This window comes from Zonotrichia leucophrys, chromosome 5 (genome assembly GCF_028769735.1).
Source record: "Zonotrichia leucophrys gambelii isolate GWCS_2022_RI chromosome 5, RI_Zleu_2.0, whole genome shotgun sequence".
In the NCBI taxonomy this organism is placed as follows: Eukaryota; Metazoa; Chordata; class Aves; order Passeriformes; family Passerellidae; genus Zonotrichia; species Zonotrichia leucophrys.
In genome coordinates, this window is record NC_088175.1 from 2,888,666 (window position 1) to 3,032,844 (window position 144,179).

The following is a 144,179-nucleotide window of genomic DNA, read 5'->3' on the forward strand; positions in this document are numbered from 1 at the left end:
GTCTTTTTTTCAGATTCTGATTGTTAATATTAGATGAAAGGACATTTCCTTTACATTGTATTTATGAACTCTAGTGGCACAAGGAGGATAACAGCCACATACGTTGCACACCAGAAACATTTCTCAATTTTGCATTGTTTAAGAATTAGTTCATTACTCATTTTTCCTTTGACCTTTAAGTTAAAGCCAGGGTTATTTAAATACATTGGGCCTGATTGTGGTTCTAGAAATTGTGTGTGGATACATGACTTGCATTCAGTAAATGCAGCTTAGACTGTGCACATGGATAAGACTGTGGTTTGAAAAACACTGGTCTGAGGGGATTCAGTTCTGTCATGTTCTGTATGATGGAGGCAAAAATCCCAAGAGGTTGTAGGATGGGACGAGTGTGTTCAGTATCTTCTGTTGAGATTGACAGAAAAAGCCCAAGGTGGAACACCACAGCATTCAGCTGAATATGCCTGGCTTTGCATGCTAAAAGTTGCCTGCATTGCATAATGCTGTGGATATTCAGGAGGAAATATTTGATTGCTCAGGTGAGAGCTTTCACAAAGCCACACGAGCACAAAATTATGGTCTTAGATTTGCTGTGGCTTTGTGCTAACAGCAAACATAATTTGACAGCTGAAGGTACCCCAGAGCCTTTTGTGTGGTCCGTACCATGGAATAATTATCCACGAAACAATATACTGCTGGTGACACTTCCATTGCCCCCAAAATTTCTTCCTTTCACTTTGCTGGTGTTACTGTCATTTCATGCTAGTCAGAAGCTTTCTGTTCGTGTGGCAGAAAAACAGAAGCAAAATTCTCTCAGATTTGCCTGTGTTTAGGTGCTGGATATTGCTCAAGGTACATTCTTGCTCTGTGTGATTGCAAACAGGGCCCAAAGAGCTATCAACACTGTCAAACTTTCACTCAGCAGTGGAACCATGTCAGATCTGCCCTGATGTCTGTGAGAACCACGTTTGGCTCTGGGTTTTCCAAGTGCTCCCTCCCTTTACATCAGCTGCCGACTGTGTGTCTTTGTCAGGCAGACAACAGAACTGTGTGCTGAGCTCCAGCAATGCTGGCAGCTCTGAGACCTCCACCAAACACCTGTGAGCAGTGGCTTCCTTCTCACGTGGCTGCTGAGACACTGCTCTCATTTTTCTGGTGACAGTGACACCAGAATATGTCCTTTGGCTCCTGAAGGCATGACAGCCTGTGGGCAGCATGGCTGAAACACCATAAAATCTTGGCCCAAATCCTTTCCCCCAATCTTTTCCTTTTCTTTTAATGATAGGATGATTGTGGCCTTCTCTTGCCATGTTCTCATGCACACACTTCCATCCCAGCTGTGGTAATTCTGAAGGAAATGGAGAGTATGTTGACACTTGTGAGTGGTTTGGAAAGTTTTAGAAGTCTCACAACCATTCTCCATCACAACTGATATCAACACAGCAGCTGCTCAGTCTGTCCCCTGCAATAATTGTTAAAGGATTCTAGAAAATGCATTAAATTAGTAAAGGCATTTTCTGGTTTGGTTCAAAGAAACTCTTGTGTTCTCAGAGTCAGAATTCAGCAACAAACTCTATGTTTGGCTATCACTGAGAAATGTTATAATATAGAAAAAATTATCAGCATTCTAACAGAACGAGGCAGGCAGCCTTCTCCTTCCACTTTCTAATCTCCTCTGCTCACACATGATGCACAATACCAAAGCTGCACAGAATACAGAACAATTCTGGTTTGTGAAGAATTCCACTAAAATTTTTACTCTCAAGTAAAGTTTTAGGGCCTCTTTCACGTTTCAGAGTTTTGGCCTAAAGAAAACACAGATTGCTAAATTAATTATTAGCAATGATCTGGACAGCCACAGCTCATTTAATATGAGCAGTAATATTGCCACTGTGATGAACAGTCATAGATTTTATGTGAAAATTTGCAGAAAAGGCATTTAGGTGGTGCTTTGCAGTCTTCTGAAACAGTGCAAAGAACACTATTTTTCCCATTAAACTTCCAAACTCACATGTGTAAGGGCAGCTTAAAGTGAAAGACACAGTGAGGCTGTCCCGAGGCCCCCCCAGCTCCAAAATAACAATAATACACAAATAGTTCAGCTACTGAATAGGTTTGGGTAATCCTTTGTACTTTTAGTATTTCACCATCTGCCATGTCTAAAAAGAAGTACATGTAGCCAGGAGCAGTGTGAAAGACAGGCAGGCGAGGGATCATGACCCCTGCTTTTGACCTTGATGCTGAGAACTCCCGTCTCAAAAGAGATCTGGGGCTGCAAACCCGTCCCCAGCCCTGCCCTTCGGGGCCAGACAATTGGCAGGGCAGATTCCTCTCTGTAAAAATGAGAAACTGTTGTGGGGGGCTTAAGGGGAGGAGGGAATGAACACCAGGGAACAACAACTGCATTTCAAATAACCTCACTTATTCCTCTCAGCCCTCCTATCAGCATTTCCCTTCTCTCATTTCCATACTGAGGGCAGATATAAAGCTGTGAAAGATGTTCAAGATGTGGCACCCATTTGGAAACCTCCCAGGCAGTTGTACTGACATGTTTTTAAAGACTGCCTGTAGGTCTTTCGTCTGGATTAGCTGCACATTCTTCCCTTGAATCCTTTTCTGTACTGAAGAGCTCCCTCACTTTTATCCATTGCAGGACAAAGTTCCCCTTAAATCCCCACCTTAGAACTTGCTAATTTACACAATAGAAGAGACTTGCTTACCACCACTTTGCATCTGTATTTACACACGAGGGGCACCTGGATCCAAGTGAAGTTCCTTTTGGGGATTGACTTCCCTTTGCAAATCAGGAGTACATTCCAGAGCTTCACTCACTTTAAGTTCACACTAAATATGTAAGTTCAGCTGGCTTGTTCATGAGAGTAAGGCAAGCAAGAGCTGGCCTCCTTCTCAACCTTACATATGAGCAAGGTCTGTCTTTTCTTTTTGATAGGTTTTTCTTGAGTGCCAGAAGTAAGCAGAAGTTTCTACTTTGAAAGGAAGGACTGATGGATGCAACACACTGATCTTGCTGTCTTGGTCTTCTTTTTCATTAGGTTGTTTTTTCATTATTGTAGAGGAAAATAACATAGATGGGGGGAAAAAATCAGGAAGGTCTATGCCAGACACATAAAGATGAGGTGTTCATATTTTGCAAATTGTTTCTTCTCCTGTTTGCTCATAGATAATGGAGTTTTTGACATCGAGCCACAGAAAAACAGAAAAAAAATGTTGCCTGCCTTGGCCAACCTATTGAAAGAAATAATCTCCTCTTTCCAGTTTGTTTCCATTCCCCTCATTAATCCTTCTTTCCTGCCCAGCTTAACTCTCCCATCCTGTTATCTTCACTTCGTGAAGTTTCACTCAAGACAAGGCTGATCCTACCATAACAAATTCCTCTAAGAGACCTGGCAAAAGAGAACATGACAAGAATCTGCAGGCAGATAGAAACCTGAATGGCTGGCCTTAAGCTATATTGATATTTCTGTAGTGATATATACAGAGACTGCAGTAAAAACCTAGACCTTTGGCTCACTAGGGCCAGTTACCTGTTTTTAGATGTGGCTGCTAATCAGTCTTTCAAAGGAAGATGAAAAGTCCCTGTATTACACCAAGCTCTGGTGTTTTTCTATAGATAGGAATTTTTCCTTGACCTTACAAATCAGCAAGATATGTCATGTTTACTTTGATATTCTGGTATCCAAATACCTACAAATATTATCAATCAACATCAAATAACCAAGTCCTACTCAAAATCCAGGGTAACAAATACGTGAATGAGACGATGTAATTGAGTTGTTGGTCATCATATGTTGTCCTTTTAAAATGTTGTTTTCCCTTCATCATGGAAAGGTTGAAATAAATGATCTGATTGTCTCTGACCTAGCAAAGGGAAATGAAATAAGAACAGCTGGGTAGGTCAAGAAGGAGATGAGTCATGTTACATTCAACTCATCAGGAAGAGCCAGAAATCTGGACTACAGGAATTAGGACAGCTGAGAGGGAGAAAAGCAATTGTAAGTGTATTGGACTTTTATCCAAATCCCTTCAAATGGCCTTTGGTTCTTGCAAATTCAGCAGAAAACTGGCAATATATTGCTGGAAATGCTTGACAAAAGTGGAAAAGAAATTGCTTTTAACACAATGTTCAGTGGAAAATGTCAGTGCTTCATTTGAAAATATGGGCTGCTGTCTTAAAACCTGGAATGTTTTAGCAGAGAAATTGTTGCAGCAAAATACAAATTCAATTAGGTGAAATCAACAATCTATCAGAAATGTTAGAAGATTTCTTAACCTGACTCGATATAGACTTTTTGGATTTCTTATCACTGAAATATATTGTACAGTCCTAAATCAATACCCTGAAATACTGGCAAGCATCACCAACAACACATATGCTTTCATTTTACTATTAGTGGCATTAATGCTAGAAAGAGCAAACTGTGCTCTTTTATATGTATCTGATTACTTCCATTTACAAATATGGATTTGCTTTAATAGTCTTCTAGAACAGGACACACCCTGCACACTTTTCCCCCTATAAATCATGCCTAAACTCCTTCCCCTGGCCAAAACTGACTGCAGAATGTCTCCTGATCATTTCCACTATTTCTGCTTCTCATCCACTGAGTTGATTCCACAGTGTCCAGAGGTTATGAATGTCCCAGTGATGTCTCAAACCAAAACCAAGCCACTGTGGATGAGTCAGAAAAGCTCAGTCCACACAACCACAGATAATGCTCTAAATTCAACTGTGCAGCAAGGCAGCAAAATAACTGAAAACTTTTTTTAGGTCAATGAAGATCAGGTAAAATTGGAGGCAAGCAAAGGCAGGCAAACAGTTTTTGGATTAAGCACACGGGTTTTTTGCTTTATGATTTTGCCTCAGGTTCATTTTGAAGTTTATAAGTTTTTATTTTTTTTAATTATAGCTCCAGTGTTTGAGGTTTTATTGGAATTTGGGGGGTTCTTTTTTCTTTTTCCTGGCTAAAAAGAATATCAAAATAGGATAAATGCTCAGACAAACTGGCAGGAAATATTTTCTGAAACCAAGAGGAACAAAGATGAAGATGAAAGCAGCAGCAATTCGCATTGTCCTAACTAGTCACTCCAGCACTGAGGGTAACTGTTCTTTTCATGAGGAACAAGAAGGAATGCAAATTCTCTGAAGGACCAAGGACCAGCTCTGTGTTGCCCAGCACACAAACTCCTACTGTGTCAGTGCTGAATAGCTGCATGGTGGGATGCACTCAGGTACCCCACGGCATCAAGAGAGCAACGAGTACTTCAGAGAGCGACTGTTGTGGAGTCTCCATCCTTGGAGGCACTCCAGTCTCAGCCAGGGATGACCCTCAGCAACCTGATCTGCCTTTGAAGTTGCATTTGGCTTTGAAGTTGGCTGTGCTGTGAGTGGGCGTGTGACCAGGTGACACTGAGAGGTCCCTGCCACTCTAAGATGTTCTGTGATTCTCTCTAAAGCTGCTCAAATTAGCTCCCTGTGCAGCCAGAGAGACACAAAGCCAGGCAGTGATAATGCTTTAGCACAGAACCTGCAGCCAGCAGCATGTCTCTCCTTCCAAGGCTGAAGACAAGATGTGAGAGTTGCTAAAGTAATGAAGATCTAACGACATAAACAAGGCAGTTGTTTGGAAGGTGAGATAGCATCTCTTTATTAATCCAGCTGATAACGGTGGGAAAACAAAGATAAGATTGGGGGAATGTAAGACTTTTTCAGGTCTGCTTTTTTTCATGTCAGGTCATCTTCGGTTGATCTTGTAAATAATCATAATTATTGCAGTGCTAAACTATGGAGAGATGAGGACTCCATGCATATAATTACTTGAGAAAATGAAGAATGTGAGATTAGTCTTTAAAATATGCCTTAAGGAGATGTACAGACTGACAAAAAAGGAAATTTGAGTTTGGTTTGAAATAAAATACAATGTAAAGGGAAATTCTGCAATTTACTGCAATTCTGCAATTTAATTTACTTTCAAAAGGAATTTTAATTTTCATTTCCCTGGAAGACTCCAGTTTGCACAGACTACAGAACTACAATTCAGTTCACTGGAAATGGTGGTGTCTGGGGAAGAGAATCTCTTGTCTGGGATAGCAGAGGACATTTCAAGTCAGAACTAAGAACTTCTTTGCTATCAGTGATGGCCTTCAAAGAGCTCCCGAGAGATGCACTTGCCTCATGTCAGCCCTGTGAGTCACTCTTTTACACAAGTAATAAATGTACCCAGATTATATATACTGAATGAAAGGAGCCAGGCTTTATATCTTGTTCTGTTAAAGATGTCTTATTTCCTCCGTTTTTCATGTCATGAAGACATCTCCCCAGTGCTGTGTGGCAGCTGTGTGTATCCTGAATTCAGAGGGCTGTCTGACCCAGTAAGGGCAGGTTTGCAGTTCAGACAGATCCAAACCTCCCATACTTTTGCCCTTAGATTACCCTCTAGATTATTTGTGAAAAAGTCCCTGCCATTCAGCAGCAGAATAAATTATTTATTTAGAGTTTGAGGAGAGCCCCAAAGCTTTCTTTCCTCTTGTTCCATGCAGCTCAGCACCTCTCTTTTGCTACTTTCATTCTGTGTGGATCAGCTGAGGGTCAAGTTATCCCAACAGGTTCCTGGGAGGCCTCTTGGGCCTTGTTTCCAAGTGTTGGTATTTTTAAAGAATCCAAGGTTATATGAGGAGTGGGCTACCTATGTCCCAAATGAGGCAGGCATTCTGAGAGAAGCTGGGATGTGCTGGTTGGAGAAGGCACAAAGGAGCCACATCCAAAGCCCAGCGGATCAATGGAAGGATGTGCAATGCCCTAATCTGATGAAGCACGAGACGCTCAGAAACTGAAGGCTTTGATACCTGAGCCCTGTAGCAAAGATTCCCTGGATGCCATGAAGGTGAATTGAGGTTAGCAGGGAGCAGATAAATACAGGAGGGTGCAGACTTCCATACACCTGATGAGGGAGCACAGTTTGCTTTCATCTCAGCGGGGCCCTGTGTTTTCTAAACACTTCAGATGCTGCGTTCTTGTTTTGGTTTGGTTTTCATTATTAAAAACGCAGCAAATGAAACCCCCAGAGAAGAAGCTGGAGGGAGGGCTGCTCCCACATTTTCACCTCTAGGTGGATTGCTTGACCCTGCCCACAGTCCCACCTCGAGTGAGTAACATAAAGCATAAATCCCTGTGGAACATGGGAAGATACAGGTTTTACGTACCAGCAGAGTGTGCCTCAGGAAAAGGTATGAAATCACTGCCAAGGAATTCCAGCGTTTATGTGCAGCTCCAAAGTAATCATCTTCTGTTTATTGCCTGGGTAAAACCCTTTATTTCTTGGGTGCTGCATATTTGAGTTGCTACTTATCACAGACAAAACATGCATTTTGTTCTTGCAGCTGCTCTCTGTATACTCAGAAGTGCCCTGTGCTCTCTCAGATTTTCCCTTGTTTTCTCTTTATTGGCACAATTTCCTTCACTGAAGAACTATAGCAACATCCTTTTTGCACAGGAAACAATGACATATACCAGGGCTACCATGAACATCCTGTTATATGTACAAAATCGTCCCTATGCTTATTTTTTCACTAAGAATACTTCCAATTTTCAGACCAAAACGGCTTGAAAACTCATTAGTTTCCACAAAGCTGTCCTGTCTCATCAGGCCTGATATTTCTCTGAGTATAAGGCTATGAAATCCATTCTCAGTGAATTATGTCTGCAGGGTATCAAAGGCCCTGTAGGGAGGGAAGACAGTTCCCTATAACTCTCAGCTCACTATTTAGGCAGCGGCACCAGTGCCAGGTGTGCCTGAGGAGAGCAGAGTCAGCAGCACAAACCACCTTGTTCCCTGTGTACATCTACTACATGTTCCAGTGATGCACCAGCTTCAGCACATTTCCTACAAAGAAACAGCTGATGGAGAACACTTTTTTGACCCCTCCACAAACTCCAAATCTTGAAGAACATCTCTTCAGTATGGGATGAGAAGCAACATCTCAAATGACATGTGACCTGTTCCTAGCTTGTGACTATTGGTCCTTGGGGCCAAGGCAAGGATCACCCAGGCTAGGAAGATTGTTCATGTCCTAGACACAGAACCCCTCAGTCCTGGCAATGGCAAATTAAATGAGTTGAGGGCATTACAGACAGAGAATCTGTTCCTGGGTGGTGCCAAAGCTGACTTGAATCAGGCTCAACACAAAATACCATCGACTGGAGAGATTTACTTGAGCAACAACCCTGGTATTTCTTATCACAAGCAAGTTGTGTCCCAGACAGTGCTTTAAAAAAAATCAGATCCATCTGATTTTTTTTGAAGCAGTGTGGCCAGTGCCTCCTGCACAGCCAGTGCCTCCTGCACTGCCAGTATAGTCCATCCCCACACAGGTTTGTGGCCACCATTGGCATGACTCAAGCTGTCCAAGAAGTTTGCTGATTGATCTCTGCATGCCAGCTAATGAGAAGCCACTTGGGTGCAGGTGGTGGGTGCATTTGCTCAGCCCACAGCACTCAGGATGACTTGGATCACCCTTTCAGCAGTGTGCTATGCTGGAAACCCCATAAAACACTTTGGCAAATACAACTGTGTACCCTGTGAATGTTACAGCCACCAAATTTGTTGTGGGTCCATGAGACTAACCAGACCTCCAAGATTTTAGCAGGGATTTAATTTTGTAGTGTCTTCTAGGGGCATGTGGGAAAGGGATCCTTCCTATAATTCCTTAGACCTTGGGGGGAACTGAGACCCACGTAAGTATTAATTCCAAGTAGTTACTCTACAGGATTTTGCTAGAAGAAAGTACAAAGATTTAATATTTTAGCACTCTAGGGCTAAGGAGAGCTGACCTAAATGTCCAATCCTGACTCACTAGTTCTAAAGATGTGCTGGGGTCTGCTGAATGGCACCGTCTTCTCTCTGATTATACTCCAAGAGCTTGGCAGGGATGACATGGCATCCCCTGCCTGCCCTTCCCTCATCCTTCTCCTCCATCCTCTGCCTTCCCAGCCCAGTGCTTGCTGCCTCAGTTGGCAGTCCCAAAGCCGGGGCACAGCCTCAGCTTCATGGCTGCACTCCTGGACATGCTCCTGCTCTTAGGGGGCTGCAAAAGGCTGCTGTACCAAATTACTGTCTCTTGCAGTCTAATTCTCTGGTTGTGCTGCTTCCAAAGCACAAAGAAAGGTTTGTTAACACAGCAGCAGCTACTGTGATTTTTAAAAAATCACACCTTTTGCCTTGTGCTGGGAAATCTGTGGGCGTTGGGGCGAGGTATATATACACATGCACTCACAGTGTGTTAGAGAGGTTCTGCATATCTACATATATATGGATCTGTATCAACTTACACATATGCGTACATGCACAGGTTAAGCCTTATCTGTACAACAGGCTAATATGCCCCCTTTTATTTTTTTTGAAAAACAAACATTTATTGCTGACTTGTCAGGCATATTCCTTTGTGTTGTTTTTTTAACTTGGCCAGTTCTTAGAGTACAATAGTACATTGGCCATCTGTGCAGAGGAGAAGAGGGGTTTAATGAATAGACAAAGCAGGGAATGATTGACTGATTGGGACTCTTTCCCAGTCTCATTCATACCAGCCATACAATGGAATCACTCCCCATTTACACCGCCAGAAGTGAAAGGAGAATCACGTCTGTTTTGAGTTCATTCCTCAGAAGCTCAGATCATCCTCCTGGGCAAAAGACTTTAAAGCACGTGCTGCTGAAGCCAGGCTATCTGGTTTATTCAGAACATGCCCCAGCCTTTTAAATGTGCTAGTAAAATTAGCTTCTCCTCGGCCCCTCTGATGGTGTCATGCAGCAGACGTGGCCTTTGTATAGGGCTAGGACAGTTTGTGTCCGGACAAACTTGTTTATGCAACCCAGTATGCCCCTTCCCTTTTTTGTCCCCATGTATAATGACAAAGTTCTAGGCATGTGGGCAGATCACTTACTTTCCCCTTTTGTCAGAGTACAAATTTACAACAGCCTGTTTGCATACCGTGCGCTGGATTTTAATCAAGTTCACTGTAAGGAGAGATAATAAAAATGAGAACCATGATTACTTCACAGTTGATTTCATTTGAATAAAGAACTGCTCAATGACAGATGGTTTCTAGAGCTGCTCTATATGTGAGCTGCCATGATGTTGAATAGTAAGGAGAACAAGAAAGTATGCTGCTGTGGTCTTTGGGTCCTTACTTTGTCTTATCTATATTCATGTTTTATTCAGAGAGGAAATTAGACTCCACACCATTTTTTATTCAGAAGAGAAGGTTGGAAAGGAATAATACACAGTATGCAAACCTGCCAGCTTCTCTCGGATCAGGTCCACATCCCTCTACTCTGCCAGTACAGCTTGAACAGTATTCTCCACCAGCAAAATGCCTTACTGTGAATGTAGCTCCTATCAGGGGAGCTGTGCTTTTGGCAGTGTGACTTGTTTCACCTCCACCCCCAGCCCAGGGGCACACGTATTATCCCAGAACAGCAAAGCAAGGGGTTCTGTTTGTAAAAACCTGTCTGAGGAAGGGGTGTCTCTATGCACAGCCTGATGTGGCTGCACCAGTGACACCTCAGCACAGATGAGCTGAGAGTCTGGGTCCACTGGCTTTGAATTTGGCTACCTCTTTGGGTTACTTTTGCCATATCTAGTGCAGTAATACACAAAACTACTGAGGACTTTGTTCTCAGAGTTTTACTCTGTGGCAGAAATGCTCCTCTGGCACATATTGAGGGAGTATATATAACCTGTACAAACCAAAGATGCTTGGTGACATATCCTTGTATGAATGAGTGGTCTTTTATCACCAACTTACAGCAATTTTAATTTCTCCCTCATTGTATGCTTACCTGATCTCACCTGCATTATTCTGAGCTGCAATGGAAAATCATTGACTTGATGAACTAAAGTGTTAAGCTTTCTTTCCATTTGGAACAAGTTTTCCAGAAAAGGCAAAAATCTACACTTTTCCAATGAATAGCTAGGAATATCAAAATTTTTCAGGATCAGGAATAGCTCTTCTTAGACCACCTACTGTGCTTGGAAGGGTTAGGCAAGTTTTTAAGGACACCACTCAATGTCAGAAAGTTCCAGTCTTCAAAAACAGGTAGAGGTTGAAAAGTTTTGCTTTGAAATCTGTTAATAGAGCAGGAAGAGATATCACTTGAGATGAAAGGTAGCTGGTGTCTGTGGCTTGCTGGTGTCAGGAGGGACTGCTACTAAAAGTGGAGTCCCGAAGGGCATTAGCCTGTGTGGTTCAGAGGGAAAGAGGCAGGTAATTTATCACCTCAGGAACACAAAAGTATTTGCTGAGAATAGTTACTGAGGGATTAGAACATGCCATAAAACCACTGTCTTTATTGCATCCACAAATTTTGCATCCAATAATGATTAAAGCCAGGAGGTGAATATTTCAGCTCCTCAGGCCTCATTAATGGGAGTCTTTCCAGTGGCTTTTAAATGCTTTGAGTTGTGCTCACATACAGCACATTCATCTTGTGAGCTTTTGGACTAAACTTTTTTGGCTGTTGAGTCATGGGTTCAGCTAGTGACCACCTGTGACTCTTGAGATCACTGTGATTATTAGCTTAGGCAAATGCACTTGTCTTCCATTCCTCCTTCCTGTCTCCATTTATCCTACCAGGGTATTCACCTGTTGTGTACTGTCTAAATCCTCGATTAGGAGGTCTCTGGGTCAGGGCTTGTCTTTGTTTCCTTTGTTAGATCTCTTCTATATTAATCCCTTTCACATTGGCAGTATATGAAAGGTGGATTCCTCACAAATTCTTATTAAGTACCCAATTAATAAGAGCCAGAGCGTGTTAAGAGCACAGCACAGAGACAATGCTCCATTCAGATGCTGCATGAAATCTTGATGCTGATACTGTCACTTGAGTGAAATCTGTCTAGGGCTGGGAAGAATCCCAGGATAAGCAGGGGATAGGAAAAATATTATTAACAGAGGTGAATATATTTTATTTATTTATTTGGAATTTGGTGTGTGTTTGTGTACAATAAAATAAAAATAGCAACTGCTTTGTTTGTTTTTCACTATTCACCATTCATATAAATTTTAGAAATTCAGACACAAATTGATCCTGGGTAAAAAAAAAGAAAAATTGGCCTAAATATTAGCCCCTGAACCTGAGCATAATCTGAGGCTTCATTCTGCTTTACAACTTCTCTAGAAACACAGGACACACAGCACAGAATTTTATGGTTATTTGGAGAAACAAGCATCCTCTCCTGGGATAGCTCTGTGTTTCTAAGGAACTGATGCCAAAGATCTACTTCAGACATCAGACTTAAAAATTGAGTAGAAGTTCAGACATCAGACCCAAAAATCAATAGAATAGAATATCTAGGAGCATCAGTGACCAAGTGAATAACAACCTAGTAAACAACATCCCTGCCCATGGCAGTGGGGCTGGGACTAGATGATCTTCCAATTCAAACCATTCCATGACTCTGTGACCTGGAGGAACATTGTGGCAGATAAACACTAAATAAGACAGGGTTATATTTGTCCAAGAGATGAGCTGGGGGCATGATGATACTTGGGGGCCAATGACAAAAGGAATTAGCAAGGCTGAACTGATTGTGAGATCAAGTAGGATGAAGGAGAAGATTCTGGTATTCTTGGTTGAGAGAAAACTCTAGGTTTGACCTGAAATGCTAAATTAAATAAGGTGCTGAGCTACAATATTTGCTTCCATAATAGATGGCTACAAATTTCCAGAAGGAGGCTGACACCTGAGGTGGGCCCACACTGAGAGGGCTGAGAAACCTGGCTCTGCTTCCAGGATCCTTCCCCCTGCAGGCCTCCAGGCTTCCTTCTTCCCTGTCTCCCCATCTCCACACACACAAAGGTCAGAAAGCACAGCCTCACACGGAGTGCCTTGAGTTCCTGACTCTGCCAGTGTCTCCAACAAACATTCCCACGCTGCACCTCCGGCTGCGGCGGCGAGGTGATGAAGGCCTGTCTGTGTGCTCCCAAAAGGGCTCCCAAAGATCCTGGGTGCTCCTTTTGCCATTCATTGCCCTATAGAGCAGCCTTTGGGCTGCTCTGAATGGTAACAGGTGCTTCTGGCCCCATTGTGCCGCCCCAGCTGTCAGGGATTTCTGGGGACCAGTGAGTGAGATTGTGTAGGAGTTGCTTTAGTGGCTCTTTGCCATTCAGGAATTCTTTTGCGCCAAGGGAATCCTCCAACAGCTGTTTGGGCTGGCTTGGTGACAGCTTTGTGCTGCTGGAGCTGGGCAAAGCGGCCCCAGCTGGGCCAAGGATCTGGCTCCTTGCGTGTAACTTGCTTATTTAGGCCTGTGGCCCTGTTTTGGAGGTAATCACTGCTACTGGTGGTGAATGCAGCAAGCTGCTGAAGGCAGAGGCCTCTGCCAAGGAGCAAAATACCGACTGATGTAATTGGAATGTGAGATCTGCAACGCTTGAAAATTCTGCCAGAAAGTAGTTAAATGGAGATGGCATCTCATTAAAGGGAAGAATGGGGTCTCTGTGCATGTGTTCTGTCCTTAGACTGGCCAATGGATCCCCAGCAAGTTTCCTCTGCAAAATAAGAGCATTTGAAAGAGAGGATAGGGAAGAGCTGTGTCTGTGGGTGCAGTGGGTAGGTGCAGAGCTACATTCAAGGATGTGTCATCCAGGTGCAGCAAATGAAGGTCTGGCTGGAGGCTTACAAACAAAGACAAGCTTTGCCATGCCATGGTTTTGGTTGTGCATGTGACCTGAATGTCTGTCCTCATCCCTTTGTGCTACTGCCTATTGAGGAGCCACGAGGAGCAAATCATAAGGGCAGCTAGCGACTGTCTCCATATCTACTGAGTCACGATTGGCAACGCACGCCCTGAGCATCAGCTGTTTGATTATCCAGAGAGCATGTGGCTTTACTCAGCTGCTCCAGGCAAAAAAAGCCAAGCAGGACAACTGACTGATTGTCAGGAAGTGTGGACAATGAGGCAGGAGCGGGAATCCATGTGACTGGTTTCTGAGTGCAGTCCTTCAGCACCCAGTCAAAACAGAATGGGCCTGAGCTGGCTGATGACCTGCATATGTAAAAATATTTGTCCTTATTCAAAAGGGAGTGGGACAACATATACTGTGAATGGAACAATGTATGCAAGCATTTGGAAATCCAACATGTGCCTTGCAGCTAAATCATATGAAATGACATTAGCTCCCCCAGTGTATTGTTGGGTGGGTGATCAGGTTCCAACAAAGCTGCAAAGAAAATAAAAGTGGCACAAAACAAACTCTTGCTAATGAGCAAGCCCATTATTTGTCTGCTGCTAAATATGTAAATACTGAAGCAGATTAAGCAACAGTAGCTTAAAGATAGGTATTTTTCTGTTCATTTATCTGTATTTTGTAGCTTAACGGATTAAAGTGTAGAGCTGACAGGATGCTTTAAAGAGATGTTCCTTGGGGGACATTAAAAAATCTTTATGCATGGCACTAGACAAAACACCCACAGCACTGTCTTTGCTCAAATGAAAAATCAGCTTTTTTTTTGGTCTGCTTTCTATAACCAGCTACTAAAGAATACTCTTTATTTTAGTGACTAGACAAAGGAAGGATTTGCAATAGAGTTAGACATCAGCTAGAAATGACAGTATTTGCCAGTATTTGAAATACATTTCCCTCAGGACCGTTCACTTCCCTCACCTCTGCTGCAAACACAGTTATGGAATTTTTTGGCCTGGGTTCATCCAAAATAATGCCTTGAATTCCCATTGGAGGAGCAGTAACTGTGATCCCACACAGCTCAGCTATTTCCTCCTGGACCTTAATGAAGACACTGCCTGTGTGTCTGAGGGATGGGCCAGGTGGGTCTGTCCCCAGACAGGCTCCCAGAGCTGATCTAGAGCAGACTGGAGCCCCAGCACATCTCCATTCCTGCTGGGGAACAGAAGGAGGGCTGTGGTGTCCAGCCTGTGTGCACTGCTCTGTCCAGCTTCCCATGGGAAGGGAGAGAGGCTGGCTGGATTTGGAGCCAGGGCTTGCAACTATTCCCACCCAAGGGTAAACTTCATTTGCACCCAGAGCAGCATGTGGTGGGGTTGGAAGGAGAGAGGATGGACTCTCCCTGAGGTGATATCCTCCCTGCAAGGGACTCTCCAGGGTTTTTAAGCGTAGGCTGCAGAAATGTTTTTGATTTGTAGATACATGTTGCTCTTCCTTAAAAGAAAACAATTGCCCTTTTTTTTTTCCCCTCCCTCCCTGGACTACTTTAAAATCTTCTTCTCCCATGAAGACTTCATCCAAAGAGAAAAGATTCCTCATTTTATTAAAAAGAGTCCTTCTGGGTATGAGCCATTGCACCAAATTAAAAATAAATGTGGAAAATATTGGCAATAATAATAATAAAAATAAAGAGCCTGTATGATGTGAGAAAACACTCTCAGCATATTAAAATAGGAGAGCAAGGGAGAGTTTTCCTGAAGTGGATCCACAAGAATCTCTTAGGGCAAAGCCTGAGCATTGCTGGCCCAGCTCCTGCCCCTCCACTCCTACTCCCATGCTGTAGAGTTCTCCCACGTCTCCTGGCTCTTCCCCATCACACTGGGACTCCTTTGCCACATGAGCTGGTGAGCCAGATCCATCCCATTGCTCCCACACCAGGGAATGTGGTGGTTCTGTGCATAAATCTTCGTGCGGATTTGCCCTGCTCCAAAGTTAGAGCATAGCACAGATTAGGAACAACAGCTCCACACTCCTCACAAAGTCTGTGTCATCACAAGCTGCTACTGAAGGGAGAGGGCCAGCTTTTTATTAACTTTTTTGCAGTGCTTTTTGTCAGCTTGAGCATGAGTAATCTGAGCTCACTGATATTTTTCATGCTTTAATAAAATGCATCCAACACTTTGGGAACAGGGTGCCTCTAATTTTTTTCTTTCAGTCGTAACCACCCTAAAAAGCAGCAGCACCAAATGCTGTGCAGTTACCAGGACCGACCCACAGTCACTGGTGGTGATGGACCAGATAGGAGAAAGAGAATACTGTTTTCTCAACACCACTTTTATCTCACACTTTAAACCCCCATCAAAGAATTTCATACATATTTCTCTACATATTGCAACTTGTTGTAGGGGCTGAACTTGGATTGCCTTTTTAGTTAATTGCTACTTCACTTTACATTTCATTTAAAATACACCAGTTCTAAGAAGTTCTATTAGGAGGTCATTGTCTCAGGTACTGCATAAATGTCAGCTATGTTTTCATTTGCTCCTTTATTTCCTTTTTTTTTTCTTGAATTTTGGTTAGGATTTTCCTCCAGGCCATTCCTTCTTGAGGTTCAGAGTCCTCAAACCTCTGTTCCAGCTTCTTTACTTTCCAGCTCAGCATCCTACTATCATTCATGGTGTAGTTCCAAAATGCACACATTCCTTACAGCTGAGATAAGAATCACTGGGGTTTTCTTTGAGGAGCTGCTCTACCTTTGGCCTCACATGAAAATGTTGCCCTTCATAGGAAATAAATTTGCACTGCTTTGATTCACAAATTCATCTCTCCTGTCCTTGTGGACCTAATCCTGTAATTGGACCCAGGCACAGAAGCTACATGTACACTAAATTAAACATGGGCAGCAGCACTCCTGGGCACTGCAGCCGGTTGGGAAAGGCAGTGCCTGTGCCTGGACTGCCTGGTTAAAGCTGTTCACATGGCAACCGCTTACTGCAAATGCACCCTGGACTAAGTGCTGTGCCTGAGAACAGAGTTACAATGGGCAAATGCCCTGAGAAGCTGTGGCTGCCCCATCCCTGGGAGTGTTCAAGGCTGGAGGGGATTTTGAACAACCTGGTCTGGTGGAAGGTGTTCCTTCTAATGGCAAGGGGTCTGGAGTGCGATAATCTTTAAGGTCCCTCTCAACCCAAACCACTCTAGGGTTCTAGAATTCTAATGAAATTCCTGTCAGGATGTTCCAAAATTCTGCTAGTACAGGCACAGTACCTGGGGGTGCTACTGCCACACCTGAATTTACAAGTGCTGCTGCCTGAGTCTCTTGCTGCAAAGCCCTTGCTGAGGGAGCAGCCCACAAGGAGCAGCTCACCACTTTATCTGAGTGAGTGGTGATTGTGGTGCAATCCAGGTCTGCAGGGTATTGCAGCACACCACTGGTGTCTCAGCTGCTTGTGAAGGTCCATTTGTCTCAGGTACTATAAGATACACCATGAAGCTAAAGCCATTGCTGAGTGACACATTTTATCTGGGTGCTGAGGTAGAGAGCAGATAGCTAGAGAGACTGATAGTTCAGGATTCTTCTTCTTCTGGCTCTTCTCCAAAGTCCAATTAGAAAAGATGATGTGGAAGGGACTTCAAAGGGACCTCAGTCCTCAGTGCAGAGCACTGACATAAAAACCCTTACACAAGGCCACCCATGAGTCCAGATACCCCAGGACCTTCTCTCTGGCAGTGACCTGCAGGTTTGCAGAGTCCAAAGCAGGGCATGATGCAGAAATCCTCCTGTGGGCATGGCCTCCTCACAGCTTGTGGCAACCAACAACTCCCTCAACTTCTGCTTTAGCAGACTCTAAAGGAATTTTTCTTCATGATTGTTTCTGTTCCTTTCCTGGAACCAGTTATATTCTTGGCCCCCATAACACCCTGGGCAAGGAGTTCCACCAACCCATTAGATGTGGTATGAAGCAGTATTTCTTCTTATTTGAGTTTGCTGCTTGATCGTTTCTTTGCATGTGTCTCAGTTCTTCTATTGTAAGAACAGCTGTCTTTATTTACCTTTTCTGTGCCATTTGGGATGGAAAACATTTTTTTCTCAGATGTTGCCTTTCATCATCACTTTCTTCCCCATAAGGTAGATTCCTTTCTACTTGTTCAGTCTTTGCATGGAAGTTATTTCTCCATAAATATCACACCATATTCTGTCACAGTTACAGATGTAATATAGTTCTGCTCTGAGCTTTTGAGATGGGGGAACCAGGCTATTTGAATGTACTTGGATTGGAGTAATGGCTTAATAATATCTTTCTTTTTTTTTTTTTTCCCTGTATTCTGTTTCCTGTAATTACCAACATCCCATTTGCCTTTCTGATCACTACTGAGCACTCACTGGTGGTGTGATAATCTCATAGTACTGTCCCCAGTGACCCAAGTTTCCCTTTCCTTATTGGTAATTGGTATATTAGAAGCCCTCATTACCTATGCAATATTCAGATTGTTTTTCTCTGCAGTGCATTACTTTGCACTTTCCAACACTAAATTCCATTTCTGTTTTATCATACAGCCACTCAGTAACACCAACCTATTCTGCAATTCTTTGCTGCCAGCAGTAGTTTGACAGGCAGGACTTACAGTATTTGGTGGAAACAACAAAAAATGACTCTTTATGACACATTTAATTCCTCTCTTTTAAAAAATAATCAATTCACAGAGGAACCCATCCATTTCTTTGTAGACTCTCTCCTACTTACACACTGTTGCTGTTGTCCAAACAGAAATCTTGTCGTGGACTTGCCATTCTTCTCCAGTTGATGTTGAATTAGTGAATTAAATCTCTTAGCAGGTTGCTGGGAATGGGACTGGACTTCTCCTGCTCCATAAGTGCATAAGTGACACACTGTGCTCCACTGGCCCCCTGCAGCAGTTTTCATCTCCACACATCAAAGTACTTGCAAAGATGCGGGGGTATCAATGTCTCCAGGTGACAGCCAGGGAAACTGATACCCCTTTTAGCAGTAACAGTATGCAGTGTTCTAGAGTGGCCTGAATGCTATTTGTTGAATAAATTAGTTAATGAGTAACAGCAATAGTTGCTAATTAACATACTCAATGAATATTTATGCTGGCACCTTGCCAGTTGCACATCTTATACAATGTGTCTTTCACTCTCACTTTCCCCTTATTTATTTCATACCGTGAGCTCCCATCGGAAGCGACCTATCCTGGCTCTGCCTCCCCAGCATCTGTCACAGGGAGAGCCAGCTCCTTCTTCCCACCCTGCCACAGCCAAACATGATCAAATGGAAGCCTCAAAAACCATCCCCAGCTCCACTCTTTCCCTGCTTCCACTCTTTCCTCTTTCCCTGCTTCCCAAGGCAATAGATCAATGGCTTCTCCACAGCATCCCTAGGATTTACAGAGTCAAATTGTATAGAGGGAAGAAGATCCCAGCTCATGGAATGAGATAACCAACAAATGACCTGAGGGATTCAAGGTCACAATTTTTTGCCACTGTCAAAGACCAGACTCAGAAGAGTCGTGCCTTTGAAACATAAGCATTCTGGTATATTTAAAGCTTCATAAAGAAAATCAATAAAAATAACTTAATCGATAAAAATAGCTTAAAAATAAAAATTAAACAAACAAACAAAAACAAGCAAAAACCAACTAACTTAATCTCAAAATGGAATCCAATCTTTAACATGCACAGCTTGGGGCCCGTTACTGTACCCCACATCCTGGACTCATTCCAGTGCCTGGAGTAGCCCCAAAGCATCACCATTATACCCATGTCACTAATCAGGCATCTCAACTCTGTATCCCTGGAGCAGGATGAGGCAAGGATTGGTGTTTGTAATTCAAGAAATGAGGTGTTGGTGTCATCTCTGCTTCTGAGATGTCCAACACACCTTTGGTCCTGTGAAGAGCACCCTGTAGGCACAAACCCCAAAGTTTGGTGGGTTTTATGCAGTACTTCCCTTAAGGATGAGACCCTAAGTATTATTCCTGTAATAATCTTGCCCAGTTGCTAAAAATTGAAAGCTGATTTTGAAAAGCCAAACAGCTAATGCTGGTTGTGTAGAGTCACAGAAAATCCTGCTCTACCAGTGACTGTGATCTAACATTAGGAAAAAATGAAGTAGCAAATAAAAGTTTCTTGATAACAAATGCAAAGTGACTCTTACAGGGCAAAAACCACAGCCTAATAATGTCTGTACAGTAATGGACATTACATTAGTTATTTCCTCTCAGGAAAGACAGTGCAATCAGTGTGCATAGTGCCTGTAAGTACATAATTCAGGGTCTAGCAGCACTCAGAAAGCTGAGCATCAGGGACTACTAGGAAAGAAACGGAGAAAAAAAAAGGCAGCTCTTCTCATCCCTGTGCTGCTGTGTACATTGATGGTGTGTAACCCTGCAGGCAGGGCTGATCACTGTGCCCAGGAAAAACAGAGAAGGGCCAGAAATGTTCACAGGAGATCAACAGGGATGATCAAAGCTAGGGAAAGTCTTCAAAATAAAGAAGCATCACATGGGCTGGGACTGCTCAGCTGGTGAAGAGACCACTGGGACAGCAGAGGAGAGAGGTGTGTGAAATGAGGAATGGCCTGGAGAATGGGATAAAAATGTGTCTCCCATCGTGTGAGGAGAGACTTTACATGATGAAGTGCCAGGTTTAGAGCAAACACACCCAACACATAAGCACTTTATGACACCCACTGCCACAGGATGTCGTGGAGGCCAAAGGTATAAACGGTTTCCAAATACAATTAGAAAATTCTTGAGAGAAAAGTCAAAGGCCCCTAGACTGCAGAGATGAAGATATAGCTATGGATCAGGAAGTGCCTAAACTCCAGACTGCCAGAAGCTGCAAGGATGAAGTGGAGGAAATATCTCAGTACTTGTCCTGCTCCTGTGCTCTTTTGCTGAGCACTGGCTGCAGGCTGGTCATGGACAGGATGCAGTCTGGGTGACCCCTCAGCCTGACTCAGCACTGCCCTTCCTGCAGCCTGGCTCCCTTCCAGTTGGGCTCTTTCTCATGATGGCTGCTCAGAGGCTGCATTTCTTCGTGTCCTGCTGTCTTGTGAAATTTGGGTTATACAGAACACAGGGTGTTCTCTGCCAGCTGAGACAGACCCTCACTGGGATCAAGGCAAAGAGACACAATTTTCAGACACAACGATCAGAGCTGAGAAACTTGGTGCTATGAGGTCAAGGGTCCTGATGGAGTTGCAAAAGAAAAGAAATGACAAAGAGCTAAAACAGAGCTGCCATGAGCTGACCAGCACTCTGGCAGGACCCATCAGGGGGTAGGAAACCACACTCAGACTCATTTCTTCTGAGACAGTCCCCATCACAATCCAGTGCCATATGGAGTAGGAATATGGACGTGTAAGGAATTTTGGATCCATGCCATGCCCAGCACTTAGGCAGTTTCTGCCGACTTCACGTTCCACCAGGGTATAACAGCTCTGGGTTTTGCTCTGGAGTTCCTCACTAAACAAAAGAGGGGGCGAGCCTTGCTCCAGGCTCACAGCAGGCTCTCCGAGACTTCCCAGCCTTCCCATGGCAGATGCACAGAGCTGTAGGAGGTTCAGATAAGGCCTCCCTCCAAAATTAAAAAAAAAAGAAAAACCAAACCAAAAAGCCAAAACACAAAAACCGACCAAAAAACCAAAGTGCTTGAGCAGCCAGGTAATGAGCGGCACCTGTGCACCTCAAGGCACACGGCGCTTCCCAGCTGAGCCCACAGAGCTGCTCCACGTGCTGGAGATGGAGGTGATGCCTGCACCATTGCAGTTTTGGGGTGAAAAATAGTGCAGAAAATCCCTCCTTTGCCTCACTTTGCAAAGCTACAGCGTTTGTGAACACCGTGCAGCAAATAAGGAGTGTAAGTGCAGGGCGGCTGTTTTTGAATTACTAAAAATCTCAGCACACAGGCTTTGTCTGTGATAAGCCTAATCTTCTCATCATTATCATGCTACAAATCACGCTGGAGGCCTCTATAATCTGACTTCATTTTGCATTAACCATAATTGTGAGAACTCACCTTCTGCATGCGTGTTTGGGCAAAGATTGTTTGCCAGTGACTTTATACAATTATTATACTCCCAGAAGTATGCCAGAATTCTTTTTTTTTCCTTGATTCAAAAAGTAAAAGAAATAAAAGGAATGATCCCAGCAGAAAAAAGAAGAGAGGAGAGGAGAGGAGAGGAGAGGAGAGGAGAGGAGAGGAGAGGAGAGGAGAGGAGAGGAGAGGAGAGGAGAGGAGAGGAGAGGAGAGGAGAGGAGAGGAGAGGAGAGGAGAGGAGGGGAGAGGAGAGGAGAGAGAGGAGAGGAGAGGAGAGGAGAGGAGAGGAGAGGAGAGGAGAGGAGAGGAGAGGAGAGGAGAGGAGAGGAGAGGAGAGGAGAGGAGAGGAGAGGAGAGGAGAGGAGAGGAGAGGAGAGGTTCTTGTTACACAGCACGACTCTGAAGTGTACAGCAGTGGCACAAATTTCAGGGTTAGAGGTACTGAATAACCAGGCTTCAGCAGTCAGCTCAGTGTGCACATTGCTGTGACAGGTGAGGTCCTCACACATCAGCTCTCAGTCGGGGACACATGCAATGACTTCACCTTTGCTGCTCTCTTATCAGCACAGATACAGTGCTGGGTTTGGACATCCTTTTCATCTTCTTCTACTTCTACCAAAATCCACACAGCCTGCTCACTCATAACCTTTTCCTCTACAGACTGCCAGGAGTTTGCCTTACCTCTAGGGACTGATCCTATTATTTCCAGACCAACACAGGACCTTGCAGGAGGGGTGGGCCAGGGCCAGGGCTCAGCTGGGAGCTGCGGGGGAAGCTCTCTGGAGTCAGTCAGAAGCTACAGGGATCAAAGGGCAGAGCCAGCATTTGCAGCTGCAAAGCAGACCTGATGCTGATCCCAACCCTTTTAGATCCCAGTCTGATACAAGAAGAGAAATTTTCATAGTCTTCCCATTAAACACCTTATCAGCAATGTTAAAGCATCTGGAGTGACGGGGTGCTAAGGTGGAGAGACTTGTCAGGAGGGGTTTGTAAAGAGGAACACCTAAGAACATGAAACCAAAGGAATTATTATGGCTAATGAAACAAAGGCATTTGATTAATTACTGACATGGCAGAAGTACATTTTTAAAAGTGATTACTATAACTAGAGATGTCGAATGTGATAAGATGCACTAAACAGCATACAACACGGCAGGGGAAGATTTATGAGATTCCCCTGCACCTTGGATGCAACAAAGTTCATCATATCCCAGGAGTTCACAGGAAGAGACCCGAAGAGCTGTGAGTCTTCTGCAAGGCCCTGGAGAGCCACATTATCTAACCAGGACTGTCAGTGATCCAGATAAAATACTGGGGGTCAGCTGGGAGGGGTAGAAGGCAGCAAGGCTGCTTGGGCTGGTGGTCTGCTCCCAGCACAGGGGATGTAGTGGTGGTTTGGCCCTGACCAGGATGTCCAGGGAATTGTCTAACAGGGGGCACATGAAGAAATTGTGGTGCTCAGGCTTTGATGTGCCACTTCTTCTTATGCAGCAGTGTGGAGGTGGCAGGGTGTTCTGCCATGGAGGGTAAAACTGAGTTTGCCTGAAGGGTTTCACCATGAGAAGAATTTCAGCAGACATGAACTTAGTTGTCTGCTGGTGCTTAGAACCATTCTGGCCATGCTGGAGTCATAAAGCTTCCCTCTCCTTTTACTTTGCCATCCAGCACTTGGCCCTGGGAAGTTTCCTCAGGGATCACAATTATTCATGAGCCTCTTCCTCTGCAGGGGAGGGAATACATCCCGGGTCCATTTTCCACTGCAACCCCAAGCCCTCTGAAGGGGTTTGGGGCTACAAACTCTTGTAGCTTCCTGCTGGAGCTACTTGCATTAAAGACACAGGTGATGGGAAATGGGTAATTTTTCATCAAGCCCTTATAGATTAGCTCACCTGGGTCAGGTTAGTCACTGGTGGCTGGCAGAGCAGGCTGGGGCTATCTGCTCTGTGCTGCCCTGCTGTTATCCTCTTCCTCAGACACCAGCCCCTGGCTGCTCTCTGGGAGCACCAGCACACAGCCAAAACTCGGGTTACACATTGCATGTTAATTTGTAAGCTAATTTTGCCCTCTTGGCTCTGTTCGTGCTCTGGCTCTGAGCTGCTGCTCACAGTCAGAACTGGCCCTGCATATTTAGACAGTGACGGTCAGGACAGGCAGGCAGCTGGGACTTCAGCATTTCCACCTGCACTGAGTTAAGAGTATCACCTAGAAACACTGCTCCTCTCTGCAATCTGCATGGAAATAGGGCTTTATTGATCACAGGGGTGCAAACACAATGGGCCTGAAGTGGCAAACAAATGGTGATCACAGAAAGAAAAACAAGTTACATAGAAAAAAAAGTCAGCTATAAGAAGGCAAGTTGCAACAGTGAACACTGGGGACTTGTCCAAGGGCCAAGAACTAACCAACCAAGTGTTCGTAGGTGCTCTTGGACAACTGTAATGTAAGATTTGGAGCCAGATTCTCAGTCAGGGTAAGAAAGCAATGAGGTAAATTGCACTAATGTGATTTACAGCCACAGAGACTCTGCCACTAAAAGCACAGATCCCTCCAGAAGAGCAAGGGGCATCTCTGATGAGTCGCTGCATGACAGCAGCTCCTTACGCCCTGGAAAAACACCTCAGTGATTCACCGGCAGACACATGCCCCAAGGGAAGTTTCAAAAGGTGAAAAAAATAACAATATCCTCAAGCTACCTATAACAATTGCTAATTTCCAGCTACTTTCTCTTTTAATCATCGAGACTGGCGTATGTTGACGCTCCTCTATCATTGCTGTTAATCAGATTTTACTATCTCTGTTTAACTACCACCTTCACAGGCCCCATGGCATTTTTTGCTTTTGTATGACAGCTCCATTACTTTACCCGCGTTGCCCCGCACTGACACGGAGGGTAATGGAACACCTCCAGATAAAGGGGAGGGAAGGAAGGAGATCCCGGGTGCTGCCCTTGCCAGCAGAGGTCACTGCAGAATGGGAGTGTGAACCTCACCCGGGACACATTTCCAGCCAAACACCTAAAAACGAGATTCTCCATTCTCAGGCATGCACGTGATAGCCCACACACATTAGGTTGTGGTTTTTTTTGGTGTTTTTGGGTTTGTTTTTTTTTTTTTTTTTTAATAAAATTTAGTCTTGTGGAGATCTGAATCCAAGCAGTGCCTCCAGGTAACTCAGTGGATCTCCTTGAGCTCAAGTGACCAGACAAAATATTTTTCCAACACTCACTTTTCCCAACTGGCCAGATCACACTGGTTTTAGGTGAGGGCACCCACTACACCCAGAAATACTATATTTTCTGAATGCAGCAATACATTTCAATATCATTGCTAGCAGATTGGCTGCTGTTGAAAGCAGGTCGGCTACTGTTGATAGCAGATCTATTGTGTGAAAATAAAAGGGGGCTATTTTTTTTTACTTATTCTTATTCTTTATCTCAGTTTCAGGGGTGCTGACATTGAATGCTGTAATCTCAGTGAGATTTAACTCTGATTACCCAGTATGGAAACATTTCTCCCATTCATCTCTCTGGGGTACATAAACACACTGTGACTATGGACCATGTGGATTTCCCAGTGCACCCAGGGTCACACAAGGGTTGTCAGAGTAAGGACTAAAGGCACTTGGCATGGAACATCAACTCTGCTGTGCATTCAGTTTTGCCATGGGAGCCTTCATGATGGTCATTTGAACTGCTGTATAACCCTGATACAAAATCATCTCCCATGAGTTCTTCTCCATCTTTAGATGTTGCAGAAGAGACTTCAGGAAGTCACCCACTCTAGATTTAAAAGAGAAACTGAGAATCCAACTTTACTCCAGTAAGTAGTGGCTAATTACCGCCAGTTTTTTTTTACTTGCCTTCTGTTCTGGATGTATCTAGCATCAACACCCAACCACTAGATTTTATTATGGGTTTATTTTCTGCTTGGAACATCTGTTGCATTTTCCCCATGCTCATACTTGTAGACCACAAGCAAGTCACCCCTCAGCCTTCCTTCAAACAGAAGAATTCCACTGAGTTCTCTGTATCTTACCATAAAGTTTTCCAGATCTCAGGCTGCTCATGCACCTTTCCCTGATGCCTTTCCAACCTGTCAACATCTCCTTTGAAGTGTGGGCTAGAAAATGGGGCAGAGCATTCCCATGGCTGCCCCGTGCTGCTGTGCACAGAAATAAATCCAGGTCGTGGCTCCTCCTGGGCATGTCCAGGACATTCTGCACAGCAGCATCACACAAGGAGATGACATTCACCTGGCTGCTCACTGTCACCCCTGCATCTTTCCAGATCCCTGTGGTGCAAGGGATGGAGTCCCTTCCCAAGGGATCATTGACCTCCCAGCACTGTAATGAAAGGCCAGCCCTGAGCTTGAAGCAGAAAATGGCTCTGCTGATCCTTGGACCATTTGGCTTAGGACCAAGCCCAGGTTTATGTTGGAGCCTCAAGGGAGACTCCCCAGCTGCAGCAGCACAAAAAGGATGGAGCTGGGAGCAAGGGTGGAGCCTGCATTCCTCAATCTAAAAGGAGACTTTTAGTCTATTCCTCACCTCCCTTTCTTTGAAATGTCTCTCAAGAGATGGTTAGAGAACAAAGGCAAGGAATGAATCAAACACACATTATCAGTGCTTTGCATGAGTCCTGCAGGGAAAGGTGGCAAGCTCCCTCTTCACCTCCTCCCTTTCTTGTTCCTCCCTTGCCACAGTGACTCTCTGGCTTGGCATCCTCCTTGCCATTCTTTGCAGATTTCTCCTTGGAGACACTGGAGATGTTGGCTCCTTCCTCAGAGAGACTCCCTGCTTTGCTGCTGCTTGCTGACATCCCACTCAAAATTGCCTCATTGGAATGGCACAAATGGCAGAAGCAGAGGAAAACACACAAGAATGGGGACAAAATGCTGCACAATGATAAATGGAAAGCCATAAATGTTGTGGGGTGGTGCACACCACTGACTCACTGGGGAGCAAAGCAGGGCCCTATCACTCACTGCCATCAGGAAAACCTGGAAGGACTAACATTATACCTTTGAACAATGACATTTTTAAAATTAATATATTCTTTTTTCTGTCTCTTGCAGCATATTTTTGAGCACCACATTGTCCAGTGCTGCACCTTTTTTTCTTCATAGGATTTTAATGGAATTTACTTCCTTTCCAGCCCATAGGGCTTTATACAAATCTTCTCCAAGTATTACACCATTACTGCCATGCAATGGAAAACCAAGCCCTACGGATTGTTCAAATTGTTCAGTTATTTGTGTGGGCCAGAAAATCTTTTGAATGCATTCTTTTATTAGCTGTTAGGGGGTTTGTGCCTTTTCCAAGCAGGTTCTGCAGAAGATGAGCATTTGCTAGTCTGCAATATGTCAGCATAGCTTCATGGATGATGTAAAGCCAAATCTGAATAATGCCACTGCTGTTAATTTGCATGGCTGCTTAACATTATCACAGCAAAGTTGGATAGGGATGGACTGTCAGTTGTTTTTTGCTGTGCATGAACTGGGTTCCAAACAAGAAGTGGTAGTTTTACATGCAGTAGATAGCAGATCTGTGGAATTGCTTGCCAAAGGAAGTTGTGGATGATAAAACTATTAGGGTTCAACCAGTGACTGGACAAGTTCACAGCAGAGAAATGCACTGAGGTTGCAAAACAGACAAACCACACCTTGGTCAGGGAGTCCCTGACCTGAGAACAGCTGATGCTGGAAGGGGAATGTTTCTTACAGGTTTTCTGCTTCCTTTCTCTTCCCAAGACATCTATTTATGATTTCAGTCCAAAGTTGGATGCCAGTCAAGATGGACCTTGGTGTGACCTGGTACAGCTGCTCTCCTGGTTTTATGTTTGTGGCACAAATACTGGTGACAAGGAGGCTGCAGCTCATGGACTCAGAGAATGGTCTTGGGCTGGAAAGGACCTTAAAGATCATTTCATTCCAGCCACCCTGCCATGGGCAGGGACACCACCCCACTAGACCAGCTTGCTCAAACCTATTTACTGAAGTGTTTAGTTTTTAAGAGAAAAATTGCTTGGATATTTGTATTTACTTCTACCATTACATAATGCTTTGGGTTATGCATGGCTTTCAAAAAGCAACGCTGGTTAATGGCACTATTACTTATATTTTCTGTGGATAAATTTTATCTTCTTTATTCACATCCTTACAAGAAAATTAGGACAGAAAAAAAAAAAAAGAAAGGAAAAAATTAAAAACAAAGAAATCAAGTACACGTGTTATTTTGACCCAAAACAATTCCATGACAGCTAGTACACACAGACATTTCAACAGGCATGTTGGCTTTATAATCCCTTTTTTTTGGCGTCAGCCTAAGTGATGAAAGGTAGCCATGTGTCCAGATAACTCCATATGAGTGATTAGAAAACCTGGTCATTTTTCCCATGGCACAGGCCCCTACCTGCCTTTTTAAAGACAGCTTTCATCCCAGATGCTTGATGAATGCCAGCTTGTTGCAGTATTAGCAGTAATGTCATATACCTGTGAATGTGCAGCCCAGCCCTGCAAGAAGCAAGTGCCAGGGAAGAGGATGAAAAGCAGCGCCTAAAAGCCTGAATACTCCAGATGGGCAGGCTGTCCCCAGGGATTAGCTCTCCTCTTGTTTCCATCAGCAAGCAGAGGGAAACAGTTAAAAGAAACAGGCCTTGTTTGCATTAATATTTAGAATGTTTTGCCCAAAATGTAGCTAAATAATGAATTTGAAGGTACTAAACACTGTTGTGTGAAGCTGCAGCTCAGACAAAACAGAGGAAGAGAGGTGGCAGAAAGGCAACTTGGGGAAGCAGAGACTCTGCTTGGCCCTGTGTGCCATCAGGATCTTTCTGGAGGATTCCAAAGAGATCCGACTGTGAGACCATGATAAAAACCTGACAGCAACCTCAGGTGGAAACACTGATGCCAAATAAATGGCCACTGGAAATCTTCCAGTGAAGCAGGTAAATGCTGGCCCTCAGCTGACAAAATCCAGCAAGGGCTTGTCTATCCAGCAAGCCAGAATCATGTTCTGAACTAACCAGTGAAAGCAGGAAAGACATCCCTTTCCTGAAGGGATGGACATCACCCAGGCTTCCCTAAAACTGGTCAACAGAACAGTGGAGGAATGGGCACTAAATTAACACCACTCCATGGGATGTTCAAACTGCAGGTGGAGAGCTGAGCTCCAGAACTACTGACAAGATGCTTCTGGGGGTGGGAAGCAGCAAATCTCACTTAGCAGCTCAGATTAGATCTAGATGCAGACGCAGATATTGTTGGTTTATTAATGCGCCTGCTCTCGAGCTGGGTGGCAAGTCCCCGGAGGGGCTGGAGTGCAGAGGGTTGAATAGTTTACCTCTGAGAGGGAGAAAGCAAGAGTGAGGCAAAGCCCCCACACTGCTTCCCTCTGTGTTACTGCTTGGATCAGCCAGAGAGGCTCCTCCAGGATGCCAAGGCCCACAGGCCACATCCCATGTCCATGTGGAGCCCCTGCCCTGCAGTGCCTGTCCTTGCCCAGCTGCTCCCACCATAGCCTAGCACTGGCCTGGCTGCATTCCCAACCCTGCACCAAACAAGCCACAGATATTCCTCCTGCTCTCCCAAATTAGGGTATTTTCCCTGGGGACTGCTGTCTGACTGTCAGTTTTTCCAAGCTGAGGCTGTGCCAGCTTTGCATTTCCTCTTCTTTCCTCATACACTAACTCAAGCTTTGTCTGTGGGAAGCTTTCTCTCCTAAAAGCAGCTGGTGAATATCCTGGTTTTCCTAGGCTTCTGGGCTGGGGCTCAGGCTGGTGGTAGCCATTATACCTGATGGAATCACTGGGCATGACAGTGTCAGCCAACAGGTTTCAATATCAGGGTACACAATAGCAATTCATAACCATGTCTAAAGACTGACCAAAGACTGAGGTTCCATGTCTGATGCACAGGTGTTCCCACTGCAGAGAAAAGTGGTCAACACTGATCTGCAGTCCTGATCCTCCCAGGTCTCTGTCACCTGTTTTATTTCTGTTCATGCAAGTATTTTGTTCATGCAATCTGGTAAAAGAGGTTGGTCCTGGGTCTTGCTCAGGTGCAGCCACAGCATGGTTCTTGTCTGTGCCCAGGGCAGGGCAGAGAGCCATTCCTTGCCACATGGACAGTTCTGGAGGAGGAGCCACCATATTTGTCAGTGGTGTCCCAATTCTCCTTCAATTTCTGGATCATCTGGAAGAGCATCAATGCAGAAGAGGTGTGAGAGTGTGTCAGATTAAAGGGTTTTTTCGCTTTTCAGTGACTGGATGCTGGTTGCTAGAGCCCATGGGTGGTCTATCACAGCCAAATGGTCGGGCAGGAGGTTCCATTGGGATTATCTGTTGGGAAACTGAGGCTGGAGGTGGCTTAGGACCAATGACCAGACCAGTTCACCACGGGCACAGAGCTGGAAGTACATAAGTCAAAATAAAAAAGATCACCCAATGATGGAGGAAAAGGAGGAAGATATTCTGCCTTGGCTTCTCCTGAAGATCATCACAAGCTTGAGTCCTGAGTGTAGGTTGGAAGAGGGCTCTTAATTTTGCAATGAGGAATGCAGAGACTGGGTTTGATGCTGGAGAACTCACCACTGGGAAGCTGGTGACTTTCCATAAACAACCCCAACCAGCCGAGCCTGACGCCACTTCACAAAGAGCTGAATTTCATCCTGAGCAGATATATTTGTTTTGGAAAGGTGTCTGTAAAACTGAATGTGGTGCAAGTATGCTGCTGGCGGTGAATTTTCTGGCAGAGTCCCTCTTGGCATGCAGCAAAATTACCAGTCCAGCCGCACCATTCATGCCGGGCCTCAATCACCAGCGTGTTGCTGCAGCTTTGTGCTGGTACCATTCCAGAAAAACAAGGGAGAGGCTCCAGAGAGCTCCTGAGCAATGCCATGTCCTGCCTGCATGGCAAAGTCCGTGGCAAAGCTGCCTGCCAGCAGCTGGCTCTTTGCAGGAATGTTGCTCCAGCCATGTCAGCATCCTCTCAGTGTCATTTGCCATCTGCCTGTGCCTTGTTTTCTCTCTTGGTCCTACACCAGGCTGGGTGGGCAGGGAGCAGACAGTGAAAGGGATTAGTGGCTCCTGTGCCTCCTCCAAAAAGCAAGAACCGTGTCCCAGCTGTGCTGCAGAGGGGTGACAGCAAGGCCACAGTGGAAACTGAGGAGAGGCACAGAACCCTGGCAAGGTTGGCATCTGACCTGTGCTCAAGGTGAGCAGAGCCCTGCCTTGCTGGAGGAAACAGTCAAGTGGTGTCAAGTCAAAGGTGTGCCTTGTACATACAGGCAAAAAATAATTTTGAAGCTAAAACCCTCAGCAAAGCCTTGCAATAATGGGCTTTAGCTCTCACCACTATCACAACACCCACATGTCACCCAACAATGTTATTTCTCTGTGCTTCAGTTCTTTCCCCTTGGAATGGGGAAATCTTCTGTCTCCAGCCCTTTGCTGCTCCTGCCTATTTAAACTGCAAGCTGTTCAGGCCAAGCATCAATTCTCACAAGGTGTACACACACAACAACATATTCCAGTGCATATTCCATACATCTAGGAATAAAAACAAAAACTTGGGGCTCCTGTGAAACTGACAAGTCTGGATAAGGGACATGCTCACCCTGCAGGCTGTGTCTACCAAGTGGCTGCATATGTGGCCAGGGTTTTGAGAGACATTAATGTGATGTTTCCTTATGCCCTCAGTCTCTTGGACTCCCTGTGCTGCCAGACATGCATGGCTACAGCAAGGCTCCCTAATCACTGGCTGCTGGCAAACACACAATCAGTCACCAGCCACTTTTGAAGTGTGCCAGACACATCGTGGAATATGTGCTCCTCTCAACCCATCTGCACAACAGGCTACAGATGCCAGCTGCTTTTCTTGGAGTGCCATGGATGGGACAGAAAGAAGGGAACAGGAGAAAACAGAGTAACTAAAAACCATGTTCTCCACACTTCTTTTAACCCATTTCCTTCTTGCCTGCATACTGATTGCAAATTTTTTTCTCCTTTTCATTTTTTCTCTCCTTTTCATTTTTCCAGTGATTAATTAGGCCGTCATTGAATCAATGAGGTTTTACTCATATAACAATAAAATAGGAGATATTACTAACCTGACTCTGAAGTTTTCTTTGGGAATATTCACAATTTTAAAAAGGATGAGCTAGAAAAGAGCACTGGGGATAATAAACTTCACCTTCTTGTCCCTTACACTTTCCCAACACTGCCCTGACTTCACTGACCATGATGACAGTATTATCATGTTGCAACACTACTAACAGGGTGATGATTTCACCAGGATCCTTGTGCAAGATCATACATATTTTGAGCCAAAATTTTAGGAAGGAAATTCACTGAAAATTTTTATCCCCCCAGTGCAAATCTACATGCAAATCCTCTTTTAAAAGAAACATAGCTGGGTATATGATTCTGCACATGAAGGCACATGAGCATGGCTGAATCACCTGAATGAATCCCACTTCAATGGGATTGAACTAAAAATGCTACACAAAGTGTATCGGAATACTTGGACATAGGAAAAAAGAGGAAAGAGATCTCACCGTGAGCAACTTTTCTTTTTGAGAGCAAAATGAATGAAAGCAAGCAAAGGTTAATTATTTCATGTGCCTTCAGCTGAAAGGTGCTTGATGAGCACAAGAAGTCATCCTGGGAATTCTGTATTTTTTAGAGCACAACTTTTTGTGAAATTCTCAATCAATTCCCATCTCCCACATCAAGATCCCCAGCTTATTTGGGGGCCCTGCACACCCTCCCCTCGTGTGTAATGAATAAATCAGGATTGCAAACAGCAGAAACCACATTTCTTCTGAGCAAGGTCTGTCTGCACAGACACACCATATGAATGGAACCATTTTCAATTCACAACTCTTAATAATTTGGTGACAGAGGGACAGAACACAAGACTGCTGGGCACAATGAGCTAATTGGATAAAAGGCATGTGAAAACACCATACCTATAATGTACCTTGTTAGCATATGCAAATGACATAATTATACAGGCAGTTAGGCACAGTAATATATTGTCCATGTGAACTGTCCACAAATACTTTTGAGATCAAGAAATAAAAGTAAATTCTTTAAACATCCTAATTGGTTGCCAAAAGGAAATTCATTCCAACTAGAACTTAACTCAGTGTAAAGTAACGTAACTCATTTGATCTCAGTGAAGATCAAAAAAACACAACCATCTCCAGAGAATCTTGGATTACAACACACTGTTTGTATATATTTACTACATAAAGTTATTATGCAAAAAACAATCTTAGTGAGATGAAGACTCTGTGAAATCACTCAATGCTATTTGTTATGTGTTATTTGTGAGTCAAACACTGTCCTGTTCGTGCAAGAAGACTCCAGGCCTTCCTAAAATCTGGGTTTGCATGCAGGATTTCTACAAGCTAAATGGATAGTCAGATGTTTCTCATTCCCTCAATTGCACTCAGTAATTTTGCACTTCAAATTTAGGCCAGCCTCTCACCTCTCAAACTATTAATGTGCCTCAGAGACATTTTCTAGGGAATTATTCAGGTAGACAACATTTTTTCTACTTGATTTGCTACGAAATGATAAGCACTGTTAAACCAAAGGTTAATCATTGATTGAGTTTAATGACACTAAAAGAAACAGGTCATGTGAGAAAGCAATTGCACTTTCATTTTTGCTGTCACAGGTCATTTATAGCTTTTGATTCAAATTCCACCCCACGCAAAGAGTTGCTAACAACATCCTACTTCAAATTCTAATGTACTACAACTGCAGAGCAAGCATGTGAGCTGGCAGTAATCAGGTCATTTGTAAAGCATACACAGATTCTTTCATTCATCCTGGCCATTAAACTGTTTGAAAAGATTATTTTTTGTTCTACATTAAGAGGCAGTGCTTTTGACAGCTTGTATTACAGCGAAGTTCTCCTTTTTATGTGTGTTCAAGGCTGTTCTGCCATTTTCGTGCATTTCAGAATCTCATACTCATCATCACCTGCAGCTCTTCCCAGTTCGGTACGGACACAAAATCAAACAAAACAACAGCAAAAAACAAACAAACAACAAAAAAAGGGAAATAGCTTGAAAATAAATAATTTATTTTCTCTGTGACCAATAGCTCTTGTGCCCCAAAGTACACGAGGACCTGAAAAGTCAACTGTAAGAGTTTATTATTCTTTCAAGGATGGCTACATCAGCAGGGAGCTGCCCAGACTAATAAAAACTCCTCCTGATCTCATCCTCCTTTGTGCCCTTCCATATTCATTTGGTTCCAGGTCGTGACTCTTCCTTTACACCACCACCAAGCAGATCAGAATCAAACCCTCCACCTGCTGAGGGAGAATTAGTGGGCACTGTTAATCCAATATTCATCTATGCTTTGGCTCGCTAGACAAAATAATTAGCCCTCTAATGAAGAAAGGACCCTTTAGAAACTTAGACATGGGCAGAAAATAAGCTATACAAGTAGATCATGAGGCTTTATAAATCCTCTGTCACCTTTCTTTTCTTCCTTTTCATCCATGCAATAAGACAAAGAAGGGCCTAGTCCTCTAAACTTTTGGGCCCTTATATCAGAACCCACATAATTGTACAAGAATTTGCACACATGTACAAGAATTTTCAAAACTGACCTTGTTTGAAAGAAGAAAACCATAAAGACAGTGATACAAGCTCGACTTAAAAATTCAGGATTTTTGTTACAAAAAGCAGTTATAGGCAAAGGGGAACTGTACTTTCAAAAAACTAACGGTGGGACAAAAGAGATGAGATTGCCTTTATTAGTAGATTGTACACGGATTCAGGGGTGAGCTGGTTCTTTGGAACCAGGCTGTTGCCAGGTGCAAAGCTGCAGGGAACAGTTTGTCTCTGAGGCACAGCACTGATCCTTCCTGCAATGGGCAAACGACTCCAGGTGTGATTTGATGGAAATGGGCTGTTGGTAGAGACCAACTCCAGAGTATCACCAGAGCTCATAGCAAAAAATTGGCTTTAAAATGGTAGTAGAAGTGATACAACAAAAGGAATGCCTTGAAGCATTGAAGTGTTTCTCTTTTCAAAGCATGCAGAGGGGATTGTTCAAATCTATAAAACACGAGGAGAGTGCTTGTTCTGCAATAGCAAAGATTTTTTTTCCCTTTAAATCAGGTTCAGGAATGACCATAAAAAGTCTGCATTAAAACTTCTCATTTTCAGTGTGGCAGAGCTGGACCATTGCCACTGACTTTTTGAAGAGTCACTTCACATCCACCTCTATTTTCACCCTTTCAACCCAATTCTACATTGTTACTGCTGAGTGGTGGAGCTGCCTTTGAAAACATACAAAGCAGGTGATTTTCAATTGTATAAAGCCATGTTTGACTTCAGGCATTTGAATTCACGGGAATAGCCTTTCAAAGTGCCTGGTCCAAAGCATAGTGAAGTCAGTGGAAAATCTCCAGGTGACTTAACTGGACCTTGGATCTGGGCCAAACTGTGGAGCCTCAAAGTCTGGAAGTCTCCACTGGGCTTGAAGTTAACCCTGATTGTTCAAAAAGAGAACAAGAATTTTGTTAGGTCAACCTCCTCCACACACGCTGTGTCCTATTTTGCAATGGCTTGAGAGTCTTCTTGAAGGCTGCAGGCATTCAGCACATTACAAAATGACCCTCCCATCTTAGGATAAACCTTCCACAAAAGCCACTGCAGGAGATATGCAGTGGTTTCATTACATTGTCTCAATCCAGCTCTGCCAAAATTCATCCAGCTGTGCAGTCTAGTCACCTTTAGCCACAAGTTGTGGTTGCAACTCATCTGCTAAATTTAGCAAGCCACATGGAAATTCACTTCTAGGAGACTGTTCCCTCCAGGCACTGGCTATGAAAAATAAAGGAATAAATGCAGAAATACAAAAATTGAAATTAAAAATATGATCTGACTTCCAAAACAATTCTTTATCCATAAAGTTCCCACCCAAGGAACCAGTTACATGTTTCAAGGGACTATATTGTTTAAAGAAACTGTAAATGCCACACAGTTAAAAGAGAGAGATGCAGCTAGATTTAGTTAAACAATTGACTAATAACTCAGTCAACATTATTCTTACCCTAGGTAGTAGTTATCAGCTTAGACAGCTGTTACAGTCTTTCACTGTAATACTTAAAAGGCAAACCACCAAATTCAATACCATATTGTTTGTGTAGTAGTGTTTGTTTAAAGGTAAATCACTCATAAAAGTGTAATTTCCTGCTGATACATAATGGTGGATAGCGGCAGGAAGCCGGTCGGAGCAGACAGACCCTGAGATAGGCAGTGCTAAATCGCCAGCAGCAGCTACCCCAGCTCTGAAATTACTGTGTTTTTACACCCAGTCACACCTAGATCAGCATCAGCATATTAGGCCTCCTTGCAGACACCTCTTTTCTCTTTGTGCAACAGCACACGATAAGGAAAAGTGCTACAATCGACACAATAAAGTCATGGTTCTCCAAATAAAGATTCCCTTCCTGCTGGGGACACCCTGCTTGGCAAAATTCCCTCCCCACTCTGGTTTTCTCACTGATTTTCTACAGAATCATGCTTATATTTTGGGAATCCTTCTGCCTGCTCTCAGCTGACGCACTACCTCATAGGATTCCATCATTTTTGGAACTGCTAATTGAAGCTCCCAAATTCACGTTTTGCTCCCTGGTTTCCAAGTGTCAGTGGCACAGACAGAGAGCAGCTGCTGTTGGCTTTGGGAGAGCTGCTCCAGATTCATGCCACTATGACCAAAATCCCAATTAACTTGCCAGCATGTGCTGATCCTCCACCCACTCAGCCTGAATAGGGCCTGGCAGTGTGAAAGCCATGGGGATGCTCCCAGGGATTCAGCCACATTTATCAATCATGGGATGAAACATGCCCTGAGAGAAATAACTCTGTGTTTCCATCTTGGAACTAAATGCTTTTTATCCAAGTTCATCTCCCTAAATCTCAGGTTTCTCAGTCCAAGCCAGCTCACTACATGATTAAATTATAATCAATGAAAAGAGAGGCAGAAGGTAATTCATGCTGGGCATTCCATCTACTGGGTTGGTTTTTTTTTGGCAGAATGAATCAGCATCCATCTATCAGACAATCCCCAGTGCCCAGGGTGGGTGGATATGTATTTCACTTTCCTGCATTTCTCTGAAGAGATTTCCTGGGATGCCATCAGTATGCCTTGATGGCCTGCTGCCAGAGCACTCCCCAAGTGCCATAGGAATGCACTGGATAAAATCACACAGCCTGTAGCTCAAGCCCACGCAGAGTGGGGAGGAAAGGACTCTCACTGCATCTCTCACCCTTTCTCTGCCAAAGCCTAATTGCTCAGAGAGATTAGGAGAATAAAAACAATGTGTGTCCTCTGCTCACTCTTACCCATCTATACCTGAGAAGCTGGACCCAGGCAAACCTGGATCTAAGCCACAGAGCTCAGAGGAAGTTTTGACAGAATGAGGATGTTGAGCCTCACATGGAAGGAAGGGCAATTGCTGTGGAATTTGTACTGAGATTCTCTTGTTCCTCCTTTGGACAGGAGAGACTTCTGATATGTGTGTACACAGATATTTTTACAGAATTCATTTTAGCAGTTCATGGAAAGGAAATAGGAGACCTGCAAAGATTACAGAAGAGTGAATTATTATGCTAAATTTAAATTCATAAAACATTAATAGAAGGCTAAATTGGAAATCAGTTCCATCTTCCTCCATCTGCCAAGCTCTACTTTCTCAGCAGCAATCACATAGCTCAGGGAAATTCTCCCATCTCCCTCCATTAGGGTTTGATGTTATCAGCATTTTCCTGTCATATACAAGAAATTATCTTTAATTAGCTCAGCTTACAGCTACACTACCCAGACTTGGAAACTTGTTTTGGGATATGAGGAACTAGTTGTCTTCTCAAGTGTCTTATGAATCATCATCAGCAGCAATAAATACATCAAACTCCTGTAGCTCAGGACTGTTGTCTGGCATAACTGAGGCTAATGCTTATCCCTGGAGATGGAGCTCCAGTGCCCAGGCCATGCCCACAGCTCCTCATCCAGTCCATTTCAGCCATCCTTTCCCCATGGCTATCAGCACTGAGAGAAGCAAGAAGAAAATGTAACCTTGGCTTCCAGTGCCAGCAAGTGTATCCCAAATTATGCCTGAGAAAATAATTACTTGTATTAAAATGCTGGTTTTTTCACCTAATTTTGGTTTGGATTTCTCTTTGTTTCATTTAAAAACTCAAGTGCATTTAGGAGCATGAGTTTCCAATGAGCTGCTCACATTCCCCGAAGTTCAAGTTGATAGAAATGAAGGGGGATCCATTTCCTGGTAAGTTGGACATCCTTTGCACTAGTTCACAACTAAATATAGCACTTGCCAATGCCTTCCTCACCCAGAGGAAGTCAGGATTGTCTATTGGTTTCCTCTTCATTAAACAGAGGCTAAAATAAAATATCTTTGTTTAATTGAATGACCTGCTCAGGCTAAACTCCTGTTTCTTCAAACAAAAAGATAACAAAGAAAACATTTATCTGCCACACAACCTCATCATTTTATTGGAGGGCAGGAGCAGCCACATGCCAGTCACAGCTTCCCTCAGTGCCTCAAGGACAGAAGGAGCAGCTGCCAGTCTGGGGGCAGCAGGATGGAGGAGGCTCACACACTCTATAAAAGCAGAATAGCATTTGGAGAGAAACTGCAATCAGCAGTGGTTTAGAAAAGGCTGTGAGGGGCACAATTTTGTCATGGCAATTCTCTTTGTTGGACCATCAGGCTTCTGCTGTGATGTTCATCACCCAAAAAGTAATCTTGAAACCAAGAGAGATTTTACAACGACCCTGGTGTTTGTGAAGACATAGACATTTGGCATCACTTGTGCAAAATGCACTTATTTGGTATAAGGATTGAGCTTCTGACCTGAGTCAGTGATTGAGTAAATGTTTGTCCTTTCAAAAATAAATATTATTTCTTGTAATAATATTTATAATGATTTTTCAGGTTTGTACTGCAACCCTGAGTGAGAACAAGACCTCTTCACACTTGCAAAGGCAGGCCCTGCCCCTCAAAACTTGCATTTGAAATCAATGAGAGAGATGTTGTATAGCAAAGATACCAGAAATGGAAAGGGAAGGACTAGGTTGTCATAAATCACACAAGAGGACAGTGTGTGTGCCTGAATGCTGATTTTAGGATGCTAGTGATAGAAGGTAGGACTATGGGGAAACAGTTACAGAAATCCCTCAGGCGTTCATGGTTGATGATGAAATCCAGGGTTTCTATATAACACTGTGTTATTCACAATAACAGAATTCAGAATTACACACTGATCAATAACATACACAGAGCCATGATTTTGCAGTCTGCAGCCCAAAAGGCACAGGAATCTCAGACTTTCATTTTTTAGATTGATCATGAATTTGTTCTCCCTTCAGCTACATTTGGGTTTACTTTGTGGGAAGCCACTGAGTTATACCAGAATGGAACTCAGGAGAGAGCAGACCAACAGCAAGTCCCTGCCATGCAGAGGCAGTGAGACTCTGCCTGTTGTGCTGCTCTAAGACATCTGACAGCCTGTTATTCATGGGAGCCTGAATCTCCTCATCCCTTTCTCCCCACCTTGAATGGAACAGCGCATTCAAAGTCCCATGCTGATCCCAGGCTGTGGCAGCCCATGCACTCACAGCTCAGGATCTCATGATCGTTCAGTCTGCCCTTTAGAGCAATACAAGGTGAAGAAATCCATGCAGAAGCTTCTGCTCAACCCTGTGGTCTCGATTTGTGGTTGCTGGTGGTTTAAAAAAATACAGCTTGGTCCAGTGTCCTGATGATGGAGAATCACTGCATCCCTGGTCAGGTGTTGTGGTTTGCTACACTCAGTGGGTCAATTTACACAAATCCTCTCAGGCCTCACAGGCCTCCCATCCACTTGCAAACCTGGAAATCAAGACAATTTGCAGATCTTGTTTCAGTACAATACAAATTAAAATCTCATGTTGGGCCTATTATTCAGCCTAAAGCACCCACCAGAATATGTGGATAGTCTCTAAAAAGTGTCACTGAAGACTGGAAAACCTTCTTTCTACCTCCATCACAAATTTACAAGTTGATGTATTAGCCAACCCAGATGATGTTGTTTAAGCCAGTCTTGGCCTCAGAGAGACAGTCTAACTTTGCTAAGAGGCTCTTAAGGACATTGAAGCTGAATTTCTTTTCCTATTTGAAAACCTCTCTCACTGAAACACTCTCTGAGGGAAATCACAAACGCAGGAAACAGCAGCTACAGCGCTGCATGTTTGTCCGTATAGAAGGAATGTGATGATATCATTTTGGAATGTGCTTTCTTTCTCAGGTTTTTGTTTTGGTGGTAGGAATGTCACTTTCTTAAAAAGTAAAGCACATTCTTGGCTGTTGTCTCCCTCCCCCTCCCTCCAAATTTTGCCTACGAATCAATATTCCCATCTTCTGCCATGTGTTTTTCCCAACCTGTCAGATACTGTTCTCATGTTAGTAGTACAACCATCTGATGTCAGGCATCCCAACAGGCAATTATAAATAGTCATTTACTATTAGTTTGGAAGATTTATTTCCACAGATATAAGCTTCAAGATGTTCTTTGCTATTTTAACTTGAAAGCGTTATTTTTTTGCATAGAGGATATGAGCATTTAAAATATATCCATTTCTGCCTTGCTGTAGTAGAACCAGAAGACAAACCTTTGTTGTCTGAAATGATCTGTAAACACCTCATTCTTTCAATTTTCAGAGGAGCCCAAACGCACATGATGTTTAGTTCTCTGCAAGTGTGACTGGCTACCTCTCTTTTACAGCTCTGCCTCAGAGAGCCCATTTCCCAGTGGATATTTCCTTATAGCCAGAGTCAGTGCAGATGAAGTTGGCCAAACATGGAGATCTACTTTGCTAAGATTTTCTGTAGAAAATCTTTCTTATTTTTCCCCATTTATGCCTAATCCATGTGCTATATACTGCTACTACATCCCCTATTACACCATGATCTTAAAATTCGACTTCCAATTGTTAAGACTAACTTAAGGGTAAGGAAGATCCTAAGCCAGTTTCTCAATGCCCCCAAGGGACAGAGATGCTGGAGAACACACCTGCACTTCCAAGAGGCAAACCCTGCCTCATCATGCCAGGTTGTTGTCCTTCCATCTCATGAAGCAATGGAAATTCAAAATTAACCAGGAAATAGACTTCAGACAGAAGAATCTGAGAGTTTAACACTATTTTTCTCACCTGAAGAGAGCTCTCATTGTGGATTTCAGTGTGCTTTGCAGATGGTCAGGAAAGGAATGATCCTTTCAGCAAACAACATAGAGGAAATTCTACATGGTTCCACATACATGATAAGAATGGGTTTCTGAAAAGGCAACTCTTGTGCCTCAGGAGTTTGTCCTGCAGGAGTCCTGGACCTCTTCAAGTGGCAACTGGATCCTTGCTGGTTGGAAGAACAAAATGAACTTCTTGTCCAGCCCAGCAGCTGGACACACAGCATTTAAATTTTGAGATTGGAAAGGGCAGTGCATATCAAACCAGTGAGCTGCAAGAATCCTACTTATCCCAAAAATCAACATGTTTTCTGAGTGTGTGCTTCAGCAATGAACATCTGGTAAAGAATACAGTAGAAGAACAGCAGGGCATTGCCAATATGGCAGGCAATTCAAAAGCAAAAATGTTGCAGCCCTGTGTAAATGAAGCTGATTCCAGAAAGCTGTCTTGGAATCTCCTTGTCCTAGCATATCTCATGTCTCAGAGATGACATGGTGTGATTTCTGGGTCTTTATTCTCAGAGAACAGCAGCATTAACCTCAGTCATTCTGCAATTTCTGATCAGGATCATCATGTTAATAGGAATGAAGCAGTCTTAGTGAAACCCAGCTCACTGATCTAATGTTCTGTCTGACCTCCAGGGTCATTTGCAATGAGTGCTACCGTGGTTTTTTTAATCACACAAGTCCTTATATTGAAGAATGTTTGACAAAACGCTAAGGGTCTGTAATTTGCCAGAGAATCAAAATTATCTGTATCATCAAGGACACTTCAAGATCAAATATTGACTTTGCATAAGCAAAGCTGTTGCTACAAAAGAATTAAAAAACCTGGCTGGGCAGATGTAATCATGCAAGCATCAGCCAATACATTTTTGTAAGTCTCTATACTGGCTGCAAAATGCTTATGCAAAACCAGAGGCTTCCTACTGACTTAAATCAGGATTGTGTGTGGGTGTAGGGTGTGCCTTTGTTGGAGCAGTTTAGATGTCAGAGGCCAGAAATGCAACTCTGTATTCTTTAACAATTAGATAAACCAGTAATAAGTTCATAATTGCAATTCCACAAGGTAATTTCATGTGCCTGGGAGATGACAATATGCATGCAATTAAAAGAAGAAAGCTTTTCATCCCTGCAAACTGTTCATTACTGAATTCTGCAATCTTTTCTATTTGCAGCATGCAGAAGGGAGGGCAGAGGTCACCCTGCACAGGGTGGAGGTACCAGGAGAGGAAGAGGGAATCCCCAAGGCTGTAAAGTCACTGAGTTCAGTTCAACACAAAGTATGGAAATGCAGGTCTCTCCTATGCTACCTCTTCTTAGCAATTTTCATCTTTTTGGTTGTATGCAAGAGGAAATGTCCTGGGATAAGGTTCTTAGATCTAGAGTAACAAATAGAGTATGAAAAATCCCCTTTAGGCTGACCATCTTTGAAATAACAAAGCAGCTCAATTTCTGAATTATTATATTTAAGCTGTCTTTCAACTTTCCTTTTTCCCCTGACAGTTTTAAATCTCTCTGTGGGTGGAGGTCTAATGTCAGCACATGCAATTCTATACTTTAATCATTTTTTAACTACAAGATCAAAGCAAGTAGGTTTTTATTACTCCAGTGTCCGATACTTCAACTTAACTATTGAATATCAGGCAACAATGCACCACATTAAAATAAATCTTTCCAGCTACACTTCCCTTCCACCAAGAAATGTATTAAGCAAAAAAATTATGTTATTAGTCATGTGAAAATAACAAGCTTGTTTCTACATTTACTCTGGGGGTGTGCAAGCAGCACACTGCCTAAGAAGAAGCTCATGGCAAACATCATTAATATTCTCATCTTATTTTCATTTCTAACACTTTTCTTCACTTTCTCTGCTTCCACACAGGAACCCAGAGAAATTAATACCTGGCCCGTGGCCAGACTGTCTGGGAGAGCAGTCCCCTGGGGTATTATTCCTCTGGCTATTGCAGGGCAGAGCCAACCACATGAGAAGAATGAAGGCATCTTTCACCTCCCAGTGTCAACCCCTCCTTTACTGTGCCCAAATCCCATCTATGGTCTCTCTCCACTACCCTGTCTGTGGGAATTCTTCCCATTTATTTGCTGCTGTCTCACTCTCATGGCTGGGTCTCACAGGAATAGTTTTCTGAACTGGCTGCACAATTGTTTGTCCTTTCATTGACATGGCCAGTTTTGCATTTGAGACAGTAGCTTCAAGACGAGGCAGAAGGTTGATAATTCCTTCATGCTTCTGGAGAAAAGGTGCCACTTACAGTTGCACATGACTTGTTAAAGTACTGCCTACTGCTCACAGGGGAGTGACATATTCCTGCTTAGCCCAGAGGAACCTTAACAGGGTCTTACTGTGATTACAGCATAAACTCTGAGCTCTTTCTGCACATGAACCACTTTGGGCACGGGGGCAGTCCCAGTGACCCTCCCCATTGCTCTGTTTTGCACATGGATGTGCTGGGCAGAGTTTCCACCAGAGCCGTGCACACACAACGTCTGCACTTTGTTATCCTCCCAAACACTTCTCTGTCACAAGCCGTTCCAATTAAGAAGGCATGCAATAATATCCCTAATTACATTTCACTTTGATGAGAGATCTAGGCATTTTTTTGAAAATGCATGTTGTAGAGGGTTAGGAGAGCCTTCATTTCAATTCCTGGCATATTTTGGCACGAGCGGTGTCTCCGCCCTCGGTGGGCTCCAGGCCCTGTGGGGCACGCGCATCCCTCCTGCTCCTGCAGCCCAGCACAGCAGCACGGGGCTGGTTGGTGCTGACTAACCACAACTCTGCATCTGTGAGCTCTGACAGCTCCAGCACAAGAATTAAAAGAGACCCTGAGCAGTCTGGGGTCTGGATGAAGGGTTCTGCTGTAAAATGCTCCCTTGGAGCTGTCAGGCTCAAGCAGGCACTTGGAAGGAGATTTATATTTTGTTGATTACAAGGGTAATAAGCCACAAACACAAATTCAAAGAGTAAGAGTGAACCAAACCCATGTTCCCTTTGAGTGAGATAACATCTCTACCTTTTACACGCCTATCTATTGATGTGTTCCTGGATAAAATGTGTAATTTTAATTAACTGAAAGTACCTGCCTTTTATATTGGACTTGGTGCTAAAAACAAAGAAAATCACACAGCAAAAATGCTATGCTGGCTGAGTGCATTTTTTTTTTTTTGTGCTGAGGAACTGATGGATGCATTGCTTTCCTCTCAATCAATACACATTAGTGTGTAATTGGTGACTATAAAAATATCCCCCCTCAAGGTGTTCAGTGTCAATTAGCATCATTTTGCTAATTCTCTTGCCAAACAGGTACAAGTATTTATATCTTAAGTTTCTCTGATGCAGGCTCCATAGGTAAATTTCTTTCTATTAGTGAAGCAGCTACAGGGAATGTAACTTATTCCTAAAATTAGGAAGGAAATTTATTCCCAAAATTAGGAAGGAAAAGAAGAAAACCTAAAAGCTAGTGTGTCGATACAGAACTAAAGTTAAGCACAAGGAGAAGAGATCCTTACTGTGATTGTTTAATACTATTCTAGTATTAAATATTTCTATTATTTCAACTATTATGTCAAAACCATGTCCATTTAACAGACATATTTGTAAGTATGGATGGAGGTATATATATTATATTTATCTATATATACTTCAAGAGTGCTGTGTTTTTGTTGGATCTCAGAACTATTTTGTCAGCTCAGATTCCTTGATCATACTAAAGAAGAATTTTAGGTCAAGAATTTATATTTACAGTGAACCAAATACGTGAGCAAATGGGGGTTGCATTAGAGCTAACTTTTAATCTCCATCTGGGCCCAAGTTTCAAACACTCCTTCCTGGATATCCTCTCTCTGCCCAAGAGCTTTGCCATCTCACTCTCTCTTTCAACACCACCCTGTTGTTTGGCTAGAGAGAAATGTTGTTTCTCCATCTCAACCAAGGATTTTGCCAAGTCCTGTTGCTTCCACTTCTGTAGCATATTTAGAATTCCTCTAGCCCTCACTATCTCAAAATTCTTGGCCCTGCACAACTGTTTTATTTTGGCTGCTAGAAGCCCAAACTAACCTCATCAGATTTTGGCTGGCAACACAGATCTTTCTAACCATGTCTGTTTTTCCCTGGGCACATCCTTGTTTACTGAGTCTGCTGCTGGTGGAACCAGTACAGTAGAACTCAGCATACAAAGATACCAAGGAAAATCCATGCTGACTCTTTAAAACAAATAGAAGTGCCACAATACAGAGTTGAGGACATGGCTTAGCCTGAGTCTCAAATTTTCTTTGTTGGGGTTTTTGTTTTTGAGGATAGGTATGTATTTCTACTGACTGCAGCTTCTTTTTAACGTTTCCAAAATGTAAGCATACAATGCACAGTTTTCAGTTTTTCTGCCCAGTTTGCACACAGGTGAATGCCCACAAGCAATTCTCTCTGGATAAGGGCAAACATCATGCAGAGACTCTGTGATTCTCTCACTACATCTCACTGAACTGGGCTATTACAGCTAATAGTGCCTGTTAATGTATTAGTGGACTGCTGGTTAATGTACACTGGTAGATAAATGCTGATGTTGGTATTGGTGATGTCAGTGATAAAAACATAACAGTACAAACACAGTCTTCTGCTGCAAATCACTCTTTCCTTTATTACCCTTCCCAGCTTTGATTCCAGTAGCAAACTTTTAAGCAAAACTCTGATAACATTTATTCCAGACCATTTTTATCACTATTATCTTCCTTCTCTGGTGGGTTAGATAGAGCACCAACTCCAACAGTTTTCCTACACACAAGGTGCACAAGGTTGCCTTCATTGAAGAGTTGCTTCAGTGGTTTACTAAAAGACAGAATTCATCTTTCTTTTTTCCTTTTTTTTTTTTACTTTTTAGAGCTTTTTATAAAACCCATTTTCACTGCACTTGGAAAATGTGACTGTACAATGGGAAAGGGCAGGCCCTCCTTTTTTTTTTCTTGTCTGAACACAATGGCAGGATAAGGGAGGCACCGCTCATTACAAGGAATACACTTTAATCAAGTTGCCCAGCACCAAGTGTTTGTCTTCCACCACTTTAGATGCCAATGTTTCTTTTCTCTCTGGGAGAAGAAACAGACAACACTTTTAATTTTAATAAAAATCTTTCAGAATGAAGCAAACAGATGACCTAATTTGGAGGATCTACTTCTTTGCTTGAGTTGCAAATAAAGGCAAAGATGACTGGCAGGCTCCCATACAGCATTGCTGGAGGAGATTTAACACTTTCCTGCTCATTTTGTTGGCTGGGAAGTGTGAGATGGATTCCATGCTGTTTTATTCCACTTTCCCTGCTCCAGCAAGTGTCCTTACTATCACATACTGCTTGGCTTGAGTGGGAACTGCAAAATATGCTGCTGTGACTAAAGCTCCAGTTGGAAAGGTGAAAATCTGATTTTATTAAACACATGTGGATGCCTGTTAAAATTACTTCGGCAGCTAAAGCCAAGACTTCATCTTCAGTTTCACAACAGTCTCATCCTCTGGTATGAATCCATTGTTTCCATGTTTAAGGATATCAAAGCAAATCTGATGTGTTTCTTTAACCTACAGTACTGAGTGTCTAAGTAGACAAAGACAAGAAATTCTAATCATAAGAGCCATCTTTCACCTAAATAATTCATTTCAAGCCTCCATGTTTGTGAAAAAAAACACAAAATCATTAAAGACTCCTAGTGCAGGGAAATTGAAATGCTTATTTATTTTGAATCCTCATGGCCAATTCCCAGGATTTGGAACTCGAGTGCTACATTTTTTATGGTGTTGGCTGACAGCAGATAACATTTGAGGGCTTCAAGCATCTTGTCCTGTCTGCATGTATCATCCAGTAACAGCAGAAACTTATTTTCTGTGACCAGGTAGAAATAACTGCAGCCTGAAGACTCCTGTTCTGTTCTAGGATTCATCTCCTTCAAAGCCAGATCTCCCAGCCTTTTCTTCCAGCAGTGCTGAACTCCCAAATTCAAGGGAGGAAAGCAAAAAAGGAAGGGTGAGGATGCAGAAAGATGAAACCTAAGTCCTCTTTCACCTACATCACCTTGAATACCAGGGGAGCAGCCCTGTTGTCCCTGAGCTGCAGGCACAAAAGGTGCCAACCCTGCAGTTGGACCTCCTGAGGTTCCCAGCTGGAGGGAACACAGGATGGACACCAAGAAAGAGGACACAGGAGGTGGTGGAGGACTGGAACCAATGTGTTTTCTGCCAGGCACTTCTCCCCAGATAAATCCCTACTTGCTTTGCTTACAGTATGAAACAGATGAAACTTGGTGTAATCTATCAACTTGTCTATAAATTACCAAAAAATACCATACTAATTATAAGCCATGAGGTGGTTTCTCTTGGAGCTTGTGCTCCCCTGGTGACTGATGCTCACTGTTGGAAACACTTCTTAAACTTGCCTTGCTGCAGCTTGCTGCAAATTCTGGCTATTGCAATGCCATAGAGATCTCCCTGCAAGGGTGAATTGGGCAAAACTGAGGCACTCCATGATATTGGGTTTTTTTGTTTTTTTTTAATTTTGTGAACAGATTCTGGGACCCGCTCTTCTGCCTGCCTGCACTAGAGCATACAGCAAGCATTACTGACAGCAAAGAGCTGCTTTGGAGCCCCAGGGCTCTGTGAAATGCAGCAAAAGTACAAAAATGCATGGTCTGTTATATGGATCTAGCCAGTGAAATCTGGCTGAACAATGAACACCTTGAGGGGAGCACTGATTGATGACAAGCATGGGATTCAATCTTTGTCCCAGATCCATCCATGAATGGATCAGTCCTCATTTTCATAAAATCATTGTTTATTCTGCTGGGCCACTCATTACTACTATTAAAGCAAATGGTGCCATTTATGGTCTTGCAGAGCATCAACAGCCTCGAGCTGCCGGGCACTCAGGTGTGCAGCAAGGTGCTGCATGCAAACACCTCCACCCAGAGGATGGGCATTTCTTTGATTATTGCTCTGCTCTACCTCTGCCACCTCCTAGGGCAGCTCCCCCCATGGGCACTGTCCACAGACACCAGCTGTCTTCCTGTCTCAGCCAGCAGCTGCTACCAGCTCTGCACTATTCATTTGGCAGAGCTTTCACTCCTGAGCAGGTTCTGACGGTTTATGGGCATTTTCCTGTGTTGGAAGGGCCAGGAATGAAGGGGCTTCCATGTGCTTTTGGCCCATAATCCCTCTGTGTCACATGAAATATCCAGCCCTCTGAAGTCACATCCCCTGTTTGCTGTTGACATTGAGGAACCACTTGGCTTCCAGGGTACAAGATGTGATTTGCTATGTAATTTTCCTTCCAGACTCTGTAAACCACCTTGGGGTTTATTTTATAATTTATTTTAGTATTACCAGGAGGATGTTGGATTAATATTTTTTCTACCAATATCAGCAACACTGTCAGCAGAGAGCCTGTCCCATGAACTGGATGGGAGCCAGACACACAGGACTCCTGCATGAACAATGGATTGTTCTGGAGAATAATCTGTAGAAATCCTGCTATATCTCACCCACAAAGAGGTGTCAGAGATCCCATGCTGGGGCTAAGGAATAACTGTTGGCACCCTGCAGAGATTCCTGAAGACTTCACTATACACAAAGCAGCCACTAGGCTAATCAACTCCAGTGTAAGGGTTTCATATAGATCAAAACAGTTCAAAACAAACATCTCACCATTCCTCAGTTATGCTCTTTTCTCTCTTTTTTTTTCTTGTTGTAAGAAAATGGGCAGAAAACAAGTGGAGAAATAAAAATTTATTGTTCATAGACTGGAAATACTTCTTTTTCCGGTCAGCTCCATTACTGAGTCAGCTATCTGTGTACACTGCTAAAGGAAGTAATGGAAGTTGTCTATACAAAAGAAAGGGAGCACAAATCAACAGGAGAGAAAATTGGGTTTATCTTGAGCTACTGGCAAAAACAAAGCTATCAACCATGTGAAAAAAGACAGGGCTCAGTGCAGAATTGCAGAGCCCCTGGACTGTATTGATGATATCTAAGTTGTGTGACTGCTTTGCAGCTCTTTTGCCTTTAATCCAAATAGTGTCAGTCTTCAGATTGCTTCTCAGTGTATGTGTCTGTCTGCAGACACTACTGCATTGATTTCCATCTGGTGCATGTTTTAAAAGTTTTCCTCACAACCTTAAGGATTAACTGCCCTTTTTTTGTTTTTAATTTTTTTTTCTCTCCACAGAACTTCAGATTTTGAAGCATGCTGAGGAAAACAATCACAGCAAAGAAGCACCAAATCTCCTGCGAGCTCTCCCCTGATCAGTGGGCACACAAAGATGCACCAGCAGCTGTTAATGTTGCGTTATGGATGATTAGCAGGGCTTCCTGTGTCTAATGAACATGGCTCTTTCAGTGAGGAGACACAGTACAATGCTGTCCCAGGAACATAAATACGATGTAACATCCAGTCAGGAATGCATTTACTACATGGCCTGGAATGGTGAATTGATCTCATGCCTCTGTAACAAAGCTCTCATCTGTAGTCCCCATGCACTGCTGGCACTGGCACGGCTTCAGAACGAGCCCGACCATCCTGCTCCCAAAAGGAACTGATTAGGAGGGATGTTCTAGGAGCTATTTGATACAGGCAGCACAATCCAGAATGCCATTTATGCAGCAAAAATAAAATAATACAGCAGTCTTTAGGTATTTTTATGTCTAAGTATGCCAAAAGCATCCTCTAACTGACAGTGAAAATAAGCATTTAACACCCCTATAACCATGGTGTTCCTGGATTTGAAGCAGGTAGAGTGAATGGACAGATGTTTTGGTGTGAGCGTGGCACATAAGAGAAAAAGGTTCAGTTTGGTTTTTTGTGCTTTCCTCTTGATTTTAACTGGAAATATATAAAGATAGGTCCATTTAAAATCCCTCTGCTCATATCTCTATATCTTGTTTCATACATCAGGCATCCAGGATATCCAGGGATATGTGAAATAAAATGTAAAGTTCTGAGATGACCTATATAGTGAAGGGAATAAGGATGATGTAAATAACACAGGCAGCTTGTAAGAAAATCTTTTGCCAAATATCTACCTTACGGCAACAGTGCAAGCAAGGGGGTGAAAATGGACTTGGAGTTTTGCTTCGTCAATACTAAAAAATAAACCCAAGTTAAAACGGGTGTTACCCAACCCAATTGTCAAACATCACTGCTACAATATAAAGACAAATGTTTATTGGCTTAACTTTGAAAGTGCAGTAAATGCTCTTCTATTCAATTAGATAAACAAATACAGGCCAGAGTATATAATAGGGTCCTTTCATGTAAACTATGCTTTCTAAGTCACGTGTAAAAGAAAAATGACTTTAATGTTTATATTTCTGTAAAATAAAAAACCATCAAGGTTCTCCTTCTGCTATATTCTCAATATAAAAAAATGAAGAATGTTTAAATGATGTCCATTTTATGACAAAGACAGCAAAGCAAAGAGGCATAACCAGGCTGACAATCCAGCTTTTCTTCTCACCATTACAAGAAAGGAGGAAAAAATTCTTTATTCTGTTCTCATTTACAGTAGCACAAATCCCCAGGAACTGCACTGACTTCAGTATGTTATTCTGGATTTACAGCACACTAAAAGAGATTAGAATTCAGTCACACATGAATGAAGAATAGAATATCCACATTCATTCTAAACATATTTTCCTTCCTTGTGTACACAGAGCAGCAATGCTGTCCTTAGCAATGACAGATTATGTGCTGTTTGTTTACCTGCTTGCCTAGAGGTGTTTGTACAGGTACCAGGCAGGATGTCTCAGTGAAGGAAGCACTTTGATACCCTCTGCAGCAAATACATCCAGAGAGAACTGCCTCCTCTGCAGCATCAGGGCATCAGGCAAGGGGCTAAAACATACAGCATTATGCACCCAGTGATGAAAACCACCTGTTTGTGAGCCTGTTCTATTGTCTCTGCCAAAGACTGCCTCGAAGTCCTCACAATTTCTCATGCAGATATATTAGCAAACATGGACTGTATATCTTTAAAATACAAGCAGAAAACTGCAGTAGTTTTTGGAGAGCACTGTGGTTAAAACAATATATAATTCCTGATCTTGATGGAGGAGGGCAATTTCTTCCTACAGGTTGCTTAGTTATGAGAATCTCAAATCTAATCTCAGCAAAAAGGCAATGCAGTGAATAGATCCCCACCACTTTAAAAGCACTGATATCCCCTGCCCAGCACAAGCCAATTCATCCCCTAACACCCCATGTCTTGTCCAGCGTGTTCAGCTGAGCTCCAAACTCCTCACACAGCAGCAGGGAGCCAAACAAAGTTTGCCTTTCCTTTGGTCTTGACACCTGTCAGCATTAAACACATCCGCCTCTCCTGCTCCACAGCCTTTCTAATGAAGTGGCTGCAGGCAAGGAAGAGGCATTAAGAGAGGGAGCACTGCAGAAGTAAAATGAAAATAGGCTGCTTCAGGAGATCGACAGAGATTAGGGCTGGATATCCCCAGGCTCAGTTTTACTGTGGGCATACTAATGCCCACATCTCCAACTGAAATGCTCTGGAAACCTTCTCTGCAGCCTCCAAGAACACAGAGCAAAATAATAATTCCAGCAAGATAGATCACAAATAGGAAAGAGGAGGAAGGGTTGATTTTTGTGGTTAATTTTTTTTTTCTGGACTACAACTAAAGAATTGAAAAGTATGCAGAACATTTATTAAAAAAGAAAAAAAGTCAAGGTTTCAAAGTCAGGCACTTTCCCAAGTTAGGAAAGGTCAGTGCCAACAGTTTTGAGACTCCAGTATAAAATGCCTAGGATTTTGTTTTTCAGAACTTTGATTTTTATGGCGATCCAATCTCTTCCAGACCCAATCTTTTAAAGACCCATTTCCAGCTAGCCCTCAACAACAAATCAGTTCAACTACCTGCAGATTACTTGCTAAATCATTTCAACTGACTCAGTCCAACCCTTATATTGCTTCCTGACATCAAGTCTCTGATAATGAAATCCTGCTGCTCTGTATCTCCAGCCCACATCCCACGCTGCCACTGCACTCCCAGAACCATGGTCTGTGCTGTCCTTCAACCACATGTTTTCTGAAGAAAAGTTACAACTCGTTGAACTTGTGGGGTGCTTACCCTGTCTGTCCTCTGAGCTCTTCTCCATCTCACTTTCAACTACAAGAATCTCACGAGAGCATTTAGGCTGTTTTGTTCTGTGATTTGATACCAATGACCACCATAAAGCTCATGGTTCCTAATCACTGGTGCAATAGAAATAAACAGGAAAATGATAAAATATGTCTAATGAAGAGGAGGCAGGAAAATGGCCAGCTGTGTCTCTCTACCTTTCTATCACATAAAACACATATACATATATTTATATTTAAATATGTTGATTTAGAAACCATGTACCTGTTCCCTACATCTGGTGAAAAAAAATCTCTCTGAATATATTTTTATTTTGGAATGTCTCAATTTACCAAACAGAAACATTTCATCCAGACAAGTATTCAATTAAATTCCTTTGAAAAACAGGCAAGCTTTCACTGGAGCCCTGCCAGCCCCAGCTTGCGAGCAGCCCAGCTGGTAGTCTCCTGAGTACGAGGGCTTCCAGCTCCCACAGTCTCAAGAAATCTTGCTAGACAAATTGCCTGAAGATTAAGGACCCTTGGGCTTGTAATGGCCCCAGTCCAGGGCAGAGTACCAGGCACAGCACAGTGTCCTGGTGACTGGGGAGCTCAGAGACACCAGGCTCATGGCTACAGCCACAGCCAGCACTCAGTATCCAACAACTCCAGCTCCAGTCCTTTTTTACAGGCAATTTCAAACTGTTGGAACATCAAGGTTCCCTGAGAAATCAAAATACTTTTCGCCTTCCAGCTCTATTGCATACATATGTGGCAAACAAAAGAAGATCCTTCGTGATCTTTTGCTCCCCTTCAGCTGTTCCTTATTACCGTACATTCATCTTGTTTGTTCTTTTGTGCAAATTATTTTGCTGCTTTTTTTGTGAAAGACATCATTTTTCTACCTGCATTTGAACAGTTCCCAGCATAATGAGATCCAGATATTGGTTGTACATGGTTATGCAACACAAACAACATGGTGTTATCATTTTCTTTTTTCCCTCCTTAGAGAGAAGTTTATTGAAAAATCAAAGCCTTCCCTCTAATCATTTTCACTCTGATAGCTGTAGGCAACATTTGTTGGATAGTAATTAATATAATATAAAACTATCTAAATTTTGCATGCATATTGTTTCTTTTTTTTTCACACACTGCGTGTTTGTTCTTCCCCCAGCTGAAAGGCTAAGAATGAGAATTTACTTCCCATGTTCTCACCTCCCCTCCTCTACTTTATACCATATTGCAACTTGTCATATTATATTGTGAATAACTTAAGACCTATTTGACATATTAGTTACACATTTATGTTGCAGAGCTTTTTTCCTTCACTATTTTTAGAGACCAATTTTACATGTCATGATATCCATGTCTATATTTATACTGAATATGTTTAATTTTTTTTTGCCATATTTAGTTCAAGGCTTTTACTGATGATAGGCAGAAAAAAAAAACTACTAATCAGACCTTCATTTCACAAGGCAGATGGATAAATTGTAGCTCTTCTGGGAAATGACACTATTCTAACTAGACCTAGGTGATTTTCCTACTACAGTCATGAGACAGTTCTTGACTTTGCAAAGTAAAGACCAAGATGGTTGTTCTTATTAAAAGAGATACACTTTTTCTGAAAACAAGGTGGAGCTAATCAAAACATCTAAGGGAAACAAACTGATATATTCCTCTAACTCACCGTGGTGCACATCAGCAATACCACACACCATGCCTGTCTTGATCGTGCTGTTAGTCCTTACAAACCAAATTCAGGAATAATTGCTCCAAGTTCTTCAGACTGAGGCTATTCATGGATTAAGGCAGCACTGAGCCAATTGATGGTGAACAAAATTGTTGGAACATAATATCATATAGTGCAGTGCGGACTTCTAATTTTGTATTTTGTAATTGAAATGTAAATAATTTATTAAAATAAAAAGTTGTCTCTCAGAAAAGTTACTACTAAAATCAAAACAAATTTCTCTAGGGCTCTATTTACAATGCCAAAAGAATTGCATAAGCACAATTCCTGACTTTCATGAATGTAACCAGGGTGGTTATGCCCCAGAACTGAATAATAATTAAAAGTTAGATATTGGCAGCTTCAGGCTTGCTTTTCCCCAGGAGCCTAAGGGGTAAGCTTTAGAAGGCAAACTTCACAGCAGCCACTTCATTACAGAAAGAACATGCATCTGATCCCCAGAAAGGCACTCAAAACTAACATCTCTGTGGCGATGCAAGGATGGCCCACATGAAGAGGATACAATTTTATGTGTCAACCATAAGGATTCCCAACATGAGTTTACAAAATAGGCTTCATTTGGGACACTTTCATCCATCCTTCTCACTAAGCCTGTACAGCAAAGGTGTTCAACTCTCCTAATACCCCTATGTGACCTTAACAAAAACTGCATGTGAGGCAAAGAAAGAAGTTCTGGGAGCAGTTTCTAGACAGAAGACAATGCTTTGATGGAATTCCAACTAGATGGGGCTGATGTGAGCACACAGCTGGATCCAGTGCCTCTTGGCTTCAGCAGCCTCTGCTTCTGCCCAGAGCTGGGGATCCAGGTAGTCATCCCAACAGCAAAGCCCTTCTACCAAATATGTGGCATCACCTCCGCTTAACAGCTCACAAACCACGAAGTTTGCCATCATTTTCATTTCCATCATTTACATTTCCCATTTTTCCCTACAGCCATGAGGGTTAGAAGTATTTTTTAAAAATGGAATTTGAGAAGTGCAAGTCAACACATCTCTAGTTGTTGAGGCTTTCATACTTGTAGTATCTTAGTAACAGCTGTACTCAGAAATATCAAAAGTAATGATACTCTGCAATACACTAAGGAGTCCTCTGGAGATGAAAGGCTCAGGACCTGATGATTTTTTGTTCATGAGCCACAGCATGTCAAAGAACAAAGTGAGCCTGGCAGGGATTGATGGAGATTAAAAGTACACACAGACAAGTACACACACAAAAATCACTATGGAAAATGTTCTGCCTAACTCTGCACGAGTGAACCCAACAGCTCAGGCACCTCGCTAAGCTCCAGTGGGAAGAGGGAAGGGACATTCCTGGGTGTCCTCTCTCTGTAAGCCTGGGCCGAGGTGAGAGGTGTGCTTGGCTGCCGGGGCCAGGCGAGCAGACGGAAACATTCCCGGTTGTGTCCCAAAGCAAACAGCAATAAAACAAACTGCTAATGAGGATGCAACCTGACCCTCTGCAGAGTGCCTGCCCAAGGACCGCGGGCTGCAAGGGGAAGGGAAGGACTGTGTCCGCAGAAACTCCAAGCTCAAGGGGATTTTTTAAAAGAGCAACCAAAAAAAAAAAAAGTTTGGGTACTTTGCTGGTAATAAAAGTTACTCACGAAGTAACCCAGAGCAAACACTGCTTTGAAGGAAAGAGAAGTCTGTTAAACAAAGAACTTTACTCTGCAGAAAGAATTCCTTTTTAACACTAATGTTGACATTTCATTTTTTGTAAGAAATGCCAGTGAATCTTCCCTTAAGACTCTTTACTCCAAACAGGACACTTCTCTTTTTTTCCCTCTCTGATATACTCTCCTTTCCAGGAAAGACACAAATTTTTATTCACACTTTCTGCTTCTCTTCATTGGGCTGTTCATCACACTGTTACACAAACCATTCTCAGCTATTACAGCCTAGGGACAAACATCTGGATTTTAGTAATTTACAGCAGGAGATCAGCAGCTCCAGGAGGCTGAAGAACCCATGAGCAAACTACCCATGACAGCACTCACAACTTAGTATCTGTGTTTTTTCGTTTGTTTGGTTGGTTTTTTTTATTAACAAGAAAACAATCCAGAAGCCACTCTTAAGGGAGAAAAAGGAATGTATTTAATGTAGTGAAAGGCAACCTGTCATTCTGACACATTCTTGGCTTTCTGGAAGTCAAGTTAACAGTCATATTTGGCAAGGAAGATGTGATGGCATAAAGCACTTGGTTTGTGGAAGGACATCAGAGGTAGTGGTTTTGATTAGAAGTGAAATGATAAACCTGGACAGTGCCCTGCAAAGAGACTGTGACAGCCAAGAGTAATCCAGGGTGTAAGAAGTTTGGGAACTGATGTACTAGGGACAGGACTGTAGAAATGTAAATGATACTGGAATAATGCTAATCAAACTCAAAAGATTCTGCAAGTAGTTAAACATGGACTTAAATACTGGAAATATCTCATTGAAGGTAACAGGCATGAACACAGTCCTTAAACACTTTGGAATTATGGATGCCTGTTTTCCCAAGTTTCTGGACACATACCACTGCCAGTATTTCTACTTTAAAAAGGATCAAGCACACAGGGATGTCAAGGAACACACAACAAAGTAGTTGGGGCAGTTTACAGAGCAAACACACCATGTCCTTTGGGACCCAGTGGGAAAGGAGCTCTCCTGGCCCCTGAGCTGAGGGCTGAGCAGCCTCTCTGCACTGTATCATCTCCTAATCCTTGCTGTGAACTCAGGGCACCTTCAGCCAGGCTGGTGCCAGTCAGCCACAAAAGCAGTGAAAGGGAACAGGAAAGCAGGAGTGTGTCTCACTCACACAAAACTAAATTGTTCCCCTTTGTTATTGTTCCTTTGAATAAATGGTAGCTGAGAGAAATTTCCTTTTTGGGATTGTTCCTGCACTAGCAAATGCAAAACCACTTGCTGCAGAGGGTATCTAAGCCTTAATAAAGAACTGTAATGAAATTCAGGTCCAGGTGCTGAATGATTAGTCCCTCTATCAGAACATATTTTTCCTATTTATTTTCTTGCTCAGATTTCACCTGTAAAACAGGAACATTAAGGCAACTCCTCAAACTCAGCCTGTTAAATCTTCAATTCAGCTGGCATACTCACAAAGATTTTCCAGCAAAGGAACTGACAGCTTTCCATTGCAACTGCAACACCAGAGCATCCCAAAATGCATTTTCCTGTGACACTGTGCTCAACTGCTCCAGGTACATTAACGAGATCAGGTCTGTGACACATCACAACCCCAAAAGCTTCCCACCTCAGCCTAGGAATGGAATAAGCAATCCATCACACAGTGTGACACGTTCCCCAAAACACACACACACTCAAAACCTGAGAGTGGTGTCAGAATGTTTATTGAAGAGGGCAATCTGACTGGCTGAACCGACCTGGGTAGCCGGTAACTTTTAACATAAGCAAACAGAGATACTGTAAACCTGCTGTGCATGGAAACTGTGTTTATACTTAAATTGGACTTGGAAGACTGAAATAACTTACTAGAAAAATATAGCTTAAGTTCCCAGGAGCTCTGAATGACCTTGAGATCATTCTGAAAAAACCAGAAATATGTAGACATATACAGTGATGCAAACAGAGTTACACAAATATTTTTGAAGTCAGCTAATAAAATACATTTCCTTGCCTATTTTTTATGATAGCTTTGCAAACATACTTTTAAAACCACACTTTTCAGCCCCACCAAGCTTTTTTTTTGCCACTTGCGTTATCAGAACTGATGGTAAGCATTCTGCAATGTAAGTGCTGCCTCATTTACTTCTTAGTGAGTTTTGTAATTGCTGAATCTGTTCCTTTTAGATAGACTGCTGAAATTCTTACTACCACATGACAAGACAATAAACGTTCTTAGTGATGCAGTGGAAGTACAGAGGAAGACAAAAATAGAAAAAAACATATGAGAAATTTCAGATTTTTCTCAGTGTGGCCAATATATTGACAAAATATTTTTATTTATATGGCACCTAAATTGCTGTACACAGGCACATCTGCATGGAAAGTGATCACAAATCAGAGAGATTACAACCACCACAAATTGTGAGCTCTGTTGCTCATGAACCTGGAAAAAAATTATTAGGAGTATTAAAGCACCCAGAGTAATGTAACCTAATGTTGCATAACTGTGATCAAATGTCTACAAAAACTAGGAAACTGCCACATCTAGAAGTGTTTTGCTTAAAAAATAGTGACATAAAAGGAGATGGGATAGCTGTTTTACAACCTGAAAACAGCCAGGGGGGTCTAACCGAGCTGCTTTTATTCTTCTGCCATGGGCTGGTGCATGGCCAGTACTGAAGCTGACTGAAAAGGAAAGTTGGAGATGCATCAAGTGATGGATTGCAGGTTATCCACGAATCTGTATTTGTACCTGAATTTTCCACACCACTCATACAATCTCCATTTGGCAGGAAAGCAGCACACAAGCAGGAGGGACTGTGCTTTTCACAGCAAGGTGCTCATCCTGCAAAGCCGACAGTGTCCAGGAATGGGCTAACCTGGGAGCACGCAGATCGCACCAAGGCTTTGGAGGAGAGGGGCACGTGTCAGTTCAATGCCAGCATACCCTATAAATTTTGGTGTAAAGTGTGGGAATAAGTGGCCCTCTGAGAACATCCGCCAAGCTCCAGAGAAAACAGGATGGTGAACAGGTTCAATAGGTGTATCTGGAGAATAATTCTACTCCGTGACTGGAGCTTGTAGTGAGGTGGGTGGGGGCCGCTCTGTTCTTCCGTGCCTACAGTGAGAGGAAAAGAATAAATGGCCTTAAGCTAAGAGAGGAGAGATTCAGAATAGACAGTAGAAACATTTTTTCACTGTTATAATGATCAGACATTGCAACAGGCTGCCCAGGGAGATGCTAAAGTCACCAGTCCAAAAGGTGTCTGGATCTGGCACTGAGCTACGTGGTTTAGTGAGGGTTACAGGGGCAGTGCTAAGCGGACGCTTGAACCGGATGATCTTAAAGATGTCTTCCAACCGTGGTGATTCTGTGAATAAAGGCGGCGAGGCTCCTGTGTCCCGGTTTGGGGGGGTGAAATTCAGCATTCCTTGATTCCGGCTCCCTCTGAGGGCAGAGGCCGCAGAGCGTCGCGGCCGTGTCCGTCAGCTCCGGTGCCGCTCCCGGCCCGTCCGCCGGCGGCTGCGCGCGCCTCTCCCCTTCCTCCTCCTCCTCCTCCCGCCGCTGCCGCTACCCCCGCGGCAGGGATGGAGGCCATCGAGGAGCTGGCGGTCCAGCCCTGCACCTCCTCCCTCTACCTGCGGCCTTTCCGCCTCTCTTACCGGCAGGTGAGTGGCGCCGCCAGCCCGCCCGCCGTGCCCCGTCCCGGCAGGGCCCCTCAGCCCCCGCCTGCGCCATTTTGGAGCAGCGCCGCCGCCACCTCATGGCACCCCCGGGGCGGCCGCGCTGTCCCCAGCCCTCCCTCGGCCCGCCCTGAGGTGGGGTTCGAGGAGGGCAACGCAGGTGGCTGACAAACCGTGGGGTCGCTGCCTTGGTGTGACAGCGTCCCCATGGGTGTCCCCTGTGCCCTCCGCCCGCGCGGGGCTGTCACTTTCACTGTCACTTTCACTGTCACTTTCACCCCGTGCTGGTGTTTGGGTTCACCTCTCTAGAGACATTCCAAACCCAGCTGGACTCATTCCTGTGTCACCTGCTCCAGGTGACCCTGCCATGAGAGGGGGTTTGGACCGGGTGATCTCCAAAGGTCCCTTTCCACCCTGGCTATTCTGTGATTCCGTGAATAGCCTCAGTGCCCGCAGGTGGGAAGTGGGGAAGGAAATCCTATCCGGTATCATGTTTGTATCAACATGAGTCACCTTTCACAGGATCACTGAGAGCTGGTGCTTCCAACAACGGCAGGAATGAGAACTTTGAAAGGAAAGTCACTTGTCACAGCACAAAGCATTGCATGGTCCTTGGGTGCTTTGCTTGGGCCTGCTTGGTGGCTGCTCCAGGGTGAGCTTCTACTCAGGCAGAGTGGTGGAAGGGGAAAGGAAGGAGAGTTTGGACAGACCTAAAAATGGATGGTGGAAAACATGTCTCATTCTTTTTTTGCTTCGCTTCTAAGCACATCATTTGGAAAGGTAGAAGAGGAATGTATTGAATCCAACAGTGAGATAAACTACAGAAAATTAAAAGCAAGGGTTCAAATAGGTTTCATCAAAGCAGAGGACCTGATTTTTAGCATTTTTAAAAATACATTTTGTACATGTTTTTCCCAAAGGAAGCTCTTTTCTCATTGATTGGGATAAATAAATCATTTTGATTCATGAACAGCTGAGAGCTTTATACTGACATGTCTTTTTAGGTATCAGAAGTAAACTGTCACAGACATCTTTTGTGAAAAATCCTTTCCTTAGGATTTTTTCTCCTGAGAAGTCGAGAGGCCTCAGGAACAAAATGTAAACATTGATTATCTGCTGCTGTGGAATGCAACAGGTGCATCTGTGGTTGGTTTCATGTGGTTGTTTCTAATTAATGGCCAGTCACAGTCAGCTGGCTCAGACTCTGTCTGAGACAAAAGCTTTTGTTATCATTCCTTCTTTTTCTATTCTTAGCTAGCCTTCTGATGAAATCCATTCCTCTATTCTTTTAGTATAGCTTTATTGTAATATATATAATAAAATAATAAATCAAACCTTCTGAAACATGGAGCCAGATCGTCTCTTCCCTCATCCTAAGACTCCTGTGAACACAGTCACAGTAAACCTGAAAAACATTCTTTCACGTTCTGAATTTTTGCTGGCTTAGCTTACAAGTGACGGGTCTTACTACTTAAATTAATTTTCACTTCTGAGTCATGCTCTATTTACATGAAAAATGGGATTTAATTAAAATGTTTGAAACAGTATTGCAAAATTACATTTAATTGAATGGATGTGCCTTAGATGTGATGAGTATTGTAAAGAAGAAATAAGGATATGTTTGGTCATGTGCTGTGAATTGACAGAGATCAGCATTGCCACTAAATGAAGCAGACTTGCCCTTCTTGCTACTTCCTCTCCTTGCACAAGTGTCTGTGCAGCAGCTGAGTGAGCTGGACCAGGGTAAAACCTAATCTAGCCAAAAAAAGAAGTCAGTTTTAAGTAGACAAGATCAGTGATTCAGTTCATTATGCTGGCAGAGGGGAGGTGGTAATGTGGTAGTTAGGGATGTGTTTGGGGCCTGGTGAGAGATTGATTCTCTTGGCTGCAGCACTGTCTTAAAATGAAGTTGAAAATGTAGTTTCTATGGCATGTGTGCAGAGGCTGGCTTGGGTCCAGCCCACGGAGACCATGAGCTCAGTGTGAGCACAACTGTCTGTACCTGACCTGAGAAACAGGCCCTAGGTTTATTGAAACCCATTTTGCATTTAAAAACTGACTTACTAACCAGAGGAAATACTAAATATTTTCACTCATTTGACTAATTGTTTCAAAAGCATTTAGGTCTGCTCAAAACCCCATTAAACAGTCAAGTGTCTAAAATCCAAGAGAGTTAAATGCGTGTTGTGCTTAAGAATTTTGAAAATTCCACCACTCCTCTAAAACTGACAGTTGTTTCCAAAATCTAGCCCTTGATCTTAATACTTTTATACTGAGTAGGTCTTCCCTTGTCCAACTACTTTAATTCACTATCTGGAAAAAGAAAAGAAACTTTTCTTCTTCCCAGTTCCTAATTGTTCCTAAGTAACATTAATTTCCCCCATCCATGAATTTGCTGCACTGGCTCGCTGAACTTGACCCAAATCTAATAAAAAAGTCTTTCTGGATAACAGAATAATCTAATGGGTAAAACTTTTGAATAATGGCATTTGTTGCACTGTGAAAACTGAAACTAATTTGGACACTTAAATTATGCAATATGTGGAATTATGATGTAATTGGAAGGCTTGGGGTGGTCGTATAGGTACATTTTGTGAAGCTATGACACATCCCCTATAATTCATTGTAGGTCTGAAAAAGAGTCATTGGTGCATTTTTTGGTGTTCACATAATATTAATGAAGGATAATTGGGGCCTTGAAGACTGAGAATTTTAAATCTATTTTCAAAAAGGTATATTCCTATAACAGGCATTGATATTTAACATAAATCTTCTCTCCAAGGACATATAGAGAGTGAGAGATTTTTTTATTAATTTGTTTGCTTTCACAACTACTGCTTTTCTGTATAAATAGGAAATTAAAAGTGTTTTTACATATAGTGTAGGATTTTAAGATTATTTCTGAGCATTCATGAATGCTTAAGTAACAGCATTGATTTCTAGACATTTCATATCAAAATTATGCTACTTGTGTGAAGATAGTTTGAGTCTTGCTACTGTATCTAATACGGCAAGGTCTTTAACATAAACATAATTTTTATTATTTTAAGATAAATTTAGATAGGTGATTTACATTTCAGTGTACCCTGCTAGTCTGATTTTATCCGCTCAACCTGCACCGCACTGAGTTGTAAACCACTGTTGGTCTCAAAGCTTTACAGACCACTCAAAATCTGTAAGACACCAGAAGAGGATTCATTCACAAAATGCTGAGTAAATTAGCTCAGTTGGTCAGAGCATGGTGCTGATAACACCAAGGTCACAGACTCAGTCCCTTTATGCGCCATTCACTCCAGAGTTGGGTCAGTGATCCTTGTGAGTCCCTTCCAACTCAGAATATTCTGTGATTCTGGAAATACTTTTGTAAATCTACACAGGTTACACATCTGAAGTGGTGAAGAGTGGAGCCACAGAGTCAGATCATTTTCTTCCTGCTCTCAGAGGCATTTTACACATTTACAGTTGCAGGCCCAAGGATTGCATTAATGTTTTAGCCAGCTGAGTATTTCCCTTGGACATATGGATGCTCAGACTGGGAGCTGTGGACAAACACAAGAACAGAGTTGTGTTTACATCAAATCCAGTCAGGCAATTACTGTCATGTTAGAAAAAACCGCAGCACTGTCCTTGTAGGTTTTGCTTGAGTCCCAAGTTCCCCTGTGCTGTAAGAGGTTGAGTCATCCTTTAGACTGCATTTGGTTACATATAGAAATACTCTTCCAGAAGTCTGTGAGAAAAAATGTCCTTTTCTGGCTGTTTCATTGAAGTGAGGATTGTAAGAAATCATGGAAGTTCCTGAAGAAGGAATGGTGGAAAACCATACATCAATTTGTGCCCATGGTGGATTCTGCTCTTCTCATATCTTTTCATATGAGGTGTTTCATCATCCTCTCCTTCTGTGTTTTAATTGAAAGCAATGAGCTCTGAATTTTTCCTGTAGAGCACAAAAGTAGTTGTATACCCTTCTGAAAGACTTCCAGGTTTCAAACCTTGCAGATTGAGGCACCCTGCAGCTTCATGTTGGGCATCCAAGCTGTGGAGAATAGCCTGGCTTGCTGGACAAATCACTGTACCAGTGACTCATTTAAATTATTTATTCTGTCTTTGTGTAGTTTAGAGGTAGAATTGGAAGTGCAGCCAAGGAATTGTGGAATTCAGCAAACTACAATCAGTGAGGGCCAATATGGAGGGGTAAAGTACAAATTGAGATTATATTCTTCAAAATGGGTATCTGACAGAATTTCAAAAGGGACTTCAGCTTCTATTTGTGATTTTCAGCTCTCAGTCCTGCTCCAGGTGGGGCCCTTAGTCAAATCAACCATGTTTGAAGTGATTTTGCCTGGGATTGAGAGATGGACAAGGTACCTCACTTAGCCTGAGGAATATTCTCTTCATTTTGTCAGTAGGAACCTTGTATTCCTATATATTTTGGTTCTGCTTGGTAGTGAGAGAAGAGAATTCATTTTTCTCACATAGAGGAGAGCATCTGTCTAGCTTTAATGTGTGCTTGCCCCCAAAGTGCAAATTGATTTGTTATCTAAATTGGCTTTTTTTTAAACATACATCACCTCCTGAAGAATTGGCTTCTTTACCAGGAACTCCATGGTAAATCTCTTTTCACTTTTTCCTATTGAAGTTTTTCTGCTTTTCATAAATAATTTATTCAAGAGACCAGAGGGATGGCTAATGAGAGATTAACTCAATGCCCAAGGGCTAGGGCATTTCCCTGGGATGTGGTAGAGTCAGGCTGCAAGATCTCACTTCAATTAATATTGCTTCCCACATCACAGGAGAGTGTGCTCACTGCTGGGAAACACATTTGTGTGTAAATCTTCAGCTCTCTTTTGTGTATGCTAGCCAGGCACTACCCTATATATTAGATTTTAAAAAAATCCCAAAAAAAAACAAAACAAAAAAACAAACCCCAAAACGAAAAAACCCCCCCAAACCCAAGTTTAAAAACTCTGCTGAGACTCCAAGTCAACTCAGTTGAGAAGTCAACTCTGAGAATTCTGAGTTGTCAACAGTTAAGGAGAGTAGTTATGACTTGAGCAGCATTAAGTATCCAAATGGGATTTGGGTACAATGAAATCTTAATCAGCACCTGAACAGGGAGGGATTTCAGTGGTTCTGCGTGTTGTATTTGGACCCTTACACAGGGATTTGACAGAGCTATGGTGGATCTTGTAAGAAGTTACTGCTTTCAAGTTTTCCCTGTGGTTCTTACCCCCTGGGAATCAGCAGAAGGTGCCTTTGCTGCAGCTCTTGCTCTGTTGTTCCAATTCAAACCCACTGCCATCAGCCCTTTAAGCCAAATCACTGAGCTTTACACAGAACTGAGTGAATTGCCTTTGCATATTCTTTTTGGTGACCTCTGTGCTAGGGACAGCTCCCTTCAAAGGGGAGGCACAGCATCCATCAGCTGGGGGGAAGCATCTAGCTGCTGGAATAATACCTTGAGCTCTTATAGAAACTTTTGTCCAGAGCTCACATATCAAAGCCTTTGTGGATCTCTCCCAGACTCATATACCTTTGTTTTTGAAAGTTGCTCTGGCAGGGGAGCTCTTGCCACTGTTTCCTTGCATTCTATAAACATATATGTACCTTCTGCCCAGGAACTTTTAGAAGTTTGCCACCAGACTAGAACCAACTGTCAGTAATTTTCCCAGTGTGTTTGTGTGAGTGAGTTTGTGTTTTGGATCTGTGGAATGGTGAATGGGCATCTGTTTCAATGCTGTGGGTGGGATAAACCTCAAAAACTCCATGCATATCGACTGAACCATGCAGTCAGGAATGGTAAATTGGAACTATTTGCTCTTTTCTGAGCTTCACATTCCTTCCACACTTCAGAGTAGGTCAGTGCCTTAACATCACATTTCTTCTATTGATTTAATCCTTAGAATAATTTATTTTAAAGTTAAACAAGAAAAAATTCTCCTTTCGAGTTAATTTTAATGCTTGATGTTTTTTATTCACTGTTAAGGGAATTAAATTATTATGTCTTTGAGTTTTGAGTAGTTCTAAAGCAATTTTCAAGGCTGCTGCAGATTTTAACACCTCATGAACTTTGTAATGGGTAGAAAATGTGCTTCATGAGCAGGGTGCAGTTCCTCAGTGAAGAAAGAATTTCTTCTAATCTGAGTTTGCTACTGCTTTCTTTTGTGACCATGAGAAACCACTGTGTCTTACAATTTTAACTGTCTTGGAGATGTCATCAAGATTATAATATGTGTATGCATGGAGAAAGAAGGGAGCCCTGTACCATTAATGCCGCGAAAACTTTGAAGATGAAAAAGCAAAGCAGGGCAGTGTAACAATAATATTAACAATCTTATTTTGCATTTAGGAATTTTTGTATATGGTAATAGCAACATAAATGTGCCCAGCTGCCTGAAATATTCTCTGGAACTTCCGTCTGCTTTTTTATAAACATAAAACATTCTTTTCTGTTTTGACAGTTAAAAATTATGCTGTTGAGGGAGTAAACAGATTTTTAAGTTACCTGTTCAAACAAGTAAGTCTTCTGTTGAATCTTCAAAAGGTTCCAGTAGTAGGAAATATGTTACCAAGTAACACATATATTTGCAGTTCATTTTTTTAAAGCAGTAGTGCAGTGAAAGGAGATGCCATTTTTTCCCTGTGAAGTTTGTCTCATTTTCTTCAGCTTGTCAAGTCTGTTATGTCAGTGTTGAGTATTAATCTTAAATGGAAACATACTGCTTCCAGCTCAGGGAGTCCCTGAGCTGCAAATTGCAGGAGTCTGAGAGTGTTTTAACAATATATTCTTACTTGGGCATCTTGGCTTCTGTCAGAGGTAAATCTTGGATGAGACTGATTTTTGATCTGACTGCTGCTGTGTTAACAGTGAATGTGGTTGAGGTGCAGTATAATTCTTTCATATGTGTGAAAGAAAAGATTTTGCAAAGACAGCATTAGAGAGTTGAGTACTGAGGGAACGTAATTTCCTTTGAGGAAAATAGTGTTCTCTGCAATCAGAACACAGATTTAAGAAAAGGAACTCAGGAATCTAGGCATGTCTGCTTCTGACTCTGCCATATGCTTTGAATTCAACTCTGAAAATTTGTACAAGTTATTTTTGTATAACACATTTATTAATTACTGAAGGGGAAATGAGAAGCATTAGTTAATAAGAGCAGTAGTTGAAAAGAACACTAGTGTTCTGAAACAAGTGTTTTTGTTTCAGTGAAATTATGTCATGTTAGTCTTAATTTCTTTATCCAGCATGCTTTGACAAGTGAATGTAAGCTTTGAAGTAAATGCATGAAAAATAGTTGACAGTGACAAAACTTTGTATTTTTAGGTCAGTCATACTACAATTTAACACACTTGTGACAGCTAATGTCACATAATGGAAAGAATAAGGCCTTGTTGAGCACCTTTTGTAGCTGAAATGTGTCTGCACTTACATAAACGATCAGTAAAATCTCATTTAATGCCATCAGACTACTTGGGTTACTGCACTTACTGTGAAGTTAAGGCTGAGTGTAGGAGGAGGTACAGAAGTTGTAGCGAGCCTAAGCTTTACTTCTCTAGTTCTGATGTGCTGCTCACTGAGGGCCATTGCAATACTTGCAGGTCATCCACATGAGGCAGCTAAGAAAAGCAGATCAATTATTAGCAGGCTCAGTGTGCCACAGCTTCCCTGGAAGAAGTTTCCAGATCTGAAATGGAGAAGTTGAAAACCATCAGCTCTGGCAATACCACTCCAGTAGCCTCATGTGCAAGGACTTGTCTGCACAGGACTTTCCTGATTAACTCCATGTCTCATTCTACAACAAAGAGTCTGGTTCTGTTTACGTTAAACCATTTTCAAAGTACGATTGCACTTTGAATTCATACCCTACCTTAATCCATGTTAACTTTCCAGTGTGTGCCCTAAGGGAGCAGTAAACTAAACTGGATGACTGTGTCCACACAGGGGTTTAATGGAGTTTAAGTAGCAGAATTCAAGTTCATCAAGGTACTTACTTCAGATTCATTTTCTTGATGTCCTGGTATAGACAAGCCCTAAGGAATAAAAGTGGTTTAGTTCTAAGTGAATGAACCATGTTGTAAAATTCATCACTGAAGTTTTATTATACTTTTGTGTGTGAAATACAGCTACTGTAGGGTATAAAGTAGGCGTTTTTGTCTCTTTTGGTACCATCTCTTTTGTAGTAATTGCAGTTAGATCTGAGAAATAAAATAGTGCTCATGTTCTTCCAACAAATAAACGCTGTATTTGTTTTTCAGTTTGGATCAAAATCCATGTGTTTGCTTAACTAGTAGAAACTTTTCCTCATACAAAAAACTTTTCCTCATACATCTGTCATCTGAGTCACAATCTCAGCTATGACATTATGTGTATTTGGTATGTTTTAAAGCAGATGAACACTGTAAAATTTTAAGTGTTTATAGCAAGTCTGAATATTGTGGCAATTAGATTTTCTGTAAATGGCAGTATTCTTTAAAATGTCATTGTGTGATGTTCATAGGGGATGAAACTATCCTACTCTATTTCTGAAAACAAATGTATTTCAAATAATTTTATCTCAACTGCTGCAGTATTTTAAATACATTTGTATTTTCAGCTGTAACTCATAAAAGGTCAGCTCCCATGCTTTGAAAACTCTATACAACTTGATACTGCATAAATGAGCATGTTTTACACAGCAGGCATATAATGTTATCTGCCCCTCTGACTTGCACTCAGATTAATTGTTCTTCATAATTTTTAACCAGAGTTAAAACCAGCTTTCTGGTACCGTCCTTCAGACATTGATCAAAATCTTGTTAATATAGTAACACTAAAGTTTACTGAAGTTTAAACAAAGTAAAGCTCAGTTTTTCTTAGTGGTCAGCTCATGTCACACTAAAGCCCTGATCACTGATCAAAACAGCATTAATTATTTGTTTCACATTGAGGTTGCTGTGTCAAAATCCTTTAAATACCTCTTGGAGCAGAGAGGGAATCTTACAGCCTGTGACAGAGCAGCTGGTGTGGACATGGGCTGATGCCCCAGTTGACAGGTTGTTGGATTAGAAAGAATATCAAAGGCAGTGAGTAAGATTAGGGATAAGTGAACATCTGACAGCAGTTTGCAGCAGGGGAGAACAGATGATAAACAATGGGAGCGGGGTGCGTGGGGGGGTGAGAGGTGAGAAGGCCATGGGAAAAGTGTGGCGGCAATCACTAAAGCTCCAGGTTGCTGAGCCTCATGAATAGAACAGGAAATGGGATTTGCTGGGACAGATGTGCTGAGTGGTGATGAATACATTATAGGGAAATGAGGCTAAACTCCTGAAGGTGAGAGATGGTCTTTCTCTTGAAATAGAAAACATGGGAAAAGAAAAGTTTAGCCCTCTAGAGAATCAAACATTCTTGAAAATTAATACATAAAGAAGTAATGCTAATGCTAATTTAAATTGAATTATTATTATGCAAGAGCATTCATGATAAACTCTAAGTCATGTATTTCCAGCATAACAATCTTACAGTGCTATTACATATCTAGGATTGAAAGTGTTTATTTTAGTCATGAGACTGCACAAATGGTGGAATACTTTGAATGATGGAACAGCCTGGAATGGAGGCTCTGACTGGATAATGCTTAGAAGCATATTCCGTATCTGGCATGTATTACATAGCACTCACATAACATATGTTTGATCCTGCCACTGTTAAGAGACTTGTACTGAGTGATCTTGTGAGGTCCTTCCAGCCTTAACATTTTTTCAATTCTGTAAAGTGATTGAATGCTTGTAGAATATCATACATAACTCCTCCTGTTCCTTAGGGTATTGTTTCTTTACTTCTTGGACTTCCTTAGTTTATAATCTTGATGGATCCTTTTCCAATATTTATGGTATAGTTATGTCAGAAAGCAAACAGAAACTTTTTGCATGTTCTCTTAGAGGGTTGTATGTCAGTTTTCTGACTTAGAATTTCTTATGAGACTTTTTCTTTCAAATTTCTGTAAAGAAAAACTCATTAAAAAACATCTCACACTAACATATTAATAATGTATTACTTTAGCTGAAGGGAGGACTAACAGAAAGTATAATTGTTAATGTTCTGAGAAAGTACCAATCAGATTTGTTCACAAGACATCTAGAAATTTATTCCACAATGTATTCTCACAGTTTGAGTTACAAATACAAGCTTGGTAAAATAATGTCGAAACACAAACTGTGAGAGTCACCAACTGGCAAATACAAAGCTCAATGCTGTAAGGACAAGAGGTGACTTAGCTGTAATGGGAATGCCCACCATCTGTCCTTCCTGACCTCAAATCCCTCATATGAGCTGCCCCTGTCCTCCAGTTGAGGAGACATGGGGCTGGCCTCCTCCAGTCCCTGTTTGCTCCAGCCATGTGTCCTGTAACTGTAGCCCTCATTTGTAAAAGAACAAGGGATTGTAAACAGAATCTGGGATTGCTGTGTCCATAGCCCTGCTTCATGGAAATAGCTGTTCACATTTGAGAAATTCCATGTTCGGTGTCTTGACTGCAGTGACATTATTTGAATACAGCAACTGAAGAGCTGGGAGAGCTTTGGAGTTACAGATGTCCATAAAATTAGCAATCAGTGAAATTTGTCCTTCAGCCAGCCATAATCAAAGAAATAAAATTATGGTGAGCACAGCAAAACAGAGATTAAAAAAATCTGCTCTACTGATTCTAATTAGCATAAGTACTGTCCTAATAGGTGTATTTTCCATAAAACTGGGATTTCTGCATTTGCATGAAGCTATAACCAAAGAATTTACCATTTGTTACAGGCAATTCCAATTTTAAAGACCATTTATAGTTGGCTTGCACAGTTCTTTATATTTTTTATATTTTATAGGGCCACTGTCATGCAAGTTTCAGAAATACTGCAGTAACACATAGAACTGTAGATAAATCACTAATCAATTAATCACTAATTCAATCCATTTACTGAATGCCAGTAGTATTTAAGTAATAGATACATGTCTCACTAGTAGTGCAGTCTGTTAGAATGGATGAGAGATTAGAAGGTGTTCATAAGTCACTTGAATCTTTCTGTGCATTACTTTTTCCCAATGGGAAGATGATAAGAGGAATGCCTCTGTGGGAATCAGATTTCAGTTGAGTCTATCAAAATTGAGAGGTAAACGTGAAATTAAGAAAAGAGCAGAATCTGGAGCTGGTTGCATCTGCCACTTTGAACTGAATTTTGGGAGGGGGTGGGGAGGAAGGAGAGGATGAAAAGCCCTGAGGATCTTTGTGAGGAGGGTCTGTGAGAAAGTCTTAGGAGAAAAATCTAAAGATTGTTCCTAAGCCTTGGCTTCTGTTAGCCCCCTGCTGCTGTTCTTCATCAAGTTGTTTTAATGGCTTTCAAAGCAAGTGAGTGGAAAATGGTTTCTCTGGAACTTGAGGGAGTCTGAACTGAAAACTGTCATTGCTTTATAAGTAAAACACATCAAAGATTGATGGAAGAATTGTTTGTTAAGCACATTGTAGATTTAATTAAAAAAATGGCTGATATCATAAAAGAGACATCAGATCATCATAACTACCTAAAGGTGAAAGTTTAATGGCTTGTCATCTGCTCAGGAACCTGTGTTAAGTATCTCTTTCATAGCTTTTGTGACCCTCTGTATATCTGCAAGATTTTTTTCTTCCATGAGTGTTGCGGTTTTTTTCATCATGTATAGATGGAAAAGTACCAAAGCATAAAAATATGTAGGTGGTCGTTACTATGCTTTTTAATTTTCTGTCTGTCTTAAGGGATGCCTTTTTCTGGTATTTTTAATTAACTAGTGCTTCAAATTCTTATCTAGTTCTGAAATTGTTGTTTTTCTTTGTGTTGCAGTGCATAATATTTTTTCTGTGTGTTCAGTGTGTGCAAAGTGCATTTGTATATCATCTACTAATTGCATATTTCTTCTGGAACCTGCCCTCTTATTTTCCTCTCCTCTCCCCACTGACAGTTCTCTCCACAGTCCTCCCAATCAGTAAAAAGTGTATTTTTTACTGTTGTGTTGTAGATCTAAGAGACTATGTGCCTCATTTTTTTAAACCAAATGCTTTTTCTGATCTCATGCTGCATGTGATCAAGGTGCACTTTTAGTAAGCAAATACAAACAATTCTTTTCAAAGACTAGAATAATTCCTCAGCAAGCTGATAAAATACAATATCCACCTTCAGATTTCAAAACTATTCAGTGTTGTAATTCCAATTTTAATTCACAAGTTCCTTCTGGAGTGTAACAGTTACATCTATGCATAATTCTGACTCCAGATCTGAGTCTATGAAATGCAGAAAATTGTTTCTCCCAAGAGCCTAATATGTGATGACTGCAATTACTGGATTTTCTGCAAATGATAAGGCTTAGAAATGGTATGTTTCACCAAAAGGCATGACATTATTTGAGTGAAATCTGTAAGATTTTCATGATGTATGAGATCATTTAAATAGGGAGTAAGAATATTGGCTATCCAATCATCTAACATAGAATTTGGTCACTTGGTGTTACTATTTTAAGGATTCTTGAAAATGATGTTTGTTTATAAAATGATATTTGTCATTTTAGATGATGTTTTCATTAGTTGTAATGGTTATTTGTGTACTTAGAATGGATATAGCATTTTGGTTTGCTGCATAAAAAGATTCTAGACAATAAGTGGGTCTGGCCAGATATTAAGATCCACATTATGAAGTTTTGTAACATTGTGAAATTCCAACCTTGTTGAATAAAACGGCATTTTAGCTCTTCTTGTTGATAAGCCCTTGTTGTTCCTTTACATTGTTTCTATTCAGTCCTGGTTTAAGCAAATTCAAAAGCAATTTGAGTAACTTTTTTTTTACTTAGTAGGTAAGCTTGTTGGAGTAGCAGCAGTTCAGTGGTTTTTAACCAGAAATTATATATTCTGACAAACTGAGATGGAAGTCAATATGGGGAAAAAATAGAGGCAAACAGTACATTTATGTATTGACAATAACATTATAAATAATAGTAAAATAAAATTAGGCTATGATGCTATATAGCTTTGTATGTATTCTTATCCAGAACTACTGAAATTAACTATCACTGTTGACTTTGTTTAGTTTCATTTTGGCTTCATTTTGGTTATCATTATGCCACTTAAACTTGTTGAGCTTCTGAAGCAGCAGGATTAAAAGAAAAATTGGCTTTCAAAAATCAAATCTTTTGGCAAATCTGCTGTAGAATTTTATATGTCTGTCTGCACTTAGCACTCTGCTTTCAGCATTGTACCATTTCTGACACTTGAAAATATTGGACACAGGCAATTTCTGGCTTACTTTGCAAAGCTGTGTTGCTTTTCAGAGTGACATTTCCATAGCACTGCAGTTTGTACAGCCTAAAATTTTATTTGTAACTCATCTGATTTGTTCTGTTCAGATAAATTTAAAAGCAGTATGAGATTATTTCATGTAGTGATAGGACAAGGCAGAATAGCCTTAAACAGAAAGAAGATAGATTTGATTTTCCATTAGGAGGAAACTCTTGGCTATGAGAGTGGTGAGGCACTGGCACAGGTTGCCCAGGGAAGCTGTGGGCGGATGCCCCAACCCTAAAATGTTCAAGGCCAGACTGGATGGTGCTTTGAGCAACCTGGTGTGGTGGAAGGTGTCCCAGCCCATGGCAGAGGGTCTGGAAATTGATGATCTTGAAGATCTCTTCCAGCCCAAATCATTCTGTGATTACTGGCCTCCTATTCGGTGAAACCAATCAGTAATCATTAGTATGGAATTTACTGCTATAGTATTTTACAGGATAGTTCCACCAAATCTGAAACACTGATGTCTCCCTTATTGTTTCTGTAAACCACCCTTGTTTCTTCACCAGGAGAAGTGGTTGGCCTGTCAGTGTGGAGAACCCTCTTTCTTTTTATCTCCTTACTTTCTCTGATGTGTCTAGGAGTTCAAACCTCTTGGCAGAAATCTGACAGGACTCATGGGAGCATATGAGCTTCCCTAGAGCATTATGGGACACTCCATAGAGAAAGATTAATTTGTTAAAGTAACAATATGAATGTTAAGATTTAAATGTAAGAGTTACATTAGCGGATGGTAGAGTAGAGATTTAATCACACCCAGGGGCTGAAAAAGTCAGGGAAACTATTTCATTAAACAAAAAAATTGTCAGGATATTTGCTTTTGAAGTATTTATGAAAAAACCTAGATGAATGCCAGTTGGTATTGTGTTTTCCCTCCCCTCTGTCTGTACCCTGTTCTGCAGCCCATGGGATATAGAGCAGTGTCAGGCCTTCCAGTCCTGCCCTAAGTGGGATGATAAACCACCCCCAACAGTTGTGCCTTGGGGAGAGGATGAAAGGAAAAAACAACTTTCTGCAGTGGTATGTTATGTGTACATTTTAGTGAGAAAAGTGTGTCTTGCTTTTGCAAGGGAAGATGTGGAATTGCCTGTAGTAGTTGGGAATGTTGAATCTTCATTCTCAGACCAGCCCTGCTGACCCTGTGGGTTGAACTTGTGACCTTCATTCTTTGTCTAAGATTTAGGCTCTTCTGTATATGCTGAGTTTGTGCCATTGCATGCTCAGAATGAAGTCTTAGGGCTTAAAGTGTCTTGATGTTCTACTGAAGGACCCAACAGAAGCAGCCAAGAAACAGTTTTAACATGCTCACAGTAGTGCTGAGGAGACATGCTCATAATCCTGGGACTATGAACATATTTAGGGGAAGTGGTAGCCTTGAGTTCCTGTGAGGTTTGCTGTATAGGATGTGTCCTCCCCTGCTTCTACTCACCATGGAGACACAGCAGTGCTGCTCCTGGCTTTGTTCCCAGCTTTGTTGAGGCTCAGGGCATCTCCAGTGCTGCCTGCTAACCTTGGTCAAGCTTCTTAATGCTGGGTCTTTGTTGGCAGGTACCAGCCTGGTACCAGGGGTACAGTTCAATGAGCTGCATTTTCTGCATTGATTTGAATGCTGCATCAGACGTATTTTGTCCTTTGTAAGTTATGTATAAAAATGAATAGATTTGTGAACCATTTTAAAATCATACTCATGTGATCCATGATATTGCTTATCAGGTGCACTAGGAAAACCAAGTAACTTGGCAGTTGTGCATGATGGATTGTTTTCTATGTTGTTTGGAGAGTTTTTTTAATCCAATTTTCATGATACAGCAGTCTATGAACAGGATTTTTCTTAACAGCATTCTGCTTCAGGTGACACAGTCAGTAGTTGTTTTTTTCTTTTTTTAAATTAGAGCAGCATTCATCAACTGCATTGCTTTTGAATGCAGATTTATTATCTGTTTAAATGTGGAGTGGCCCAGTATTGTGGTGGAAGAGGGATAGTTTTATTTTCCTGCTGGCTCTTTGTCAGCCAGAAAAGATTTTAATCAGATCCTATATAAGTTGCCATGAATTGTTAGAATGACTAAAGAGGTAATGAGAAATATTAGACAATTGATGGTGGTGATTAGCTTTTGGCTGAAGTACCAGTGGCAAGTTAAACTGTGGTTTTATGGTGTTGTCAGTGTTGTTTTCCCGAATGACATAGCAAAATTAATGATGAAAGGACAGTTTCTTTCCTTCCTCTCTTGGATGAGGGTCATGACCTAGGGTAGCAAAGATGATGAAATTATGCTTGTAGGCGTAGTGGTTGCCTTGGGACTGATGATTTTAAGATTCATTTACTCCTTCTGCCTATTATACTTGTGTTTGCTTTTCTGCCTGCTGTGCCTGCAGGGATGAGGTGAAAGCCCTAAATCCCAGCTAAGCCAGGGGGGTGAATCCCATTCTGAGTCAGAGATCCTGGTGAGGCTGTGCTGTACCAGAACTGACCAGGCAATCATGAGCTGTGGAGCACAGCAGTGTTTGCCCTGTGTGCAGCATTTGGAGAATCCTCTTGCTGAGGGGCTGAAAGGTGATTCTGACTGATGAGTGCGCAGGATGAGTACAGGAAGGAGCTCAAGAATATTCAGTGAGAATTCTCATCCACTGTGGGGTCTCGAACTTGCAATGGGTACTTTATATTGAGTTTCACTCTGTCTTGAAACAGCTACAACAGACAGACATGATTGATCTAGGTATGTTATGATGAGTGCAGAATTATTGCCCCTGCCTGTCATTAAATATCACTAGTCTGAAATTTCAGTCAGGCCCTTTATCTTGGTAACTCGTCAAAAGGAGCAGCTGCCAGTGGACAAGAAAAGATGAAAACAGGTTTCCTGGAAATGTTTTTAATTCTTTTGGTCTCTCTTAAAAAAACCCAACAAAATTAAACAAAATTTATTTTTCTCATATTTATGTGAGTAAAATTTAGAAGTTTGGAAAATATTGTCTATATTAACTTAGAAGTTTAAGTACCATTTTCCAAAAGAGTTTTCAGGAATTGGTCTCACTTAATTTCACTAACACTCCATCAGGTAGTGGAGCAGAAATAATTCTGTGATCGTAGACAAATATTGCAGTGTAAGTCCCACCACAGAAATGACATTATTCAATAAAGATGTTCAGATGCAACTGGGGGGTTCTGGCGTTTGGCTGAAATTGCAGTGGTCCACAGTAAAGTCTAAATTCAATTCTTCCATCTTTCTAGTGAAGGTCTTAAAGGTGAAGGATATTGAATGCTAAAAAGTGCCTTTGCAAATCTCATATTTTGGAGTTGTTAATGAATTATTATAAATTTGGAGTAGGGCTGTGAACCCACGTCTGTGTTCCCCAGATTAATTTATTACTGAGCTACAAAGGCCATGCTTTTTGTTTGTTTGTTTCCAACTGCAACAATTTGCAATAGTATATACAAATAAGGAAAACTCCAGAAAAAGTACTGAGGCACAGAACACCCAGGAGGTCTCAGCAGCCTTTGGCTGAGGTATTTCCCTGGCTTTTATTCTCTGAGCTGGAGCCAGCAGATGTGCATCCTGGACCTCTGTTTCTCAGCCTCCTATTGTAGTTATTGCAAATTGTGTGAGATTTTTTTCTTAAACAATATCAGAAAAAATATTGGTAAAAGATTAGAGAAAAGGCCTTTGGTGGGGAGGTTTTCAGCAAGTATGGGTACAAGTGTGGGATGTGTAATACATCTGTTTGAAAGTACAGCACTTATTTACAGTAAAGAATTTTGCTGTCACATCAGCTGAATGCAGTTTCCAAATTACATTATCTCTGTTAAAACTTGTTTTGTTATTAGGAGTATTTTTCTTATCTACATCCAGTCAAAGTTAAAAGTTTTATGTTTTCCTATAGTGTTCTAGAAAAAAATAGTGTGAGTAATTTTGGAAATATGGAAGGCGTATGTTCCTTTTATCCCTGCAAAATAAGAAAGTGTGCTACAAACTTCAAAGGGAAAACACAGTTTAGTGAAAATGGAGAAATACATGCAGCAAAATTCAGTAATATAAAAGGAATTTATGTAAAAGAACAGTTGAATATTCACTTTAAATTTTATCAGTTGTATACAATGAGAGAGGAATCTGAAGTTAGCAATTGGTTCCTTTGTACAGAATTGGATTTAACTTAATACTAGGAAATCCCCATCTGTATCTCAACTTATAACCTTAAATTATATGCTGACTTGGCAGTAAAATGATGTGAGAAAAGTCATAAATTTGACCTTTGTGCATATTGTGTTTCTTAATGTCCTTATTCTTTGTAGTATAGATTTCAGTGCACTGCTGTGGATTTGCCTTGGAATAAAGTGTGTTTGATCTGTACATGCAATTGTTCCTGATAACTATGTATATTAAAAACAGAAAAACAAGGTGAGAAAGGAGATTTGATTGTATTTAATGTACTTATATGTGCTTAATTCTCATGTTTTATAAATTTCATTCAAAGGTAAGTGATCTTAATGATAGCTGAATGCCAAGGTAAACTGCAACAACTCCATTGTTGAAAAGTACACACAAAAAAACAAACTGTGACCTGAAAAGTAAACTTCCAGAGGATTATAGGAGAAAGTTTACTTACACATCAGGTATCTTAGTTGTAATTGTTCTGGCAGTTGATGTACATAAAATGAACAAAGTGGCTTGGCCCAGTATTGCATTAACAGTCGAATAAATTAATGCATTCTCCATTGTTTACTTTACCTCCCAAAGTGTGAAAAAATTGCACCTTTGAACAGTAAACTCGATTGCCATAACCATCTGTTTGCAGTTTCATTACACACTCCTACCAGAATAACCTTCTCTTTGAAGAGAAAATTGATATGGGTTGTAAAAATTACGGTCTCTGACCTTAGGTTTTATGTCCCTTGAGGTATCCCTGGTGTGGTCTCCACTGGTGGATGTTAAGGTTTCTTCAAGAAGTACCTTTATGTCTTCCAGCTAATTTCAGATAAGAAGCCATGCATCAAAGAGTTGCCTGTCACACAGTGCTGAGCACTCCAGTCTCTTGTTCGAGCCTTAAAATGAGCTGAGTGGGACCCCACAACTTTGTCCTGCCCTGCCCAGAACTGCTGGACATCTGGGCATACTACATGTCCTGTAGTATGGAGGGTGTTTGTCTGCATGGACTTCACTAGCTCAGTCTTGCTTCTGAAACTGTTCATATTGTCAATTAAAGACAATTTGCAGCACTATTATTTAGCTTCAGGTAGAATATTCACTTTTAATTCTGTTAAATTGTCATCAGTTTGTGTAATTTTGGGTGCATACTCTACCAGGGCACTAAACTGAGTAATTTCCAACTGAAATACTTGAATAGGGAAGTTAAAAACTGAAAAATGCCATTATTTGTAATCATGATGCTTTTAAAATAAACACTCTGGATAGTTTAGTAATGAAATATTACAAGCTTTGTTTAAAAAGCAAACACTCCCCCCCTTCCTCTTGAGCTTAAACAGTGGCTTGTTTAAAAAACCCAGTAAAATTCCATAACACTTAAACTCTTTTGAAGTAGTTTTTCAACATCAGCAAGTAATTCTGCAAATTGCTTTTGAAGATGAGGCTTCATTTACTCCAGCGTGTGCAGTCTGATGGAGTGGATTAGTGGGTGTGGACTGAAATGGTAATTTGGGGTTTTTATGTGCATATGTCTCTCTGTAGAACACTCCCTATCTCACAATTCTCTATCCTCCTGCAGTAGTTGTGAGAGGACCAAGGCTATTCTATTTAATAGTTACTGCTGAAGACTTGCAGTCTGTATGATGGTGTTGCATTCATGTTGACTAATAATTTTTCATTATTAGTTTTTCACTTTCATTCTGCTAAATAATTTTTTTCATCTGTTTGTTTGGCTTTTTTTTTTTTAGAGCAAAAAACCCCCTTTTTTTGATTAGGTGAGTTTCCAGAGCCAGCCCACGCAAATATCAGTGGTGAGGTGAGGGTAGAGTAAAGATGTGCAGGTGGGGTAGGAAAAGGGGCAGTTTGGTTTTCTCTGACTTAAATTATTTTGGGACTGCATGCCAGGTCAGAGTGACTTCAACATTACATTTGAATTAGTAGTTACATTATAAGACAGCCCAGCATGACAGTTCCCTAATACTGCTGTGTACATTCTAAAGGAAAAAAAAAGGTCACTCAGCTAATGCAAATAGAAATTATTTTCTTGATTTTAATATTTTTGTATTATTATAAATAATAATACAAATTTAATATTTTTGTATTATTATAAATAATATTATAAAAATATTTTAATATTTTTGTAACTGAGTTCATGGTTTTATGCCAGCTGAAAGTGCTTCCTTTCATTTTGAAAGATAATGCAGAACTTTCTATGAAGTGTGTAATTATATAAAAAGAAGACAGCATTCTCCCTGCTTGCTACAAATCAAACCTTTCAAGTAGACAAAAAAATTATGATAAGTCATTATTTCAAACAAATTTCAGATGCAAAGTAGTCTTTTCAAGACAGGATTTATCTTTTAGATGAAAAAGTTGAATATTAAATGTCATTGAATTTTTGACTGTTCATTTGCAGCTTTTTTTTATGGATGAAGATTTATAGATACAGCATGGTAGTACTTCAGCTTCTATATAGAAAAAATCCACCCCACTGACTCATTAATCCAATAAAAATATTCAACAGGAAGCAATAAAGCTTTTAAATTATATTGACCAGTTATTGCATAGGTATTCTCTTGTCATTTTGAAATCTTGAGGAGTCCAAACTTGCTTTAGCTATCTCAGTTTGATTTTTGTTCTTCATACAGGTTTCACAGCATTGCGATGACTACCAGTGCTTTATTTCTTTTAAAAAATTCCAAACTTTGTATTTTGAGGATAATTTTTTTTTTATTCACATAATTTTTGTATATGCTGAAAATAGTATGAAAAATGTTCAGACAATGCAAGGTAATTTGGTGACTAATTGTCTCTGATAGTGAAGTGAAAAGAATAATGTCCTGAGTTTGTCCTGGAAGTGCAGTTTCTGCAGGCACCGAAAACATTTTGTATTGATTCTATAGAACAGAGAGTTCCAGCATTAATAATTGAGCTGACAAGAAATTGTTTACATTAGGTTATCAATGCTCATATGTTGCCACTGAAAACCACTGTAGATGTGACATCAGGTTCCATTAGGCTGGAAAAAGAAACATAACAAGGAATCCTCAACTGGTAGCAGCACTTCTTCAGCAGTGAGAGGAGGAAGGAAGGGAAAGGTTCACTTGCAGAGGGAAAGGTTCATTTGCAGAGGGATGAGGACAGAACTTTTATGGCTTTACCACAGGGGAAATCCACTCTGTTTAACCCAGGGTCTGGGACTTGAGAAGCAGCGGCTTACACACACCTTTCCTGTTGTAGAACTGTATCCTTTATAAACCAAAAAATTCTGAATTACTGAGTTGCTTTTATTGCAAATTGCTTTTATTGGTCATAAAAAGGTGAATATGGCTGAAAAGCATTAAGGTGAGACTCTTAAGAAATAAAGGTGGCAGGAGGTAGCAGGTGCTGGCTGTGTTGGTGCAGATTTTTGTCATCATGACTCAGTTTCTTGATTGCTCATGTGGAGTAACCTCACAAAAACCCATCTAATGAAATGAGAAGTTCAGTGTTCTCTTGCTATGAAGGTCTGGGCAACCAGTTGCCACCTCCACAGGAAAATGCATGGTGAATTTCCAGATAGAGGCATTGCTTTGCACATTGGTACTAAACTTTGTGAACACATTTGTAGAAGATTGGTTGAATGTGAAAATAAGTTCAATAGAAAAACAAGTTTTATACTTTTTGAAAGAAAAGCGTAACCCTCAAACCATTAAAAATTTTTTTGAGAGCAGAAAAAAAGCAAAAAATTGATTATTACTCTAGGGAGTTTTACTGCTTTGGTTCACGTAAATCATTAAACAGGGACCTCACTCTTGCTTGACTTTGCTGATTCTGGTTTAAGACCATTATTTGCCAATTAATTATCTTATCTGTTTTTCAGCACCCATAGTAGAATTATTTTATTACATGAAGAATTATCATTATCCCTTTGTATTAACGACATTAACTGCTTTTGTGTCTTAGGAGTGTGGAAGTAGAGTAGTTGGAGCAATGAAGACAGAGTTATTTTTCTTTTATAATTGTTTCAACTTTTCCAGTTGGATTTTCTGCTTTAAACCCAATCCAAATGGTAAAGACTGGGGAATCATGACTTGTTTGTCATTTTAACCCTCATAACTAGTGCATGTAGCTTATCTAAATCAGAATGTATTTGTCTTAACTGCCTCTGTTTGTTTACATCAACTTTTGTCTGGGCTCTAACTGAATTGTAAGATCATTGAACAGGAACTGTTCCCACTGTATGTGTTTAGTGCCTTTCACAATGGGGCACCAAGCCTCATGTTGTCTCTCCTGTAATGTAAACAGAAAGAAGTTAATCATTGTCATGGGCAGATTTCTATTCTTTCTCTTTTAGTGGTATATGTGATGTTAATTTGCTTATTTTGGACATATTTTGGACATATGTCTCCTGTATTTTAAGTGATCTGCCTGCATGGCCTGTTACCTTTCTCTCCAAAAGTATGTAATACAAGGTTCAAAACGTTTTTACTGAGGTGGTTTTGGTATAACTTTACAGTTCTTGGCCACTTAAACTTTCTCTGCCCAAGCAGAAGTCTGTGGGTAAACGTGGGAGATGACATAAGGCATTGCCTTTAATTTGGTCACTTTTAAAATTTTTAGATACTTGTATAAGGCAAATAATATATGAGAAGCTTTGAGTGGGTTTTGGGTAAATGGAGAAATAATCTCCTTCACTTATGTGCTGTCTGTCCAGAGCTCATTTCAAGGAGTCATTAAATAAGTGACAATCAATGTTTTGTTGAATAAAACTCCCAACAGAGTAACTGCAGGAAATCTGTTACTGTAAACCTGTGTATGTAGGATTTATTTTATACACCCTTGTGTGATGTTGTGAAAAAATTATTACACAAAGTTAAAGGAAGCATTAGAGCAGTTTTGTGAGTGTAGTTGCACACGCTTAAAACATACATGTAATGCAGTTTGTCTGCAGCTGTTTCAGAAGCTGTCAGGTAATTTTTTAAAAATAAGCAAGGCAAACCTCTCTGTGCAGCTGCAGAACTTGAGCACTGCTTCATTGAGATGAGGCAGATCAGAGAAGATCAGTGCCCAGAAAAACCTCAGCCTTTTTCCCAGGGAGGCAGCTATGACATAGTGCTTCTATATTATGAGAAATAGTGAATATTTTTCACCATCTCTGTGTAATTCATGGTTTTACAGACTTTTGCTGTGTCAGACCTTAGTGTGGCACTGTACCAAGGTTACCATAAGCTGTGTGCCATGGATTACAGCATCCCGTCTTTTCTCTTCCTCACCTTGAAACTCAGTAACATCTTATAACTGAAGTACCACAGCTCTAATTTAATTAAATTACTTGTGAAAAGGATCTCATTCTTAGGAAGATTCTTGGAATGATCCTTGAGGAAGAGCCTTATACCTCTCTCTATAAAATTGTGTTCAAGTACTTATTCCTTCCATTTGAAAAAGCTGCATCTGAAGAGAAATTGTGAGTGTCTGGAGGGCTGTACACCACAGCAAGACTGAGGGGATTGGTTTGTTTGGGTTGAAAGCCCAGGATGGTATCAGATCAGTCTAACAGTGATGAGTTTTGGTACCTGTGCAGACACATTACCTCATGTAAGAGCTTGTTCAAGAGCTTCTCAAGAACTTGGCAGATTGTGCATGGGCACTGCCCTCAGGGAAAAAAGGAGGAAGGCATTGAAGCTGCCCCAAGTGAGGAGCAGGGACTTCCAGTGACTTGTGTCAGAGCATGTCCAGGGTCTGTCACATGTGGAGCATACCCAGTATCACCCTACAGTCAGTGCCAGTGAATGTTTCTTTCTACATCATTAGCACAGCAAGTTCTTTTTCTCTTCTTTGTTGGCCTGCCTGGACTGAGTCTTAGGCAAGTTCCTCTAGCAAGCAAGATTTATATCCTTTAGGCATTCTGGCAGTGATTTGACCTTGCTGTACAGATATTTTGTTGCCTCAGGTGGTGGACAAAAGCAAAGGACAGCAATGTCCCTGGCACAGTGATTCTTAAGGCATTTTAGTTAGAGGGCATGTGGTAAAAAGAATGGTATTTTGATAGGCTGCAGACAAGTCCAACTTATCCATTACAGATAGTGTGAAGAGACTCCTGCTTGTAATTATGGCACTGAGCACTGAGGTGGTGCAGGAAGAATCTGAAGAAAATTATTTCAAGGATGGTAGCAGGTAGCAGGACAATGTGAAGATCAAGTATGGGTGATATAAACAGCTCTGCACAGGTAGGAGTCACATCTGCTAAACCTGCAGCCGCTGTCAACACTTGTCTAGCAGAGAGCACTTGGCAGTGCCTGGTTGTCCTGCAATCACCTGAAGCAGAAGGCAGTGAGTCTCCTTGTGCAGACTGCCAAGCTGGGAGTGAACTGCTGTTAATTCTGATTTAGTTACCAATGCCATTACCAAGTCAGTCTTCCAGACAATATGGTCTTGTGACACACTTTGCACATTCAGGTAGTACTGAAATGGCTACTTGTGCTCTCTTTTTAGAGTTGAAGGAGTGTGTTTAATTTGGGTGCCTTTTTAAGGCACTGTCTTTTGCCACCCTCTGGTGCCTTTTGCCAGACTTGAAGAGTGTTCTGGGGAAGCATTGCTGTGTGCTTTCTCTGTTCTTAAATTTTAGAGACAGGTTGCCAGGCAAGATGGACATCTCGTCTGACCTGGTATGGCTTTCTTATGCAATTAGTACTTATGTAAGTGATCTGTCTTCTGTGTAATGTGAAACGAGGTTGTCTCACATGCTGCCTCTCCTGGAATACAGCTTTATTAATTTACACATACTATATGCACTAGTTGAGTGTTGCAACATCACAGAACCTGATCACTGAGCACAGAACTAGAGTGTGATTACTTTGTGATTAAAGATTTACCAAATCGATTATGTGTTACACAAGGTTGCTGCAGTATCAGAACTGCTATTCTGAACAGATTAAAACTAATGTAAAATACTTCAGACATATTTATCTTTATAAACATCACAGGACACATTTCCTGTTTAAAGAATAATTTTTTAAATCTTTCTCAAATGTCATAAAATAATTCTTTCTCCTTCCTGTCATCAATGCTTAGATCTCCCAGCAATCAGTTATACTCAGTTCTCACTGCATTGAGAGATACTGTGATTGTTCCTTATTGGACATTGGAGAATGAACTACTTGTAATAATGCAATTACATATGCTTATTAAAAAGAAAAATGTTAAGGGTTTGAGAGAGCCTTTGTGTTTCACAAAGATACTTCTCTTTTTCAGGAATGATGTTGACCACTGATACCTTTAATATTGCAGCTATCTGTAACTGTGGTGATAGCAGAGCTTTGTCAAAGACCAGGATATATAGAGCTGAACAGTTTAACAAGTAATCATAGCCACTTGGCTTTTAAAAGCATGAATCTTCATCCGTTCAGCAAGTAATACTTTTGTCTCAAAGACAAGATAGAGATACTACATGCAGCTTGATATAGTTGGTTAGAATCTGGCTGGAATTAATGTTCTGTAAAGTATGTAAAGCAGCATAAGAACCATTGGTAACTGTTTACATGCTATTAATAATTAGCAACCTTCCTAGCAGTCTGTTAGGAAAGAACCATGCATTGGGTACAATAGAAACTCAACTCCATTCGGTTGGGTTCAAATTACATTTCACTTCAACAATGGGGCATGAATGGGGCTCATTTGAGTTTCTGCCACTGTAAACAAAGAGATGTTGGAATGTTTCATTTGTTTATTGATTTATTTATTTGGACAGGTGCAACTTGATCATATAAAAAAAAAATAATTTAAATATAGGCAGAAAATAGCTTAGTAAGCATTGTCCAGTCAGAGTATATGATATTAACCAATGTCTTGACTCAAAATAATTTAGTCTGTGGCTGGTTTTGAATTTGAGTCTTAGAATAATCAAATCATGTTCTGGAGAAAGTGCTTTACCTGAACCTAGAAAATAGAAAATACAGATTTTATTTTCTCATTAATTTCTTTTTATGTACTAAGTTCCTTCTTTGACTTTCTGCTAAAAATTATGTGCACGTCTGTGAGGTAGGGTGTGTTAATGGTAATAGAGCTCATCCTTGGGAAGAGGTCATTCAGTTCTGATGGATCCCATCTGTATGAGGATGATTCTCTAGGGTGTAATTTTCCTCAGCTATTTGAAACCCTCTCTTAAGTGCTCCAAAGTGATCAGGTTCTATAATTTGCAAAATTATGGCAAGAGGAAAGAGCTAGGAAGATTGTTGGTGGGATTGTATGTTAGAATGCAGTATCACAGGACTAATAGCCTAAATTAATGCAGGGAGAGATTGATTCAGGCTTTTTTTTTTTGCATCTCCAGCACCTGGACACCCACATTTCTCCAAAGTGAACACTACAAAGGGAGAATGGATGATGGTAGCACCAATTTAGGATTTGGGGCAGGGGAAGTTTGAGACTAGAGAAACAATATGGAGTTACATGCAGAAGACATTACCCGTGGTACAAAGTTTTCTAGTTCTTTTGTGTTAAATGGAAAATTGCTCAGCAATCTGCTAACAAATCCCACAAATACCTTGCTTACAGGTAGAAATAAACTTACAGAAAGATTGAGCTGACCTTGCACATTTAATTCCTTAAATTATCTTACCATACAACACAGCCCATGTTGCAGCTGTGTATTGTATCATAGTCCTATCAAATATGTTCCTCTGTCTCTCAGCAGGTGGAATGAATTGGATATACACTCAGATTTGGAAGCAATGCCTTTAATATTTCAGTTCACACTAAGAATTTGCTGTCTTTATTTTCATTTCAACATTACATTGCATTTGAGCAATGACAGGGCTTCTCCTGTGCTGCACACATTGGATTCCTGTCAGTGCTAACAGAAGGTATGTGCACACACCAATGGAAGCACGGATTAGAGTTTCTCTTGAGGTGAACAACTGTTTATAATTAGAGTTGTGGGAATGAAGGAAAACCCAGCTAGCAAGCAAGCAGTCCCTCTTCCAAAAAGCTTGGTAAACTCATAAAGCTCAGGGGCTTAATCTCTGAACCAGAGTGCTTGTTATCTAATCCCCACCAGCTGTTGTGTACTTGGTAGCCATGACATCTGTAATAGAGCTGAAGGGCCTGTCTATATTGGTTGGCACCTTTACCCACCAACTGAACTTGATTCTTCTCTCATTGCTCACATTTACCTGCTTTAAATCATTAACCAGTTGCTCAGGGTTTGATCATCCATTTAACCATACTTTATAATAGAAGTCAAGTGCTGCTTTTCACATTAAGCGTATTTTAGGTGTGTAGGTCTTCAGCAGGTCTCATTTTTGTGTTGCTTATAAGAAAAAGGTATCAACCACAAGAATTTCCTCTGGTTTCATATTGATTCCTAACACAGACTTAAAACTGACCTGGGAGTGAAACCTCTTGAGTTGTATTTGAACTGAAAAACACCACCACACTTCCAGTAAACAGAATAAAGGATTATATGCATCTCCATTAACTGATGTGTATGAATTGCTGTAGGTATAATATAAATGTAAGCAAGGTATGTGTGTTCATTATAACTGTGAAAGAACACTTGTTTTCAGAGATCACTGTCAGTTGTGCTGTAGCGGATATTGTTTTTTTTAAGCTGGCAGAGGACAGGAATGGGCCCATCTTGAGAAAAACAGCCATTTTATGTCTCCCAGTTCTTGAGTGAGTGCTGTGATTTCAAGCCCTCAGCACCACCAGCAGTGCAGAGGAACAGCTGCTGTGCAGAGTGGAGTGTGACCCCTTCATGCTAGGTGTGGATAAAACTCCTATTTTGGTCCTTGTAAGGGACCAAAGGGTCCTTGTAAGGGGTTAGAGGGAAGGTGCCTTATTCCTGGATCCCACATGGGTTTAGTTTGGAGCTAAGGGCTGAGCTGTTCTCTAGGTAAGAGCATTTCTGGACATGGAAGAACATACTTGTGGGTTATTTTACTGGTTAAAACAAAGCTGTTTATGGCTTCCTGGCACTGTGAATAGTTAGATTGGGCAGCTGAAGTTCATACTGTGGCCAAAACTGGGCCTGAAGGCTGCAATAAATGTCTGCTAGCTGTCATCTTATTATTGTGGGTCCAAGGTTTTGAACTGTCCTTAGACAGCTCCAGTGTCTGTAATACTAACTGTCAAAATCCAGAATACTGGCCTCATAAATAAAACTAACTATACTAAGTTTTCAAAGAAATGCCTCTCAAGTTTTGTTAAATTTCATTATAGTAATTTTTCAGTTGGAGTTAATTTGATTGATTTTTATTTTTTTCCCCCCCCAGAATGGCACGAAGAAGTTCTGGGATTTTATGAGGACACATGACAGGTAACAATGGCATCACATTATTTCCCATTATCTTCTGTTGTATTTCATACTGTATTCTCTTTTATTGGTCAAGTGTTGTTGAAGTTTTCTTTCCTCCAATTTCCTCTTCAATTCTCACTTCTTGTGTAATACTTACATGTGGTTCTCTACTGTTTAAGATAGAATTAGCAGAAATTTTAAAATCTCCTTGTGGTTTATTATGTTTTTAGTAAGTTTTGTCTTTTCTTGACTGTTCCAGTATTAGAGTTTTAACACATAATTGTGCATTAACACATTATTGTGCACATTATTTACACATTACATTATTAACACATTATTGTACATTTTAATGATTACATGGAAGATGGAACTGAAAGTTGGGATTGTATGAAATTCTCTTTTTTGAGTGAGAATTTATTACCTGAAGGAAGGAGTTTATTCTGTCTTTCCAAATGTGTTTCTCTGATCAGAGAAGAAAAGCAATGAACTTCTGACTTCAAAGATCAGTTAATACAACATTATAACAAATAAGGTGCATATAAAACAGACCAAGTCTCAGTGTTATTAAAAACTAAAATATTTATATATGTCTTCCAAAAAGTATTAATATTTGATCTGTTTGCTGAAAATTCAAGCATTAGAAGATAAAAATAAAAAGCAAGGGTAACAACTTTTTCCAAGAAAAAGCTTTTCTAAATCTATTAAATGTAAAAAATGTAGCAAAACACTAAAATAAATTGTGACATAACCGGAGCCACATCAGGAGATGTGTTTTTTGTGTGCATTAAATAACTTAAATCAGTTGCATTTTGGGAAATTCTTCTCTGTTGAAACCCTCTAAGTCCTTACGTGATTCTTTTTGTGATGTGAGTCTTTATATGCATGTGGATGCCTGGGAGGGATATAAAATTCTAGCAGCAGTTTTTATCTATATAAAGATTATGAAGGTAAAATTTTCAGGAGAATTGGGAAAGTATTAGTTGGATTAAAAATGCCTGTAGTGCTTGAGAATGAGGACAGAAAAGGGAGTGATATTTCAATACTGAACTTCACACTTGCTTTTGGAATTTGCCTGGAAGACAGTTCTGTCTTTGCACTTTGTCTGTCCATATGGGCATGTGCCTGAATTTATGATGGCAGATACAAAGGCTGAAATGATAATTGATTGCTGGAAATTTAATATATTCCCATTCAAGCAAGTGAATCCAGCCTCAAGTCACAGTGCTGAGAACATGACTTCCAGATGAATTTATATGACTATTTTTGTTTAAACTTTGGTTTATCACTGTGTGATAATGTGTGAATATATGCAACTAACTAAGTGGGGTAAGTATTAAAGGATCAGTTTTCCATGAACTTCTTGGGAACAGTATTTCTGAAGGACTTTTGTGGACATTTTTAAAATAGTTGAGAGCATAACTTTATAAAAAGGCTACAGCCACATGTCATGCCAGTCATCTCTGGTCACATAACATTTGTTAGCTTCAGATGCACAACAGCTGCCACCCCAACTTATTAGTGACTACTGTGGAACTGCAGAATGTCTAACACTCTTTCACAAGGAAATTCATGGCAGCTTCTGACACCAAAGGTAGTAATGTGAACTTCCTGCATAGGAAATCCATGGGTTTACATAAATTTGTTTTTGTGAATAGGAAGGCAGTTATTACCCAATACATTAGTCAGATTCAAAATCCCTTATAATACTTTAAAGCTCTACATTTTGATGTATTTTTATAGCTGTGATGCTTATTACATGGAAAAGTCATGCTAACCAGTTCCTGAAGATTATGAAGAACTTCGTGCTGAGAGAACTCTTACAGGTTCATTACTGTCAATGAAAGATAAATATTGAAGAAGAGGAGAGGTTTCTGGGACACAGTTCTGTTGGTCAGGATTTCCTGGTGTGTATGTCTACTTGAAGAAGATTGTACATGTTTTCCAGCATTAAGATCCCTTTTCCATAATACTTTTTCATAAGTATTCATAGCTTACAACTTACAGAAGTGCTGTAAGACTGTTAAATGCTCCAAGTATCTGTAATAGGACTGTTTACCTGAACTGAGCATGTTCTGTAAAGATCTGTAAAGAACACATGTATGTATTATATATTTACATAGAATTTATATGCATTACAAATTTAGTGATGATGAATTAAAAAAACAACTGTGTAATCCTATAAAACCAGACATTGTGCCTAACCCATGTCTTTATTTGTCATCCTCTTTCAGCAGCACAAGTTAAACATGCTTAAGACTGACTTCCTTGCTGCATGGTAGTGAAATGAGAGCTTATGTGCTGGGTTCCTTTGGGACCCCAGTGTTCTGTCTCATTTCCAATTAGGTCAATGTAAGCCAATATTTAATAGATTTGTATCAGAAGATGCAAGAAAATATTTACCAAGAGAGATGAAGTTATTGTTGTATAAATGAATCCTTTCCAACTGTTCAGATGAACAGCTGATTAAATTGTACAAAGACAAAAGCACAAGGGCTGCAGTAGTCACTTCACTTGCCTTAGATGTGAGTCATCTTTTAAAATCTCACTATATGTTGCAGTAGGGCAAGATCATTTAACCATATGTAGTCTGGTGGTGTAACTCTACCAGAAGGAAAAATAGCAGAATTGGTATTACTTTTCCTTTTCTTCCCTTTATTTATTTTCTTTAATTATTGCACATCTTGGGCATGAGTCTACAGTATGTGGTTCATGAGCTCTCTTAAGATCAAGATCATTCAGAACTAGACATCCATCCTGATGTCACTGCTGTAATTCATGTTGAACAAATAATTGCTTACTTCCAATCCCTCCCTGCCATTTAAAGACAAAAATAGTTATGTGCAATTTGTTACTGGTCACACAATAAACTGTGTTACAGCAAACCTTCAGAACCTGTGCTGTCAGAAGTCAACAGTGTGTCAGCATAGACAAAAGAAGCAGCATTTCTTACCATATTTAGGCTTAAATTCTAACAGGAGGAAGATCCACAACACAAGGACAATACCTATGGGCAGTAGTTTGGTCCTGGAATGCTTTGCCCAGAGTCTCCATCCTTAGAGAAATCCAAACCTTTACTGGACAAAGCTCTGAGAAATCAGGCCCAACTTAGAGAGTGACTTTTAACAGGAGATTGGATCAGATGATTTCCAGAAGTCACTTACATCCTGAAGGTTTCTATGATTTTACAAGCATATTAAATGTTTAATGAGTGTTACAATTCCCATCTGAAAACTGTCAAAAATTTGTAAACTTGTCAAGGAATCTGTCAATTCATAAGCCATTTTTTATTGGAAAATAATGAGCTTACTATTGTTCTTGTCCTGTGGAGTTAGATTTAAGTTAATATTTATTTGAAACACACAGATGAACATTATCAGAACTCATTGAAAGGTTTTACAATGTCATTAGAAACAACAATGAAATTTACTAAAAATGAATGAAGAGAAGTAAAAATCCTTGATTACCTCTTCTCCACTGTAATTATTGAACAAGTTTACTGAAGTGTTGCTCCTAAGAGTTAAATAATTTTGGCCTGTTGTGTCAGGCACACAGCACAAGATGCTTTCTGCAGTTATGCACCACTAACTTCTCTAATTAAGTGTAATTTTCACTTTAATACTCAAGGTGATGTGTTTGGTCATTATTAAACATATCCTGATGAAAATCAGGCAGAGTGCAAGCAATGAAGATTTAGACAAGGTTTATTTCAAGCTTGTTTTTAGGCTTGGGTCTGTCAGAACTGGTTAGCAATTTGTGGGGGTGTGATTTGTGGGCTGGTAATTTTTTTAAGGACTTGGCTTTTAAAAATTAAAATCTTTATCAGGAGAATATTTTCCTTCTGCAAATTTGTGGTGATTTTCTGTTAGAAATAGAAACATGCTAAATTTTACAGAGTAACCATCAATACCTGTAACAAAAAATATTCTCTAAAACCAGACTCAGGTTACAGTTATATTCTCCCTCATCCTAATTTTGCTATATATAGTACAGTAAGAGCCTGAAATGTAATACTTAAGTTCTACATTCATCTACTTTATAAAGCAATAGACCACATTCGTTTCAGGTTTCAGCAGCTCCCCTTAAACAGATTCAAGGCTTTTAAAAGGCATAATTTGGGAACAGATGAAGGTCAGTGTACAGTCATGTGCTCCCTTCTGTGCTTTGAGTAATAACGCCTGAGAACAGGGACACAACTGTACCTTTTCTTAGTTGACAAAACAAAATTATGTCTACGTCTCTGTGTGAAAGTATGAAAAATTCACTGTAAAGTTCACTGCATTTAAAAGAGAACAAATTTGAGGAGACTGCATTGTGTGCATGATAGTTATGTGAGTTCCTCTGAACTCTGAAAATATCGTGTGATGAATAAAAAGCATTTGGACTAAAAAACTTGCAGCTCTACATGTGCATTGTACCCCATTCATGCTGCATTTTTACCTGCAAGAACATGTCACAGTGACTCACCAGTAGCTCCTGACTTCAGAATTATTAATGAAAAAAGCTGAAAGTTTATTCTTATATTTCTGCTTTGTAAGATTTGTCTTTTGTGGGTATACCACTCATCATTTTTCTGAGTCTGGATTGAAGGCACTTGAGACAGTAATTTGTGTTTGGATTTAAGTGTTTATTACTTGTTATCAGTAAAACAGTCTCAATACTGTGAGTTTGGCAGCTTTTCATGAGAAGGCACAAAATGGCCAACAATCTTTTGTTACAAGGTCTTTTAAGACTAAACTATCCAATTAAGAACTGACACCTAGATTATTTCCCCTTTTAACCTAATAATTGATCCCAAAGAGCTGCAATGCAGATTTTCTGCCCAATTACAAAATGCCACCCAAACCCAAGAAGAGGAAGAAAGAAGAAGCATGAAGAAGAAACCCAGGACAGCACCCTGTGCCCTCTATCTTGCTTCCATCCACAGCATACTAAAAATCCCAGAACCTAAATTTCTCACCAAGTGATATACCTACCCTACTCTCTATAATCTATTTCACACTCTTGTAGATTCCAGTCTATCTTGAAGTCTGGGAAACTCTCTCCATGAATGAGGGTCAGTCAGTGCTCCCCTGGGGGTCAGGGCACCCCAGAGCAGACAGAGAAATATTCCCAGTGCCCTGGGCTTCCACAGCCTTTTTGTTTTTTCAAGTGAAGAGATTAACTTGTTTCACACAAATTAATTTCTAACAAATTAATTCCTAATCTAATTTGCTTCCTCGGAATAAACAACTTTTCACTTTATCTATTACAAAGACAACTGAAAAATGTAGTTTTCCATCAGGAGGGTGAAGGAGACCAGAGCAACCTCCACCTCAGCTTGTTCCCTCCTGCAGGCAAACAGGAGGAGGTTCTCCAGGCAGGTTAGGAGTGAGCATAACTCCACAGGAGGAGGTGCAGGTGTGGAGGCTGTGTGCTGTGCATTAGCTGGCCAAGGGCAGGGATCAGGAGTGCCCAGGGCACTGAGGGTCACAGCCCAGCAGCTGTGGCTGCATCCCAGCCCTGGCCAAGGGAGCAGCCAGGGATGGTCACCGAGCTGGGCCAGTGGCCTGCAGGAGCCACGGGGGCTATTCTGGCTCAGTGGCTGGAGCAGGCAGCTATGGAGACAGGGTGGAAGTCATGTGCCCTGACCACATTATAGGAGTGGATTAAATTCCTTCTCCTATTTCATATGCCAGATCATTTGGGCTTTATGGAAACTTAATCCTGTATGTATTTTTCTGGTTTATGTCCTAGTGTATTATAAGACACCATGAAATTTAACTCAGATGCTTCCTTTGTGCAAGAATTATCACAGTAGCTTTAAAATACAGCTTTTTAACATCATTACAGGTAAAAGAAAAATGTTTTTCTTGGGTGGCATATGCCTTTTACTTTCAGTGATGTGCTGTTATTCTCTAAACCTTGTCTGTCTTTGTAATGTCTCCTCCAGGGTGTCAGTGATGTGGAATTTTCTTGATTATCTTCAAAGATAGCATGGAAGATAATGCACTGTTTAAAATAACTGGAAGTAGTTCAACAAACAAAAATGATGAAAAGTTTAGGGAAATAATAGCTGAGAGAAGGGAATGAGGGCTGGGCATGTTCATGCAAAGGATATCACAACTGAGGAGAGAAATTACCACTTATAATAAAATGTAAAGGAACGTTACAGAACAGGCCAGAATAATTTAATTTCATCAGTAATCAATGACAGAATGAGAAATTATGTATGGTGGGGAAAGAATTTTTAAAATTAAGCACTAAGAAACTGTTTTTACCAATAAGCAAGAAGGCATGTTTTGTAATCACTGTCATTGAAAATGCTCAGGTCTAGGCTTGATATCTGACTATCAAGGATGCTATCAGGATAACGATAATTTTCCTGGTATTAGAAGGAAAAAATGTAGTAGCCTATTAGTTTCCTTCAGCCCAAGTAATTACATGATTTGTTTGCATACAATATTTGCAAATAAAATGCACTTAATGCTGTGTTTTTTGTTGTTCATTTTTGGGGTTTTCTACAGTGAAGACTTGACAGATCCTCTGCTTTTGTGCCAGGAATTCTGCAGGCGTATTTACTGTCTTTTAAAATGAGTTACTATGTTACCTTAGGATCCAATTTAAATAAAAGCATAGGAATGAGAGAAACATGAGATGTTGTAAAGTTATCAGAGAGAAACATGAAGTCATAAATTTTCAGATTCTCATTTCATCTTCTTAAGCATGTGATATGGAAGCATCCTATAGTGTATAATCTCTTCTCTGCTGTATCACTGAAACAGGGTAAAATGGCAATAAAATCTTTATAGAGGAAATTGCTTCATTGGGAAGTTGAATATTCACCTAATTCCAAGAATAGAATTCATGAAAATTCTTATAACTAAGTGGGTACATGAGAATTTAGACTGGTTAGTCATTGATTTCTGAATACAGGTTTCTGGTATCCAGATTAGAAGAATCTTGGATTTTTCACAAATTTAGGGATTTAATTTTCTAGTGTTTCCAACAATATGCAAAATAAATTAATGTATTCATTCTCGTACAATCACTGAAATCAGAAAGAGTCTTCCCTTTGCTTTCAGGTGATTTTGAAATAAACCTGTTCTGTGTTAAGGGTGCCAAGAGTTAGTACATGGCCTAGAGACATGCCCTGCATTTGGGATGGGTAAAAATAATCTTAGGAAAGCTAGGAAATGTTCTGTAGTTGGAGTACCTGTATTTCAGAATTTTAGCTGAAAATATCTCTTGGAAAAGAGGGAATTATTTAAACCTTATTCTAGAAAATTCAGGAAAATGTGAACAACTATCATTTTCTCACTGATGGTACTGAGAGTGTGCAGTTATACCTGGCAAAAGGTTGTGTTTTGCACATCATGCTTGGATTTTGGTAGGTAATAAACAAAGTTGCTCGTTTCCCTTACCTTAGTGCAGAACACTTGAACTTTTTTGTTTTGTGAACTGTCTTTGAAACCTGATGGTATTTTAAATATTTGACTTTTGCCATTTCAGAATGGAATAGAGACATACTTAGGCTTTTTAGGTGGATTATTTATTGGTCTTACTATGTGATAGCATTTATAAATGGCAGTTTCACGAACAATTAGGAATTGGAACAAAAGCCCATCAGGCTCTGACATCTGTTGCACATAATTCCCATAAAGCTGTATTTAATCAAATAAGTTAGCATAAAACCTGAATTTATTTATTAAAATATTTTGTTGAAAGAATCCCATTGACATGCAATGTGTCATTTCTAAGGGTATCCTGGGATACTGGCCAAGATATGACACTTCAGGAATGTTATTGAGAGCAGTGTGCTTTGATGTCTCATTTATTTTGCAGTTGAATTTTCTTTCTCATTTTTCTTTGTTGTATGAAAATAAGTTGCTGAGAGAATTGTTTATTCCAAAGAAGTTTTCCTGATGATATTCTCTGCTTGGCAATACAAATTGCTACTTTACAAGTAGATACAAAATGTGTTTTTAAAGTGCATGTATATGGGTTTGTTACCACTTCTTAGTTCATTTTTATGCTGGTCTGATGATTAACCAAATATATGCTTCCTGCTTTATGGTGTCATGAACAACTTCCTGCTGCAGTTCAGTTTACTGAAACCAAACTTCCTTTTTGATTTTTTCCAAACAAAAGTTTATTTTCTCAAGCATACGTGGCTCACCACTTTATTCTGGGTTTATTTAGTATTAAATATTTACATTGTGTTGGAGAAAGCATTCAAATTTCATCAGCACACAGAAGTCTTTTAGACATCTCTAATTATCTATTGCCAAATCCACTTTATCTGTGATTAGTATGAAAGGGTGAATGTTTTTGTCAGGAGCTTATAGCTTTGCTTTTGTAATGGGCTGCATTTTAAGCAGCCAATTGGATTGGTGTTGGCCTTTGAAAGATGCAAAATGCTTTGAAGGAAGACTTAAATGAACCAGTAAAGACTGTGCAAGCACACACATTTAATCTCAGGACTATCTGCATTATAGCTAAAGCTCTGGGAAACTAAAGGAATTGCACTGGAGAGTAATCAAAGGGTACAGCTTTATTACATCTCTGTTCTGAAAATGAAGGGGCTGTTTTCTCTGGCTTAAGGTGCTGGGTGCTGTGCTGATGGAAGGAAGAAGACAGCACTTTAGACACCACATTTGAAGTTTTCAGGACGTGTCCAGCTATGAAACTGATGGTTGATTTGAATACAGAAGTGGCACAGGAGCTACATACAATTTTTTTTTACAGACATCAAAAATAATTTGGAAATAAGATGAAGCATGCCCTCCTGAAGGTTGAGTCCTCCCAAAGGGTTGCTTTTGAGTGTTGGCTCTCAAACAGGTTTAGGTGATTTTTGATTATCATTTCAAATTGAAAACACAGTCATTTTAGATTCAGACAAGGAGAGGACACATTCACAAATGTGAACGTGGTTGTGTGGATATGTCAGAGCACCTTGCACGATCTGAAGGGGACCCACAGAGAGAGACTCTGTCAGCAGCTGCAGTGACAGGACAGGGAGTAATAGGTACAGATTCAAAGAGGGAAAGTTTATATTGGATATTAGGAAGAAGTTTTTTTACTGTGAGGGTGTGAGGCACTGGAACAGGTTGCCCAGGGAGGTTGTGGATGCCCCAAGCCTGGAAGTGTTTAAAGCCAGGTTGGATAACACCTGGAACAACCTGGTCAGGTGGGAGCTGTCCTTGCCTGTGGCAGTGGGGCAGTAGAGGATCTTTAAGGTCCATTCCAGCCCTTTAGCATTTTATAAACATAATTTATTTGTGATCTGGCATGTTTCTCAAATACGATATTTTTAAAAGACTAGATGGAATTATAGGCTTGACATAGAAAACTATGAATAATCAATTTGTCATCCCTCTATGAACAAAGAAAACCAAATTCATATAAGTTCAAGAAGAAAAACATATTTATACTTTAAAGCTAAAACAATTATGGGATTTCTGAATTATTTATTTATTTCTTACTAACTTTTCATCTAGTATGATTCGTAAATCTTGACATTTTCTCCTTTATGAGCTATGTGGGCAAAAATATTAAATGTATGTTTTATATTCACATGCTCTCCAGCAGAGATGAATGCATCTCTAAATACCTCTGTGGTTGCACAGTACATTTGATTATTTTCTTCTGATTGTATCAAAGGGAATTTTAAAACCAAATATCTGTTGAGAGTCAAGGGGGCTGATTAAATCACTTACTTGCTTTTATTCCTGCATGCCATTTTTGTGTCTCCTTTTGGAATCTGCCATTCCTTTTTCTTTGTCTTTATTGAAAATGGTAACTGAAATACTGCAGGCGCTGTATTAGTAGTATTGGAGGGGTTTTGGTGGTTTGGTTTGGTTGGTTTGTTGTGGTTTTTTAGACATCATACATCATTAGTTCCTGAAGTCTCCCCCATGGAGCTGAGATTCTTGTTTGTAGGCAGCACTTACCAGTATTACAAGATTTAAACTAATTTTGAGATACTTTATAACTTTTAAAAGTAGGTGAAAGTGGCTGAGGCTAATAGCTCAGAAGTCCTGGCTTTCAATGTTAATATCAGTCTTTTTTAGGTGCTTTATCTTCCACTATTCATTTCTGATCACAATTTGTGTGTGTCACACACATATCCATGCTTGACACCAGCATCTCCCGAGTTGCTCTTACAGGGATTTAAGAAAGGTCCATTTCTTTGCCTGTGTTATCTCATCATTTACCTAATGTATAAGTATTTTAGTTATTAATAGAGAATTGTCATTAAAAGTCCTCATCTCCAGCTTTGAGAGAGTCTTGTCTCACTGACAGAAGTACAGGGGTCTTGTCCTTGTCTTTGCTATTGCTGTACTGTGGGGATTTTCTACAATTATTTTTTAGTTTACAAATTCACATTTGTAAAGTCAGCATTAAGGCCACATCTAAGAATAAAGAAAGACTGAATCCGTCTTTATTTATTAAAGGATTTTGAAAGTTTGTCTCCTGAAAAGCAATTAGTAAGTGTCAGCAGTTGCATGTGGATTAACTATAGCCCTAGAAGTACACATTTAAGAAGCTGTGGTAAAGTTCATTTGCTGATCTCAGTTTCTGGGATGGATTTTAAAAGAATTAACTTTGCATGGTCCATATGTGTGTGTGCACATTTTAAAAGGATGTCAGTTTTCATCTGCCCCCTACCTCAGAGCTGCTGTGGTCAAATGCTGCATGTCTTGTGCTGCTCCATGAAACACCACCTTCCTTTCTCAGGTTTGAGCGTGAAGTTGTCGTATTTCTAGCTAAATATCTGCTGTGCTGGAATATCACAAAGCATCAGTTACTGTGATTTCAGTAAATACAGAGCTGCACTGTGTTGGGGGAAGGAAAATTGTGGAAGTATGGCACACAATAGAGTCATTTTCTAAACTATTATCAGCAGTGTTTTCAGTTGTAAAGGTTGTATTCAGGTAGGTGTTTTCTCTTTTCATAAAAGTCTTAAAGGTGGAGGAGGAATTAAGGTTCTGCACTCTTACATTGCAGGGCCCTTGGGTCAGCTGTCTGATTTCTGCTCATTGATTTAGTTTAGGGAAGTCGCATATCCATCATGAATCCTAATACCTGTTTCACTCGGGGCTTTTTTGAAGTTTAAATGGTTAAATGCTGCAAGAGAGCATTAGTTGAATAGTTGGAATCCCTTTCAGAAAACATTGTGTGCCAAGACCAGACAGACTTCAACTGCAAACTTGAGTACAACAACAGCTCAAGTACAGGTTAAATGCTCTTTGTGACATTTTAGGTACATATATTTCTTAAAATATTTTAAAGCTACTCTAATTGTTCCCATATTTATAGAAAGAACAATATTCTACATCATTGCACAGTAAGCTGTTCTTTGGGGAGAACTACTGTAATTAAGAGTAGTGATTTATTTTATGTATAAAGTGAGTGGGAGCTACTGCAGTGGGAAGTTGAGGACAAGGTTGAGCTGAAGGTTAAGTAGGTCTGTGGTCTTCACCAGCCCTGGAAGACACTTTACGCACCCTGTCATCTCTTAATAAATTCTTTTTCTGTTTGCTTATAGTCCCTAATGCAACCATGACAGATGTGGTGTGGAAGAGCTGAGTCTCCTTCACTGGGCAGTGGTATTTGCATTCCTGAGCTCTCCTTTTACACCTCTGATTTCCCCCAGAGTCAGTGCTGGAGGAGTAGCCAGCAAAGATCCACACCTCTGGAATATGGTAAAAGTAATCTGCCACAAAAAGTGTAAAGATTAGAAGGTCTGAGCTGAGAACTTCTAACACCTGAGACTGCTGTTTCCTTTGTGCAGAGGTGTTACAGCTTCTTTTAAGGCATGGATGGAAGCTTGGGATTTATCATGATCCTTTTATATCTGGGTATTGTTTTCCTTTGTAAAATATAATAAAAAAGTGGCCTTGTGCTCTTGTTTGAGACAAGAACCCTGTTGCTACATTAGGACCTTTGTTACTCATTTTAGATTAAATTCTTGTATAGTATTACTGCCTTCTTTTAGGGAATCTGGCTGGGCTTTTTTTTTTTTTCTTTTTTTAGTGTTTCTGTGTGTTTTTCCCAAATGTGCAACTTCATTTCTTTTCTGTATCTTTTAGTTGTGGACATGCTCACAAAAGTCCTGGTGGATGTTTTAATTTTTATGTGTTTACTCCTCACTTAAAAACTGTGTATTTAATACTCTAAAATAGATCTGGTTGTAATATTTTGAAGGGAATTGCCTTGAAACATCAAATACCTCTGTAATATGCCATGGTATGGCACCACTGAAAGATGTGTTTGGACCTACTAATGGATTTGTAGTAGTTCTTTTTGGTAGCCTGTATTATCTGTAAAAATAGCAATCTCAAATTGATTTTGTCGTGAATTCTTTGTATGAGGGTTTAAAACTCCAGAGGATAAATATTTTCCTTATAGGCCACACCAATCATGTGAACCCACATTTTGGGTCATTATAAGGAAACCCATTGAAAATGGGAGTGAGGCTCCTCCACTCAGCTCAGCTGAACTGTCTTGCTCTAACTTTGTGTAATACTCAGATAATTATCCTGAATGCAGCCTTCCGTAGGTTTTTCAGAAGTTACAGACCTGGTGACCTGTGGAAGTATTTCATGTTATGTTGTTTCTTCTGAACAATGAAACAGTAAATGGCATTGCCAATGTTACCCCGCTTCTAAAAAGGTATAATTCTGAACTTTCTCTTCCATGACTCCCCAAGTCTGACAGGAAATATTAGAGCTTGCGTGTTGAGGTTTGTTAAAAGATGTAAATTTCTGTTCAAAATTGTTTGTCAGTCTCTCAGAAAATTAGAAGTAATTAAATAGAAAGTTCTACAGATTTGTGCCATTTTTGTACCCTCTCATCTCAAGATGGTGTGAGAAGCAGACAATTGTAATAACTTGCTGCTACTCCTTTCCAGCTAATTTGATCTTGTTCCTTAATTCTGACAGATTGTTTTTAATTTTCCCATCTGTTCCATAAAAAATCTCAAGTGATTGACTCCTAGGAAAAAATAATGTCTAATAGCTGAGCCATTTTTAATGAGTTGGTATGAGTTATTTAATGAGACGTGCTGAAGAAGGCAAGCCAAAGCAAAGATTGGGCCTGGGGTGGTGGATGTAAAGAAAGGTAAAGGGCAACCATCTGCTTCAGGAAGCTTCCACTCTCCATCAGCAGCTTTAGGCTGCTGCTCACTCCACTTTTAGGCAGTGCCTGTGGACAAAACAACAAAGGTTCGGTGGCAGTAATTCCTTTTCCTCTTTTATTTAGAGCAGTGTCTGCCCTCAGATAGTAATGCTTTGGGGAGAGGATCAGTCATGAAAAGGAAAAAAAAATCAAAGAATAAAGGAATAATATTTAAGTAACCTTAAAGATATTATGGTCTGTGGTTTAACTTCATTTCTCCAGCACAAACTCCCAGATATTCCAGAAAGAACCTTAGTGCCAGGAAACAGAGTGAATGTTCTCCTCCAGCCTCTCTGAAGGCTAAAACCTTTGCTTTAAAATTGCCTGCAAATGGCATCTCCCAGGGCAGGAAGCCATCAATATGCAGTACAGGTCTTTGAGAATAGCAAGCATGAATATAAATATTAACATCTGGACTTTTCCCTTCTGTTTTGGTTTTTATATATTATTATAATAAACATTAACATTGTTTTTAATAATCATCAGATAGCATTTTCTTTGGCAGCTTGAGACTTCATTATTAAATCAAATAGTGAAAATAAATATACAGCTCTTTTACAAGGAAAGTTGAAAGCTTGACTCAGCCCTGCAAATATGGCATTGTGAGTCTAATCCATTGTAGAATTCATAGAATAATGAATTAATGTCTCGATTGCATACAGTGAGACAGAACAAATGAGAGAATGCTACCATGGTAATGAGCAAAATATACACTTGTTTTTTCAGGTGGCAGTGGGCTACCAACTAAGAAGAAAAACTTTTGTCTGCATTTTCTTAAACTAGTAAAACCTGGGAGTGTGTTAGGCAAGCAGAGAACATCAGTATTATATCAGAACAACCAGACATGTCCAAATGCTCAGCCCATCAGGTGTCCCTATGGCATGTACTGCAAGCAACCAAAGAACCACTGAGTGTAGCAGGTGAAGCTACTGGATTAAATTTGTACAAAATTGGACCTGGATGGTGTCTGTTTTGAAACCTGAGCTCAGCAAGTAGCTGCAGATAGGAGATGCTCTGTGCTTTTACAGGAGTCACTGTCTCTGAATGAGACTAGATTGTACCTGAGGTTTTGACTATCCTAATTTGAGATTGATATAAGGGGAAAAAAATGTTTTTATTTGTAAGGATTTTTTGCTGTCTAGTACCAGTGTTCCTAGACTGTTACAGGGGGTGGTGGTAGTGTTCCTGTTGGGAAAAAGGAATTGATTGGTGTGTATTTTGCATGCCAGGAGACAAAAGGGACTTAATTTTAAACAAAATTGTCATGGGCTTTGGGAACATGATCTATCCCTCTAGATGGATTTTGGACATGAACCTTGCTGTGTTGTGGCTTTAGTAATAAATCTTATGTGTATTTATGTAGTTGAAATTAAATTCACAAGATGTAAGTTTAATAGCTCTGCATTAATCCTTCATAAAGCATTGATCTTTTGGTGTTTTTTATCTTCCTCCTCAGTGTGTCAATCCTGATCTTTAATACTTCTCGGCAGTGCTTTGTTGTGGTGAAGCAGTTCCGCCCAGGTAATCCTCCTTTTTACATTTACTTTTGCTCTCTAGTGAAGCAAGCTTTTAAGGGTTTAGCAGTTAAAAGTTGGTGCATCTGTGGTGATAAAATCTTTGTTCTATATTCTGTTTCTTTGTATGATAGCCCATCCTTTTCAGTCAGTCAGAATTTCTAACCAGGGAAATTTCCATTACAGATGAAACGAATGATCAGGGTAGTCTTACATTCTGCTCTTGGGCTGGTTATTGTCCTTTTTTGGATGAAATTACAAATAGTTCTACAATGATCATGCAAGAATTTGCTTTAATTTTAATTTCCTTCTTGACCTACTTGTACAGAAGCACAGTATGTTCCTTTTTGTTTTGTTTTGTCTTAAACATTCTTTTTACTTGTACTGTGTTATTGTGCATTGTATAGTTGGGAATTTGAAATGAGGGAGATTCAGGACCGTATGCTTTTTCACCAGTATGTGGACAACTTCATTTTACCAGTTAATATGAATTTAGTTCAAGATATATTTTTTATGACTTTTAGTATCAGTTCTTTTAACTCAAAGCAATATTTACTTTCAGGAAGTTAAAAACGAAATGCGTATTCGCTGCATTTTAATTAAAAGAAATGACAAGGTATTTCACTGACTGTTGCTAAGAGACCATTTCAAGACTGCTCATGGTAGACTTCATAGAAAACTTTCTAGGGTAGTGTCACACTGCCCTTTCTTCCTGACAGTGATTACAGCCTCTCCAGTGCTGTGCAGCAGTGTTACATCGAGAGTGCATCCTTCTCATCAAGTGCTAATTGACTTGTATAAAGTGTTTGGTTATTTGTTCATCACTAATCCACTGTCTTTTATTTGCCAGCGAACAAATGGCTCCCACAGCTCTTGCTCTCTTTGAGGCAATCTCAGGGAGAAGTGTGTGCATGTATATATATATTTATATACACATGTATATATATGTACTGAGCAGCAACACATTCATTGCATTATCTCTGTGAAAGTGTCCAATCAGCCTCAAAAGAGTGGAGTGAAACCATTCCAGAGGCTGGAGCTGCTCAGACACCTGGCCATAGGCACAGTGGTCAGTCAGGTATCCCACAGCACTTCACTGATCACAACCATGCCCTGCCACTACTCACATCCCTATATTTATAAATTTATCTCCATTCCATGGTTGTTGTCTGCCCTGGTGCCTGTTCCACAAAGCCAAGACAAAGGCTGAGGCTTTTCTCCTTGCCAGCTCCCACCAGGGTCCCACCAGGAAGGCGATCCCTCGTTGCTGGGAGGGAGCAGCTGCCGCTCGCTCTGCAGGCACGGCCCTGCACGTGTGCTGCTGCCATGTGGGCTCGCCTTTCCCTAGGCTGTGCTGGCAGGAGCAGCTTTTCCACTGATGGCTGTGCTGCTTGTAAGGGCACTCATCCCTCCCATTCTGTTTGGCAGCAGCAGCCCTTATGCAGCCACAGCAGAATGGCTGCAGACAGGAGGTTTTGAGGAGCAGGGAGCTGAAGGAGTTCATGCTGACTTGAGGGTGGCAGAAGCACACAACCAGTGAGGCAAACAGTGTGCTCTGGGATTAGATCATCTTGAATGATCATGAAATCACACATTTGGGAGGAGCAGAGAGAAGAAAGATAAGCATGTATCTCTGTATATGTACCTCACCCATGACTAATTTGCAAAGCTATTGGTCAATGCTTATTTTGGTAGGCAATTGACCACACATTTTCAAATATAATAAAATGATACGTTGCTGGAGTTGGGACCTATGAACATGTGCTCTGGTTTATTAACTGTAAGTATAATGACTTTTCAATGCATTGTCATGTTTGTTTTTCCACTGACTTACAAGAGACAGTATCAAAGATTTGAATCATAAGCCATGTTCCCTTTCAGGAGGTACGAAACACAAGCACAGTCAGAAGTTTAGAGGGGTGCTAGTGCCTTCCCAGACAGCCAAACCCTGCTGGCTCCTCAGTCTGTACTGTTGTTTTCTTCTGTTTAGGGACAGCAAACAAGTCCCTGTATGTGTCACCTACAAAGGCTGCTTTTAAAAACAGCAGTGATCTTATTTGCTCCATTTGGTTGAACCATCTATCCTTTGTCCCATGTTATACAAAGGAAGGTGAGAACATCAATTCTACTGGAGTTTCCCCTCTGAGTGGAAACTTTGTTACAGATGAGTGGGTCCAGGGTAATTAGTCCTGATGTGGATTCCATCACTTCCTTGGGAAGACTTTTCCAAAGCCTGACAACCCTTTCTGTTGTCATTCTTCCTGGTGAGCAGCCAGAAGCTGCCCTGGCACAGGTTGGTTCCTCGCTGTGCTGCTGCTCATGGCCGTGTCCGTCTGGCCATGGAGGAGACAGCCCAGCCATGGTGCAGCGGCAGAGCCTGGCCAAGGAAGCATTGGATGACAAGGGAAGAGCAGACATGGGACAAGTGGATGGGTGACTGTGCTGGGGCTTCTGGATTCTGCTGTCCAACCTCTGTGAATTTGCAGTAAGATCACAACTTCTGGTGAGGATGAGGAGGGTCACAGGCTTCCCTCTGAAGAATGTGCCTTAGCCAGTAGGTCACACACTGCTTTTCCATCCAGTTCTTTATCATCCAGTGCATCGCTTGTGCAGTCAGTTTTGTACCTTCAAGAGAGCTATGGGAGATTCTCTGTTCCCTGATATGAGAAGGCAGCTTGGCTTTCCAGGCTTTGCTTATCTGTGAGAGTTCAATTGAATTTGAACCTTTAAAGCCAGGTGATAATAAATTCATAATCAGACTCCTTGGTGAATGCTGTAATATCTGGGCTCTGACAGAAGTGGCTGGTACTGCTTCTTTTCTTCCTTATCTACAGAGAAAAACTGTTCCTGGGCTTGAAGTGTGGCCATATCACAGGACTTTGCTCTGAAGAGGATTGCTGAATTAGGTCCTTCTGGGAATGTAGGTTTTGATCTACCTGGGGCCCAGTTGTGCTGAGGGAGAAGGAGAATGGCAAGTGCCTGATGGAATGACCGGGATACAGAAGACTTTTAATACTTTCACATCACAGCTTCATATGTCTGTACCCCACACTCTTACCTGTATCCTGTTTTATCCTGCCCAAAGCCTTTATTGGGATGCATGTGTTGTTCCTTTTTTAATTATCTGATATGGGTATGTCAGTACTAAAAAAGAAATAAAACTTTCAGAGGATTTGGCTTGTCTCATAGAAATCTTGGATGTAGCTGTCATTTATGATAATTTTCCTAGCTTTTAGAAGTTTTTGGAATAATGACAATAGACACCCTTCAAGGAGCTGTCCCTTAAAGCTGGCAGGGAATATTTTTTTCTGGCTTCATGCTACACTTTAAAAAAAAACCTGAGCTCTAACTCATGTCTCTCAAGTAAGAAATGGAAACTCTGATCCATACCTATTTGAATCTCAAAGACCTGGATGTATCTAAGACTAGCAGCTTTGAAAGTTTTAACTTCTGGAGAAATATTAGATTTTGGATATTGGACTGATCTGTACACCTCCCTTTCAAGTGCAGATCTTGCTATTCTGCACTTCTGAGGTGTCAAAATGAGCACTGCAGAAAGATCCCAGGCACAAATTGCTGGGGTGTGGACTCTGCCTCAGAGACCAAGTGCTTAAAAAGTCACTGTGGGTTTTCACTGTTATGCAACATCATTTCTCCAGAGACTTTTTTTAAGAAATACCAAGCTACCTGGAAAGACAAAAAAATGCCTATTAAACCTGAGTTGTTGTTTATTAATTCTGCAAGATTTAAAAGGGGAAATAAAAGAGACACTAATTTGAAAACCATGTTATGTGTATGTGAAATATGTATGTAAAATATTTTAATGGAATAAAAATAGTTTCAAAGTTTAAAATAGGGTGGTTTATAACACTATCTTGGAAAGCTTTCATGAAAAGCAAGGGGATAGACATAAGGAAATTTCAAAGAAAAAACAAGTGGAATGATGCCTGTATATTAAAGTTGCAATGATCTGGAGTTGTCTGTCAGTAGGGATTCTTTCTGTGTTGACATCCAGTCCTGCAGTTCTCACTCAGGCAAAATTTCTTTTGACATCAGTGAGAGGTTTTGCTTAAATAAGGACTAAAATCTGACATTTGCACTTTCTTTAGGAGTGCATTACAGTGGCAGCTGTTTGTAGATTAGTTCAAGAAGTCCTTTTCAGACTCCACACAGGAATCTCTGCAAGGAACTGTATGTTCAAAAGAGGATTTTTTTTTTTTTTTTCAAACAAACATACATGCTTTTCATACCCTTTCTAAATAACAGCTGAGTTGACAGGCTGAAAGACTCATCATTGTGCACATGGTACTTTATGTGCAACCCAACTTTCCTGCTAGATAACTGCATAGTTTAAATTAAATCCCAATATCTGCATTGCCCAACAAATGGGAGCTGTGTGGGGCTTCTGGCACTACGATTTCTTGGATGAACTATCTTCCTTTTTCAATTTTTATTTATTTTAAGGTGTGCATGAATTCATTTCAGATGATGTAAGTACGAATAAGAGTTTAAAGAATAATTTTACAGACATGGCGAGCGAACCTTTGTTCTTTAGAATTCCAGTTTTGTGTGTCATTATTTTAACAGATAACACAGCTGAATTCCTTGTTACTCTCAAGTACTCTCATGGTTGTTAATTTCCAGGCAAAATTTGTCTGCCACCTTGTTTTATGTTTAATATGAAGAGATTAACATACTGCCCTTTTTCTTTTGTCTTTTGGGGTTTTTTTTAAGCTGTTTACATGTGTGAAATTGAAAGGCATCAGCCTCAAGTGTTTGAGAATCAGGACAAGGAGAGTTTGCCTTCCCTGGAAAATCCCTTACCTGCTGTGGTTGGAGTGACCTATGAACTCTGTGCTGGCATTGTGGACAAGCCAGGCCTTTCTTTAGAAGAAATTGCTTGTGAGGAAGTTTTGGAAGAGTGTGGCTATCGTGTTTCCACTGCAGACCTCAGGAGGATCACTTCTTACAGGTAAAGAGCAGCAGGTTACAACATTTAGCATTTCATTGTTTCACAGACTGCTGAAGTGGCCTGAGTGTTCCCTCTTGCCTTGTTTAAGCAGTGTTGGAGGAACGTGGACATCTGAAGGTACAGGAAAGGTGTAATTTTTTGCAAGTGAGAGGAGTATTTGCAAAAATGTAAGGAATTAGAAATATATAATCAGTATGATAATTATGGGATTGAATTCCCAGAAGGAATCATACTATTATGACTTATTACAAAGACTGTTACAAGAGGAAGAATTTGCATTGGGCTCTTCAGAGTTTGTTACAGCACTAGAAAACAGCCTATCTTTACTATACTGGGTGTTTTCCATCTCTGATTCTTATTATTCAGATTAACAATAGAAACTGCCCACGATGCTCTCTGATTACCCTTTACCATGATTTTTCAGAAGCATGAGAACCTGTGGCATTAGATCTCTTCATAATATTTGGTCTGTGATTAAAGCTTCCTTGAATTGGACAATAATTATTCTTGTATATGAAGATTTTGCAGATCTGACTGTCAAAATTATTACATTTTATTTTTGCAGGGTTACAAATAGTTATTGAAATAGATTTTAATATGTTTTAAAACATTTGTTAGGAATAAAGGGAAAAATTAATATGTAAGTGGAAAAATACAACCAATGAGTTGTTGGTGAAAAAAAAAACAAAGAGAAACTTTGCACACAGCTTTAATCCTATTATATCTCATTCCCAGCTTTTAGTATTGTTATCCAAAATGTATGTATGTTTGTATTTTACAGAGAAAGCAGCAGGTTTTTTACTTTCTTTATTTTACTTGACAACTCCATTGAACTAGGCACTGTCATTGGTTTTTAATTTGGGAATTGAATACAAATCCACAGCTGTCAATCCTGGCAAATGTTATTTCCTGCTGGATTAACAAGCAGTGCTTCTGTTGAGGGGAGGGGGTGAATCACAGGAGCTGTCTTTTACAACTCATTGAAACCAGATTAAGGGTTTGTTCTACTGAAAGAAAAAGTGTCTTCCAGATTTATGAGCAAAAGCTGTCTATAGAATTTCATAGGTTGGGTGACACTGACAGGCTGCTGCATGCAGATATATACATATGTATGTGTATGTATGTATGTGCATACAAATGCAAAGGAGGAAAAGCAGAATACAATTCCTGTAGAAGGTTGGAGATTTAGTGCAGAACTTTGAGTCAATATTAATGATTTATATCTGCCTAAAACTCTCTGTGTTTTGGTATTGATAAATGTCTTTGTATGTTACAGGTGGTTGTTCATTCAGTTGCTTTTTTTTTTTTTTTGTTAATTGCACTGATTTGTGAAGAGTGTACACAATTGGGGTTTTCTTTGTTGAGACCTTTGCAAAGAGCTCATAATCCTCCATTGTCCACGTGGACACAGCTTTCTGCCCATGGAGATCCATGCTGAAGTCAGAAGGCCTGTATAATTTTTACATGTTTAAATTAATATGAAAGTTTGAAGCCTCAAAGATGATATTTCACAGGGTTTTTTTGTATGATTTCCTATGCTCTAGTTTTAGGATTTTATTCCACATATTCTTGTTGGGAGTGTCCTGTTTTCCTCCAGCCAAGGATTGGCATCTTTCTGATCCTTGAGGATTTGATGCAAAGAAAGGAAGTAATCGGTTCATTTATGGTCTCTTAAGGACATTTTTTCTGTAATCACTGCACTACATATAAGAATTCCTGGGCTTTTTCTAAGTGCAGCAGGTTTTTCCAAGTGGTTTTTGCTGCTGTGACTGTCAATACAAAGCACAGGCATAAAGCATTGCATTAATGCATATGCATGCCATTACAATTGCAATGCATCCCGCACTTGTACTCTTATCTCCCGTCCCAGCAATCTGTGTAATAGCTGCTCTGCATTATTTATTGATCCAGTGCCCCAGGTCAGAGTTTTGGGGGTCTCTCTCTAGATGGCTCCTCTTCCAAAGATCAGCCTCAGCTGGACTGGCACCAGTTGTGGCAAATGTGCATCTGTGCTTTCTCTCAAATCTGACCATTCCATGGCCTCTCTTGGAGGGTTCTGGCATTCTGTCTGAAGTGTCCTGTCTGTCTGTACCACAAGCAACTTTCCCTTCATGTCTTGCCTAATTTCCCTTTCTTTACTTCAACACTGACACTTACTACTGTGTCCTCAGTGGACATGAAGTACTTCTGCCCCTTCCACCTCCTTGTTAAAGCATGTTCCCTTTATTTTATTTTTGCTTGTGCAAAACTATTTTAGTTGATTTAGTCTTTTTCTTCATATTTTCTAGTTATCTGATCATTCCTTCTGCTGTCCTCTGCCTGCTCTCCATCTGGTCTGCACATTTCTTAAAAATTTATTGTCCAAAGTGAAGCACAGTTCTTTAGTGGGGTTTTCCTGGAAAGAGTTGAAGCATTATGTCCCCTAGTCTCACAGATAATTCTCTCTACACTGGAGTTTGTTGTTTGTCTTTTGAACCTGATGATCCTTGTGGGTCCCTTCCAACTCAGAATATTCCATGATTCTGCATTGTCATTCACCTCCTGCCCATATTCTGTGTCATCACAGCCTTTGATCTGAAAGCAGGGAGTTGTATTCCTAATGACATCCCTTGCTGGAATCATGGCCATCAGAAGGAAATTGTCTGCCTGGAATAAAATCAGGATTTGAGTTAGACCTGAAAGAAGGGCATGAAAAGCCAAAGACACATAAAATGTAAAGGGAGAAATGGTTTTGGCTAGGGGGGTCAATACATTTCTGTGCCTAATGGATTAAGAAAGATGGAGCATGGACAATCCATAGGGAGAACTTAGGCTATAGGGAAGAATTGAAAATGAAAACATTGAGTGGAAAAAGAGGAAGAAGAGATGAAGGAACAATGCAGAAAAAATCATAGGCTGAGAACTAAATGGATCTGGGGAAAGTACATTCATTGTGGTAGAGGAGAATTCTCTGTAAGGAAGTGAGGAAAGTGTACTTAGACTGTGTTCAACTTTGTTCTATAACTGTACAGGTTATCTCCACTGAATATAGCAGGGATTTTTCTTATTTATTATCAGGGCCTGTAGCAGTTTTGGGGGATTTTTTTTGTGCTTCTCAGCTAAGCTGGAAAGTGTGAGCCCAGTACTGCCACAGGTAATTCATACACATGCAGGTAACCCACTGGACCCCTGATTAAGCTCTGTCAAAGCTCCAGTGACTTAATACTCATCACATAGAAGTCAGACAGTGAATTAAACAGATCTCAGACTTAATTACCTTGAATGATCCACAGAGGAGCTGTGGAGTCAATGAGGAATCAGGAGAGAAGCCAGGAGTTGGGGAATTTAGGCCATTTCAGTAAGAGTCTTTGGAACAAATTGTTCCAGCAGCAGGAGGACAGTATGGTGTGGGTGAGGGAGGGAGGCTGGGCTGGGGGCAGATAACAAGAAACACAAACATATTTAGAGGAACTGACTGGAGGAGGACAGAGGAATCACACTTTGGAAATCAGAAATATCTACTCCTATTATAGAAAATTGCCAGACAGGAGGTGAATTGAAATGCAGATGGTTCATGTTGCTTTGTAGACAGAGGAGGGATCATTCTGAAAAGAATCTGTATTGTTTGCAGCCTGGGTGGTGAGTTTAGTATCATCACTCCACAAATTTCTACTTTTGTGCTTGGCATTCACCAACTTCATTTTGGTATTGCAAAAAGGTTGGTTTAAATTATGGCAGCAGCTAATTCACTTTTGGAGACTTCAGGAAATTCTGGTGGCTGCTGATGTCTTGAGTTCTTGTCATTGTATGTATGGCATCAGTCAAAAATAACATAGGTAGTTGATGTGAGGGGTGTAAAGGAGTTACCTGATTCAATAATAAAATAACAAAATGAAGCTACTCTGATTGTAGTGTAATTATACACTGAGGGTTCATGAAGGTTGCAGTGAAATTCAACATTTTTAGAAGCTCTAAAAGAAATCTGTGAGCTTCCCTTAATGTTTGGAGGTTTTTTTCACAAATACAAATTTTTTAAAGTGAACATCTTACTTTGGACTTACTCATGTACCAGATATTACAAATTTTTTTTCTGTCATGGTATCCCAGCAGTTTTCTGATTGAATCCCACATGCTAAAATTCAGGTGGGAGTTAGTTTCTTAGGTTGTACTTCCAGCTATCTGCCTTGAGACATGTTTTCTTACAAGACAGGGGCAGTGAAATAAGTTGTTGTTGTTGTCATTGATGTTATTGTTGCTATTGCAAAGTATTTTCTTCTAGTTCTTGAAAATGATGGTTGTCCTGAAGAATATTTATAAAATTAATTGGATTTCAGTAACACCTCAGAACATCAGGGTAGAGTTGAACCAGAGCTGCTAGTTCAACTTCCTTTTCCCTTCATTACATCTTTATTTTCTCCCAGAGGCTGTAAAAAACTCTTGGTTCTGACCTGGATACAGTAGGAGCTGTAGGTTCTCAGCCCCACTGCAAAGAAATCAGATGGATTAGTTTAAAGGACTGACTCTATTAAAGTAGGTACTTACTTTAACCTTCCTACATTAGATTTCTTTCCCAAAGTGTACAAGAAGAGCATTCAGAGAATTAATATTAGGTGTTCCAATTACTGTGCCATGGCTTTTAGCCTCTGTGCAATGTGGTAAAAATGGTTTGTATTCACAGGTTTTTATGTAGAAAGAATAATAGCCTTGAAAATCTTAGAGTGCATTATAATTAGAAAGATCACCTGCTAGTACACCTGTTGGGTGATGGCATAATGCAATATAATTTTATGTTAATTACCTCTGTGCTTTTTTCCTGCACCTGCCGCTCATAATGTCAGAACTGTACAAAGGTCCTGAGAAGTGACAATAGGAGCTGCATGTCACTGATCATCAGTTTACGTGTTGCATGCTGAAGTAGATCTTGATTTAAGCATAAATAACAGAGATTTGTGTCACATTTATTTGTAAACATGAATTGTGTATTCACTCTATACCCAAATTTTGCATCCAGATGGCTTATGTCTTAGAAAACGATATATTGCTTTCAGGAATTTGGACATTCACTATGTAAGATTAAAACCAAAAAAAGGATATATTTCTGTGTTGATAAGAATGTTGATTGTGTATAGATTTTATATTTGTTTAATATTAACACATTACAAGAAATTTAGCTTTTCATTGCTGTCTGTCAGAAATCTGAACTAAAGTCATAAGTCTTCACAAGGATAAATTAATTTATTTGTAGCATCTTGTAGCAGAGGAGAAGATTATAAAATACTGTTTATATTCTCATACATGTTTGTTTCTTCAAATTCAAAATACAGTATTTACAAACATTATACTTATGAATGAGACAAGTAGCTGGCATAGGCGAGCACCCAGACATGAGAAAAAGGCAAAGCAAATCTGAAGCAAAGCTTTGAATTTTGGCCCTGATTAGCAATGTGTTTGTATGTGGACTTGCACACATGAGCACACTCATTGTGAAGAAAAACTCACTGACTGTTGGCAAACTCAGTCTCATTTGTGGCTTCAGACACTACTAAACCTTTTTTTTTAAGCCATAAGATACTGTTTCCCACTTCTGATAAAAATATATGTACTGTATCTTTATGCTCATGAACTTAGAACAAGTGAAAAGTCCCATTTTGTGAGCTCGGTTTTGAGCACTGTGTATTTCTTCGTGCATTTGATAAAAGGGAGCAGTTAAACAAAGGCTTTGTGGTAGCTGATATTGCTGTGTTTCAAAAACAGATTGGAGTGACAATCTGCCTCCTGTGTTTCCCCAGGTCTGAGGAGGAAGTGGATGGAAATACTGTAATTACAGCCTCCCACCCTGGGCAGGAGGGGAGAAGTGCTTTGCAGTCATTCTGCAGAAGCTCCTCCTCTGGTGTGGCATTGCCTAAAAGTGTGTTCCCCAGGGCTTTAAAAGCCATAGCATGATTTAATCTCACTCTTTGAGTGTTTTATTCAAAATGAAATACGGGAAGGCAGCACACAATCTTGTTTTGATGTGTTAAACTTATGTATAAGTTACTATTGTGATAAAAACCATACGACTTTGGTATCCTTGCTTTGACATGCTTACATTCCTAGACTCGCTGTTGTCAAAGGTAATGGAGGCTTCTAACTATCTGAAGCAATGCAGAAAGTTCAGTGTTAATAGAGTTTTGGGGTTTAAAATCTCTCTGTTGAAATTACAGGACTTGTGAGCTTAAGCCCTAATGACTTGACAAGGATATTTGTGGGCTGTTAATTGGAATGACCATCAGCTCCTCAGAGGAAACCAATCCTCAGGATGAAGAGGCAAGGAAAAACGAGTTTTGTTTTGTGTAGATCATTTGCCTTTGTCCCACAGTGGCACAGAAGCCAAGCCCTGTGCAGACACATCAGAATACAGCTGGAGCAGCCAGCTGAGGTCCAGCCAGGCTTAGTAGGTCTGGGTCGGTGTGAGCCATGACCTGCTGGGTTTGGTGCTAAACCTGGACTGACACTGAAGCCTGAAGTCTCACCGTGGGCTGGTGCTGGGCTCAGACCTGAGTTCACACCTGCCCACCCTCCCCCAGCCAAGGCTCTCCTGTCCCAGGAAGGCACCTTTATCAGCAAGGTGGCTTTCCCAGGCTGAAACTCATCACTTGCAGTCCGGGTGTGCTGACCCCTGTGATTTCCACAGATGCAAAGCTAATGAATATAGCTGTAATCTGTTAATAGGTGACTCATTTCAGACCATGGCAAAAGTGTTTTATTTGTAGTGGGGAATGCTGGGGTAAGGAAAAGTGTATGTCACAGATGTGGGATAGAAGAAGATGGTAGCCGAAAGAGGAGTATAAATAGGATTAAAGGCACATCAAAATTCCTTAAACAGAATACTCAGAAAGTGCTGGTAATTGTGCAAAAGCAGAGAAAATTCCCAGTGACAGATAAACCTGAAAGCACACTGCAAACATAATATTCCTGTGGCCTATTCACCAGTCAGACCCACTTTCTCCCTCTGCTCTCTTCCAGTGCCCAACATCACTGAAATGTACAATGTTTTGCAAGGTTATATGGAAAATCACTTTATTACTTCTACCTGAAAAGCTTCAAAGCAACAAACCTAACTTTTGATTTCTATAAAAGCCAAAGGTACTAAGACAGACAAAATGTGAATAGAATTGATTTTTGTGCAATTTTCTAAGGACAAGCAGGATACATTAGCAGTCTGGAAATGTCGTGAAAGACATCAGTAAGCAATACTGGAGAATATTTAATTTAGTAAAGGGCAGTCCATGTGGATCTATGCAAAAATGATCAACTGGCAATGTAAACAAGAGCATTTAGAGAATGAAAGAGCAAGTGAGAAAAGGTATTTGCCTCTTTTAAGAAAAAAAGTGTATTTCTAGATCTTTCAAGTTCTTTCTCAAACCATTGAAATGGTCTTTTAGAATCAGAGACTAATGGAATTTTCTGAGTTGGAAGGGACCCACGAGGATCATTGGGTGCAGCTCCTAGCCCTGCACAGGACACTCCAAGGGTCACACCCTGTGCCTGAGAGCCTTGTCCAAAGCTTCTTGAGCTCTGTCATCCTTGGTGCTGTGACCACTGCCCTGGGGGAGCTGTTCCACTGCCCAACCACCCTCTGGGTGAAGAACCTTTCTCTCATATCCAACCTACACCTCTCCTGACTCAGCTTTGTGCTGTTTCCTTGGGTCCTGTTGCTGCCACAGGAGTGAGGAGATGGCTGTCTGTCCCTCTGCTGCACCTCGTGAGGATGTTGAGAGAGAATCCAGCACATGTCCTTATTAAACTCCACATGGGTGGTGATTGCTCCTCTCTTAATTCATTGAGGTCTCTCTGCCCTTGAAGGACTCAACAGCTCCTCACAGTTCAGTATCATCACATTGGGAGGAACTGTCAACTCCCTTGAGGGAGACTAGACCACAAGTTAAAGCAGTGAATATGTTTATAAATAACATCCTGCAACAATCTGCAAAGTCACCATCTCAATAGTGAAGGAGTTCTAGGTAGGCTTAGAAATGTTAGATCTGCTGGTTTGGTGAGGAAGGAGTAAAATAGAATGTAATGAGTATTAATACCAGCATTCTTTCATTTTATTTATAGCTCACTTGGAAGTTTTTATTACTTTGTAGCTAATATCTTGTGGCAAAGTTGCACCAGAGAAGAGTAAGGTAATCAAGTAAGAGGGAATGATCATGTATTGAATTTGTATTGTTAGAAATTCTTGTTCATTTTTGTGGTTAATTACATGCCAATAGCTGTGAAATACCATAACTTTGGGCATCATAACAAAGGAAAGACCTTGATGTCCAGGACTTTCATCTTTTCAAGTATATTAAGTGTAGTAGCTACTCTTGAAATATTTATTTCATAACAAGGGAGTATCATGAGAATAAGTACAAAGAAATTACACCATATGGAAGTCAGTCCTGCTATTTGAGCTGTGGTGGCAAGGGCTGAGTCTTACAGTGTAGCACCTTGGAAATTGGTTTTCCTTTACATTGGAGAAAAGATGTGTGGAAAGTGAACTGATTTCACAGCTGTAGCTATTTCATAAGGAAATGGTCACAGGTGCTATAGAAGGAGATTATGCTGTAAATAATCAAGCCAGGATGTTCTTATAGAAGTACTTCTTATATAAATTTGGATGTGTATTTGCTGGATGTGTATATAACCTTTATATAATATCAAGTGTACATGGGAATACTCAAGTTAGGATAATTTTCATTCTCCAGGTGGGGCACCCCAGAGGAAGGTGTCAGACTTGACACTCATTATAAAAAAAAAAAAAAAAATAACAGGACATCAAATATATTATACACAGTCCTCTGTTTTTCATGGAAAATTTGCAAACTGCATTCTTTGTATTGCAAATTTTACAGTTGGTTAAAACATGGATCAAAAACCCCAGTTCTAGCACTGGAATAAAGTGATGAGCACAGAATGAAAGAGGTCCAATATCAACCTTTAGAGTTCCTGAAAATGCCAAAGATGGTCAAGTTTCTTTACATAGATGTACAGGAGGAATCCTGGAGGGGTGACACATCTTGTCCAAAGTCACAGAATGCATCAGAAGTAATTTTGGGAAAAGAATTCACCGATTCACTCCCTATTCAATATTTCTTAAAAGTGTATATTGATGTAAGAAACCAATAGTCACTATTAGAAACCAACTTCTCTAGTCACTGTTAATTCCTCAAACAAAGTAATTGCCAGTGTTCTTAGAAAACTGAGAGACAAATGATTAATTCCTGCTATGGGGTGTGATGTGTGCTGGATTAACTGAAAGATTTAGTTGACTAATGGTTGGGTAAATCTGGATATACACTCTTAAGATCATAACACTGCTACAAATCTGAGAATCCTCTGGATGTGTAATAATATGGAAGCTAATTTTTCATCTTGCCCTAATGCCTCATTCATAGTTTCAGTGAACTTTGGATCCAGATTTAATGTGAAAAGTCGCTTGTAATCATGTGAAATGAAGAAATTGCAATTACAATGTGAATATTTTCTTGGAAGGACTAAATGAGTGGATTATCTACTTATCCCTTATTTAATAATACCTAAATTAAATAGTCCTAAGGAAATAGAGGATTAACAAATAAGAAGTATAATACACAGCAAGCAGTCTAGCTGAAGAAAGACTACATAATCTAAAATATCCTCAACTAAATCCACTGAAGCAAATTTAGCAGGGAGACTGAATTACTTTGGACATGTGCGTGCTTACAGTGGTCCATTTGGGTCAGGGCTAAAGTTCAGGAAGGATAGAGAGGGAGTCTCAGACTGCCTTTCCCTTCTTTACCTATCCAGTCCATGAGTGGAGGACTCCAGCTGTGAATGGACATAATCCTCTTAAGAGTAAAAAATCTAAATATTTGTGTAAAAGCAAGCAAACAACTGTAGCACGACAGCACACAGATAGACTGGGGAGCTTCCTCCTTTTGTTTGTGCATCTCTGTGAGTCATCCTGCAGTTTGCTCTCCCTAAGGTCAGCTGGAAGAACTTCTGTTGACTTCAGTGTGTCTAGGACAACAGTTCACCAATGCAAATTTTTTTTTCTTTTTTTATTTTATCCCAAAATCTCATATTTCCAAGGAATACATTTGAAGATGGATCTATTTTATATGGAACTATATTCAAAACTGTTGATATTTCTGCTTGAAAGTTGCAATCAATTTCTGTCTCAATAATTCTGTCTCACACATGAAGGGCCCAGGTTTCCATTCCCAGCTCCTTGATGCCTTCTCTCTGTCTAAACCAGTTTCCTCTCTGCTTTTTTGCAGGTCTGGAGTTGGTGTGACAGGTTCTAGGCAGACTTTGTTTTATGCAGAAGTAAATGACCAGATGAGAACCAGTGGAGGAGGTGGCCAGCCTGAAGAAGGAGAGCTGATAGAAGTTGTGGAAATTCCTTTAGGAGAATCCATGAAGTTTGCTTATGATGAGACTTTCCCGAAGACAATGGGTGTCATCTTCAGCTTTATGTGGTTCCACAACAACATAGCACCTAAACTACCCAAAAAGTAAAGCACCATGATTTTAAGCGAAGCTTTTCTGCTGGTGCTGTGCATGCAGAAAGCTGCAAATCTGCCTGCCTCAATCAACTCAACTTCTCACAGGACAAAGTTTTCTTTAAATAAACTTAGAAGTATAATCTGAATTAAAATCTTCACACAATTTCCATTATTAGCAAAACACTAACTGGAATCTCTGGGGCCAGGATTTGCCTTGGAGAGGCAAATGTTGATTTTTGTGCAGTTAAAAAATCAAATGTTGATTTTTGTGCAAAGGTTAAGTGAATATGTCCAGATCTCCTTTCTCACAGCACTGTTTTGAGAAGCTGCCCAAGCCCTCAGCACAGCTGCCCCAGGAGCCTCTCACCGTATCTGTACATACTGGCAATGTATATTCATTGTCAGTTTTGATATTTTTTTGAAGAAAGCAGCAAATCTTAATAGTCACAGATACCTTAACAACATTCCTGAGTTCAGCACAGCTTTCAGGGAGCAGCTTTCTCTGTGTATGTGTCTCCTGTGCAGAGGAGGCATTTGCATTTCTGAACATGCAAACCTTTATTTCATAAGCAAACAGTAAATCTGTAAATCCTGCTAACGTGTCACTCTGACAGCGCAGCAGCTGTAAGGGGATGTGCTCCTGTTTGTTCCCATCACAATGCTGGGCAGCAGTGATGGGGATGGAGGGGTGAAGGATGGGGGCTTCTGCTGGAACACATGCTGCTGTGTTTGCTTTATGGGCAACAGTTGATAAATCAGATCAAACTTTGTCCCCTAGAGCAGGACCAGAGAGGCCGAATTCTTTTAATTTGGCGATGAGGTGATTAACACAAGGGATTGCTCTGAGGTTGCTGTGGTCTCAATTTCCTTACCACCAAATGGGAGGAATGGGACTTATCCCTCAGATAACACTTCTTGGAATCTAATGATTGGAAGTGCTTTATTGTGATTTTATCATCATTTGTGCAGTTTACATGAAAGCCTGTGCAACCTGCACAGACATCCTGAGGAATGGCTTTTTAAATCAACGTCTTGATTTAATAATTTGATTTAATGAAGTGGTCTAATTAGAACATATAGTACTTGTTCTATCAGTGCAGTTTGGATGTGGAGTGTTTGTCATGTGAAATTGTTAAAAGCATGAATGAAACAGAATGAAGTCTGGCAATTTAATTATGCACTGGGTTATGTTATTCACTGACTTAATCAACATGCCCACATTATAAATGCCTCCAGGAGTACTGAGGTGCTAAGTGTGTTTAGAAGAGACTGCAAATATGCAAACTTGAACTTAACAGCTGAAATAAATGCAGCAGAGGTGTCTGATGGTGTCCAGTGGCTGATTTTAAATCACTTCTTATCTCAATAGATGTATAAATAAAAAAGTTTTTTTTAAAAAGAACTTTTAGAATTGCTCCTTGCTGGTTCTCCTCCTGATAGGGAGAAAAGATCCTTGGAAAGCCACTAAAGAAGCAGCAGCCTCTGCCTGTGGAGTCAGGCTGTTTGTGGACGTTCAGACACAGCTGTGTTGAGCTGGGCCTGGTCCATGGTGAGTCAAGGGCTGAGTTATTGTGAGAAGAAAATAAATTCTGTCTGTCTGATGTATTTACATTGGAAGGTGTTTCAAGGTGGGGTCTCCACTGCTCTGTCTAGTACAGTGCGTCCTGATTGCTGCTGAGGCCTTTATGAACTACTACATAGTCCATAGAATAAATAATGCCTTTTATTCCAGGCTGTAGTAACCAAAGTTTCTGTTTGATTCCACCAAAATTACTGGTCACACAGCAGCTTGTGTGTTTACATGTCAAAAATCTTTTTTCTGTATAATGCAGAAATTGGGAAAAATAAAATATTTTGCCCCTCGAAGGCGCTGTGACTGTTCCTCAATGTACCAAACCTCCCTGGGGCAGTACCAGGCTTGCCAAAACCTGGCCCCAGGTCCTGCTCCTTCCCAGGGGTGGGGTGAGAGCTGGCGCTCACCCTGTGGGAAGAGGGGACATGTGGCAGCGTGGAGGAAGCCACAGGGGTGGCAGGGTGGCATCAGTGCTCTGCTTGCTCTGAGGTGACCCCACCAACACAACCTAGAGGCTCCAGAGTGTTTTAGGCAGTTGAAACTCGTGGATAATGGTGATGGAGGGCAGTGGGATGATCTGGACATTCCCTCAGCATCCTCCACGATGCAGGCAGCCAGACAATAGGATTGTCCCCAGCTCCCAGTCTGCTCCTCCAGGGCTCTGCTGGGCACACACCCACAAACTCCTAGGGGGCTGCAGTGCTGTGAAGCCTTCACACGCCAAGGGATGCTGGACTCCATCCCTGTGCTCTACCTCACCATCCCCTCACTGCGCAGTTCTCAAACACACAAAACAGTCACAGGATTACTTCCCTTTTCTTCCACAGTTTGGGAATTTTCCACAGAAACAGCAGTGGTGAAAGCTGTGCATAAAGCAGTGGGGATCTGGAGTTTGAATCTGCAATATTAAATATAAATGAGTCTTCCACCTCTTACTTTTTCCATGTCAGTTTTGGTGGGAGATTTTATAAGCAATTATAAAGGTTTCAAAATGTGGGACAAAGGGCTTGGCCTTGTTAGGTTTTTGGTTTTTTTTTTTAATACAGTAGATGATTCATATTTATAAAAATAAAACCAGAACAATTCAGATGTCATTTCACTCATCTGGGCTCATTTCAAAGATCCTAATTAGAGAAAATCCAATATACATTGGCCAAGCCAGGCAGGGAGAAAGTTCTTCTAATGGAATCTCACAATGACATCTGCGTTTTAGATGCATCCTTTGGATGTGCCACCACACATACATCCATGGAGGGTGGACAGCTAGCATAAAGCAGGGTCCCCATTTGCTGCTAATGAATTCTGGCTCCAGCCTGCAGAACTCTGAGCTGATCTCATCCCACCATCTCCATGAGATCAGCATCTTTTATTGAGTACAATTGAGTGGTCCACATTTATAACACAAGTCTTAGAATCTCTGCTGTCTTTACGATGTGACTTTGAGATGCAGAAATAATCTAATGAACCCGAAGTTATGACTCGGACTTCTAATGAAGCCTGGAATGATAAAATCTTCAATGCAGTGTCGCTGTCGGGCTCACTATTGGATGGCAGAAGAGAAGGCACAAGCACCTTGCAAGTTCCTGGATGTGGTCTGGTACTGCTCTTTGTGACCCTGTTTGTGAAGCGGCTGCAAGCCCTGAGCTGCTCCCGGCTCTCACGAGCAGAGATGTGATTAAAATTCCTTTTCTAAAAGGCTGTCAGTGTAAACAAGCGAGCTGAATCGCCCCGTGGGGTGCGGGATTCCCCGGGGAATGCGGGGATGCTCCCGCCGCCCGCTCCCTTTCCCTCTCCCTGATCTCCATCCCTGCCCCGGCCGGAACAGCGGCGCTCCCGGCTCCCCGCAGGGCCCGGCCCGGGGCCAGGCCAAGGACAAGCGAGATAATTGCTCCTGAAATACACGTGCCGACCCGCTGGACAAATAGCATTTTTGCTAAATTAGGACAATTGCCGAGCACGCTCCATCCCCTGGCCGGGGCTCTATACATAGATGAAAGGCACACCCAGTTGTGCAATCTGTTGCAATGGCACACCTGGTGCTGTCTGCAAGTCTATTCACAACCGTCAGCAGGTGCGACGTGGCCTTTGTGGCCATAAAAGTCTGTCTGGGCCGCCCCTGCTGCGCTCCCTGCCCGCGCTCTGCCAGGGGAGGCTGTCACAGATTAATGCGCTTGTTTGAAGCCGCTGGGAGCCACAGCCTGAAGCTTGCAGAGGCTTCAGGGGGATCAGAGAGAAGCCTGTGCACACAGGAGGGATTTGCAGCTCCTGTCTTGGTGGCTGTGCCTGGTGGAGGTAACAGGCAGGGCAGTGCTGCTGCCTGAGCAGGGACAGGGGACGAGAGCAACCTGCCCCACATGGCAGGGGGGCTGGAATCAGATGATCTTTAAGGTCTCTCCCAAGACAGTGAGTCTATGATACAGCAGGTTCCTGTTTCTGCAGCCCCAGGGATGCTGCCCAATGACTCTGGCATCCAATACCAATGATTTGCAATCCAGCCTGTTTGGGCTCAACCCCTCCAAAAATGGATTCGCTTTCTTTGGGATGCTGCATCTCACACAGCAGAGCATTAAGATGGAGCTCTGCCCCAATCCAAACTTGACTTTCATTAAAGGAAGGATGCCATAGACTTTGGAGTAGCTTTTCAGCAGGAGTTTTCATTCCCACTGGGTCATGCAGGATTTTGCTTGATACAAACAAAAATAAAAGGGATGCTTATATCCCATCTTGCTGCAAAAGGTACTTCTCAATTTGTCTAATCCTTCAGAGCCACTCTCACATTTTAATTGGCAATGCATTTTTACAAGGACTCAAATGCTCCCGAGATGAATCATGAGGGAAGAGAGGAAGAATTCATAGCAGCTAAATGGCCCAGATTTGTGGTGCTTGGAGCTCTCTGGCCTGCCTCAGGACTGGCTTCAGTGCATTTCTCGTAATTGGAAATACAATCAGATCCATATTAAACCCTGCCAACCATGGCCTGTATTGCTCTGCTGCTGAAATGCTCAATATCCTGTACTGGCTTCACTCTCTAATAAAACATTCAAAGCAGTGACGCTCAGAGAAACCCTTTTTGGACCCTTGGTTACGAGGAAAAGGGGCTGGGAATGGGCAATGTGGGAATGTCTGTCAGCCACCATCATTAACATTGGCCCTCGTGCCCCAGCCTCGTTAACAGAAAAATCCCTGGGCTCCTCCTGTGCCCACCTGTGTGTCAGTTCTCAGGGTATGGGTTGATGGGTAGAGCATTCAACAGTGAGAAAGGCATGATTTGATCCTTTTATGAGAGCAAAATGTTCCTGTGTGTGGGAAGCCCCTGGGGCTGAAGCTGTGTGAGAGACTGACTCCTCCAAATGATGCCATCTCGTGCATGTCCATCATGCTGTGAACACAGCCTGGATTTAACTCTGTTTCCTGGGATTTTTGGAGAGGGACTTGTGGGAAAACAAAACAAAACAGGTCAGTTTGTTAATTCCCTGACAATAAGCCCAGAGGGACATCTCACCTGGCCCTAGGTGCCATGGGAACATCTGATGAGCCTTGCTCCAGTGCTGTGGGGTATCTGGCACAGCACTGGCCTCACCCCAGCCCTTTCCAAAGTCCTCAGCAGGTGATGGTGGGCACAGATGGTTCTGGGTTCTGTGCCCTGTGCCCTGTGCCCTGTGCTCTGTCTGTGGCACAGCCCAGCCACCACCTCCAAAATCGCCCCTAGGGGCTGTGGGCAGGACTGGGGCCATGAGAATCGCTGTGCTCCAGCCTGCTGGTCCCCTCCAGCTCTCCTGGGGCTGGGGATGGGGACAGGCTTTGGGCCCAGGGTCACCAATGTGGTTTGGTCACCAATCCAACGTGTCTGGCCGGGGCTGGTGAGTAAAAGGTGAGTAGAAGGTGCCTCCATCTCCTGCCCAGCGTGTGGGTCCCTCCGGAGTCCTGCCCCTTTTCGTGGGGAGGGGGTGTTGGGGAAACACTCGCTCGTGCAGCAATCGCTAAAATAACTGTTCAAGGCACAATCACGCTCTTGAGAGTGCTAGAAACAATTTAAGAAATGTTCTTGGGGCGAGCGGCGGGTGCTGTGCAAACAGCGCGGCGGGGTTGGTGCGAGGGGCCCGCCCGGCCCTCAGGAATGCGCTCGCAGCAGCGATAACCCACACGCTTCTGCTGTAACCTCCTTCCTTTGGTCCTTCACGCTCCCCCCGCTCCCACCCTGGCGTTTGGAGGGTCTCGTCTTGCAATAAAATCAGGGAAACAAAACCAGAGTTTGTGCCGCACTTTCTCCAGCACCCCTTTTCTAGTTACTATTAATGCAAAAGAATTTGGGGAGAGTTCAGCACCCCCCATGGGTCTCCCCAGAAGCAGAACCTGGGGTTTGCTGCTGCACAGATTCCCATTTTGAGCAGGCTCTCAGTGGCAGCTCGCTGGCCTGGCTGGGTTTGTGCCACAGCCCAAGTGCTGCTGACCCTGGAGCTGCAGCAGGGATGCTGAGGCTTGAGTTACAGCCATCCATCAGCGGCTCATCCACTTGCCAGCCCCACTGCTCTCTGCCATCAATCATGTGCGAGCCCCAGGGTGAGTTTGCAGCCTGCTTGTTCCTACTGTGGCAGCTTAGCAGGGTGTCAGCAGCACGGGGAGCCCTGAGCCTGCAGGGCCTGAATGCAGCCACAGAGCTGGGACCTTCCACATCCACAGCAAATCTCCTGGGTCTTTAGGAATGGCATCAGGATCTGTCCTGTCTCTTCCTATCATGGCTGGGGTAGCATCAGGGCAAAGCAGCCAAGATCACATTCAAGGTTTATGCTTAGTCATGGAAGTGCTTCAGAAAACCCCATTTGCTGGAGTGAACAACCTTTGTCTGATATTTATGCAGTATCTGTAAAGAGCAGGGAGAGAGGTTTGCAACAGGCTGCCGGGAAAATAGGGAACAGGGTTAGGCTGCTGCAGGGTGTGTATGAAAATTGCACAGCCTCAGGCTGACCTCCAAGGCAGCCACAACCCTTTATATCCCTGACCAGCTGATTTTGTAAAGGTGGAGACTGTCCCTTCTGCAGAAGCAGCATCATTTTGGGCTGCCCAGAGCTGGAGCAGGACATGGCCAAGCCAGGTACCAGCTTTGTACCCAGTGTTGTCACGTGCTACATCTTCCAAATTTATATTTTTCCAAATGGCTTCGATTTACCACTAATGTCTTTGTTCAAGGTAATTTTTTTACTGCTATTTTTTATTTGTTTTATTGCTCTTCCACACAACCTGATCCCAGCCTCTCAGACGAGCACAGTCAAAATCACACCAATACATCACCATAATCAGATCTGATTGCAGGGGCTCTCTGGGAGCCAAGGCACTGAGTGAAGGCTAACAGGCTTATTGATCACAGCAGAGCAGCAGCTCTCTCTAGCACAGGATTTAGCTCCTAGGTGGACTCTAGCATGTCCATTTGTTTTTTCTCACTGGCAAAAGCAATGTGTAAATATTCTGCTGCTAATGATACAGGTCTCTTCCTGGTTAATAAATGGGGAAACAAAAAGATCGAAGTGAATGTCTTGCCTTCTAAAGCCTGATCCTAATGCCCTGTCCTTTTTCTATCAATCAAGGCTGATTGGTAAAGCTTTTTAATTCAAGTCTCTAAGCAGGATGATCAGCATTTACTTAGCTAGTGTTGATTTCCACTTGACCAGGCTGCTCTGGAGAAAGGTATCACCTTATGGTGCAAACCCTCTTACAAGGGATAAAGAAACTGAGACCACGTCCATCCTCCTCGTTAACGAGCAGCTCTGGGTGTGGGTCAGGGCCTGGGGGTCCCCAGGGGCTGGGCAGGCTCCCAGTGAGGACTGTGGCTCTGGGGGCAGAGCACAGGGCACCTCCTGTGGCCCCAGCCCAGCTGTGGGTGCTGGCTCATGGCAGCCCAGCCCCAGCCCTCCCTTCCCAAAGCCTGGCTCCAGGCACGCTGCGTGGCCTGGGACTGAGTCCCAGAGCTGCTGCAATGTAAAACAAACCTGGCAGCAGGAGCCTGCAGCCCCTGGCACATCCCCCCTGGCTATTTTTAGCTGCTTTTCCAGAGAAACAAGGCTTATGCAACCTGCCTGTGAGAGCAGGGGCTCTGGCTGCTGCTCACCATGGCACCTCTACCTCTTGGATGGGATGGTTGCTCCAGGATGAGTTTAACAATGCCACTGGAGAGGGCAAGCCCATGGGATTAAAACACAAGCATCCCACAGAGCTGGACCATGAGCTCTGCCACTCACAGAGTGATGAATTTCTCCCAGTGTTTCTTCTGTTACCTGTACCTGAGCACCCACCCTGGGCTGCCTGGCAAGCAGAGAGGGGAGATGGAAACATGAAATGCAACTAGGCTGACATTTAACAAAATTACTCATTTTTGTGAAGTTGTTTGCTTACAAAACACGTTGTTCTGTAAGATCCTGTCTCTGGACAAATGGGAGAGGGCTAGAGCTGAGAGTGGTGGTTTGGGATTGCAGGGCTGGTTTTGCCTCACTGGCTTCATAAAGCACATCCAGAATGTGCATAGAGAACTGCAGAATTTACTCAAAGCATTTACACTTGATAGAAAAAAAGAGGAACTTTTTACCTTCAGGTACTATACTTAGATATTTTATGTGTAATAAGAGTTTGGTTTTCTCTTCAAGAAAAGCAGAAACTGCTGAATCCCTGGGAGCAGGGGAGTCTGGAGCAAGACAGGACCACTCTAAATGTTTCAGGGGGCTCAGAACGCATCTCCAGCCAAGATTTCCATGGCATGAGGAACCCTCTGTGCTTGGGAAAAGCCCACAAAGCTGTTGGGGCATTAGTTTGATGAATTTTGACATATCCTACGGCTACAGCCATGCTCCAGCTGCAGATATCCATCCTATTGTAGTTCAGAACAAAACCAAAGATCTTGTCTGCAGGACAGCAATCAAAGGCAGCTTGGGTCATTTCATAGCCCCTCTCGTTTTGCCAGCAAACAGCACACACTGCCATGAAACTCCAGCCTGAGCCATAGGGGTGACACAGGGGAGTTAACAGGAGCCATCTGTGCAGGTTATGAACTGTTTCTTTCCCTTTAACCAGTTTTGGGCCAGCTGGGTCGTTCTGAGGTACAAGGAGCAGTGCCTGCCTCTTTGTGCCACCTGGAGATGTCAGATCCCACGCAGCAGCATCCAATACAGAGCAGCTCAAGAGTATTCCAGGTCATTATGCAGTGCTCAGCCCTCCCACCAGCCATTTGTATGCAGGTCATGGGGGCTCTAGATCAAATAAATCCTTCTAAAATTTTGGACAAGTGAATGCCAGACAAGAAAAATATTAGACAATTGTTCTAAGCCTGTGTGTACACTGACATTCCACTGATGTAAACCACATTATTAGGCATAGACAGAGTATTGCACTAATGCTATAAAACCAACCTGAGTTTGAGTACTCAGAAAGCTGCTTATCTGCTCCTTTGGACTAAGAAGACTCAATGCCTTTCAGTTATTAAAAGGGCTGAATTATGTCTCAGTCTAAACTTGGAAGTCAGAGAAGCCCCAGACCTCTCCAAGACCTCTGAAGGAAGTAAAGCCCTTTAAACCCCAGCTCAGCTTTTCAGAGAGAGCATTTGACTCCAGGAGGGATCCCTTGTTTGTTTGTTTGTTTGTTTGCTTGTTTGTCTCCAGCCAAGCTTATTCTCAAGCAATTTGCACTGACACCCTTTTATGAGCTTGGGCTTTTCCAGAGCCTCCAGGAAGGCCCCATTCCAAAGGATTGTGCCCTCCTAGGTGAGGACAGATGGATGTGCAGGGAACAACTCAGCACCAACCCCATGCTTGTGTCCATTTGACTCCCTCCCATCATCAAGGCACCAAACAGCCTTTTACAAAGGACATTGTTTTCACCAGAAAATTTGGAGACTGGGAGGCTCAATGTCGAACCTAATGATCAACTTAATGCAGCCCTGTAATCTTAGAGGTCCCTGCATCAAAGGCAATCCTTCCACTGGCAAGCTGTGAAGGCTTTGTAAATCCAGTGTGTGTTTGTGGAACACCAGCCCTGGGTAACAGCCAAGGTCCTGAAGGTTAAGGGATGATATGGAAATACAGCAGACCTCAAGGATACTGGATATATTTTCTATTTTCAGATTTATGTGCCTGTCCTGGCATGTGTTTTTTGTCATGTGTACAGCATGAGCCCTGTATTTGACACTTTAAATCGAGGAACAAAGGACTGTAACTGTAGAGGGGGCTAAATTGAATTGAATTAATTTGTTTATCCTGCAAATCAACATCTGCTCAGACCTATTTCTTTCAACTCTGAAGTTGTCATAATGGAATATTTTGCCTTCTGCTCAGTCTAATTATAGATGCACAAGCCAAAAGCTCTTAATTTTGCTCACAGCCATCAGTGGGAGCTTTTCTGCCTCACAGATAAATGAAGGCTCCTTCTCAAGCAGGTGTTTTCCCCAGTGAGTTGGGTGTTGGTACCTGTCGAAGGGGATGGTTTTGCTCTTAATTCATTGAAAAGCTTCTTTTCAGAACTGATCACCTCAGACTGTACAGAACCTTTCAGTGCCACCTCCTAAAGAAGTCCAGGTGCCCCACGCTGTAATGATAGAGAAGTGTGGTTTAATCTTTCAGGTTTCATCAATCTTCTAAGAAATATGAAGCATCCCCACTTCAAAAGGTCTCTGAAAGCAGAGGGGAATTTTCAGCTGCTCGCTGATGGAAATTACATGGTTTTATTTGCCAAATCAGGGCCAAACCAGGTTGGATGCAAATAAATACAGCTCTGTTTTTTCCAGAGAAGGATCTCTGTTGACTTACCCTACACAGAAAGATAGAATGGCTTTTCTTTGCCTTGATTGTTTTGGCACAGCTCCGGCTGCAACAGCTTACTAAGAACTGTCAACACCAAAATCCAGATCTGCTATCGAGTAAAATGAGCACTTGCTGCATTTCCAGGCTTTCTGACCACAGACCCTACCAGAAAAAGGACATAGGGATAGAAATGTGAAGAGAAACCACTCTTCCTTCCTTCCAGAGCTGTACCTGTCTCTGAGCTCCCTACAGGACTTTTTCTGGTCAGGAAAAGGTCTCCAGCATCTGTCAGTGGCTGCTCCCAGTGCAGTCCTGCCCCGAGGCTGCTCAAGATGCTCAAGATGTTGTCTGCCTCCCTACTGCTGCTGCTGCTTATCAGCAGCCCTGGCTTGAGGCTACCCCAGCAGTGCATGGCCATTGTTTCCTCTGTAGAATTGCAGAGCTGGGTACAACAAGAAGCTTTTTCCAGCATTTCATATTCTCAGCTGGAGATTGCAAAGTAATTAGCTCCCCTATCTGAAGTTATCTTCAGCACAACTGGGGCTTCTTTAAGTAAGGCTCATTTAAAAAGAGCATCATTACCCTCACACAGTTTGGAGTTTTTTCAGAGAGGCTTGAGGAGGTGAAGAATTTTTGCCCTTACGTCACAGATTTGAGTGCTTTTCTCTCCTTTAGAAATATGGCCTAGAAAACACAGTTGCCAAAAGCAATCCCAGTGTAGGGTCTGTATTGCCTTCCACAGAGGAGGGGTCAGGATGAATGTTTAACTCCTCTCCATGTCCCTGCAGCACCTTCCTTACTGCTGTCTCTGGATCCTCTGTCAGAGTGGTTGCCTCAGAGGTTTCCTCCCTGGATATGAGACACTGGACCAGAACTTATGGCAAAAGTTGGCCATTTAAATATAAAGACAATATTAAAAACAAAACAAAACAAAACAAAACAAACCCAAAAACAAACAAACAAAAAAACCAACCACAAAACAAAACAAAAAAAACCCCAGCCTATCCATTTATACTAGGTAGCCCAATTGCAGGTTCATCCTCCAGAATCCTTGGAAAGGCACCCTGAGAGCAAATGCAGGAATGGTCCAGATCCTGTAAAATGCAGAATAAGCAACTGGAGGGCACTTAGTGCTGTAGTTAACAATACAGCAGACTCTGCCTGGTAAATGGGCACAAGAGACCCAGGACAAAGGGACATGGCAATCCTCCTTGTTCCTCCAGACACTGGAAAATGCATTTCTCTGACCAGTGCCTGGGTGGTCTGTTCAGTTGGATTTTAAGTTCTAATGAACAAGGATAAAAGGTATGAAGTTGAGCAGGAATGTGCCTGGTGAAACCCTGGCCTATGCCAGAAAATCCGCAAGTTTTTGCAGGGCCAGGATTTGACACTGTGCCAGCTGGCCTGTGTCTGTACTCCTGTGCTAGGAGAGTGGCAGTGGCTGGATGGAACTGCTGTGCCCCAAATATCTGCAGGACCTTCTCTGCAAGTGGCACAGGCTCTCTCCAAGATGAAAGCCTGAGGAAACTAAGGTAGCACTGAATCAGTATCCTCTCCCAGAAACTGAGCAGGAATTTGGAGCACTTGAATAGTCCATCCCCAAAGAATCTTTTCCAGGTCTGACTCTGCTCCTGGTGCATGCTGAGACAGGACTGTGTGAATTTGTAATCAGGGCTGTAGACATGATTTAAGGCCCTATAATATGTATCTCACTATCACATCACAATGCTTTGAATTGAGGAGCTCCAAGTATTGTGTTTTCATGCATGCAGCCTGCATCTCAGATAACTCACACCACTGTAAAATATCTGTCCTTTCAAACAAGTCCTTGGCTAATCTGCAGCCTCAGATAACCCAGGGGTCATCCCAGAGTATCAGTTATGTGTGTGGGACCACAGGGACAGGGTGGCAAGAATCTATTCCCCTTCTTCCTCAAAGCCCCCACCGTCCCTTCCTGCTCCCACCTCCTTCCCACAAAATGCCAGGATTCCTGCAGTCCCCATCTCCCTTCCCATGTGCAGCAGATGTGAGGTGTGACAACAGAGCCAACAGCATCTGAAGCTGCTCACAGCTACCTCCTGGTCCAGTTTTGTTTCTGCATGTAGCTGGTGCTGAGCATGGACCATTCCAGGGGCTCCAAGGGACAGTCAGTGTGGTGGCAGCCTGCCAGCAGCTCATATAGGGAGGGTTGGAAAAGTCACAAGCTGGGTCCTAAAACTGTGCTGAAAAACAAAATAACAAATTCTTTCTCTATTGCTTGTGTTGCCTTCTCAGAGATAACTCTGTCCAGATGATCTTCCTGAGTATTATTTTTTATTTCCATTCAGAGTGCAGACAGTGAAGCGTTCTTGATGCAAATTTCCACTCCAGCCTACAGAAGCTTGGCAGAGAAACTGAGCATTTACAGGGATGCTTGCTGCAGCCAGGAGCCTAAAATTAGACTTTTAACGCCACTGCCAGCACCTGAGAGGTGACCTGGTTTTCAGAAGTGGGGGGAAATGTCAAAGCCTGGTCCATGTATGGCTCAATGCTCCATGACAGCAGCTGAGTCTGCAGCTGCTCCAGATCAGCTGCTTGAAGCCTGGTCTGTGGCAGTCAGGTCTGCAGCACAGAAAACCCAACTGCCCTCTCCTTAGGGGACCTGCCTGCAGAGCTGTGTCATCTGTGGCAAATTTATTCACCCACCTTGCCTCCTCCAGCCCCTTCACACTCACAGAAATGTCTCATCATCCCTTTTAAGTTCCGCTGTTGGACAATATGGCACTTAGGTTTATTCTGCTGATGAAGTAATGGCATTGTGTATTCGCAAACATCAGCTCATGGGCATTTCTGAGGGTGTGGGGTCTTTTTAAAACCATAAAATGTATATTCCAAATGAGCCAAGGAATAGCACCCTGCCCAGCAGCAGTGATGCTGCTGGGTGTACACAAGGCCAGCCAGCTTTGGCAAGACAGTGTCACATAAAACCTCTTTTAAAATGAAACCTGTGTGTGTATCAACCCCCTTGCACGTGCTGCACCTTGGGGCCTGTGTTTGTTTTTGACCAAGGTCATCACATGAATTATATCCTCATTGCAGGGTTTGTTAGAAAGGTCTTTGAAAGCAGATGGGATTGTGAAACACTCCTTTACTACACCTAATGCACTGCAAATAGCAATGAAAAAACTGACAGCAGGCTGGAATGCTGAGAAAATTGCTTTGCTAAACTAAAGTGTTTAAAATAAACTTTAATGTTATTGATTTTAACCCATGTTGGGAAGCTGAAGCAAGGAACATTCTTTCTAGTGTAAATGAGCTCAGCTTCAAGTCTCTGTAAAATTGAAAAAAGCCACAACACAGGGAGTAAGAATTAATCTGTGAAAAACTGGAGATGTGTGAGCACGTCAGGAGAAAATAAACACAGGCTGGGCATCCCTTAACACTTGCTCTGCTTTTATTATTTTCTTTCACCAACAAATATGAACATCCTAGCTAAGGCTATGTGCTCTAGCTGGATGAGGGATGCAGGCAGCCAAATCTACTATCCACTGTCCTTTGGGCAGGGAGAGCTCATGTAATGCTTGTGCCAGGCAGAACCAAAGGGCCTGTCCTGGAAGTGAGCCAGGAGCCTTCCAGAAAACATGTTTTAGGAGACATCTCTTTTGGTTTCCATTACAGAGCCACCTCCATGTCTTTGGAAGCTTCTCTAAGTGCCACAGGGAGATGGTGTTCCATGGTTCAGGCACTGAATCTGAGCTGGCACAAGCATGTTCATCACCAGGGAAGAGCAGTGGGGAAGGGGGGATGCTGAGATCACATGAAATTTTCTATTCAAACTGTGAAATGAGAAATCAGCACTTTCTGGCCTTCATCTCCTCCCATCTCATCCCCATCTCGTTGGGGATGTGGGAGTTGTCTTTGCACCACTGCAGAGAGGGAGGAACAGCAGTGACAATCTCAGTGGGTGTGTGAGGTAACAAAGTGTGGGGTGAGGCTTAGACCGAGCAGTACCGGGGTTCCCCAGCCCAGGGACAGCCCCGGGGCCGCCGGGTCCAGCAGCAAACCAGGCGAGGAGGGGGCGATGCCGGGAGCATCCAAGGGAGGGGCAAACAGGCTTGGGGAGCAGTGAACGGGCAAAAATGGACAAAAAATGGACAAATGGCCAACGGGCAAATGGGCAAGAAATGCCGTCCCAGAGCAGCCAAGAGGCAGCAAACAGGCTCCTGGTCTGGAAGGATAAGCATGGAGAGCTCCTTTCAGCCCATCCCTTCAGCATTCTCCGTGGGAGTTAGCACAGGGCAGCTGCCCATGGATGCATGGCTGAGGGCTGTGCCACACTGGGATGAGAAATGGGCCTGGTGGGTCAGGCTCACTGAACAGCAGTCCTGCCAAGCAGAGTGGTTGGCAGCCAGAGCCATCCCTGGGCACTGGGATACCCCCTGTTTTAGTTCTCTGTGTCCTCTGGATCATCCTTCTTGCCCCATCCTGGCACTGATGGAAGCTGCCAGGGTTTCTCCAGCTGTGCCTGTTTGTTATATAAGCAGCCAGGGACTTGCCTTCAGAGGTGAGAGTGGAACCTATTACACTCTTCCAGGAAATTTTCTACTTTTCAACCTTCCTCTAATCCCATGCCCCCTTTCTGGCTGGGCAAGTTCCATTTCTGCTCAGGGCTTTTGTCATGGCCATCCACCTCCATTCGATGGTGACCCAAGCTAAACATACAACGTTTAAAGGGCCAAAGAAACTCTGGGAAATATAGCCTCCTGTCCAGGCCATGTCACAGAGCTGGGCTGGGAGTGAGGTCTTTGAACTGACCTCGCATTTGAGACTTTAATGCCTCATCCTGCCTCATGTCCCAGCCTCCTTGCAGGGGCCCTGAACTGAGAAGAGGGTCAGATTTGAAAAGGCTGCTTGCTTGCTTCTTTTTCCTGGAAATTTCCCAGCCAGCTGCTGCTGCGGCCTTGTCTTGTTTGGCTCACAAGGTCTGATAGGATCAGAGCTCAAGATAGTACCCAGACAGGCCCAAATGACTGCTGTCACCTGCTCCTTGCTTGTAGGAACATTTAGGTGTCTAAGACCTAATGGTGACGGGTCTGTGAGGTCCCTCTTTGGTGTCCCTCTGGCGGAAACACCCTTCTCTGCAGAGAGGATGTTGCCAACACATCTTCTGAGTCTCTCCTTTCAAAAGAGCAGAGAATAACCCTGCATTTATCTCCAGGCTTTAATAGACATTGTAATGCAAAGCAGCTGCTCAGCCCCTGAGGGATCTGTGCTCTCCTTTTGGCTCAGTCTCAGGATGTGAAAGCAAGATAAAACCAAAATCTCCTGATGAAACATCCCTGCTGGACTGAGGAACTGGGGACCCATGATGGGAGTGCAGGACACCCAGCCCCAGCCCCTTCTTGGGTTGGGCAGCACAGTGGTGTCATCCCCTGTTGTGACTTGATCTCTCTCTGCCATAACTCCACTCCACTTTCCTGCAGCAGCTGAAGCTTTAGTGCTTTGATTTTTGCACATACAATAAAACCATGCTGGGTATTAGATCCTACCTCAGGTCTGAGTTTTTAAAAATACATCAGTGTGCATAATTTCTGAGAGCCTGTTTGCATCAGCAAAGCCCAGGTGTTGGATTACGGGGATGTTTGAGAAGATAATAATAATAATAATAATAATAATAATAATAATAGTAATATCTCAAATAAACTTGTTTAGGATCAGGACTAGTCTGTGTGTGGTCACTGCAGTCAGGGCCCCACCTGACAACATCCCCCCCATCCTGTCCCATCCCAGAGTGTGTGCTTATGGCTGTGGGACAACCTCCATTTGGAATCAAATTGCCAATTGTGGGCCAAAAATGGCAGAGCGCAGCATAAAAAGAGGGTGTGATTTGGCCCTGGAGATGTATTTTTAGACTTTCTATTTTGGACTACTCATCTCTAGCATAACATCTGTTGGATCATTTTATAGCTGTGATTGTTTACTGGTGACCGGCTGCCACTGACACTGCAGGGATTTGATAATAGTAGTTTTTCTGTGGATCTGTGGATATGTGTTACTAGAGGGCAGTGGGGATGGGTGAATGAGCTGTGTTTAAACACCATAGCAGAGGGAATAAATTTTTAAGTCAATCATTTTCTTGCTACTTTGTCTGCAAAAGACAAAAGAAGGGATCTTTACACTTATGTTTGCTGTTCAGAGATTACCTTGAATTTGACCCTTCTGCTCAGTTTACTTTGTTGAAGCTGCTGAAATTGTCATGTCCTAATGCCACAGAGTCAATTAATCCCAACTGCACTGTTGCAACTCTGGCCAGGGACTCCATGGTTTCTGCACTGTCGGTTCGTGTGAAAGCCTTATCTGCAGGGCACATCAGAGAAAGGAGAGTGATGGGGTTTTAAATTATAAAATTGTGGTTTATTACAACAAAAATGAGAGATAGAGAGGGAGAAAGGAAGAGAGGATGGGCAGTTGCCATGAGAGGAGAATCAATCCGGGCAGAATTTCCAGCAAGGCACATTTAGAGGCGGTGTGTAATTGAGATTACATTGATTTTCCTCCATTTACTGTAAGGTAACTGTGAGTGAAACTGTAACAGGAAACTTAGAAATGCTCTTCACAGAAGCTATATTTAGGCAGACACACTGACATGATACCACTGAATAAAATAAACATGCAGGAGACAACCAGTCCTGAGAGACTTTCAGCTCCGTCTGCCTGACATGAGCAAGGGGAATGCATTATTCCCAAGCCATCTATGTGACCTTTACAGTAGGAACCTATAGAAGCCAGCAAGCTGCTGGGCACCTTGGGTAAACTGGGAGGCATCTCCTTTAAACACAAGGGTTTTGCCTTTCCCTGCTAAAATAAAATGCCTGCTGGCTGATTTGAGCACAGCTCCTCTGGTTGCTGTTCCCTTTTATAATGGGATAATTTATGGCTTGTTGTCAACAGAAAGAGCAACAATTTGTTTGCTGCACAGGCTGGAAGAGATGAGTTTTCTCAGAAGTCTGAGTGATTTTTGGAATTAGGGGGCAGCTGCTTCTTTAAAGTCCCTGGCACGGTTTCCTGGGTGAAATTAAGCCATGCATGAGGTACAGTTGCCTGGTCTCACTGATGCTATCACAGTGCACACAAGAGACTGATTTTTTGACGGGGCACCCAAAGCTTTATCCAGTTGTCTATGCCAAATTCCCTATTGCTCCTTTACCCCTGCCAAGGGACACCATTTCCCAAAAGCGTGGCTCCCAAAGTCCCAGGGAAAGAGCAATCCTGTGCCCCAAGAGCTCTGATGGATTTCAGGTGCTGTCAGGGTACAGATCAAGCATGGAAAAGTCACTTAACTCCCCTGTAAGAGGAGGGGATGATACCTTCCCTCCTCCCCATCTACACGTGACACACACTGTGTAAATATTTAGTATTTGAGCGTACTCACGCTTGCTGAAGCAACACAAGTGAATATCAGACCTGCAAATATTAAATCCAGGAATGCAGCTGAGAATGCTGTTTATTTTTATCAGCTAAGTGCACACCTTCTCCCCTTGGCTGCAAAGACTGCTCTGTGATGGGAAGTGAAAGCATAAAATACCTGAAAAAAATTCAAGTGATTTCTCTTTGCACAGTGCCCACACTGATGTTACCTTCCACAGGCTTCTCAGCTAAATCAACTCTGAATCAATAGTCTGCTTCTGCATCTGGAGGAAAAGTGCAGCAGCAAATCTCACTGCTGATACAGCAGCCCAGTTTCTGTATCCAGCATGCCCACTTTGGCACCAGACCCCTGGCAAGGCCATAGCGTGACTGATGCACTAAAGATAGAGAAATTCAGCAGAAATTAAACCCTAATGAGGTGCAGCTCATCATGTGAGATAAGATGGGCAGAGTGCAAATAGGCTGAATTTCTGATTCAAACCAATTCAGCGCAATAGGGCTGGTGGACTACAGTAAGAACTTGCACAATCCAGATTCTGGAATACTATATTTTATTGAGAAGACAGAAAAGCAGGGATAAATACACTAACTCTCCCTACTGAGCATCTCTCCACTGACAGCATAGTAACTACTTATCAGTTGGTGGGGGATAAGTGCACTATCTACATATTAACTACTTAAACATGAACTACTCCTAATATATACTAACCTCATCAGCTCAGCTCTGTGTGTTGGGACTCATCTCCAGGACTTTCTTTGTCACAGCATTGTTTCCTTCATCTTTTGTGGTCTCATCCACATTGCTGCTGGATGGATCTGGCCACTGCTCTCTGGCTCATGGCTCCTTTTCTGGAGGACAAAGCACAGAACCAAGAGCAAGACCAGGGCTGCAGCAGCAGCCCAGAGTGGCCATTGCTGCAAGGCAGCCCACAGCTTGACTCCCCAGGAGCTGCCACTCTGCTTCTGCAGCAGCTGAATCCTCTGCCACTCCCGGCACTTTCACACACTTCCATGCAGATATGTCTCCTTCTCCAGCCCTTCATCAACCACCTGTGCATACTGGATAGGGCTGTGCACAAGCTGGACCAGGATGATGATGGCCGCCATGGCCTGCAGGACAAGGGATACAAAGGATGAGGGATGAGGATAAGACTCTGAGGGATATAGGAGGAAGGGAAGTGGAAGCAGGAAGAAGAGAGAGAAAGGCAGCTGGCAGGCACCAAAGCCTGGCCACTGCTAGAGCTACAGCCACAGCCACAGCAGCAGCCGTCCTGAGTTGTGCCCAAGAAGCTCTTGTGAGGGACCGGGCTCTGGGTGCAAGAGGGGAAGCACTCTCTCAATGCCCGGGTTTGTGCTCTGGCTGTTGTCCAGCTCAGCCTCCAGCGTAGTATAAGGGACACCATGGGCAGGCCAGCCCCACCCTTTGTCCCACCCCAACTGAGCCCCTCACAATGGCCTGGAGCACCACAGCCCTGACAGCCACCAAATGCAGGCCCACCACTCCAGACTGGGCACCCAGGGCTTTTCTTTCAAAGCAGGATGAAGCCCCCGTGAAACCTTGTCAAATATAAAACTGTACAAAGTGACCCAGGGATGCTTTGTTCCTTGACATCCCCTGCCATGAGACAGGATTGTTTCCCTTGGTGGTCATGTCTGTGCTTGTGAGGGTGCTCTTGAACTTTTGATACAAGGCCTGACGTTTGATGCAAGGCCTCAAGTTTGATACAAGGGCCTCAAATTTGATACAAGGACTCCAAGTTTGATAGAAGGCCTCAAGTTTGATAGAAGGGCCCTAAATTTGATAGAACGGCCCAAAGTTTGATACAAGGACCCCAAGTTTGATACAAGGCCCCAAATTTGATACAAGGCCCAAAGTTTGATATAAGGGCCCCAAGTTTGATACAAGGACCCCAAGTTTGATAGAGCACCCCAAGTTTGATAGAGCACCCCAAGTTTGATAGAAGGCCCCAAGGTTGATACAAAGCCCCAAGTTTGATACAAGGGCCCCAAGTTTTGTACAAGCCTCAGGAGGCCACTGGCAGAGGCAGAGATGTCTTTGCCACCTCTTTGGGACAGTGCAGCACCAGAAGTGCGATGCAAGCAGAACCCACTGACGGGGAGCTCACAGCCACTGGTGGCACTTGGATATCTTTGAACAGGAGAAAGGGCATGCTCCAGTGGTAGCACCACTGAGAGATGATGTGATGGAGCACGATGCTGCAGGAGGGAGTTGGAGCTGCAGAAGGGTGAGGCAGGCGTAAGGAGCTGTGGACACCACACAAGCCGTCGAGTGCCATCTGCTGCTGTCTGGAGATGATGTGAGCTCTGCGAAGGGCACGACACTTAGGGGTCTACCTAATATGGAAGAAAAAGCAGGAATGAGCTCAGTGGTGCTGCATCTGCTCTCCCAGGCTAAGGACGAGGAGGGAAGGGGTCTGGTAATTGTATAGATCCACCAGCTGGCTCAGCACAGTCTCAGCACAGACATCAGCCCTGCCTCAGCTCTGCACAGCAATATCTTTCCCAGTGATATTTTTCTTGCCACCAGAGCTTAATAATGTTTTGAGGTTTTTGGAGACAGGTGTCTGCTGCCCTTTCTCTCCTCACTGCAGAGCTGTGTGGTGGCATTTCTTGCTGTTGCCTGGCTGGCTGGTTGTCTTGGCCCTCCCTGACCCTGCAGGGCCTTTGGCAGTGCAGAGAGCAGAGCATGGCTGGCAAATGGCTTGCAGGAGGAGAAGGGGGTCTATAGCTCCCCAAATAAGTGGATTATGCCATTTTGGTCCCTGTGGACCAAACCCAGATCCATACAGAGTGATTCTGAAGGTGTTTCAGCAGGATTCCCTACTTGCACAATCCTTCTTTGCCTCCTCTGGATGGATGGAGCTGCTGCACCTGGATGTGACCTATGGGTCACCAAGGGAACCTCAATGGGAAAAGGGTGTTCAACACACAAGTGCCTTCCCTCCTCCTGCAGCCTACAGCTCCACAAATCATGCCTTGAATCATGGCAGGGTTTTACCAGCAGACAGAGGAGACCTTCAGTAGCAACCAAGCAGTGAAAACCCATGCCTGACTGAAGGAAATGCAACTCTTTACCTTGGCTTCCTTCCTGCTTGACCTTCCCATGAATGCAAAGTGAGGTCCAGCTCTGGTGTCCATGCCTTGACTAGAGGCATGGTGAGCTCTTCCCACAGGGCTAAGGCTGCTGGATTACTTTACTCTCAGGCAATGCTTGAGCTGCAATTTTTGAACAAGTGCTCCAGTGATATTTTCATTACAGCATTGTGTGAGTTGGGCCCTCCTGTCATTCCCTTAAGAAAGACTGACTCAGGAGGAGAGCAGGTTCATTTGTCAGTGGTGTAACAGCTGCAGTTAAACACAGTTCTCATTCCCACTGTGCAGCTGACCAGCTTGTTCACAGGCCTGACCTGACCACCAGCCACGATGCCATTGCCCAATCTGTGCAGTACTTAGCACTGAAAATGGTGATTTATGAAATGTGGATGCATCACAGAAATTATGAGACAGTTTCTGGATGGAAAAAAATGATGAGACAGTTTCTTTGATTTCTTATGCCAGAACCCACCTTGTGCACTGCAAACTCTTTTCTTTCTCATTGAGAGGGAAAGCAAACAGGAAAATTGCTTTTTTTTCCCCATCTAGATGGGTCTTTGGATGTTGTGAACTACATCACGGTGTAATTTCCCTAACCCCACCTGCAGCAGGACGGGCCTGGGCAGAACCCCTCCCCAGTGCTGGGGATGGGGGATACCAGAGGAGCAGGGCTGGGGCTGGGTATGGGGGCAGGGGTGGAGGGACCAGCACCTGCTGCCTCTGCCAGCAGCACCTGCTCACGTGTGAGTCAACTGCACGGTGGGAGGCTCTTGAGAGAACATAAGAAGAAAAGCAGATATTTAAGAAATTAGTCACAAACATAATGGCTTAATCAAGAGCTTGTTGGAGGCAATTGGGTTCCATTTCACCAGAGCCTGCTCCAGCCACCTGGGCCAAGATGTGGGGATGAGGGGTCTTGTTCAACAGTGTGGCTGGTTCTTGACATTCCTGCATCTCTCCACACGTCATGCTGTGCCAGCACCGGGGAAAATCCCTCCTGACACATACCTGCTTGTACAGCGTGTCTGTGAGCCAGTCTAGGAAACTGATCCAGCTGGAAAGTAACACAGGGAAGGAGAAAAAAACCCACATTTTCCCCACAACTAACTCTGATCTCTGACATTGTTCTCACCAGACTGCAGTACCCTTCCAGAAGCATGGCCAAGAGGATGGAGCAAGTTGCTGTGAGGGAGGAGTGAGAAGGGATTTTTTGGCTGAAACTCAGCATGGCCAGAGCTAATGAGCTCAGAGAGGCAGGTTGTCACACCACCTGTACCAAGCTGATACCTGGGTCACCATGCTCATCCATGAGGGCATCACCTTGAGGCCTCCAAAGGCTCCAAAAGAGACAACACAGGGGTGACTGCCCTTCCCTTGCACTGCCTGATGCCCCTTTAGCTGCTGCTGTTTGCATAACAGCAGGTTATATTTGTATTTATAATGACAGCCTGGGTACCTTGACAAACCCAGGGAGCAGAGGGATGAGATGCTGAAAAGCATTTGATGTTCATACTATTCATATTTGGCAACTTCAGTGCAAAATGAACATTAAAGGTAAACCAAGTGCATGTTCTGAACAGGGAAGGAAGGATTACTGCATGAACAAAGAAAATTCAGAGGGAGCCATGTGAACATAAGAATTCAGAAGCTGAAAGGAGTTGTATTAATAGCTGTGTACTTCATTTCAAGTTCTGTCTGGAATATATTCTAGTAATAGATAGGAACAGAGGCACACTGCTATTAGTTAATTTAGTCAAAACATTTCTGCTGAGACATTTTTGCTATGAGAAGCTGGAAATTTTACTATTAAAAAGTGCTTCTATATTCTATAAGAGAAATTAGGTTTTCCTGAGGAAAGCCAAAATGCTTCACTGCAGCTAAAACTTCATTTTGTCAAAAAATATCTCAGTGGGAAAAGGGCAGGAAGAGATAAGGAGAAGATTTTCTTAGTCTGCTCTAGCCATTAACCACTTTGAGGCTTGATATCTTGATTTCATGACCTCTAATAAAAAGTTAAGCTACAGGACAAGTCCCTGCATGATGAAATTATTTTTTTCTGTCTCTACAAAATTCTTCAGAAGATGTTTGGCACCATGCAAGAAGTTCTGATAAGAGCTACTGTCAATAAATTCCCAGCTGCATTAGGATGTAAACATAAAAGACAAGTATTACCAAAAGAAAAATAAAATGAGAGTAACAATTTATGTTAAGAGCATTCAGAATAATAAAAAAAAGAAGTTGGTGTAAACAAAGCTAGAGGTTTGAATTAGATCTCTAGTTTGGTTAGTCCAGTTACTTTGATCTGGCTCAGGAACTGAAGGAGGAATCTGGCTTTTTCAGTGTACACCTAACATTTGATCGAAAATGTGCTATCAAATTTAAATTGTTACTTCTCATCTCTTGCCTGAATGCAAACCCTTTGCACAAAGAAGTAAGACTATGTGGCTACATTTTCCTTACAGTAAAACAAACGGGAACAAGGAGGGGATAAAAGCCACCAGCAAAACCCACTCCTTCTGTTTAAAATTATAGATGTAAGCAAAGAGCCCAGGGAGCAGCCCATATTAGGCAAAGTGCACTCTTTTCTTGTAAAAAGTTTGAAGAATTGAAGGTCTGCTCTCCCCACTTAGGACCGTCAGTGCGCTTGTGTACTGGGAATGAAAACAAGAGGAGATGTGAGGATACGGCAGCGAAAGGAGGGGCTGCCAGCTCCCAGCTGTGGGCACTGAGGGGAGGATGGGCTCATGAGACCCGCACAAAAGGAAATCATGAGGCCACCTGGGCTGCAGAATGATCCCTGTGGCCAAACTGGGGTCAGCATCACTGCTACACTTGCTCTGCCACCAAGGGGGACCTTGTGGCCAGGGCAAGCCCCATCCCAGGGGCTTGTGCAGCTTGCCCAGCTCTGTGCTGCTGGTGTCAGTGATGGGCCATGCTCAGACCCATGCCAGATGGTGCTTTGCTTGGCAGCACCATCAGACAGACCCAAGACAGAGCACTCTGCCTGTGATGACCAAATCAAAGCCTGTTTTAGCTCTGAGAGCCTCACTGAAGAGGACAGCACTGGGTAACCTAGTGAGGACACGGCGAGTAATCCAACCTGTCTGAAACACCATGTAATGCTACACCTGGGTCAGGATCCCAGGTATGGCTTCTGCCAGCTCTGCAGCTGGAAATGTGCCTTCTGGTATCTGGTCTCTATCAAGCTTCAGGGATCAGATTGGTTTATGAACCTGCTTATATTAAGAGCAAACAATTTATCATGTGGATTTTCCATGGAGTTGCCTCACTGTTCCTCTGGTTCCACAGCTACCTGCCCCTGAGAGCTCAAACCTCAACCCATGGCTTCTAGGAGTTGTGCAGCTTGGGGTGACTCTGTGGGTACCTCTCTCTCCTTCTTCCCTCAAGGCACAACTCAGACCTGGCATTTTAAACTTTACTTTTTAATTTTTCTGTCATGCAAGGTGCTTTTGATCACAAATATCACATAAAGAATTCTGGTGTATAATATGAGTGAGAAAGGTGCACTGTCTATGCTTTACACAATTTCCTTCTTTACCTGCCATGGCTTTTGGTTTGGTTACACCATGATCAATAAGGTGTGTTTTGTTCCAGATACACTCCACATACCATACCGTGTGTTTAAAATTGCTGCATCAACAAATCAAAGTAAACAACCTTCTCTCCCGTGTGAGATGATGAAAAACATAAATTATGTAGTCTTTAAACAAATGGTAAAGAGTTTCCTTATTAGGCTTCAGGGTCCTGTGTGTGTATATGCCCATTGTAAAATCCTTGTCATTCCTGGGTCTGTAGGTCTGTATAATGTTCCTCACAGGTTCAATTGAGTGGTCAGCATACCAGGCTTGGACTAGGGGATTTGACATTGACACACACACACATCCATGCACATACATATATATATATAAATATATATATATATATTAAAATGAAAAAGTTAAAATCTCCGCTGTTTCTTTTACAAAAAATCTTGATGGTGAAAGCTTGTCTTGATTTCAGGAGAATTTTTCCTTCGGTTTCTCTTCTGTAGAATTTTCTCAATTTTTTGGTTTGCATAGAATTATTTCTTAGAATTTTGCTTTACCAGGTAAAAAGGACAGATCATCCCTGGATGGGGACACAATGCTCTCCTTCCCATCCATGTGAGATCTAGTCCACCTCCATGTCCCTCAGACAATGGACCAGACACATCCTCACCCACTGCCCTTCCCAGCCTGCCACCTTCTCCTGGCCACAGCCACCAAAGCACCTGGAAACCAGGAAGGACCTTGGCTGAAAACTGAGAAAGGACACTGAAAACACAGACTAAAATTGAATCAGCAGCTTTTCTCAGTCTCACCATGGCCAGCTGGGCTGTGGCAGACATCTGGGTGAGATTTCCAGGGACAGTGGATGGGAAGAGCCCTGAGGTGCTGTGTTCACCGCCCCAGCCTGGCCATGGCTGTGACCATCACCTACCTGAGAACACCTGCAGGTTACAGCACCACCCATTCCCTTCATAAATAATTTTGCTTAAACAAATAGCACCAAGTTCATTTTACTTGTTATGGGAATTATCTTGAATAAGGCAAATACTGAGGTTATCACAGAGATATGTCTTATCTAAGGCAAATGGCAATTTTTAGGGGGGTCATCACTGTTGACTTATTAAACATGTTCCTGATGGGATGTCTGGCATGTACTTATCCATAGAAATGCTTCACTTTTTCTGAGTAGCCTTTGAGAACAAAAGCATGTCCTGGTCTCTTGCCCAACTTCTATTTCCCATGCAATTACCTGTTATCTCAAAGCAAATTTGCAACAGAGGAGGAGCACCAACAAGAGCTTTCCAAACTGAGGTGTTGGGCAGCTGGGCCTTCAAGTGTTACAGCAACACAAAGAAGAAATCTGTGTACCCAAATGGACTCGATATCTCACCATCCTGGCCATTCTTCATCTCCTTTCTACAGAAGCTTTCAGCCCACCATTCTGCTGTCTCATTTGAGATGGAACTGACATTAGAGATAGAAAATCTTTCAAGTTATTTTAACTGAGTCAATGAACAGCCATCCCAGGATCAAACCAATGAATTGCAATCTGAGGATGGTCTTTGTCTTTCCCTCTTACTTCTCCTGGACTGTTCATATCTTTGAAACTATAAATAGGACTGGAAAACCAAGTACTGCACAGGTAAATCAGCAGCTTTAAGGATGTCTTTAACTACATCAACACCTCAGTTTTCGTGAGTCATTCAGACTTTTCAGTAGCTGAGCAGGTTGCCAGCATTGAGGAGCCCACCTGCACCTCCCTGAGAGACTTGGTGACATTACCTCTTTAGGAAAGCTGAAAAAAATGAGAAACTAGGACATTAAGGTCAACTTTGCTACTTTCCAGTTGCTAAGAGTGCTCAGCCTGAGATTTTTCTGAATGTTCCATGTTTCATAGCACCAAGCAGACTTTGTGGTTTGAACACAAAGACTTTGCACTGCCTCTGAGCATTCAGACATCAGAATATCTGAAGTATTAATGCAGAGCTTGTGCCCTTACATCCCTGCTGAAGCACAGCCAAATCAGTGGATATCTCCCACCTCTCCCCTCCCTTCCCACCTGAGGTGCACCTGTACATGCCTGTTCAGCAGACCCACAAAGGGACAGGAGAGACAAGAGAACAAGAAGAAAATGATCATTCCTGTCCAAGGACTTCACCTTGGTTCCTCATGTGGAAGGCACTCAGGTGCTATAAAGTGTGGTGGCATGTGTCACAGTAAAATAAATTAGTGTCTCATACTGTGCACAGTAAAAATAGAGGAATACATCAAAAAAGTGCATGTGAATAGTTTGCCACAGCTTGTGCAGCTTGCATGAGGGAGGTGCAGGGAAGAGATGATTTCTCCAGCCTGGTGTAGGAACACCCTCCTCAGACCATCTGTTCTCCCTCATCTAACCCACCACCTGCTTTCTTCAGCAGTCACTGAAAGAGCCCCCCAGAGCCCTGTGTGCTCCCAGTGAGCCCCCGGCCCCTCCTGGAGTGCAAAGACTGAGAGCTGGAGGGAAATGGCACACAGAACACGAAGAGTGCCTCACCTCCTCTTACAGCTGGATTCACCTTCTGCCCAGGAGCAAAACAGAAGGAAGTCACCTCTGTCACTGGCACAGAGCAGGGTTTGCCCCTTGCCAAGCTCCCTGTTTGGCTGACCAGGCTGTGGGAGAAACCAG

The 144,179-nt window shown here is 41.9% G+C and overlaps 1 protein-coding gene and 1 long non-coding RNA gene across 2 annotated transcripts; one reads left to right on the forward strand and one right to left on the reverse strand.

The window, feature by feature from the left end:
- Positions 1-57,842: 57,842 nt before the first annotated feature.
- LOC135448826 (uncharacterized) lies at positions 57,843-59,023 on the reverse strand. The gene is made up of 2 exons (XR_010440590.1): positions 58,887-59,023; positions 57,843-58,643 (listed from the first exon to the last, which is right to left on the reverse strand). It is a non-coding gene; the product is annotated as an uncharacterized LOC135448826 (long non-coding RNA).
- NUDT14 (nudix hydrolase 14) lies at positions 58,859-118,955 on the forward strand. The gene is made up of 5 exons (XM_064715101.1): positions 58,859-59,194; positions 86,930-86,973; positions 101,567-101,631; positions 106,359-106,596; positions 116,862-118,955. Exons 1-5 carry the CDS (start codon positions 59,114-59,116, stop codon positions 117,100-117,102), a joined length of 669 nt encoding a protein of 222 aa, XP_064571171.1. The 5' UTR covers positions 58,859-59,113; the 3' UTR covers positions 117,103-118,955.
- The last annotated feature ends 25,224 nt before the right edge of the window (positions 118,956-144,179 follow it).

Excerpts from the sequence above, each read along its gene's own strand:
- NUDT14 (XM_064715101.1), top strand. The coding sequence starts at position 59,114 with ATGGAGGCCATCGAGGAGCTGGCGGTCCAGCCCTGCACCTCCTCCCTC. Across the intron at positions 59,195-86,929 it reads TCCGCCTCTCTTACCGGCAG|AATGGCACGAAGAAGTTCTG; the intron begins GTGAGTGGCGCC and ends TTCCCCCCCCAG. Across the intron at positions 86,974-101,566 it reads TTTATGAGGACACATGACAG|TGTGTCAATCCTGATCTTTA; the intron begins GTAACAATGGCA and ends CTTCCTCCTCAG.